This window comes from Sorex fumeus, unplaced genomic scaffold (assembly GCF_029834395.1).
Source record: "Sorex fumeus unplaced genomic scaffold, SorFum_2.1 ptg000024l, whole genome shotgun sequence".
NCBI lineage: Eukaryota > Metazoa > Chordata > Mammalia > Eulipotyphla > Soricidae > Sorex > Sorex fumeus.
In genome coordinates, this window is record NW_026606081.1 from 4,525,061 (window position 1) to 4,669,239 (window position 144,179).

The following is a 144,179-nucleotide window of genomic DNA, read 5'->3' on the forward strand; positions in this document are numbered from 1 at the left end:
ACTTTTCTAGGCCTATATACAGAAGGAAGAAAATCAGTGAAAAGAGAAGTTTCTGACTTAAGTAGGTGATGCAGATAGAAATAGATTGAGGCATTTTTTAAGTCTGCCCATTACCTTACACTTTGTATACTATTGCTTTGGGGTTCTTGTTTCTCTAACTAGATGTGTCATTACAACACAGATTTTCTAAAAGTGATTTTAGAATATTTTTCCTAGAATTCCTTTGGCATTAAGAAAATTTATCTCTATCACGTAACCAGTCATTTCTCATGTAGTTAGGATGAGGACCCCAGTAATGCAATCTTCCAAAACATCCCTACCACATATTCCCAGACTCATTCTCCCATCATTTTAATGATAGTAACTTGGTCTCTATTCTATGTCAGTGACATTTAAAAACATATTCTAATAAGATCATTTTAAACAGGATTATTTCTTCACTGTTCCCAAGTCAGTCACAGATAGAGAAAACAAAGAGGATGAAATATGTATTCTTCAATTAGAATCAAAAGAGGGGCTGGAGCGACAGCACAGTGGGTGGAGCATTTGCCTTGAACACGGCCAACCCAGGTTTCCCAGCATCCCGCATGGTCCCCTGAGCACTGCCAGGAGTAATTCCTGAGTGGAGAGCCAGGAGTAACCCCTCAGGTATGATACAAAAAGCAAAAATGGAACAAAACAAAAACATCAAAAGAAGAGGTTTGAAAAGTGGTACTGACTTGGTACTCAGCAGCTCTACCCACTTGACTATCCCAAACAGTCATGGTGTATACATACTAGTCCCCAAGAAGATCATAAAAAGTCAAGGAGATACCTAATGCCGTTGAAAAAGACTCCCATCCTATGCTTAGCCTTGTCTCTAGAAATTGGACATACGTAGAGGCTGGAGAGAGACTTGAACAGACTGACACATGCTCAGCATGTGGGAGATCCTGGTGTGATCATGACACTGCACTGATCCCCTGAGCAACTATCCAGGAGCACCACAGGTGGGTCCCACTCCAATAAAAACAACAAGAAGAAACAAAACTCTGAAAGTAGTTTTATGTAAAAAATATCCTTCCCAGATGATTCAATATTTAAAGTTTATTCAAGGAAATCACGATTATTTTTCAATTTTATGTACTTCTATTTAACCCTTGTTTTAAAAATAAAAACTAGTGACTCTGATTTAGATGTACAGTTTTGTCCTGAGATCTTAATTTTTCCCCAAAATAATTTGTTATTCATATTCTAATAAATATTTATTTTAGTGATCAGTGTTGGATTTGGGATATTTTGTCATATTCTATAGTATTGAATATGTATACTGATTATTTTAAATGAAAGGATGATTGAATATCTGTGTCCATATTTTCTGTCTTCTTCCTGTTTGAAAGGGACATCTTGAGAGAAAAGTTTAATTATTTTTTAAGTCGGAGTGAGGTTTAACTCCAATATATAGGTAGTTCTATACCCATTTGCCAGCAGGAAGTAGTTATAGAAGATTTATGGTGACCCCAAAAGATGTAAGGGGATAAAAACTCTAAGGGATTTATGTTACAGGCAAATAGACAGGGTGGAACTCCTGTTTTGGACGAAGTACCAAGATGGGATCCAAAAACATTGTCAAGTAACCAGCTCTGAAGTAGTATGAAGGCTTCAAGGTACCACCCATGTGCAAAAAACTGAGACAACACCTAGAGAAGCATTCCTTCAGAAAAGCAGTCCCAAAGATTTAAAAGGGCATATTAAGATTAGCGAAAAGACTAACTGGAGTACAAGACTCATCTTTGGCCTCACACTAAAAGAAAAGTCCTAGGTGGAAGGATTTGGGAAAAGCCCATGGAATCACCTTTGTATATTAAATCTTCCTTGCATCCCTGGGATTAAATCCTTGGTCATGATGTATGCTCCTTTTGGATTTGGGTTGCTGATATTTTGTTGAGGATATTTGTGTTTATGTTCGTCAGGGATACAGGTCTAGGGTTTTCTTTCCTGGTGATGTTTCTGTCCAATTTTGGTGTCAGGGTTATGTTTGCCACAGAGAAACTGGGAGGGTTCCTGTTTCTTCAACTTTCTGGAAGAGTCTAAGAAGGATTGGAAGCAGGTCTCCTTTATATGGAAATTTCTCAAAAATACTAAGAACTGAACTTCCATAAACCAGTAATTCCAATTCTCAGCATCTACCCAATGCCACCCCCCCCAAAAAAAAACCATTTGCACCCCAATGAGCGATAGCACAGTGGTAGGGAGTTTGCCTTGCACGCGGCTGGTTGACCCCAGTTCAATTCCTCTGCCCCTCTCGGAGAGCCCGACAAGCTACCAAGAGTATCTCGCCCACACGGCAAAGTCTGGCAAGCTACCCGTGGCGTATTCGATATGCCAAACACAGTAACAAGTCTCACAATGGAGAAGTTACTGGGCTGCTTGAGTAAATCGATGAACAATGGGAGGACAGTGCTACAGTGCTACCCCTAAGTTCATTTCAGGGCTATCACAATAGTTTGATCTGCAAACAACCTCTGTTCAAGAATAGAAACTCCTTCCCTCTGTCTGTCTCTCTGTCTGTCTGTCTGTCTGTCTGTCTGTCTCTCTCTCTCTTTCTCTCTCTCTCTCTCTTTCACACACACATACTATAGTGCTTCGGTATAAAGAAAAAATGAAATAATGCAATATGCCACCACATGGATGGAACTGTAAGTTATCAGGCTGAATGAAATCAACCAGAAGGAGACAGAAAGATGCAGAATGATGTCTCTTAATGTAGAATACATAGAAAAATATTATGGAAATAATAATGGTCAAAGACAGTAGAACGTAAGAACAGGTTTACAGAACTGATTACCAAGAACTAGCTAGGGGAGGAGAGGGGTGGAAGTTGGGAGTGGTTCCTGAGACTGTGGTGGAGGGAAGAGGACACTGGTGGAGGATGTGGTGTAACCTTGTATGCATGAAATCCTATCATGGAAAGTACTGTGAATAAGTGTTTCAAATAAAATACTTTAAAAACCCACCATTACAAAAACAAGTAATTGTGTTCTCTGCTGCCTGCGTCACAACTGCAATGTGTATTTTCTCCCGCTCTGACTCTTCTTACATTTTTCTGCATCACCTTTGGGGGAAGGGAATACTCAGAGGTGTTCAGGGCTTATCACTACACTCAGAGATCATCCCCTGAGAGGCTCAGGGGAACCATCTGAGGGGACAGCGATTGAACCCAGATCAGTCACATGCAAGGCAAGCACCCTATGTGCTGTACTATTGCCCAGACTCTTCTCCTTACATTTTACCCAATAAAACTATCTTCCTTCAAAATTTAAGTAAAATCGAACTATAGAGGAACCTGGAAGATGGTTTCATGGCTTAAAGTGCTTGCTGGCTAAGCATGACCCTTTGAATTCAAACCCCAGTGCTGCCCACATGCACCCAGCATCCCACTGTGGGATGTAGGATATCCCACAATCTGGAATTTTCAGCAAGGGGAAAACATATACAATAAAAATAATACATGGAAACTTATGCATAGGTTATGCAGCCCTGATGATATGAACCAGTAAATAGATCATGTTGACAAAACAAAAGTTAAAAACAATTGACAGAGAGTCACAGTGAATACTGGAGCCAAGGAAAGGCTACCAGCAGTGTGGCATTAGGAAAGCATGCAGAAGGCCCATTTTCACTGGCATCTGAGACCCTTCATCTTCACTTATGGAAGCAGCTGTGCTCTTATTAAGAAAATCTCTTATTCTGACTGCTTCCAGTTAGATTTCTTAAGTTAATCACATTTTCACTTTACAGAAAAACTGTTACCTTCTATTCTAATTTCCTATGCAGCTAGAGAGAAAAAAAATGATGTTTCATATGTAGAAATATGAGAATTTTAAGTGCATGATTTTTAAATACAAAGAGACTATTGATTAATTAAAAAACTAAAAATGGAGCTGAAGGGGGCTGCTGAAGCAATGATACAGCAGGCATAGTGTTTGTCTTGCATGCGGCCAACCTGGTTTTGACCCTTGGCATCTCATGTGGTCCCTTGAATATCACCAAGTGTAATTCCTTAGTGCAGACCTAGGAGTATAACACCTGAGTATTGCTGGGTATGGGCCCCAAACAAAAACAAAAACAACCAAAAATGGGTTGATTTGACTAAAAGTTAAAATTAAAATGGGTTTAAATATGTGTACGTGTACACTTGTGTATGTGTGTGTGTGCTGTGTGTGTGTGTGTGTGCGTGCGTATATGGCGGGGCAGAACATTCTGGGCCACTGCATACATTTCCATTGATTAAAGTATTTTTATTTCCTCACAAAAGAGAGATAGCAGAAGTGTTTAATTCCTTCTTACCAAGTCTCTTTCCATAATTACTAACCAGATAGGTAGCAAATGAACATAGCAGGAAATGCAAGGCAGGAAGGAGAGCAACATCTGGTTTTCAAAGAGCAGGATAGAAAACATATCCAGTGAGCAAGACCCACTGGATTTACCTCATGCTGGTGATGTAGACCTTTTTATGAATTTTCTCTAATTATGTGTCATCACTGTGCAAAAAAGTTGACAGTGATTCCCATGCTTTACAGGGTCCAGAAGACAAGACAACCTGCTCAAAGTACATGGCCTGTCAGTGGTAGAGAAAGATGCTAAATCGTGCACATTACTGTGGGATGTGCAGAAGGAACAATATTTTATTCAGTGCATTACCTTGAGATGTGAGGTTCTGCTTCAATAAAAAAAATCAGCATATGATAATATATATTTCAGAATTTTAAAGTAGATCTATTTGATGATATTTCTAGTTGAGTGCCTATTTTATGCTGTGTGTTTATCTAAAATGTTATTGAGACACACGGACATTATGAATATTGACGGTTTTAAGACATATAAACAGGTTTGTACAGTTTGTTAGATAAACTTTCAACTCTATTCTCAATCAAGTATACTGTTTCTTAACACGGTTATTCATGGAATTTCTTGGTTATATTTAAGATGCATGAGCAGAAGAGAAAAATATTCATATAATTATATCACTTTTTCTCTTGGTAAAGGTAAAGGTAAAGGCCCTCCCGTTGATCGTCGATTTGCTCGAGCGGGCCCAGTAACGTCTCCATTGGAGACTTTGTTGTTACTGTGTCTGGCATATCGAATACGCTCAGTAGCTTGCCGGGCTCTCCGAGAGGGGCGGAGGAATCGAACTCGGGTCGGCCATGTTGGCCGCTTGTAAGGCGAAGCCCTACCCTCTGTGCTATCGCGATGTATATTTAAAGGTCAAGAGGCTCCTGTTAATTGACAGTAATTAACTTCTCAATTCTTTTTGTTGTAAAGTACTGCAGGCTCATAATAATAAAAATTCTTAAAAATCTATTTGGTATAAAAAAACAAAATGTTAAAAATCAGGGACTACTTTCATTGGAAGCTAAAGTAAACTCTAAATGAATGATAAAGCATGTGTTCTTATTAGTAATATTGGAAGCTGCCTTTCCCCCTAAATCACTATAGTATCTACAATTAATAGGAAAAAAAAGTATTTGTGTGGAAAAAAATTATGTTTTGTTTTGGGATCACACCCAATAGTGCTCATGGCTTAGTCCTTACTCTGTTCTCAGGAATAACTGTCATTGCTCAGTGATCAATGACACATGTGATGTTGGGGCTCCAATCTGTCTGCAAAGTAAGTACCCTACTGCTGTACTATGATTCTGACCCTGGAAAATATAAATTTTATAGAAGATACAAAGTTTTGCACTTAAGCATTAGGAAGTTATTTTTGCTTAAGAGAGAAGTTAATGTTTAAGAGGTTCATTGAAAGCATATTTTAATGATTAACACCAGTCAGGGAAAGTTAAAGATATTTCTACTTTAGTTTTTCATCAATTTTGATACTTTAAGACTCTTCAAATTAAGCTAAATACAAAATGCAACAGCAACTAGGGATCTGGTTTTTATGTATTTTAGCCATTATTTATACATTTAGTGATTCAGACATTTTCATCTTTTTTGTATTAATATGGAATTGTTCACATTTTGTTGAAGAGTTCTTTGGTTTTTTGGAAGCACACTGTTGCCTGGTCAAAGGACACTGTCACAGTACTGTCGTGCCCTTGTTCATTGATTTGCTCGAGCAGGCACCAGTAATGTCTCCATTCTGAAACTTGTTACTATTTTTGGGATATCTAACACAATACTGGGACCTTGCCAGGCTGTGCCATGCGGTCGGGAGACTCTCGGTAGCTTGCTGGGCTCTCCGAGAGGGACAGAGGAATTGAACCTGGGTCAGCCATGTGTAAGGCAAACGCCCTACCCACTGTGCTATCAAATTAGTAGATCAAAGGACAAATGAAACTTAAATGTGGTCCATGTATCAGTAGCCAAGTCTTAGGTTCTGAAAGAAACTGTTCATACAGAATTTGCACCTGGGCAATTTAAAAAAAATTTTTTTTTATTAGTGAAACACCATGAGGTACATTTATAGACTTACAAATTTTTGTGTTTGGGTTTCAGTTATACAATGATCAAGTACCCATCCCTCCACCAGTGCCCATCCTCCATCACCACGGGTCCCAGCATCTCTCCCACCTCCCGTCCCCCTCATCCCACCCTGCCTCTGTGGCAGGGCATTCCCCCCTATCACTCTGGATGAATCATAAAAGTTGTCTGTAGGTGTTAATTTACATAGTAATGTAGAGTGATTAGATAAAAATGAGACCTTGAATTCTCTGCGCTTAAATGATGAAAATTTCTTCTGGGAAAATGGCTACAGCTTGGTTCAGAAAGTCTTCTAGATTTTACACAGGGGTTGTTTATAAGATAAAAGGGAAAAGTTTAGTGAGAGTTTGAAACTTCAAGGAATAAAATTCTAGTCTAGCCACTGGAAAAATAAAGTATATTATTACTTAAATTCACAGTAGTCAGAACTGTGTGGTACTGGGATAAAGACAGACTCTCCAAACAATGGAATAGAACTCAGAGTGCAGAGGTAAAGACTCATATGCATGGATAGTTAACTTTATGACAAAGTGGCTAGGTGCATTAAGTGGAGGAAGAAGTCTTTTCCCATGCAAAAATAAATGAAATCAGATCCTACCTCGTAAGATACCCTAAGATTAATTCCAAATGGATGAAAGACCTCAATATGAGACCTATATACATAACATTTATGAAAAAACAAAGGGCAGAACTGTCTATGATACTGACCTCAAGTGATGGATGCTCTGCTGAGAAATAAAACAAAAAAAAGTAATAAACAAATGCAACTATACCAAACTGAAAATTTTCTGCACTGTGAAACAAATTAGAATCAAAATACACCTAATTTAATGAAAAACATTGGCATATAATATATCAAAGGATTAATGTACAAGCTATATCAAGCACTTAGAAAGCTCGACAAAAACAAAAAGAAATAGCTTCATAAAAAAATGGAAAAGGAGATGAAAAACACTTTCTCCGAAAAATCAGATAGAGGCATGTGAAAAAATATTCATCATTACTGATTACCAGGAAAATGCAAATCAAGCTGATGAAATATCACCTCACACTAGTAAGAAATGTCTTTATTAGAAGTTCAGAAACAGTACTAGTGAGGATGTGGTAATAAGGGAACTTTTATTCACTCTTTGTAGGACTTTTTTCCTTTTCTGCCTTCATGGGAACTTCTCAAAATATTAAAAATAGAACTTCATTTAAACTGGTGACTCCACTCCTCAGCATGTATTCCATGAACATATAAACATTAATTTTTAAGGACTGATGTACACTTATGTTTACTATAGCACTATTGGCATTCGCCAGGATCAGGAAATAATTCAAGTACTCAACAGAAGATGAGTATATAAAAAAATTGTGAGGGGTATATGTGTGTGAATGCACACTGTATATATACAGTATCTGCCACGGTCACGGTCCTCCCATTGTTCATCGATTTGCTTGAGCGGGCCCAGTAACGTCTCCATTGTGACACTTGTTATTGTGTTTGGCATATTGAATACGTCACGGGTAGCTTGCCAGGCTTTGCCATGCGGGTGAGATACTCTCGGTAGCTTGCCGGGCTCTCTGAGAGGAGCGGAGGGATCGAACTCGGGTCGGCCATGTTGGCTGCGTGCAAGGCAAACGCCCTACCACTGTGCTATTGCTCCAGCCCATATACAGTATATATAATACATATGTATCACATATAGCATATGTGGGCTGGAGCGATAGCACAGTGGGTAGGGCGTCTGCCTTGCACACAGCCAACACGGCCGACCCAAGTTCGATTCCTCTGCTCCTGTCAGAGTGCACCACAAGGTACCAAGAGTATCTTTCCCGCACAGCAAAGACTGGCAAGCTACCTGTGATATATTTGATATGCCAAACACAGTAACAAGTCTCACAATGTTACTGGGCCCACTCCAGCAAATTGATGAACAATGGAAGGGCAGTGACAGTGACAGTGATAGCATATATACATATATCAGATATATATATATATATACACACACAATGGAATTTGACAATTATTTCACTTCAATGTTCATGGAACTGAAGGTTACTAAGTGAAGTGGACCAAAACAAGACACTCTTATGTGGAGTACAGAGAAATAAAGTTCTTTTTTCCCTGACATGTAATGAAAAAAAAATCTAGTTATCATCAAAAGAAATTAGTACTGAAGCTGCCAGAAGGGGTAAGAAGATAAAAAACCTTGGAATAAAGGTTCAGGGCAACATATCACCTTAATACCAAAAGCAAACAGAGACATCACAAAAAAAGATTTCAGGCTGATATCTCTGATGAACACGGATGCAAATAGCCTCAATAAAATATTAGCAAATAGAATCCAACAACTCATCATACAACACGACCAAGTGGGATTCATCTTGGGAATGCAAGGATGGTTTAATATTCAGAAATCAATCAACATAATCCATCATATCAACAAAAGAAAAGAGAAAAACCATATGATCAGATCAATAGATGCAGAGAAAGCATTTGACAATATCCAGCACCTATTTATGATGAAAACTCTCACCAAAATGGGTATAGAAGGGACCTTCCTTAATATAGTCAAGGCCATCTAACACAAGCCTACGGCAAGCATTATTCTCAATGGGAAAAAACTAACAGCCTTCTCTCTAAGATCAGGGACAAGACAAAGATGCACACTATCACCACTTCGGGTCAATATGTTACTGGAAGTACTTGCAATAGCGGTTAGGCAAGAAAAGATATTAAGGGCATCTAGAAGGAAAGGAAGAAATCAAACTCAAGCTTTCACTCTTTGCAGCTGATATGATACTATACTTAGAGAATCCCAAAGCCTCTACCAAGAAACTCCTAGAAACAATAGACCAGTATAGTAAAGTTGCAGGCTATAAAATCAAAGTCCATGGCTTTTCTGTATGCAAATAATTAGAGAGAAGAAAGTGACATGAAAAAAAGCCATCCCATTCACAATCATGCCTCAGAAAATCAAGTATCTCAGAATCAGCTTAACTAAGGAGGTAAAGGATCTGTACAAAGAAAACTACAAAACATTACTTCATGAAATAAAAGAGGACATGAGGAAATGGAATCGTGGATTGGGAGAACTAACATTTTCAAAATGGCAATACTCCCCCAGCAAAGTACAGCAAAGTACAGATTCAATGCAATCCCTATAAGGATACCCATGAAATTCTTCACAGAAGTGGATCAAATACTCCTGAAATTCATATGGGACAATAAGCACCCACGAGTAGCTAAAACAATTCTGGGGAAAGAGAATATGGGAGGAATCACCTTCCCCAACTGAAAACTGTACTACAAAGTGGTAATCATTAAAATAACATGGTACTGGAACAAAGACAGAGCAGTAGACCAATGGAACAGGGTTGAATATACTCACAAACATCCTCAAATATACAATCATCTAATATTTGATAAGGGAGCAAGAAAGGTGAAATGGTACAAGGAAAGCCTATTTAACAAACAGTGCTGGCAAAACTGGACAGCTACATGCAAAAAAGTGGGCTCAGATCTCTGCCTAACACCATGTACAAAAGTCAGATCAAAATGGATTAAAGACCTCAACATCAGACTGGAATCCATAAGGTACATTGAAGACAAGGTCAACAACATTGAAGCTAAAGATATCTTCAAAGATGACTCGCTACTGACCAGTCAAGTGGAAACAAAGATAAACGAATGGAACTATCTTAAATTAAGAAGCTTTTCTGTACCTTAAAAGAAACAGTGACCAGAATACAGAATCTACAGAAATAAAGACAATCTACAGAATGGGAAAGGATATTCACATAATACCCATCAGATAAAGGATTGATATCAAGGATATACAAGACATTGGTTGAATTCCACAAGAAGAAAACATCAAACCTCATAAGGAAATGGAGTATCGAAATGAAGAGAAGCTTTCTCAAAGAAGAAATCCGAATGGCTGAAAGTAACATGAGAAAATGCTCTACATCACTAATCATCAGGGAAATGCAGATCAAAACAACAATGAGATATCATCTCACACCACAGAGAATGGCACACATCCGAAAGAACAAAAGCAATTGGTGCTGGCATGGATGTGGGGAGAAAGGGACTCCTTCACTGCTGGTCGAATGTTGACTGGTTCAGCCCTTTTGGAAAACAGTATGTACGTTTCTCAAAAAATTAGAAATTGAGCTCCCATTTGACCCAGCAATACCAATTCTGGGAATATATCCCAGAGATGCACAAAACAGTAGAAATGACATCTGTACTTGTATGTTTATCACCTTTTTATATCACCACTTTATTGTTATTACTGAAACACCAAGAAGTGGTGATTTGGCACTAATCTCTCTAGGCTTACAGTTGTAGACTTACAAACTTTCGTGCTTGGGTTTCAGTTATAAAATGATCGAGTACCCACCCCTCTACCAGTGCCCATTCTCTACCACCAATAATCCTAGTAGCCCTCCCACCCCACACCCCATTCCCCCACCCCACCCCGCCTCTGTGGCAGGGGATTCCCTTTTGCTAACTCTTTCCTTCAGGGACTTGTAGTTTGCAATAGAGGTATTGAGTGGCCATTGTGTTCCGTCTATAGTCAACTTTCAGCACGCATCTTGCATCCTGAGCGAGTCCTCCAAACATCCTTTATTTGGTGTTCCCTTCTCTATCTGAGCTGCCTTTTCCCCCAGCATGTGCTGCCAGCTCCAAGCCCTGAAGCAGACCTCCTGGTACTTATCTCAAATATTCTTGGGTGTTCAAATCCCATTCTGTTACTTTATATTCCCCAGATGAGTGCAGTCTTTCTGTCTGTCCCTCTCTTTCTGGCTCATTTTACTTAGCATGATACTTTCCACGTAGAACCACTTCTATGATCATCACACAGCAGCGAAGAAAACTGGCTGGCAGGCTCCAAAACTCTGAGAGAATTCTCCGGGTCCCATACTGAGTTGATATCACTGGAAGGTCCCAGATGGGGTAGGTGCCATCTCCCCACCTTCTCCAGATGGAATCCCGGCAACCATGAGCTTCTACAAGCATGGCTCAGGTATGTGGGCACCAGGACGATTCTTCCAAACCATGTGGCCACTTATGCGGCAGCACAACCTTTCCTGATATGCAAAGTGAGCAATGGAAAGAAATGATCTAGCGTCTGTCCCTGTCCCTTGAATGGTGGTGGGAAAATCTGAGCAAAATATAATGGCCAACAAAAATGCTTCTGGACTGTGAATTTAAGTACGGTGCTATGCTGCCTGGGAGGAAAGGGTGTTTGTCCCTCCACCTGCACCCTCTTGCGGCAGGGGCATGGTTGCCTCCATCTTTTGGAGCCTAATGAACAGCCAGGTATGAGACTGCATGACGAGGCATGGAGGGCTTCGTGGGATGGGGGGGTGGAATCGGTCCTGCCCCCTGCCTTGACAAGGTCCTGGGTTGCCACCCATAAACGCCTCTTCAGGCTCCTGAACGACCATGATTCCAGAGGCACACAAACCAATCTCAAAACCCAGAGGCTTTTGGCACTAATCCCTCTAGGCTTATCACTAAAGCATCACTTGATCACACTTGATCACTTGACTTCCCGTTAATCGTCAATTTGCTCAAGCGGGCGCCAGTAACGCCTCCATTTGTCCCTTTCCCGTGCTAGTGTAGCCCAATGGCGTCTGTTCGCTCTAGGAACACGAAGAGCCTCAAACCAATCGTTCATGATTTTGTTGAAGAAGTCTGACCATCTGGTAGGTGGGCGGCCACGCAGTCTTTTGACATCCCGTGGAATCCAGTCGGTAACAGCTCTAGTCCAGCGGTCGTCTTTAAATCTCATTATGTGACCAGCCCATCTGATTTTTGACACCTAAAAATCTAAAAGTTTTTGACACTAAAGCATCAGAAATCCAAAATCGCATGGCCACTATTGCGGCCACACGACATCATATGCTCTTCATAATCAACAATAGAAGACAAATTATCTAATGATGTCTTTTTGGCAGTTCTGAATGTTGGAGAAAATTCCAAATAATAATGTTGGGTCTTTTGTCATAATATTGAATGTGATCTATGCAGAAAGAGAGTAAAGTGGAAATCTCCCACAAAGGCAAGGGGGGCAATGGTTGGGTGGGGGTTATACTGGGGTTCTTGGTGGTGGAAAATGTGCACTGGTGAAGGGACAGGTATTTGGTCATTGTATGACCGACAGAGACTAAACTGAAAGGCTTTGTGACTGTCTCCTGGTAATTCAATAAATAAAACTTAAAAAAAGAGCCACTTGTATGTAAATTTCATAACTTCATCTTTTTTAACACCTGCATAGTATTCCATTGTGTAGATGTACCAAAGTTTCCTTAACCAGTCATCTGTTCTTGGGCACTCGAATTTTTTCCAGATTTTGGTGCTGCAATGAACATAGAGTGCAGATGTCATTTTGATGGTACTTTTTTGCCTCTCTGGTATATATTCCCAGGAGTGGTATTGCTGGGTCAAATGGGAGCTCAATTTCTAATTTTTTGAGGAACGTCCATACTGTTTTCCAAAAGGGCTAAACCAGTCCGCATTCCCACCAGCAGTGAAGGAGGGTCCCTTTCGCACCACATCCACACCAATACCGGTTGCTTTTGTTCATTTGGATGTGGGCCAGTCTCTGTGGTGTGAAATGGTATTTCATTGTTTTGATCTGCATTTCCCTGATAATTAGTGATGTAGAGCATTTTCTTATGTGCCTTTTTCCATTCGGATTTCTTCTTTGAGAAAGTTTTTGTTCATTTCATCACCACAATTTTTGATGGGGTTGGGTGTTTTCTTCTTGTGGACTTCAACCAGTGATTTGTGTGTATTCTTGATATCAGCCCCTTGCTGGATGGTTTTGGGCACAGCGGTAGGGCATTCGCCTTACAAGCGGCCAACATGGCCGACCCGAGTTTGATTCCTCCGCCCCTCTCGGAGAGCCCGGCAAGCTACCGAGAGTATTCGATATGCCAAACACAGTAACAACAAAGTCTCCAATGGAGACGTTACTGGGCCCGCTCGAGCAAATCGACGATCAACGGGAGGGCCTTTACCTTACCTTTACCTTTACCTTATCCTTTCCCATTCTGTAGACTGTCTTTGTATTTTGGTCATTGTTTCTTTTGAGGTGCAGAAGCTTCTTAGTTTAAGATAGTCCCATTTGTCTATCTCTGTTTTCACTTGCTTGACCACTGGCATGTCATCTTTGAAGATACCGTTAGCTTCAATGTCGTGGAGTGTTTTGCCAACCTTGTCTTCAATGTACCTTATGCATTCCGGTCTGATGTTGAGGTCTTTATCCATTTTGACATTACTTTTGTACGTGGTGTTACGTAGAGATCTGAGCCCATTTTTTTTGCATGTAGCTTTGCCAGTGCGATTTGTTAAAGAGAACGTCCTTGCTCCACTTCATATTTGTGGCTCCCTTATCAAAGATTAGATGATCAAATATGGGGCGAGATGTCAGTATATTCATCAGTGTTCCATTGGTCTGTGGCTATGCCTTTGTTCCAATACCATGCTGTTTTAATTATTACTGCTTTGTAGTATAGTTTGAAGTTAGGGAGGTTGATTCTTCCCATTTTCTTTTTCCCAAGAATTGCTTTAGCTATTCGTGGGGGCTTAATGTTCCATGTGAATTTCAGGAGGGTTTACTGCATTTCCTTGAAGAATGTCATGGGTATTGTTATAGGGATTACATTGAATTTGTACAATGCTTTGGGGAGTATTGCCATTTTGACAATGTTAATTCTCCCAATCCATGAGCAAGGGATATCTTTCCATTTCCTCGTGTCCTCTTTTATTTCCTGAAGTAGCGTTTTGTAGTTTTTTTTGTACAGGTCCTTTACTTCCTTAGTTAAGTTGATTCCTAGGTACTTGATTTTTTGGGGCACAATTGTGAATGGGATTTTTTTTATGTCACTTTCTTCTCTCTCATTATTTACATATAGGAAAGCCATGGACTTTTGGGTACTGATTTTATAGCCTGCAATTTTACTATACAGTATATTGTTTTCAGGAATTTCTTGGTAGAGGTTTTAGGGTTCTCTACGTATAGTACCGTACCATGTCATCTGCGAATAGTGAGAATTTGATTTATTCCTTTCATACCTGAATGCCCTTAAAATCTTTTTCTTGCCTAACCGCTATTGCAAGTACTTCCAGTACTATATTGAACAGCAGCAGAAAGAGTGGGCATCCTTGTCTCATCCCTGACCTTAGAGGGAAGGCTCTTAGTTTTTCCCCATTGAGGATGTTGCTTGCTATAGGTTTGTGGTAGATGGCTTTAACTATATTGAGGAAAGTTCCTTATCTCCCCATTTTGGCAAGGGTTTTCATCATAAACAGGTGCTGGATCTTGTCAAATGTTTTCTCTGCATCTATTGATATGATCATATGTGTGTCACTGTGTCACTATCCTCCCGTTGTTCATCGATTTGCTCAAGCGGGCCCAGGAACATCTCCATTTTGAGACTTCTTGTTACTGTATTTGGCATATTGAATACTCTTGGTAGCTTGCCAGGCTCTCCTAGAGGGGCAGAGGAATTGAAACTGGCTCAGCCATGCTGGCTGCTCGCAAGGCAAACACCCCACCGCTGTGCTATGGTTTTCAATTTTCTTTTGTTGATATGATGGATTATGATGATTGATTTCTAATGTTAAACCATTTTTGCATCCCCGGGATGAATCCCACTTGGTCATGGTGTATGAGCTTTTTGATGAGTTGGTGAATTCTATTCGCTCTTCTTGTTCTATCTAGGGATGATAAGGCAGTGTTGAAGTCTCCAACTACTATTGCTTTGCTTGTAATGTCCTTCTTAAGGTGTGTTAGTAGTTGTTGTAGGTATTTGGCTGTTCCCTCATTGGCTGTGTATACATTTAGGAATGTGATTTCTTCCTGCTGTACTCATCCCTTGATTAAAAACATATCACCTTCATTGTCCCTTCTAGTCTTTTTCGACCTGAAATCTATGTTGTCAGATGCTGTAAGGCCACCCCATATTTTTTGAGGGGGTTGTTTGCTTGCAGGGTTGTTTTTTATCCTTTACTTTGAGTCTGTGTTTGTTCTGATTGTTCAGATGTGTTTCTTATAGGCAGCAAAATTGGGTTCTGTCTCTGAATCCATTTTGCCACTCTGTGTCTCTTAATTGGTGAATTTAGACCATTGATGTTGAGAGAGATTATTGTTATGGGGTTTTGTGTCATCTTTCTGTAAGGGTTTATTGTGCTTGTAGGGGTTTATCTTGTCTTACATCAGCCCATTAAGCCCTTCTTTTATGTTTGGTTTTGAGTCTATGAAGTTCCTGAGCTTTTGTTTATCCAGAAAATAGTGTACCGTTTCTTTGAGTTTGAGTGAGAATTTAGCTGGATAAAGTATTCTTGGTGAAGTGTTCATTGAATTTTTTTCACTATATCCCACCATTGCCATTGGGCTTGGAGTGTTTCCTCTGATAGGTCTGCTGTGAATCTAAGGGATGCTCCTTTGTATGTGATTTCCTTCTTTGACCTTGCTGCTTGCGGTATTGTGTCTCTTCATGGCATTCATCATTCTAACTATGATATGTCTTGGAATGTTTTTGTCAGGATCTCTTTTAGCTGGCAGCCTTCAGGCTCCTTGAATCTGGATTCCTGCGTTGTCCAGCTCTGGGAACTTTTCAGCAAAGATTTGTTTAACCATGGCTTTTTCGTTAGGATTGTTTCCCTGACCTTCTGGTACTCCAATGATTCTAATAGTGTTCCTCTTGGAATTATCCCTTATTACTCTGATTCATTCTAGAGCTATTTTGAGGTCCTTTGCCACTGTTTGGTGTTGCCTGTAGTCTTTCTGCAGCTGATCTTCCAGCTCACTGATTCTGTCTTCAGCTGTAGCCATTCTACTGTTGATGGCACACACTGAGTTTCTTATTTCATCTACTGAATCTTTTATTTGTGACATTTCTGTGCATAGCTTTCCAATTTCTGCTCTCAATTTCTTCTCAATTTCTGCCAAGACTCAGAGACTATAAAAACCAGCTCCCGGAGGGAGAACAGTGCAGTCTCCTGCCCCCGCGCCTGGCTATTCCTCGCCAGGACCCCTTGGAAGGGAGCAGGTTGAGCTTTCCTATGACATCTCATTCCTACTTTGACAAACTGGCAGGCTACCGAATGTAGCCTGCCCACACGGCAGAGTCTGGCAAACTCCCCGTGACGTACCCAATATGCCAAATACCAGTAACAATGATGGGTCTCATTCTCCTAAAGAGCCTTGAATATAATCTCAGGGCTAGGATGAAGGAGTCGTTACTGGGGCCTGCTCAAGGAAATCGACGAATAACAGGATGATCTGTGATCTGTGATCTGTTTCTTTCATGTCCTCCATTAATTTACTGGATATCTGTCTCACTGTTTCTTTGAGTTCATCGAACACCTTTCATTACTTCATATCTAAATTCTTTCTCAGATAACTCCCTTAAGTGAGTAACACCTAATGAGGCTTCTGGACTCTTTTCTTCATCCTCTCCTCATGATGGGGTTGTGCATTGTTTCTTCATGTTGGTGTGGTGGTGTGGAGACTGAGATGTCACACGAGGTTCCGGGCATGAGTAATTTATCTGTGGCCGCTTGAGCGTCCACCAGCCCAAAATTAGGCCACGCCCACTTCTGTGGAGGCCATGCCCCCTACGAGTACCTGGTGTGCGTGGGGGGTACAACCTGGGAGGAGAAGAAAATCAGCAAAGGTGTTGGGAGAAACAGGAAGAGACTCAGGGATGGTGGGCAGCCCAGGGTCCTAAAGGACTCCTGGGGCATGTACTAGGGGAAAGTGAAGTCCCAGGTTCAAATAATGGCTGACCTGGGAGGAGAAGAAAACTGGGCACTCTTTGGGATGAACAGAAAGAGGCTCTTTATATCACCTCTTTATTATTGTTGCTTCTAATTGTGATTTTGTCACTTTTTCTCTCATACTTTCTTGTGCATTGGTGACTAACTGTGCCATTGTTTCTTTGAGCCCATTAAATATCCTCTACACACCATGAGACAAAGTCATTCTCTGAGAGTTAATAGAGAAAGTTGATACTGGTAGAGCCTTCCTTGCTATTATTTTGACTTGCTGAATTTAGTAGGCTTTTATATGTCTTACTGTGTTTGCAGTTGCTCGTGTTAACCCTGAGGGCGAATCTTTGCAGTTTCCTCGAACCACAACCACTCTCCACTCTACCCCCTCCCCCTGTGTCTCTGTGGAAATTGCTCTCTTCGTTTCCTACCTGTTTTCGCCCAGTGATAGGAAGCATATATGTAAACAATGTAAGGTATTCTGAGTAGAGTTCAGAAGATGTGGAGGTGGGCATGATGAAATGGCAGAGGACAATTTTGGAGGCTGCCAGGAGCAAACTGGAAGGGAAGAGAACCATTTTCTGTTTTCAGAAAAGCCCTGGAGTTGTCAGTCAGAGAGGTTAACCTCACCTGGGAGGTTGGATAAGCAAGCAGCGGGTCTGAGATACCTAAAAATAAAACGTTTAATAAAAGAAAATACAATCAATTAAATCAGATAAATCAAATTTAAGAAAATAAATCAAATTACTGGAAGGTATCATGTTAAGCAAAGTAAGTCAGAGAGAGAGCAACAAATCCTGGATGATCTTGGGGCTGAGTGACAGTCAGTGTGATTGCTGCCTTGATAAATTGATCTATATATATCTGGAGATATTATAGCTTCATGTATGGTCAGAATTTACTTTTATAATCTAAATTAAATATTTTTCAAACTGAAAATTATTCTGTACTTGATCTTAACCAAAAGGCCAAGAAGCAATGCAAAACATTCTAAATGTCATAAAATTTAATGAGATCATAGTGTCAACATTAAAACCTTTTGAAGTTTATATTATATTTCAGGCCATTAACTTTCAAAAATTTAACTTTTCTCAAACAGGGGAGAATACAAAACCAAGACTGTCATGTAGTAAGTGATAAGTTCTTTAATACTGTCACTATCACTTTCACTGTCCTCCCGTGGTTAATCAATTTGCTCAAGCGGGCCCAATAACGTCTCCATTGTGACACTTGTTACTGTGTTTGGCATATCGAATGTCACGGGTAGCTTGCCAGGCTTTTCCGTGTAGGCGAGATACTCTTGGTAGCTTGCCGGGCTCTCTGAGAAGAGCGGAGGGATCAAACCTGGATTGATCAGGTTGGCTGTGTGCAAGGTGAACACCCTACCTGCTGTGCTATTGCTCCAGAATTATTAGGTGAAAAAGTAGGGAGACACCTTCCTACCCAGTTTGATGTTTTCCATGAAGCTGAAAATCAGTGTGCCTATAATGTCTTTATCAAAGACAGATTATTTTATGTTGACATTGCAGCATTTGCTAGATAGAATTGTATTACATATCACCATGCAGACTATCATAAGATGTAAACTTTGTACTTGTGGCTGGAAGAGAAGAATGTCGCTATGAATTTTTTTCATATGTGCTTATCTTGAATGGTTTAGTTTGAAACCTCAGTAGTACAAGTCTGTATAAGAGTGTCTTATCTGGTAAAAAAAAAACTGGAGAAGATCATTGAAGGGCTTTTATTCGATGATCTTTTTTCCACAATGATAGTGTCCCACAAACTTCCTTCAAGAAAAAGACGCAACTTTTTAAGTTGGAAGGCAAGGTCTATTTATACTTGCTTCATGCTACTCCTCAACATTAACTTGCTCTGTCACGAAGAGCTAACAGACAGGGGCTACTCGCCGCCTTCTGAGCTCGTCATATCCTTGCCTGCCTTGGAGAGTGCAGTAGCTCTTAAGTACAACTGCCTGGTACATGACCTTCCTTTTCCCAACTCTCCAACACAACCTGTACAGTGTTCTTGTTGTTGTTGTTGTTAGTCCATAGAGATTAACGGTGAGTTGGATATAGATATAAAGGTAAAGGTAAAGGCCCTCCCGTTGATCGTCGATTTGCTCGAGCGGGCCCAGTAACGTCTCCATTGGAGACTTTGTTGTTACTGTGTCTGGCATATCGAATACTCTCGGTAGCTTGCCGGGCTCTCCGAGAGGGGCGGAGGAATCGAACTCGGGTCGGCCATGTTGGCCGCTTGTAAGGCGAATGCCCTACCCGCTGTGCTATACAGTGGTTTTCTAGCTGTCATTGACCTTAGAGTTGTGAAATTAAACGCACACACGTTTGGTAGCAATAAAGCAAGCACGTTTATTAAAGCAAAGAGCACTGATAAAAACTATAAAAAGTGAGAGTGAGTTGACTATGCCAGTTGTACCGGACCCTGCAATCTCTAACACTCCTTTTTTTTATATTTATTTAATTTTTAATAGTGAGGCACCATGAAGTACAGTTGTAGACTTACACATTTTTGTGCTTGGGTTTCGATTATACAATGATCAAACACCCATCCCTCCACCAGTGCGCATTTCCCACCACCTCGGATCCCAGCATCCCCTCCCCCCACCCAGCCCCTATCCCACCCTGCCTCTGTGGCAGGGCATTTCCCTCTTTCTCCTTTTGAGTGCCGTGGTCAGCAAAAGAGGCATTGAGTGGCAATCATGCTTGGTCGTCAGTCTACCCTCAGCATGCTCTCCCATCGTGGGAGGATCCTCCCAACACCCTTTATTTGGTGTTCCCTTCTCTTTCTGAGCTCCCCCTTCCCCTAACATGTGTGGTTGTCCTCCGGGTCATTGAGTAAAATTCCTGGTACTAATCTCTGTCATACTTGGGTGTCTAAATTCTAAATTCTTTTTAAATTCTAGAACTTTAGGACGGATCAGGTGATTGCATCACACTGGAGCAGGGTTTTTAGGTGGGACTTGGGTGTATGATTGACAGATGCAGGTTATGTAACAAATGGCACATGCGCATGGAATTACCCACCCTCCACACCAAAAAACCTAAAGGCTATTCATTTCATAATGAGCTGTTATGGGCGGGTGGGGGAGTTGAGCTGAGGACAGGAGTTTGCTCTTTGAGCAAACCTGAGAGACTGTGGATCTTTGCCATCCATTCTTATGGTTTCTCAGACTCGACCCCTTTCCTGTAGGGCCCCGCCTGGATGCCCCAGCTGCTTTCCCACCTCACTGGTACTGGAATGAACACCTAAGTGCGCTAAGTAAAAGGATTCCGCAGATGACTGCCAGGAGTGATCCCTGATCCCTGAACCAGGAGGAAGCCCCAACCACATCTCCGCATTGCCCACTCCCCACCGTCAAAACCAAAAGCCAAATAAACCACCTTCAGCTGGAGAAAGTCCCGGGTTTTCTCGACATCAGAAACGGGCCTGCGGGTGGCTGAGGGCTACGTGGACACAACTACTGAACCACTCCAGCGGAGCAAGGAATTTCTGGGTACTGCATCTTTGGGGGAGCAGGCTTCATAGAACTCAGAGCCGGTTTCCACCTAGCCCAGCCCCTTTGTAGGAAGTACGGAGTGCTGAGGGGCATCAGGCAGGGTTGCAGCGCCTCTGTCTGGAGCACATAGAGAAGCTGAGAGTGATGAGTCTGGGCCTGGGTGCCGAAGGTGGGCATTTTTTCCTGGGGGGCTGCAAGGCTTTGTGCATACCCCTTTGAGTTCGCCCCACCCCCCCCACACACCCCCAACATCTTTTACCCACGCTTCTTTCATCATGAGCGTCTTCTGGCTTTTCTTGGTTGAGGCTATTTTGGAGGAAAAATACGCATGCTTGAATAACTCGGCTCTCTGGACGAATTCCCGGGGAAAGCAGCCCAGAAAAGCTCCGAGAGCGCAGAACCCAGCAGCTCCGACGGCCCCGGACACAGAGCCAGGGCGCAGCTTCCCTGCAAGTAAGTCCAAGAACTTGGCAGGTCGTTCCAAAGAAAGAAAAAATAATAATAAAAGCCACCAAAGACCCCATCTTCAACCAGATGCTGTTTTATTATTTTTTTTATTATTTCTCCGATCAGGGATTCTCCCCGGCGCTCTGGAGCTGGGTCCTCTGACTCCCTCCCTCTCCCCCTCTCCCTCTCCCACCCCCAGCCCCAAGTTCAGCTCACAGAACCCCGGGATGGATGGGGGTGGGGGTGGGGGTGGGGGGGTGGGGGGCGTCTGCCTCTCCACGCTGCCTTCAATTTCCCCGGCTCTCGCCTGCCCGGGTGCACGTTGGTGCCTCGACTTACCGCACCCGCCCGCGGACTCGGAGTGCGTGCGTCCCCCGGGGCTTTCGTTTCCTTCTGGAAGCAAACAAAGAGGCCCGAGTGCATTACGTAGGGTTCGGCCTTGCATTGCAACAAGCCTCGCGGTGGTTTGTCGAGCAGCGTCCCCACCCCCACCCCCCACCGAGGCACCGCTTGGTCCCCAGGGGCAGAGCAGCCCCCGCACCTCTGAGAACCTCAGCCTCCAGGCCCCGCCGCTCCCGGGCGGCCGGGGCGGTGTCCAGGGCTCGGATCCGGGGCCTCCTGGAAATCTACCGAGGGCCTTGCAGCAATCCCTGGCTCCTCCCAGGACCCGAGCGCTGGAACTTGGCGGCCCGGACCCCGCCCCGCCGCCGCCTCCGGTCTTAACCCCCCGGGAGCGGCGGGCGCGGCAGCGATGCGCGCGCTCTGGCTGGTGCGTCTCGGGCAGATGCTGCTGCTCTGGGGCTCGCTGAGCGCCGCGTGCCTGGCGGCCGCCTCCCTCCTGCAAACCCTCCTGAGGATGCTGGCGGGCTACGTGCGCCAGTGGCTGCGGCTGCGGCCCGTGCCGACCATCGACGGTGCTTGGCCCTTGGTGGGACACGCGCTGATGCTGAAACCCGACGCGAGGGGTAAGGGCCCGCCGCCGGGCGCTGCTGGGGTCCCTGGCAGCGAGCCACCCCGCAGGATCCTCCACCCTGTGCCCGGGTTCCCCCCCCCCCCCCCACCTCCGGGTGGTCAGAGGTGATTGGCAGCTCTGCCTGATACAGATCTATCACCCTCCACGGAGGGAGCAGATTCCCAGAGCTCTCTCCAGTGTCCCTGCTGACACCTCATCGAATCGCTAATGTCCTCAGATCCCTTTGAAATATGCGTCCTACACACACGGTCCCTGATCACTAGTCTACGGGGATCGCAGAGGGGACATGTATGTAAGCATGTATATTCTATGCAAGTAAACATATGCATCCCCAGGATAAAGCGATCAGGACAAACATCCACATGTAGGTATCTTTTTTTGGGGGGGTCACACCCTGAGATGCACAGGGGTTACTCCTGGCTCTGCCCTTAGGAATCACCACTAGCGGTGCTCGGGGGACCATATGGGGTTCTGGGACTCCAACCTGGGTCAGCCTCCTGCAAGGCAAATTCCCTACCCGCTGTACTGACACTCTAGCCCCCCATATGTTTATATCTTTCATGGAGGTATTGTGGATTTTCAGTGGTATTAATGTTTCAAGCACACACTTTTATGTGAACATTTTTTTCCTGTCTAGCATGGAGGGCAATCGATCTAAAGTCCAGTTCTGCTGTTTCTCTTGCCCACTTTATTTGCTTTTTAATCTCAAAACTGTCTGTCATTCTGTCTGCAATAGCCGCCAAAGACTACAGGGCTGAAAGGACCGCAGTATGGGGCAATGATTGGTTCTCAAAGCTAATGGGTATCCCATCCGTTCATTTATTTGTGGCTCTGTGCTCAGGGCTCACTTCCAGTGGGTTCAAGAGTTCATACCAGTATGTTACCAGCTGTACTATTGCTCCTGTCCCCTGCCATCTCCAGACTGAGCCCACCAGACAGTGACACAGAACAACTTGTCACTCTCAAGTTTCCCACACAACCCTGCAATAAACTGAGGGCAGGGTCTTCTGGGAAACTTAAAGAGATGCCTTGCTGAATAAGAGCAAATTGTGTGTTTTTTTTATTGATTTCGAAGAGATAGATCTATGTAATATTTTGCTGGTGGATAAAACTCATTTTAACTTCCGATGCACTAAAAAAAAACTGGTATTTACAATTCTGTATAGAACTCTCAACTTCATTTCCATGACTGTTTATTTTGAGATACCCAGAGTGGAAAAGATTTACCACCAAATGATTTATATATTTAAAACACCCCATGTCTAAACCACTTCCTCCTCAGACTATTAATAGTTTTTTAATATAATTTATTTGTTGAATCACCATGAGAGCAGTTACAAAGCTTTCGAGTTTAAGTCTCAGTCATATAATGATGAAACACCCGTTTCTTCACCAGTGCCCATTTTCCACCACCAAAACCCCTAGTGCACCCCCTATCCCACACCCCCCCCACCTGTATGGCACATGATTTTCACATTACTCTCTCTCTCTCTACTTTGATTACATTCAATATTTTGACATCAAACCTACCATTATTATTTGGGATTTTACCCCAACACTCACATCCGCCGAAAAGGCAACATTAGACAATTTGTTTTTTATTGCTGATTTTGAATAGCATATCATGTTGCCGGTAGTGGCCACTCGATTTTGGAATTCTGATATCTTAATAATTAAATCTGGAGGGATTTCTGCCAAAAGCCGCTGGGTTCCAAGATTTATTTCCTAGTCTCTGGGGTCATGGTTTGTTGAGTAGTTTGTGACCTGCGACTCAGGATCTCGAGATTATTAATATTTTACAGACTGAATATTAACTCCAAAAGTAGAATTTCTTTTCAAATTTTGTCCACCTAAAGAAATATGAATACAAATAACAAAATAGGAAATTAATACTCAAGAATAGCTGAGATCAGTACCAGGAGGATTACTCCATGGCTTAGAGGCCAGCCGGACATTCTAGGGGAAAGGGAAGCTCAGATAGAGAAGGAAGCGCCAAATAAAGGGTGTTTGAAGGATCCTCCCAGGAGGGGAGATGCATGTTGAAAGTAGACTGTGAACTGAACATGATTGCCACTCAATGCCTCTTTTGCAGACCACAAAACCCAAAAGGGGAGAGAGAACAAGGGGGAATGCCCTGCCACAGAGGCAGAGTGGGATGGGGGCAGTGGGTGTGGGAGGGGTACTGGGATCCATGGTGGTGGAAAATGGGCACTGGTGGAGGGATGGGTATTTGATCATTGTATAATTGAAACCCAAGCACAAAAATTTGTAAATCAACAACTGTACCTCATGGTGTTTCACTAATAAAAATTTTTTAAAAAGTAAAAGATTTCAAGTAAAAAAAGGAAATATGAATGCAACATATCATATTCAGAAATATGACAAGGCCTTTCAGATGTCTGTGGCTAAAATACTAAAAACTCTTACTTGTAACAAGTGATCAGAACTATTTCAAACAATCTCAAAAGCTGTAATAGTAAATTCCCAGTGGTGCTGGATTTAGTCTTACTATTGTTAACTGGGCTTTCTCTTTGCCTAGGAGAAGTTCTAAGGATCCAGTGTTGGCTACTAGTCAGTCAGCCCTGGAGGCACACTTCTCTTCTTAGCTCTTCCTAACAGTCGAATGCGATCTCATTTCCTAGGATCAGTCAGCAACTAATTCAATCTTCCCTCACCTTGTTGGACATAAAACCCCATACCCTGTGTAGCCTTTGTTTGATTGGTTTTCAAAGCCCTAGACTCTGTATCCTCATCCTTTAATCCCAGGCTATCTTTGCCCATGTGTTCCCAGGGGGAAACCTGGGGGTGCACTCACCCACATGGTAGTCCCTGATTGAGATATTTGCCATGGCTTCGTTTTGCCTGTGGTCCCGCTGCCATCTCCACTGTCTGGTGAATCCAACAGACAGTGAGACAGAACAACTTGTCACTCTCAAGTTTCCCACACAATCCTCATGCTGTAGTTGGGATTTTCCCATTCCAATATCACGGTCACAGCCCTCATCCTGGCTACTTGGATTCTCAACATTTTTTCAAGAAGTAGAAGCTTCCTGTGGTCCAGTCTTACCCAAGAGCTCTCAGACTTCATATACATGAGTGTTGGGGCTAAAGTACAAGTCCTACTCTGCTAGCCCTCACAGAAATTTCCAGCTGTTCCTAAAGCTCATAAGAGAAAAAAATCGCACATCTGTATCCCTTCAAACTTGTCTCATCTCCCAATGTTATCATCCCTGGTCCTATGTCTGTGCTGAACCCCTGGGGGATTTTCAGGCCCTGTGTGTCTGCTAGGATGGTCCCACTGCTGCTTGGTTGACATTCTCTCTCCCAGCCCCATTTCACCTTTCCACCTCAGAAAAGTCCAACTCATCAGTGCTTCCATGCCATTACATCCCTGTATTTCCCAGTTGTCTCCATCAGTCAGACTTAAACTTCTGTTTTAGCACCACTTCCCCTCTTAGGAACTGTGATTTATTCCAGAAGTGACCACCTCCCAAGATGCTTAGTTCTTGAGAGTAGCGGTTGGGTCCATTGGAGGTGTCCATTTAGTGCCTGTATATCCAGGGAGATGAAGGTAACACCATCATATTCACTCCCATTTTTTTTTTTTAATCTTTCTTGGCGGTTTCTTTTTTTTTTTTTATCATTTTTTTTATTAGTGAAACACCATGAAGTACACTTATAGACTTATAAATTTTTGTGCTTGGGTTTCAGTTATACAATGATCAAGTACCCATCCCTCCACCAGTGCCCATCCTCCCCCACCACGGGTCCTAGCATCCCTCCCATCCCCATCCTCCCCCCCACCCCCCCGTCCCACCCTGCCGCTGTGGCAGGGCATTCCTCCCTGTTCTCTCTCTTTTTTTGGGTACTGTGTTTTGCCAGAGAGGCATTGTTCACTCCCATTTTTGAACATGTGCTAGGAAACCGATTCTCAAAACCAACTACAATTTTTTTCTGATCTAATCCTTATATTTTCTCCACTTCTCAGTAAAATGCGTTAGTTTAGTTTAGTGATTCTTATATATGGGCTTGAGCGATAGCACAGTGGGTAGGGCGTTTGCCTTGCACGTGGCAGACCTGGCCGAGCCAGGTTCGATTCCTCCGCCCCTCCCAGAGAGCCCTGTAAACTACTGAGAGTATTGTGCCCGCAAGGCAAAGCCTGGCAAGCTACCCTTGATGGATTCAAAATGCCAAATATACCAAACACAGTAACAAGTCTCACAATAGAGATGTTACTGGGCCTCGCTTGAGCAAATAGATGAACAACGGGAGGACAGTGCTACAGTGCTATCATGGATTCTTATATTTATAATAATTATTAGTCCATATTATTTGATTTCATCTACTAATCCAATTCTACCACTGAGACTCATACAAACTTTTTCTACATTAAAGGAAATACAAACATAAACTCTCTATGTATTTTATATATTGTCTTATTTCCACCAACAAAATAAATTTTAAATCTTTCTTCAGCATCGAAACCTCTTATTCTGACTCTCTTCAGAAATTCCTTCAAGATTTCTTACTCTCCAGCTTAAAAAATAAAACCTCCTCTAATTTTAAAAATTTTGTTTATTGAGCTGGAAGGATAGTCCAGCAAGTAAGGTGCTTGCCTTACACATGATCAACCCAGATTCAGTTCCCAGCACCCCATATTGCCCCTGAACCCCTCCAGGAGTAAACCCTGAGCACTGCTAGGTATGGTCCAGAATAAAAAACAAATAGTAAAGACCCTCCTGTTGATCATCGATTTGCTCGAGCGGGCCCAGTAATGTCTCCATTGGAGACTTTGTTGTTACTGTGTCTGGCATATTGAATACGTCACGGGGAGCTTGCCAGGCTCTGTCGTGCGGGCGAGACACTCTCAGTAGCTTGCCGGGCTCTCCGAGAGGGGCGGAGGAATCGAACTCGAGTCGGCCATGTTGGCTGCGTGCAAGGCAAACGCCCTACCGCTGTGCTATCGCTCCAGCCAAAAAAACAAATATATATATGTATATATGTATATATATAATTATTTTAGACCTACAGGACAGCAGCAAAATAGTTCAGAGTATTCACACATACGCTGTATTCCGCTTCTTCTAATGATAAGTAACACAGATCCTACATAGTTATCTGTGGCACTGTATCACTGTCTTGACCTTGTTCATCGATTTGCTCAAAAGGGCACCAGTAATGTCTGCATTGTGAGACTAGTTACTGTTTCTGTCATATTGAATGCTCTACGGGGAGCTTGCTAGGCTCTGCCGTGCAGGAGGGATACTCTTGTTAGCTTGCTGAGCTCTCAGAGAGGGACAGAGAAATCAAACCCGGTCGGCCGTGGCTGCGTGCAAGGCGAATGCATTACCCAGTGTGCTATCACTCCAGCCCATATAGTTATCTAAACTACATAATTAACATTTGCATAAGATCATTAACAAAACTACGGCCTTGATTTGGGTTTCACAGATTTTCCTAGATTCAATCCAAGATCCCACATGGTATTATGATTGCATTTTCTAAATCTTTTTAAATCTGTGATAATTTTTCAGTGTTTCTTTGTCTGTCATGGCTTTGACATTTCTCATGAGTACAGGTCATGTAGTTGTAAAATGTCTCTCAGTTTTGATCTGTCTATTGCTTTCACATGATTGGATTCATGGATTTTTGACAAGAAGATCATAAAAATGATATTGGAAGTATTTTCTGTAACATCTGCATCATGACAGAGATTCCCAGTCTTGGCACTTTTATTCATAGAAGATTAGAATTTCTGACTCAGAATATAAAGACGATATAGGAAATAAAAGGCACCCTAGTTCAAAAGAGGTAAAATTGTCATTATTTGCCAGTGACACAGTCACTGCCCTCCTGTTGTTCATCAATTTGCTCAAGCGGGACCAGTAACGTCTCCATTGTGAGACCTCTTGTTACTGTGTTTGGCATATTGAATACTCTTGGTAGCTTGTCAGGCTCTCCAAGAGGGGCAGAGGAATTGAACCTGGTTCGGCCGGGCTGGCTGTGCGCAAGGCAAACACCCTACCGCTGTGCTATCACTCCAGCCCGTGACACAGTATTATATATATATACATATATTATATATACACACACATATATAAACCCTAAAGACTTCACAAAAATAAAGTTACAATAAATGAATTCAATAAATCTAAGATCAATACACAATCTCTGATTGCTTTGCTTGACACTAAGAATGAACAGTGAGAAAGTGAGCTTCAAAAAAACAATTATTTATACTTGCATAAAATACCTAGGAATAAGTTAACAAGTATATGAAAGACACGTAAAATTATAAACAATAAGATATATATGAAAGAAATTAAAGAATATCCAAAAAATGTAAAGATGTTGCATGCTCATGGTTGAGAAGCATTAATATTCATACATGCAGCCAACATGGCCAACCCGAGTTCGATTCCTCCACCCCTCTCGGAGAGCGCAGCAAGCTACCGAGAGTATCTCGTCTGCACGGCAGAGCCTGGCAAGCTCTCATGACGTATTCAATACGCCAAACACAGTAACAACAAGCCTCACGAAGGAGACGTTACTGGGCCCGCTCGAGCAAATCGATGAACAACCGGAGGACCGTGACTGTGACAGTGACTGTCCCAAACATACTTAGACACAATATAATCACTATGACATTTTAAATGACATTTTCACATAAATTGAGAAAATTTATGAAAATCATCACGGATGATGCCAAACAGAAAGAATAATAGTGAGAAGAAAGGAAAGAGTTGGTGGATCATACTTCCCAATTCTTTTTTATTTTTCCTTTTATTTAAAAAATTTCATTAGTGAAACACCATGAGGTAAAGTTGTAGACTTACAAGCTTTTGTACTTGGGTTTCAGTTATACAATGATAGAGTACCCATCCCTCCACCAATACCCATTCTCTACCACCAGTGATCCCAGTATCCCACCCACCCCCCAACCCCCCCATCCCATCCCGCCTCTGTGACAGGGCATTCCCTTTTGTTCTCTCTCTGCTTTTGGGTGCTGAGGTTTGCAAAAGAGGCATTGAGTGGCAATCATGTTTGGTCTATAGTCTACTTTCAGCATGCATCTCCCATCCTGGGAGGATCCTCCCTTTACTTGGTGTTCCCTTCTCTATCTTTTCCCATAGCACGTTTGGCTGGCCTTCAAACCATGGACCTCCTGGTACTTATCTCAACTATTCTTGGAAGCTAGTCTTCTATTTTGTTACTTTATATTCCCCAGATGAATGCAATCTTCATATGTCTGTTCCTCTCACTCTGACTCATTTCACTTAGCGTGATACTTTCCATGCAGTATTATATATATGTCAATTTCATGACTTAATCTTTTCTAATAGCTGTGTAGTATTGCATTGTGTAGATGTGCCAAAGCAACTTTACTATACAAGTCTATTGTTTCTAGGAGTTTTTTCATAGAGATTTCAGGGTTCTCTAAGTTTAGTATCATGTCATCTGCGAATAGTGAGAGCTTGATTTCTTCGTTTCTTACCTGAATGCTCTTAATATCTTTTTCTTGCCGGACCGCTATTGCAAGTACTTCCTGTACTATATTGAACAGCAGTGGAGAGAGTGGGCATCCTTGCTTCATCCCTCAACTTAGAGGGAAGGCTCTTAGTTTTTCCCCATTGAGGATGTTGCTTGCCATAGGCTTGTGGTAGATGGCTTTAACTATATTGAGGAAAGTCACTTCTATCCCCGTTTTGGCGAGAGTTTTCATTATAAACAGGTGCTAGATCTTGTCAAATGCTTTCTCTGCATCTATTGATATGATCATATGGCTTTTATCTTTTCTTTTGTTAATATGATGGATTATGGTGATAGATTTCCAAATGTTAAACCATCCTTGAATACCCGGGATGAATCCCACTTGGTCATGCTGTATGAACGTTTTCATGAGTTGTTGAATTCTATTTGCTAGTATTTTTTTGAGAATCTTCGCATCCATGTTCATTAGGGATATCAGCCTGTAGTTTTCATTTCTTATGGTGTCTTTGTTTCCTTTTGATATTAGAGAGATAAAGGCTTAATACAAACTGTTTGTGAGAGTTTCTGTTTCTTCAGTTTCCTGGAAAAGCTTGAGAAGAACTGGCGATAGGTCCTCTTTAAGTGTTTGATAGAACTCACTAGTGGAATTCGCTAGTTGTCCGTCTGGACCTGGGCTTTTGTTTTGGGGAAGACTTTTCATTACAGTTTTAATTTCCTTTATTTTAATAGGACTGTTCAAGTATTCTAGATCTTCTTGATTCAGCCTTTGGAGATTATAACAATCCAGGAATTTATCCATTTCTTCTAGGTTCTCTTGTTTCGTGGCATATAGACTTTCAAAGTAGTCTCGATGATCTTTTGAATTTCTTTGGTTTCTGTTGTGATATCCCCCTTCTCATTTCTGATTCTGTTTATTGGGGTTCTCTCTCTCTATTTCTTTGTGAATATTGCTAGTGGTTTATCTCTCTTGTTTATTTTCTCAAAGAACCAGCTCTTGGTTTCATTGATCTTTCACATTATTTTTTGAGTTTCCATATCATTGATTTCTGCTCTAAGTTTTATGATATCTTTCCTTCTGCCTGGTTCACACTTCCCAATTCTAAGAATACTACAAAAGCACAGTAATCAAACAGCATAGTATTGGCATAGAAACAGACACTTGAGCAAAGTAAACAAAAGATAGATCTCAGAAATAATGCTATGTAAATATGGTCAACTCCCTATGTCAAGTGTTAAGGATACGCAATGTGGTAAGGATAGACTTTTCAAAAAGTGGTGTTGGAATACCTGGATACTCCCATGCAAAAGAATGAAACAGAAGTACTCTCTCAAAATATATTAAAGGTTTGAAAGCACATCCTAAAAATAAAACTCAGAGAAGAAGCACAGGCAAATATTTTTCTTCTTTTTCAGATGTTAATAGTTCCTTAGAGAAATTCTCAAAAGGCCTTGAGATCTTTGAGAAGCTGAAGGAATAGCAGGTCTGGAGCGTTTATGGGGGTTGGAAGAGCAGCGACTTCCAGGGCTGAAAAGAGAGGACAGGCTTTCCTTCCTAGGAAAGGAAGCATAAGACATGGTAGATGGAAGCATTCAGGATTCTTGGGAATACACATGAAAAGGTTTACTGTCAGCACCCAATTAGTGTGGTATTTCTCATTTAGTGAGGTTGCTTCCAATGTGTCAAGTCATTTACGTTACATTTATTCCTTCCTTCCTTCCCTTCTTCCCATCATGATTTACAACACTGTTCATAATAGAGTTTCAGGTATACATTGTTGCCACATCAATCCCACGACCTGTCAACTTCCTTTGATGTATGTCACATGTTCCCTCCCTACCCCAAATCTGACTTCTTGACAATCAAAATTTTTTTAACACATTTTAGCCACCACGGTGGTTTACAAATCTGCTAATAATAACGTTTCGTGCATAAAACCTTCTAGCAGCACACATCCCTGGAGGGTCTGTTTCCCTCCCCCCTTTTAATTTCATTTGATTTAATTGAGGCTGTTTGTTTTTAAGAAATGAGAAAACTGTGATATTTAACTGAATTGCCCAAAGTAAGTTAATTAAAACCACCAAATGGCATAATCAGTAACTTGTTACAAAATTTTTTTTGTTCTTGAAATTAAACTGAAGTGCTTTTTCTCAGAATTTTTTCAGCAGCTTATTTTTTACACTGAAGAGTATCGACAAACGCCACTACTGAAACTCTGGCTTGGGCCAGTGCCTGTGTTAGCACTTTATAATGCAGAAAATGTGGAGGTGAGTATATATATCAGTATAAATATTATGCACATTTGACAGCATAAGAATCTTAGCATAATAAATGGGTCAATATAATACATCAGTATAAATCTAATACACATTTGATGTATAATAATAAATGCAGCAATGTATCCTTAAGGTTCACTGAATTCTGTATCTCAAACACTGAATTGAACATTTTTGGTGACATAAAAACATTTAATGCTTTCCACATGTGCTTTGAATCCTTAGTTTGTAGATGTCTAAGCACATTTGTTACCAAGTCTCAAAATGTTTGTTTCCCCATTTTCAGAAGGATATAGTTTTCTTTAACTCTGTAAAAGTTTTATACAACTATGTATATAGTTATATATATATCTACATATGTATGTATACATATGTGCACATATGTATACATGCATACATATATATAGTACTATGGAATCGATTATTCTGTAGGTGAGCACAAGTTTTGTACCTTGTACTGTCTTATGATTCTGAACCCCCCAAAAACAGGAATTTTCCCTCTTAAAAAATGCATCTCAATCTCATATCTCTATATATTATAATTGTATTCTTCCAAATTCATTTTCATAGCATGCCAAATTAATTTTCTTAACGTTCCTGATAGTAAGAAGGCAGGTATTGTTAAATCCATATAACTCAAATCACTCCTCACAAACACTGTAGGTCTGGGAGTTGGGGAGATGCCCAAGGGGCTGGAGTGCTTACCTGGCACAGGTCCCCGGGGCCCCCAAACTGCATGGCCTCCACAGCACTGCCCTGAAAATACAAGAGACAAACAGAAAATAGTGTCAGCCCAGGGATACGTTTTAAATGGTAGTGCACATGTCAGCATACTGGGTTGAGTTCCCAGCTGTTCATATCCCCTTCAACAGCAATGCCACAGGACTGCCAATGTAGGGCAAGGTTGCAGAACAAAATATAGTGAGTATCTTTTACATATTACTGTGATGCTAGAGGAACTGTTGTGTTGTCGGAATTTCTTTGATGAGAAAGTGTCAAGGAGTAAAAGTGAGCAGAGCAGAGCTTCTATTCTGGAACTAGGTTACAGAACAGAATTCCCTATGGAATAGTGCTGGGATATGCCAGTTTTATAATGAGGTTCAAATGTTGGCGTTTCTCTCGTACCACCAGCTAGAATCCTGGTTCAGAGTAGGCAGTGAAGGCCCAGACAGAAAAGTTCAACTGCTGCTGGCTCACGTATTTTGGTGTATGTGGGGAGAAATCTCTCCAGAGCAAGAACTTTTTGGGTCACACCCGGCGATGCTTCTGGGGTTACTCCTAGTTCTGCATTCAGGAATTACTCCTGGTAGAGCTCGGGGGACCATATGGGATGCCAGGGATTGAATCCTGGTTGGTCACATGCAAGACAAACACTCTACCTGCTATACCATCACTCCAGCCCCTGAGATGTGTTTCTGAGTTCATCCTGAACTCCAGTTCGCTATTAGATCATTCCTGAGCTGCCCCCTTGCTTAAGAAATGACTCACTTGGTTTGTAATTCATGGCAGGAGCCCTGGAATCTCCTTGGATATTTTCCTTTTATTCTACAACATTCAGTGCCCAAGTCTAAATGACCGTTGTATGTTCAAATCTCTACTTGGATTTCTTTGAAACATAGGAATAAAACTGAATTACAAGTAAATAAATGCCATAAAATAAAATGTTGCTTTAAAAAGTTGCTGTGTTCTGGCCAAGCATTATTATCATTGAGATTGTACTGATGCCTCTGATATCTATCTCAAATACTTTTCTTTCTCTTCCTAAGACAATTTTAACTAGTTCAAAGCAAATTGACAAGTCATTTATGTACAAGTTCCTAGAACCATGGCTTGGCCTAGGACTTCTTACAAGGTGAGTTTCCATGTGTAAATTGTCTTATAGAAACGATGCATCTCGGGGTAACTTATTACATCAGGAACTGATGGGAGAAAGTTTTCCTGAAGCAAGAATATGCTGTTGGAAAATAAGGGGGGAAAACTGGAAAATATGATTTCACTAGCAATTAACCTTTGACAAGCACGAGTCCAGGACTTAGAGAATTTTCAGCCACTATTGCAATAGTGATGAGCCCTTATTCCAGAGGAAATGCAGAGTTAGGAGGCCTTGATGTGTAAATGGGTGAAGATGAACAGCCTTTGGAGAAGAGACATAACTTTAAAGAAAAAGGCAATCAGTTACACACATACTATGAAAAAAACCCCAGTTCACCATCTGGCATTCAGAATGAAGACTCCACCTTCTGGAGGCCTATCAAGACAAGCATGGGATCCATGAGATACTCTGAAGAACTCAAGATAGATCACTGTAGCATGGAGCATAAAGAAGGCTCTATTAGAAAGACTAATGGAGGAGTGGAAAGAGTCTAACTTTGAGAAACTTAAAATTTAAAAACTTAAACACAAACTTTAGATTTTTAATAAGTTTTCTTTAAAAAGAAGTAATATTGTTTGATACTTCATGTACACCTCCTGTATCTATGTAAGGATCTTTGTTTCTTTGAGCAATGCATTTGTGATTATGTAGATTAAGCCACCTTAGGAGATTTTTGTTGCTACTCCTTATATTTATACTTTGTTCCAAGTGTCACTTCTCTTCTGTCTATCATCATGTTGTGTGTTTCGTTCTAGTACGGGAAAAAAATGGCGCTCCAGGAGGAAAATGTTAACTCCCACTTTCCACTTTACAATTCTGGAGGACTTCTTAGATATCATGAATGAACAAGCCAATATACTGGTTAATAAGCTTGAAAAGCATGTTAACCAGCGGGCATTTAACTGCTTTTTCTACATCACTCTTTGTGCCTTAGATATCATCTGTGGTGAGTCTCAGTGATTTCTCTCTACCGCTGTGCTGTAAAGAAGAAATGGCCCCAGAGAAATATAACAAGACTTGACAGTAGAGGATCGGAAAAGACATTAGGGCTTGTCAGAGCTCCTACTTCTAAACGTGCTGAGAAGTATCGACAGCTCTTAGAACTTGGGACAGAGCAGTCAGAAAGACAACCTGCCAGGCCTTTCCAGAACAGATCAGGAGCTGGGAGGTGGAGAAATAAAAAACCAGTAGAGGGGCAGAGGAAGGAACACATTTCAAGTCCACTAGAACAGAACAGTTTGCACATCTCTTTTCAAGAGTGGGCCCTGGAGGACCGATGCCAGAAACATGCAGGAGTTGAAAGGCGATTTCTCAACATGTTTTACAGAAACAGCGATGGGCAAGAATATTGGTGCTCAGAGGAATGATGATTCCGAGTATGTTCGTGCAGTTTACAGGTAAATGGAGTCCTTTAGATTGTTTTAAATTATAGTTACTATTCGGCCAGCACGCTGGTTCAAAGGGGCTGGAGCGTTATGGCTGTATGCAGAGACATTGAGTTGGGTCCCCAACATTTCATGGTCTTCTGAGACCACAAGCACTTCTTGGGAACTCTCTCAAGTTTGCTGGCATTATTAGTAACAAATAATTGATATTAATTTATTTTATATATTTTTATTGTATCGAAGGAAACAGTAAGAAAAATCAACCTAATCATAACCAAGTGTGTTTTCTATATGTGTTTTAATAGTAGAAGAATGTTTGTATAAATTTTGGTACACTCAGAATATACAGCATCTTTCAAATGATTGGTCTTGTTTTGATATTTTGTTATTCTGGAGAAAAGTGAGTTGGACCACACCTGATGATGCTCAAGGCTTACTCTGTGCTCTGTGTTACACTTCTGGCAGTGCGTGGAGGACCGTATTGGTACTGGGGACAAACTGGGGTTGGCTGCATACAAAACAAGAGCCTGAATCTCAGGACGATTTCTTTAGCCCCAAATGATAGTTTTAAAATGTAATGGAATAATATATTGTGACTCGGTGACAAAAAAGATGAAAACATTTTAGTACTGAAGCCACCAGTACAAGAAAACTATAATAAGAAAAACTAAAGGATACTATACCAAAATGTTAACTATGACTATTATGTTATGTTTATATGCTTTTCTACCTTATTGTGCTTCAGTTTCTTTGTTATAGATTCACAATTTTATGGGCTGGAGCGATAGCACAGCGGTAGGGCGTTTGCCTTGCACGCAGACAATATGGCCGGCCCGAGTTCGATTCCTCCGCTCCTCTCAGAGAGCCCGGCAAGCTACCGAGAGTATCTCGCCCGCACGGCAGAGCCTGGCAAGCTCCCCGTGACGTATTCGATATGCCAAACACAGTAACAACAAAGTCTCCAATGGAGACGTTACTGGGCCCGCTCGAGCAAATCGATGATCAACGGGAGGGCCTTTACTTTACTTTATACAATTTTATGAATGTGAATTAATAACATTTTATTTTTCTCATATTTTCTGCAATGAATGTGTATTATTTTAACTAAAACAATTGGTTTCACTTACAATTATTCAGCTATTAAATGGTAAAACTAGGAGTTGATTGGACATTTCCTATATTAAGGAAAGAATTATTTCACTTTCTTAAATATTTACTAGCTTTAATCTGTCATTCACTGCAGAATGTTCTGCTCAGTTTTATTATGTAACTAACAATACAATGGGAGATGGGCATTGAAACAAAGAATCTTACAAATAATAGTAAATACTTAGAACAGATAAATTTGGCATTAGAGAAGAAAAAAGTGAAATAACATACAGATTGAGTGGCTAGGAAATGTACCATAAATAACTGACATCTAATCAGGTCGTGAAGATGATGTACAAAGGAACCTTTCTGCCCTGTCACTGGAAATGGTGAGTAATAATAGGCAACATCTGTTGAATGGGGCAGTCTCTTTTTCTTGTTAGTCCAGAGGAGTGATGAAGCAATGATTTGTCATTGAGAAGGGACAGATCTCAACCTAACTGGTGATACAAGTGTCACAGATTGCCTTGAGAAGCCAGGACGCTCCCAGTGGAAACAAGCAGACATATGCTGGTTAGCTAGAAGGGAAGTTTAATAAGATCCTGTGCTTTCCTCTATAGAAATAATCAACATTAAATTTTTTGATCAAATGTGTTATAGTAACTCTGGACTGGGTCACTTTGAATGAATTGTGGCGCCCGTAGTAGTCTTTATAAAGGTAAAGGCCCTCCCGTTGTTCATCGATTTGCTCGAGTGGGCCCAGTAACGTCTCCATTGGAGACTTTGTTGTTACTGTGTCTGGCATATTGAATACATCACGGGTGGCTTGCCAGGCTCTGCCGTGCGGGCGAGATACTCTCGGTAGCTTGCCGGGCTCTCCGAGAGGGGCGGAGGAATTGAACTCGGGTCGGCCACGTTGGCTGCGTGCAAGGCAGACGCCCTACCGCTGTGCTATGATTTGTCATTTTCCCCTTATTAACACCATAGGGGCCAGTCACTGAGTAGGTGCTCAGGAAATATATGTTAGATGTATCAGCTGATGTATCCTTACTGTTTTCATAGGATGAGTGATATGATACATCGAAGAATGAAGATGCCTTGGCTCTGGCCTGACCTCTGGTTCCTTATGGTTAAAGATGGGTGGGAACACAAACGGAGCTTAAAAATTCTCCATAATTTTACCAACAAGGTAAGTTTTTTATTTCTTTTGATTGCAGCAAAATATACACAAATTTTTACATATTTATCATTCTAAATGTATGATTCCAAAGTATCAAATGCACTGGCATTATTGTCTATCTATCAGCTTTATTGTTTCCAGAAATTTTAGAAGTCCGTGATTTATATATTGTGTCCCAATACCTAGTCTGGAGCGATAGCATAGCAGTAGGACGTTTGCCTTGCATGCAGCCAGCCCGGCTGAGCCGGGTTCAATTCCTCTGCCCCTCTCCGAGAGCCCGGCAAGCAACCTAAAGTAGCTCACCTGCACGTCAAAGCCTGGAAAAACCTGACAAGCTACCCGTGACATCTTCAATATGCCAAACACAGCAACAAAAGTCTCAAAATGAAGACGTTAGTGGACCCTCTCGAGCAAATTGATGAACAATGGGAGGACAGTGTTTGTTTGTTTGTTTTGTCCCTATACCCAGTGTTGTATCATGGAGCCTGCTTCTCACCAGAGGAACACTGAATAATGATGAAAAATAAGACAGTATGATTAATTCTAAGTTACGTATTCACCTACTACTAAGATCTTGCTAGATGCGAAATGCTACCAATTGTATATAATATTCGTATGTGTGCTCCCTATCCGAAAGGAGTTTCTCTAGCAGAAGAGGTTGTATGTGAGCAGATAATTTCGGAAAGTGACATGAGGGGATGGAGAGATGGTACACGTACAGGAAATATGGTTCTTGCCTGGCACATAGCTGACCGAGGTTTGATCCTGGTACCCTATAAGGTTCCAAACCCTGCCAGAAAAGATCCCTGAACACAGAGCCAGGAGTAAGCCCTATTACTGTCTAAATATTAAAAATAGAATACTGAATGCTAGACTTAAGGGCTTTACCAGGATAGAGAAAATAAAATATATGATATCTTCTCTCAAAGAATTTGGAATCTATTTCGTCAAACCCCACAGTATCAGGCTTGGCCAAATATCTTATAGAAGAAAAATTTTATTATATAGACAGTTATGTAATGAACTATAGTTCTCTCATTTATTTTTTAAAAGGTATCTAAGGAGCATTTTTAAAGTGCCCAGCTATGTTCTGAAAGTTTGAAATATATCCACCAACCAAGACAAAGTAGATGGGCATCGAAGTTGGAGGTGAAAGACACTGAATAGCAAATACAATATAATGTCTGTGCAAATTGGACGAGAAAACAATAAAACAGTGGCAGGAGATAATGAGTTCTATAGACTAATACTGTAACTCAGTTCCTTCCTAAAGAAGTAGGGAGCCAGGCCCTTCTTAAGGAACTGTCTGAGGAAAGAGCATTCCAGGTAGAAGGTCCAGCAGCACACAGGTGAAGGGACTAATTGACTTACTGTTTCTTTTCTCAGCACATGTAATTAGAGTGACCTATAATTAGTCTATTCTAGAATGGCTGCATTCTCTCCACCACCTGAGCTTTTTCTCATTAGATCCTTCAAATCTCTTGGGTCACAGCTTGGTTCCCTGGCTGGAAAGGCTGCAGAAATTACATTCGAAAACTATGAATTACTCTCACATCAAAAGTTGTTGTGCTGGGAAAGGTACACTGGTGGAGGGGTGAGTGTTGGAATACTGTGTGCCTGAAATCTAATCGTGAGTAACTCTATAAGGGTCTATCTCACAGTGATTCAATAAAAAAAAATTAAAAGTTGTTGCTAAACTCCTCCCAGATAATGTCTTAATATATAAAGAGGAAGTTTTGCTACATGTCCATAGGATCCTAGGATGCTGAGAGAGGAAAAACAGGGCAGGGTTTGGAAATGAGTTAAAGAATCAAGGAACTTTTCATGGGTAAATATTATATGGCATGTGAAATCCCAAATAAAAGAATGTAATGTTTTAAATCATTCAGGTCATTGTCGAAAGGGCCAATGCAATGAAGAGAGAGGAAGAATATAGAACTGAGAATGGGGACCCTAACCCCCCAAAAAGCAAACGAAGGGTTTTCCTTGACTTGCTTTTAAATGTAACTGATGATGAAGGAAACAAGCTAAGTCATGAAGATATTCGAGAAGAAGTGGACACCTTCATGTTTGAGGTACTAATTCTGATTTATTTTACTATTTATGATTGCCCTGTCATTTGCAGGTTACTGTTAAACAAATTCAAGTTATTTTTTAAGAGCTTTGGGATTGTTTTGAAATTGTAAAAGCATTTTATGTAACAATACACTTCATAAAAAGTCATCTTCTTATGACAAGAAATTTCAAAAGTTAAGAACTTAACTCGACCCAGAAAATATTTTAAGTAGTGATTGTTACCTCTACTTAAATTATCTTTAAGTAAGGACTTTTTTTCTTTTTCTTTTCTTTTTTTTTTTTATGTAGGAGTACTGCTATTTATTCAGCCACTGATTAGCTGACTGATTTGGGCATGAACTCCACCTTACCTTTTTTTTTCATAGTTTTATTTATTTATTTTTCTTTTTATATTTATTTATTGAATCTCAGTGGGAAAAGTTACTAAGCTTTCAGGTTTAAGTCTCAGTCATACAATGATCAAACACCTCTCCCTTCACCAGTACTCATTTTTCACCACCAAGAACCCCAATATACCCCCCTCCCACCCCTCCCAATGCCTGTGAGGCAGATGATTTCCACTTAACTCTTCTCTACATTGATTACATTCATTATTTAGACAAAAGATGCACCATTATTGTTAGAATTCCGCCCCCCCCATCAACAATCAGAATTGCTGAAAATGAAAAGGCATCGTGAAATACTTTGTTTTCTATAGCTGGTTATGAGAATCATATAATGTTGCACGGCCACTACGAGATTGGTTTCTGTACGTTTGGTGTTATGGCTTGCTGGAGAGCTGCTCATGGGGGGAAACTCGTGACCTTGGTAGAGTGTGAAGGATGAGCCGGTACTGCCTCTCTTCCCATGAGACTGCAGTTGCCCTGTCACTGCCAGCTCATAACCTGGTTTTCCAATAAGCTCTGAGGCGATGGCCATTTTGCTGCTGGGGGGTGGGGGTGGGAGGGAGGAGGATGGGGAGAAAGGCGGAAAGGAGCAACACCCTTTTCTTCCTGGGGAGGCCTGGTGCCATAGTTTAACGGATGGTCCATTCACTTTTCTGACGCAAGCTGCCGGGCTCTGGATTAAGTCCTTTTGCCTTTGGAGCCATGGCTGTGCCAGGTTGCTGCTTGTGGGGGGCAACTTGTGATCTCGGTAGGGCATGAAGGACGAGCCGTTACCACCCCCCTTCCCATGAGACTGCAGTTGCCCCATCACTGCTGGCTCATACCTGGCTTTCCAATAAGCTCTGAGGCGGTGGCCACCTTGTATGTGATCCAGATGCATTTCTGCCAAAAGCCTCTGTGTTTCGAGATTTGTTTCTGAGTTTCTGGAATCATGGCTGTTAATCAGCTTGATCAGGAGCCACAGAGGTCGTTTGTAGGTGGTGACTCGGGGTCTCGCTAGGATGGGGTGGAAAGGGCCGGATCCACCTCCATCTGGTGAGGCCCCACATGTCTCATCACTGCAGGCCCAAACCTGACTGTCCAGTGGCCACTGGAGGATGGCGGTCACCGGTCCACCAAGGGAAACAAGCTAAGGCATGAAACCTATTCCCACCAGGAGTGGTCCAGCCCCAGTAACCTACTGCAGGAACAGGACGCGTTTCTGCCAAAAGCCTTTAGGTTCTGAGATTCATTTCTGAGTCTCTGGGATCATGGCCATTAAGCAGTTTGATTAGGAACCAGAGAGTCCATGCCTCCAATTATATAGCTGAGCTGGAGGTGGTTTGTGGGTGTGTCTCCCACATACCTAACTTTTGGCTGTTTACTTTCTTGGTAAACTTTGCCCCAAGTTTTTCAAGTCTGGCCAAAGGCACAGCAGCAATTTGGGGGTATCTGGAAGTCTGACGGTGCCATCAGGCTGCTGATGCACTCGCCTCACAGGTACAGATTGACCTGCTGGCGGCACCATACCTCCAGGACATTTTTCTTATGTTATAGTCACTCAGACTTTTTGTTTTGTTTTGTTTGGGGGGCCACACCCAAATGTCCCCAAGACTTACTCCTGGTTCTGAACTCAGGGATCACTCTTCTGTTTTTTTTTCCTTTTTGAGTCACACCTGGCAATGCACAGGGCTTGCTCTTGGCTTTGCACTCAGGAATTACCGCTGGTGGTGCTCAGAGGACCAAATGGGATGCTGGGAATCGAATCCGGGTTGGCTGTGTGCAAGGCAAACTCCCTACCCACAGTGCTATTGCTCCAGACCCCCACTCAGATTTTTCAGGAAAAAGAGAAGTCCCAAATTGTTCTCCATATTATTTTATATTTCCTGTTAATTTCCCAAACCTACATGTCTATTTCTGCATCATTTCCTTCTTGATATTCTACAATAACGTTGAGCACCCCCAGCCTGACTTCCTGTTCTTGGTGGCCAACGCCATAATATTCTGGCAGTGAGGGAACAAGAAGGGCATTAGAGCTTATGCTGATTTTGCTCCATCTGAATATTGTGTTAGCAGCTGCCTCTAGCCACTGCACACCACAAACACTGCTCCGGCATTGGCCAGGTTGCTCAGGTGCCCCGCCAGGTGTGTTCGGGATCTGCAAACCTGAGCTCAAGTTCTGATTCTGTGTTCACTAACCCCATGAAATGGCTTCAATCATTTCAGATTTCTGCTAGCTCCCCTGTCTGTGAAACAGAGACGTGGATGAGATCAGTGGGCCATCGTTCTTTGTGAAGTGGAGTGTACTTTATCAAAAAATAAATTTTTATGGAGAAACTAGACTTTAGGAAGTTGCTATAAGAAGTAGAAGTATGATAGGAGGGTGAGCTCTACACAAAATCTCAATTCTGACCCGCACGTAAGATCTGAGTGTATACCTTGGTTACCTAATCTGATCTGTGTGAGCCTCAGTGTGCTTGTTATTGCATGGTCTGACAGAACCATTATAAGGAACAGATGGATTATTATTTTTAAATACAATTGTCACGTATGATGGCTGGCACACAGTTAGTGACTATTATTGATGTTAAAATAAAGAGAACTTACTGCGTTTCTACACTGTAACACATACAAGCACAGGCAACATGGACACACCCACTCCTACACATACATACACTCTCCTAGACACACTGACGTACACAGGTTTATGTATGCACCTCCATCCAGATCTCTCCAGGAACATTATACTTTCATTAAAGCTGATGAAGTAACCTGTCTCCCAGACTTATCATTCTTTGGAATTCTAATATATTTCTTCCAGACATGAATAGGAATGTATCACGATGTCTAAAAGACTGGGGTCTCCTCCAGTAGCCAGATGCAGGCTGTTTCTGCCACGCATGCCTTTCATGCCCAGATATACACAGCTCAGCAGATATACCCTGCCCGTCCCATGAGCAAGCTTCCGTAACTCTGGACTTTCTGTTCTGCTTCATCCTCCTTTTGGGGGGGCGGCAGACAGAAAGAAATAGAAGTTTCTCAGAGTTCTCATATATCTGAGTCACTCTTCCCCTTATAAATTCAGTAAAAGCTGCTAAAACTATTAGAGAACTTCCTTCTCTTCCCTTTCAAGGGCTCTTCTTTCTGAGGTTTTAGCAAACAATTGGTTGCCAGGAGTCAGATCTTGACTGGAGATCAGAATAAGTGTGAAAAAAGTGCAGTGACACGAACCTCAGGCCTTTGTAAAACACGGATTTAAAAATATAGAATATATCACAAGCAATTGATTTGTTTTATGAAGCAAATGTGCCAATGATGTAAATGGAATGAAATATAGCAGTGACCAATATGGCAGATTCCACAAGAATGGAATCTTGTCGTCACAGAAAAAAAAAAGATTGACATGTTTCTGTTTTTTTTTTATAAAAGTCTTACTTATAGTTAACATTTATTACTGATATTTCAATTTTCCCCCATGTAAAACCACTGATTTTCCATGGGGAAATATCATGGTGAGGTAAGGGCAGGGACTAAGGGCTCAAGTCTGAAAGATGGAACAGGCAGAGACAAAAGGTATGGAGGGGTCCTCAGTCCATCACTGCACCCTCATAGAGAGGAGAAGGGAGGGTACCGCTCTTTATCCAACTCAGGACTCTGTTATAACTCTTGTGGCACAGGGGATCCTGACAACACAGAATAGCCTGTGGTGATGTGGGATGCCACCAGGATTTGAGCTCAGGGTCTCATGCTTGAATGAGAGGAGCCCCACTGCTGAGGGTCTTATATTTTTACCTCTGTCTTTTGCTAAGCTGTGTGGATCCAGGCAAGTTATTTATCTTAAAAGAAACTATTGAAGTAATGCTGATATGTCCTGTGATAGAAGTTCAGTTTGGGCTCAGAGCAATATAAATATCTGATATATTTACACTTGCCACGAAAAGGAAGAAAGTGGTTCCCATGCCTCACGATACAATGGACTCCTTTGTTCCCATTCTAGTCACCCATTCCTATCGGACAGCTACTATTTTGTTCTTGTTTGTTTACTTTGCTTCATTTGCCTTTCCATTCCTGTGTAATATAGGAAAAAATGAGTTAAACAAAACAAAAGTAAACCATTATACTCTAAAACCAATTAGTGGTTCCCAGAAGGCAAGGGAGGAAAGGGGGTTGTTGGTAGTCAGGTAAAAGGTAACAGTTGCCTGCTGAAATTGGACTTTATAGTGGTGCACTGTCATCCACTGTTGCTCAATGTTATGAAAGAATAAAAGGCAGTCTGTCTAGTGCTTCAAGCTCCCTTGGAATTCCACCTTGTCAGCATAGCAGAGCCACTTCTCATAAACTGTGTCACACTGCATAGCGCTAAAAACTTTCCTAAACACAGAAATCCTCTTGCCGGGATTGTTTTGTTTGTTTCTTGCAGGAGAGGATCCAGTGTACAGAATTCACAGGTTGGCTTCTATAGTCACATTACTCCTGTCAAAGCGAGAGACATTTTAAAAAAACTATTAATATCAGCATAGCAATGCTTTTATTTATTTATTTTTTAATGTAGGAGTGCTGCTATTTATTCGGGCATTGATTTAGGTGATTGAATTGGGCGTGAACTCCACATTACTTTTTTTTCTTTAGTCAGAATGTTAATTTTATTTTACAATTTTTTTACTGTTTCTTTTTTATCACTGTGAGATATAGTTACAAAGCTTTCCTGTTTGACTTTCAGTCATACAATGATCGATACATACAATGACCCAACCCTCTACCCGTGCACATCTTCCACCACCAATATGCCCAGTATCCCCCCTACATCTCGCCCCTCCCCGTGACTCTATGGCAGACATTCTCCCCCATACTCTCTTTTGTATTCATAGCGGTGCTTTTATGCTATTTTTCTTTCCATTTGTAGGGTCATGACACCACCGCAGCTGCAATAAACTGGTCCTTATACCTATTGGGTTCTTATCCAGAAGTCCAGAAAAGAGTGGACAAGGAACTGGAGGAAGTGTTTGGTATGTTTGGGCTCTTCACTGTGGGAGCCGTATTCCCTGAAACTGGTGTTGTTTCTGCTCCGTAGGAAGCTTACCGGAATCTGGGGAATCCCTTCTAGTACCTTCCTCTGCCAAGCCTCCTCTGCTCAATTCCAGGCACGTGCTCATGACCTCTCTTATTAATTCAGAGGCATGGGTACCGAAGACCCTTTACACATTCACTTTGTTTTCTGTTATCTCTATCTCAATCCAAAACATTTTTGCACCCCCAAAAGGAAATGATGTACTATAAATCAGCCATTTCCCATCATTTCTTCTTCCCCTAGCTCCGGGCAGCATCAACTTACTTTCAGTCTCTATAGCCTTGCCTAGTCTAAGCACTTCCTATAAATGGAATAATTCAATATGTTATCTTTAGTGTCAGGTTTCTTCTACTCAGCATGTTTTCTCATTCTATGGTGATTGTGTCTAATATTCAAAATATCATTTGATTTGTATGTATTTGATATTCAGTATTTCGATTGATATATTCTCCTTTGATGCTTCATCTTTCAACTCAAATAGTTCATTGGCTATCACAATACGTATTTACTTTAATCAGGGAAATCGGATCGTCCCGCTACCTTAGATGACCTGAAGAAACTTAAGTATATGGAATGTGTTATGAAGGAGAGTCTTCGCCTTTTCCCTTCTGTGCCTTTATTTGCTCGTCATCTCAATGAAGACTGTGAAGTTGGTAAGTATTCTGTCACTGGAATAGGTGAGATGGGAAGCTTTTTTTTTTTTTTTTAAGCTTGCCACTACATTTTTAATAGGTTTTTAAATTTTTTTTTCCATTTTTTTTTATTTATTTTTTTACAGTTGTAGATTTACAATTTTTTTTGTGCTTGGGTTTCAATTATACAATGATCAGATACCCATCCCTCCACCAGTGCCCGTTTTTCACCACCATGGATAATATCCCTCCCACCCCCATCCCCCCATCCCCCCCTGCCTCTGTGGCAGGACAATCCCCTGTGTTCTCTCTCTCTCCGTTTGGGTGTTGTGGTCTGCAAAAGAGGCATTGAGTGGCAAACATGTTCAGTCCATAGTCTACTTTCGACATGCATCTCCCCTCCTGGGAGGATCCTCCAAACATCCTTTATTTGGTGCTCCCTTCTCTATCTGAACTGCCCTTTCCTCTAGGATACCCGGCTGGCCTCTAAGCTATGGAGTAATTCTCCTGGTGCTGATCTCAGCTATTCTTGGGTATTAATCTCATACTTTGTTACTTTATATCCCCCAGATGAATGCAATCTTTCTATGTCTATCCCTCTCTTTCTGACTCATTTCGCTTAGCATGATACTTTCCATATTGTACCACTTGTATGTAAATTTCATGACTTCATCTTTTCTAACAGCTACATAGTACTCCATTGTGTAGATGGAGATGGGAAGCTTTTATTGTCTATTCTGCTCTGTTCTCCTGACGTGACTTATTGTTTACTTCTGGATAGCGGGTTACAAAATCGTGAAAGGGTCTCAAGCAATCATCATCACCTATGCACTGCACAGAGATCCAAGATATTTCCCAGATCCTGAGGAATTCAAACCAGAAAGGTTCTTTCCTGAGAATTCCCAAGGACGCCACCCATATGCCTACGTGCCCTTCTCTGCTGGACTCCGAAATTGTATAGGTTTGTATCCATCAAATTGGCATTGACCTACTGCTCTTCATATACACACTTATGCTATGTAGTGTCCTATTTAAGACAGCTTTTCAAAATTTGTTTCACTTTTCCTCCATTTTACATTATTGCCTTGAACTTATTGTCATATACTTTGTTATTTTCTAAGATTTCCTAAGATTGTCATAACCAAAAACTATAGGTGTGGTAGCTTTAACTTTGGAAATGAATTAATTTTTTCAAAGTCCTGGGGACTAGAAGTCTGATATCAACATGTTTATAAGGTTGTTTTCTTTGAGGATGCTTTATTTGATTCTCTTCTTCCTGTATCTCTACTGGTTCTTCCTCTGTATGTTTATGTGTTCTAGTCTTCTTTTCTTAAAAAGCACAATCACATTTTATAAGGACATGAGTCAGATTGTATTGGGGTTCACAACTGTGAGCTCATTTAATTTCATTTTCCCATTATAGGCCTTGTGTACCAGATACCACATTCTGAGATGCTTGAGGTTAACAATATGAATTTAGGGGTCATAAGATTCAGTCCATAATAACATAATGCATAGTCAGTTATCTGTAAAGTTTTAAACTGTTACAGACTTTTGCTTAAAGAAGACTACATTACATATTTTAGAAAATTATTTTAAGTGTGTGTTAAATCCAACATAATTTCTATATTTGTTTCTTTGAATTGCATTTTGCAACACAAAAGAAAGAACACCATCATATGGTCAGGTGGAGTATTCAAACAAAATAAAACACACATCACCATGCATTATAAATACTTCCAGCTTCAGTATCTTTCATATTTTGTCATTTACAAAAATGTAAGTATCATCAAAATGAGGTGAGATCTAGTGGATGAATATTGTTTGGTGATTCTATAGTAGACTAAAGACTCGATACGAAAGCACCCTAGAGCTGGGGAGAGAAAGTCCACTGGGTAGGGTACTAGCCTTGCCCATGGCTGATCCTCAGTGCCACATATGGTCCCCAAAGCACAACCAGGAATGATCCTTGAGCACAGAGTCAGGAGTACATTCTGAACCCCACTGAATGAGCCTAACTGAAGAAAAAATAAGAAAGCAATCCAAAGTAGTGATTTTCCTACATCAATGCCCAGGATTGATCTGGGGTGCTACTAATATACAGATTCCCAGGCCCACACCAACTACTAAGATACACCAGATGGGAGCAGTAAATGATAATCAAGAATCTTTTTTTTAATGACAATTATCCCACTTGACTACGATGTTCTAACTACCACTGTGAATATAAAATGTAACTCACTTCTTCCAATAATCTTGTTAGTTCTCACATTTCAGTTATAATTTTAACTAAAGTGAGGATATTTACATTAATTTGAAGGTCAAAAATTTGCCATAATGGAAGAAAAGATCATCCTTTCCTGTATCCTGAGACGATTCTGGGTAGAAACTACACAAAAGAGAGAAGAACTTGGTCTGGCAGGAGAGCTTATACTTCGTCCAACTAATGGAATCTGGATCACGCTGAAGAGGAAAAACACAGATGAATCCTAGCTCTGTGATGGGGCTGTGCCCTTGTCACAAAAACAAAAACAAAAAGGTCTTTCCTTGAAAAAACACTGAATTTATAATGTGTAGATCATGAATTCAATAATTCTGATCCCTAGGCCTTATCTTATCCTCACTTATCTTGAGGTCAAATCTACCAAAGAGTGACTTTTTATACTTTCATCATCACCACATATTACATTAATGTTGTAATTAATTAATGTCCATACCAATATAGACATATAAAGGTTCCCCAATAGAAGCATCCACAGGGAATTACTATTTCAGCTGATGAACTCAAAAGAACTGGAACTGTAGTTCCAGATTTTTAAAAAATATTCTTGTTGGCTTGAGAATGCATATATGTGACGTGTGTGTGTGTGTGTGTGTGTGTGTGTGTGTGTGGTGTACATATTTAATTTGAAAGTTTCAATTAAGTAATTTTATTGAAGGAGTTTAATTTTTTAAATTAGATCAGTTTCAGGGGCCAGAGCAATAGTACAGTGGGTAGGGTATTGGCTTTGCATATACGGCAGACCCAGGCTCAATCCCCAACATCTGATATGGTCTCTAACCAATGCCAGGAGTAATTCCTGAGGGAAGAATCAGGAATAACCTCTGAGCATCATCAAGCGTGACCAAAAAAGCAAATAAAAATTAACAAAATTAGATCAATTTCATCAATAATGAGAATGATTATAACACTTTAGATTTTATAATATAGAGTACATATATTATTTGTAAGTTTCTTCCAATACCTTGATATTAGAGGCACGATTGGAAATAAAAGAGATCTAGCCTCTCAGCCTCATTTCCAACTTGACTACACTTTATACTGCAATATGCCACTATCATATGGGTTTCATGTTCAGATGTGTCTGTATGGATCATCTGTCTCTGAACTCTGGAATATTATTTCTAGAATTCTTGGATCTATAAAAGAAAATAGAAGCTATTTTCCTATATTGATAAATTCTGTGATATCTCAGTTACCTTAGACTTCTGGTAAATTCTTTTTTTTTTTAATTTTTTTTTTATTAGTGAAACACCATGAGGTACAGTTGTAGATTTACAATTTTGACTTCTGGTAAATTCTATCTTCTCTAACATACTTAGCAAACTCACAATATATATACATTCCCTACATTGGAATTCCAGGGGCATCCCTACTAATTTTATCTAGATATGTTTTTGACAAAATTATTTCTTCAGTTTCCTCAAGAAAATATAATATAGAAACAACAAAACTAAGAGTATGAATGTATATTCTTCAATAAAAATCAAAGAAGAGGCTAGAAGACTAGGGACATTTGTCAAGCACCATAGTCAGAAGGGATGTGGCAGGGGAAGGGAGGTGGAGAGAGGATGGTGGGAGGCATGAACAACTTTGCCACTGTATATTTCATGGTGATTCAGTTAAAAAATAAAATAATAAAGTATATATTCCCCACACACACACTCACACACACACACACACACACGAATGCTCAGGGCCAGCCTTTTCATCCACTTTATTATGCTAAATATTCTCAGTGTAGATGCCAATTATCTTAGAATCTCTAAGGTAATGAAACAAGTCAATAAGACACATGTAGGATGATCTTATTATATGTCACATGTAGAAAATCTCCCTCTCAAATGACTTTGGAAAAGTAAAGTTTTATTTATAGAAATCAGTATTATTTTTCAATGTTAAACATATTTACCCTTGCTTTTAATTTTATTAATTCTATGCTTGATGTGAAAATTAAATTAAAACACGTTAAATGCTTTACTAAGGCATGAACTCTTCATTTTTCCCAGAAAAATTTATTTAAATTGGAAATTCACTTGACTGCATCAATGTTGAAATTGAGAAATTGTGTTATGTTCCACAGTATGGCCCTGTGGATGCTCATTTGATATAAATAAGCCGATGATCAAATATTTGCTTATATCCATACAGCCTGTCCTCCTTCTCCTTGAATGAGTTAGCTCAAAAAAAATTACATTTTAAACACAGATGCTATGTTTTATTTAAAGAATCTGTCAAGTTGATGCAAAGCTAATATATAAAAAGCTAAAATAGTGAGCATAAAGATTATTCACAATGAAATGGACAGAAATGGCACTCAAGTTGATATTATCAGGGTGACTCAGACATTCTAACAAAATGCTCCGTGTGTCACTATTATAGATAGACTCATTTTCAGATATCCCCGACTCTGAAATACTACAACATTCAGCTCAAAACAAAGTAAAATCTCTTTGACCTGCCTGGGAATCAGCTGAAATCATAGGCATCTATATCTTCTTACAAATGCGACTTTAGCCTTCTATTAATTCTGACCTCCCTGAATGTTTGCCTCGTTACCAGCACAGTGGCAGCTGTTCTCCTAAAATAGGAGAAATGGACATGGTGGTGAGGAGGTGGTGAGGAGGGTTATCTGGGGCAGGGCAGGGAAGCAGGGTCAAGGGAATTTGCGTACTTGGGTAGCATAACAGTGGTTGGTATAGCTAAAAAAAGCTAACCAGAGTCAATAACACTAAAAGCATGAAATCCAAACTTTTTTCTTTTTTGCATTTTGGGTCACACCCAGCGATGTACAGGAGATATTCCTGGCTCTGCTCTCAAGAATCACTCCTGGCAATTTTGCTCCATGGCTTGGAGGCCAGCCACACATGCTAGTGGAAAAGGGAGCTCAGATAGAGAAAGGAGCACCAAATAAAGGGTGTTGGGAGGATCCTCCGAGGATGGGAGATGCATGCTGAAAGTAGACAATAGACCAAATATGATTGCCACTCAATGCCTCTTTTGCAAACCACAGTGCCCCAAAGGAGAGAACAAAAGGCAATGCCCTGCCACAGAGACAGGGTGGGATGGAGGGGATGGGGGGTGGGAGGGATACTGGGACCCATGGTGGTAGAAAATGGGCACTGGTGGAGGGATAGGTGCTTGATCATTGTATAACTGAAACCAAGCACAAAAATTTGTAAGTATACAACTGTACTTCATGGTGTTTCACTAATAAAAATTAAAAAATAAAAAAAAATTACTCCTGGCAGTGCTCGAGGGACCATATGAGATGCTGGGAATTGAACCCTGGTCGGCCACCTGCAAATCAGGTGCTCTACCCAGTGTGCAATCGCTACAGCCCCAGTATCCAAACCTTAACAAGCAAACTTAATAATGTGCCTGTCAAGGTGGCAGACTGTGGGGAGCAGATGGGGGGCTGGGAGGGAACCTGGAAACACTGGTGGAGGGAAGTTGATCTGGTGGTGGGAAGGATGATGGAAGATTGTATATTTAATACTCAACCATGAGCAGTTTTGTAAATCACAGTGCTTTAGTAACATTAAAAATGTGTACTTCTATTCTGCTAACAGATTTTTATTTTAGTAGTGTGTGTATATGTATATACAATTATAATTGTGTTTGTGATATATGTTATAAAATATAGCAACTCTCACAAAAGGCAGAGAAGAGTCCAATGAGTGCTTATTCTTAGGGACGTTAAATGCTCAAAAGGCACAAACAGCAGAAATCCTTTTTTGAGCAAGAGCTGGCGACCACAGATTTGAGAGACTGAGCAGGCATTGTAGGTTCATCTTTCATCCCTGATGAGCACATTTGGCTTTATCACTACTTTATCAGAGAAACAGAGCACTCCCTCCCCTCCTCTTCTATTTAGGAGACCACAAAAATCCTAAATTCTCCAGGCAGTCAGATCCTCCTCCTTATCTCCTCCCTCACAAATTTCCCAGAATCCCCTAAAGATTCTCCTTCATTCGCTCACCCCAGATATACCCAGTGGCAACACTCTTGTCCCAAGGCACTGTCACTTCAGATAAATGTCATTATCTACTGTGAGAGTTGTTTTATTGTGCAACAAATTAACTACAGTCTTGGAAGTTTTAAATGACATTAATTTATTTCTTCACAGTTCCCTTACTCAGTAAGGTTCTGTGTTTTCTCTCTCAGAAGGCCAAAACCGAGGTGTGGAGGTTCTGGGGAAGACTCCTCCCCAAGCATATTCAGTTTGTAGGAAATTATCAAATCAATTCCTTGAGGCTGGAGGCCTGAACACTCAGCTTCCTTTCAGGCTCAGAATCAGGCTCAGAGACAGTCTCCACACTAGCAGCGGCTCCTGGCTCATTGTCCCTTGGTTCCTCTCTCTCAGAGTCAGCGATGGGGAGTTTTCATTTTCCAAACCCTCTCACTCTTTTTATGTCTTTGACTTCTCAAGTCAATAACTAAAGAAAGCTCTCCTCTTAGATTAGCTCAAGAGATGACACTAGGCCCAACATGATAGTCTCCATTTTTAGTAGCCAAAATCAGCAGTTTAGTTACATCTTTCAAATCTTTATCATATGCAGTCACCAGGATTAGAGTGGGACATTTCTTTTTAATTATTTTTTAATTTATGGCCCGGCTGGAGCAATAGCACAGCGGTAGGGCGTTTGCCTTGCACACAGCCAACATAGCCGACCCAAGTTCGATTCCTCCGCCCCTCTCGGAGAGCCCGGCAAGCTACCGAGAGTATCTCGCCCACACGGCAAAGTCTGGCAAGCTCCCCGTGACGTATTCGATATGCCAGACACAGTAACAAGAAGTCTCACGATGGAGACGTTACTGGGCCCGCTCGAACAAATCGATGAACCGCAGGAGGACTGTGATCGTGACCGTGAATTTATGGCCACACCTGGAGATGCTCAGAGTTTTATTCCTGGCTCTGGCACTGGAATATCACTCTTGGTGGGGCCTGGGGGACCATCTGGGGTGGTAGAAATCAAACCCAGATCAGCTGCTGCAAGACAAGTACCCTGCCTGCTGTACTATCTCTCCAGGCCCCCAAACATGCATATTTCAATTAAGCTATTCAATAACAGTAAATATTTTTGGCAACACTAGTCTACATTTTTAATAAGTAAAATTCTTTATTGTAATGACATAAAAACATTTAAAAATCAGCTCCCTAAAATAACTGTTTTTTTTGGGGGGGGTGGAGTCATACCCGGCGATGAACAGTGTATGACTCCTGGCTTTGCACTCAGGAATTACTCCTGGCGGTGTTCAGGGGACCATATGGGATGCTGGGAATCGAACCCGGGTTGGCTGTGTGCAAAGCCCTACCCGCTGTACGATCACTTCAGCGCCTCCCTAAAATATCTGATTTACTAGTCTGAAACTATGCCATAATCCTAAGAAAACCAATTGGAAAACAAAGATTTAGTGGACAAGTAATGATATCTTTAAATATTTTAAAAAGTACAAAAAGAAAAATTAATTTTTATGGATTCTAGCAGGAAGATCTAAGAACGAAGGATGGAAGTTGACAAAAGGCATATTTCAGTACACATGAGAACTTCTTAAAGCTAATAGAATTCCTTAAGCAGGAACAGGCTCCAACTACTACAATATCTCAGTTCCAGCACTGAGTGTAAGGAGGATCTCACAGACCAATTTCCTTCCATACTTCCAATTTCAGTACTAAGTAATTCTTTGACTAGGCTAAGGAAGGCTTCTCCACAATTTGCAGAGAAATCCTCCCAGTTTGAGCTATCCATGTCACTTTGACTGGGCTATATATTCAGGTCATTAAAAGAGAGGGAAGTGCCATTAGATTAGATTTATGTCACTGTTGGAAATGCCAGTAGTGGAAACATTGCCAATATTTTAGAAGATAAAAATCTTGTACATAAATTGTGTGGCCACAAAATGAAAGAGTTAATATATTCAGCGGTTCAAAACAGAATGAGACCTTCTTAGATTATGTTGACAGGACAAAAGATCAAAACAGTTGGCAGAAAACCAAAGTCAATATTGGAGCCAAGCAAATACTGCCTGCTGAGCACTGCATTAGGAAAGCCCGAAGATCATCCATTTTTAAGTGGCGAGAGACACTCACCTCCAGAACCACAGTAACGGGGTGCTTGCAGGTAGAAAAACTTTATTCTGATTGCTTCCAAATTTTAGTTTTATTAAACACAGTTTATACTTTGTGAAGAAACTTTAGTTTACACTCTTCGCTTTGTATTTTTTTCCTGTTATACTCTTTTGTTCTCTGTTATACTGTATGGAATGAGAAGGAAACGTTGTTCTTACATATGGAGATATGGAAATGTTTAAGCAATATGGCATTTTAAAAGCAAATAGATACAGACTGGTCTAAAAATAAAAAACTTGGAGTGGGATATTTCTTAGGATGTCAAGACTTGTAATATTGCCATTTTTACAGGAATTTTCCTTCTGCTAAAATCAAGTGATTTCATACATGTTTAATTTCCTTTATCAATTCTTTTTATAGTTATTATATAAGTGAACAATAACGCAACACTAGCCTAGAGTGTTCAATTTGCATGTTGTGCCACGTGACTATGCAAAATGTACAGAAAATACTTGCCTTCTGTGCTGATAATTGTGTGTTGGTTTGCGACCTGAACATTTACATGGAAAATTTCTGTCATCTAAACTTAAGTTTCATGTTAACTACGATCTGCAACCAGGAGAGTCATACACTTCTTTCTTTCTTTTTTTAGGATGATTTCTTTCAGGCAAGCAGCCTATTTTACTTGCTTCTTTGCTACGGTATCCTGTGGTAAGTGGAGTGTCCAGACATAGAGCTAGGAGTGTGTGAGAGAGTGGTCAGCAAGAAAAGGGCTGAGAGCAAGAGGCAGGCCTTGACAAATAAGGTTACACATCCTTTCAATCTCATATGTATGCTTGAAATACTACAGAATTTAGGCCCCTGAGCTTAAAAATGAGACTAGTTTGGAGCATGTGTTAGTAGGAAGCCATTCCTTGCTTTATTTCTTTTGGTTTTTTTAAAAAATAAGTTTTATTGGATCACTGTGAGATAGTTACAAACGTGCATGATTATATTTCAGTCATACAATGTTGGAGCACCCATCTCTCCACCAGTGGTCTATTTCCCACCATCATTGTTCCCAGTGTCCTACCTGCTACCCCCACCCCATCCCACTCCTTGCCTCTGTGGCAGGCACATTCCTTCTTACTCTCGCTCTAATTTCGGGCATTATGGTTTGCAAGACAGATACTAAGAGGCCATCATATTTGGTCTTTGGTCTATTTTCAGTACATATCTCCCACCCTGGGAGATTCCTTCATTATCATTTAGTTGGTGGTTCCTTCTCTAACCCAACTGCCTTTTCCCCCAGCACATGGGGCCGCAGGAAGGCATTTCTGGTTGCAAATAATTCTCTACAAAGTGCAGCATATCATAAAGTAATTATTTCTGATAATTCAAGAGGGCTAGGCATCTCAGACTATCTGGGTCTAACCCAAGTGTCAGAGTTGGCATCATGGAGATGTCTTTCAGAGCATTAGGGAAACATTTCAGAGAGGAAAACACCTAGTTTGAACTGAATTTAGTAAATTGCTCATTTGAATGATTCTAATTTCAACATCATATTTTGATCATCCCACTTCCTTAAATCAACAAGGATGATTCTACACACTTTAATCATGTGCAGCAGAGTTTTCCTTGTTCCACCATTTTGGTTGGATTTTGAGTCTGTGTTGGCTTAGATTACCCACACCACCGTGATTGCATGATTAAAATAAACACCTCTTGGTGAAAGAGTTAAAAATTTGCAAAGAGATACAATTTATGCAAGAAGAACCTCCCCACCACCACCACCACCATATTTTTGGTTCTTTCTAAAGCACCATTCCTTTTCATCGCTCACTTCTAATTGTTCTTTCGAACCATAGTCATTTTCATACACAAATGCACTAAATGCCAAGGAGTAGAAGCCAGATGTGTTGCATTCACATTCTTTTCAAATTCAATATTTTGGCAAAAAAAAGAAAAAACCACAATGATGTTAAAAAAGCAGAGGTGCTGGAGCCAGAGAGGCAGTACAGAGGGGAAGGCGGAAGACATTAGCCTTCCAAGAGTTTGACTTTGGTTCGATCCCTGGCACTACATATGGTCCCCTGAGTACCTCGGGGCTGCTCTGTAAGCCAGAGGAAGACCTAAGCACTGCTGTATCAGGGCCACCTCCACTTAAAAAAAGAAATCAGGGGTGAAAATTGGGAGAAATGAGAAACAACATATTGTGTGTTATACTATAATGCAAAATGAGCCACTGTTAAAAAGTTTTTCAAATATTTTTCTACAAACATCTATTTTCAAATTCAAGAGGTATTACTAATGACAACTATTCTTTTATAATTTACAATGCCTATCTGCAGTAATCTTTTGTGAAAATAAATATATATCACATTTTGGGGACCTTAATATTTTTCCCATTCTAGTATATTTATATGCTCTTTTGTTTTGTTTGGGGACCGTAATCAGCAGTGCTGAGGACTTACTCCTGACTCCGTGCTCATGGATCACTCCTGGTGGGATTTGAGGGATCATAAGGGTAGAGAAGAACAAATTTGGGTCAGCCACAAGCAAGGAAAGAGCCCTGCTCACTGTACTCTCTCTTCAGCCTTCATATATGCATATTCTTATGTGAATATTAAATTACTTTTGTAGAATAAAATTTTGGAAATAAAATCTTAGACAAAAAGATGTATTATTGTGGACAATTTGTCACAATTATGAAAAAATTATTTCCAGGGATGTTATCCCCCAAAATGACTCTTCTAACAGAAGATGGGAGTGATCATTTCCCCCACTGAAACCAAGTTTTATTGGTATCTAATGTTTTGTGGTCTAGTGCTTATGCACATTTTTGGAAAAGGAATTCCAGGAATCGCTGCCTTTTAGTCTGGATCCATGGGGAAGTGCTCCAAGCAGACCTGAGCCAGAAAAAGAACACCTGCTGCCGGGAAAAAGCTGATCAGGGCCAGGCTTTGCAACCAGATTTATGTGTAAACTTATGTTTTAGCCAACTGGACTTGAACTATGACAGAATGCAGATGCATGAATTTCAGGCACACTCCTCAATATGTGTAGCTTGAGGGTAAAGTTAAAATCATGGAACGAAACGAATATAAGAAAGATTGAGTCTCAATGAGAGCAGCTGAGCCCTATGTCCGGTTATTCCTAAAACAAGATCCATTATGAGTTCTTGGGTTTTAACCAACATATTTATTTGCAGTAAAGCTATTCTGAACAAGTTTTTTACTTAATCATCTGCAACACCATAATCAATACATAGCACTGTAGCACTGTCCTCCCGTTGTTCATCAATTTGCTGGGTGGGCATCAGTAATGTCTCCATTGTGAGACTTCTTATAGTTTTTGGCATATTGACTATACCATGGGGAGCTTTCCAGGCTCTGCCGTGGGGGCGGGATACTCTCGTAGCTTTCCAGGCTCTCTGAGAGGGACGGAGGAATCGAACCTGGGTCAGCCACATGCAAGGCAAACGCCCTACCCGCTGTGTGATCAAAACATAATTAATCAAAAATTTTTGAATGTTGGTAATGAGGTAAGTAAATTGTCTGGCTTTAACTAGCCTAAATTTGCTATTGTTCTTACCAATCTGCATGTAGTTTTCAGTTTTGAATAATTTTATAAAGAATCTTTTATATCTTGTGACCAAGTTTTAAAAATCAGACTGTTTTTCTTCTCTTTATAATGCTGTGTTCCAACAAGACCCAATAATGTGCCGAATGTCATAGATAAGTAAGGTAAAGGTAAAAGGTAAAGGCCCTCCCGCTGTTCGTCGATTTGCTCGAGCGGGCCCAGTAACGTCTCCATTGGAGACTTTGTTGTTACTGTGTCTGGCATATCGAATATCTCAGTAGCTTGCCAGGCTCTCCGAGAGGGGCGGAGGAATCGAACTCGGGTCGGCCATGTTGGCTGCGTGCAAGGCAAACGCCTTGCCGCTGTGCTATCGCTCCAGCCCAGATAAGTAAATAAATAAAATTAATGTAATACTTTGTATGGAATAGCTTAGTAACAGTGCTTTATATATACTCTAAAATGCAATACAAACAAGTCTATTATTCTGATTCTCATTGCCACCGGTTTCACTATCATCATTACTAGTTAAGACGATAAGCAGAAATAACTACTAGACCTTTCTTTCCTGTTTACTATAAAGTTAGTTATTTCCAGTGGACCCCTTACATAAGGTGAGTCACAGGGTAGTTCACAAAGTCTCCAACTATTGGATTATAGGTTAAACATTTTAGGCTTAACATTGGTTCCTACTTTCTCCTCGCTCCTGCAACAAGAAGTTTAAGTTTATTGGGTTACACCCATCACAGTGCTCTCGAGGCACTCCCATTCCTTTATGTTTATCTTTAGCTTCTCCTCTGTGCTCTGTTTCCCCTATCTGTTCATCATCTATATCCTAAAATCAGACCATGTGACTTATAAGGTCAGATCCTTCTAAGGACTCTAAAGTTTTGTATTTGTAAGTGAAATATTGCTTTTATCTTTCCCTTATGCCCTTTGCATAGTTTACTTTAGAGCAATGTCTTTTGTGTGTAGACCCAGAAAGACAGTTAAATTTGGGAGTTAGTTGACTCTGAATACCATTTACTCCTGGGCATCTGTCATATTTATTCGACTTAAGCCTCAGTTGCCCTTAGTATCTAGCACCCCAAAAGCAAAGTAGCGATGAAGGGACTGAATGGACCCAGGTCAAGCTGTAAGAGCCTGGCAAAGAAATGGGACAGGCCAAGTGCCATAAAACTTAGGATAAGTTAGAAGAACAGGGTCATGGACAAATTCTTTCATGACTCAAAAAGAAGTGACTGGACAATGACCCTGCTAGAGTTAGGAAGGACAAATCTGGCCTGAGAGCTGTAGCCTGGGATCTATAGTGAGATGTCCCTAGGAGAACCTCATTTTAAGATTAATATATCTCTCACTGTGTCCACACAAAATGACTAATGTTATTAAGAAGTAAATTTAAGATGACCCATTAAATGTATGGGGACTAAGGAAAGGAGAAGTATGCCCTTAAGCAGATCTCCTAGCAGGATGACATCTTCTTAGAAGAGCTTCCCCAGAAGGAAGGGCTTTACATATATTGATTGTGCTCTCTGACCTATGTGTCGTTGCTACCCCAACATGGGTGATTGGGCTCTTGACTAAGGCAGCGATACTGGCTGCGGGGAGACTAGCATGGGAAAAGTAGGAGATGGGAATGAGAGGCAATATGATACTGGAATGGGGCACTTAGTTAGATTGGAATATGCACATAGTGGGGAATGGAATAAATGACGACTGATCACCTACTAGTTTGGTGGCTCTGCTCCCTCCTTCATGCAACTGTTGAGGCTGCAGGCTGGAGTGGGGAAGTAGCTAGCTCATGGCCACTACACATGACAGAGCACCCACAGAAACTTTTTGAACACACACCATTACAGAAGGGAAAATCCTTTGTCTTAACCAGTCGTTGTTCATGCACTGAGTGAGAGAGAATATGTGCTTGATCTTCAAGAATCTGTCAAGAAACACCAACTGTCTAAAAAAAAATGCTACTACAGAGCTGGAGTGAAAGTACAGCGGGTAGAGCATTTGTCTTGCATGTGGCCAACCCGGGTTCGATTCCTAGCATCCCATATGGTCCCATGAGCACCGCCAGGAGTAATTCCTGAGTGCAGAACCAGTAGTAATCCCTGTGCATTGCTGGGTGTGACCCAAAAAGAAAAAGAAAGAAAGATAGGGAGGAAGGAAGGAAGGAAGGAAGGAAGGAAGGAAGGAAGGAAGGAAAGAAGGAAGGAAGGAAGTGCCCTGTGATTCCATTACTTAGTGCCCTGTGATTCCATTACTTAGTGCCCTGTGATTCCATTACTTCTTTACGGAAGGAAGGAAGGAAGGAAGGAAGGAAGGAAGGAAGGAAGGAAGGAAGGAAGGAAGGAAGGAAAAAGAAAGAAAAAGGCTACTTTGTGGCGAGTATTTTCACTGGACCAGATACTCAGTGTTTGTGGATTTATGAAATCTAGTCCTATATGCTTGGCAAAGTGTATATTCTCAGAAGCTTCCACCTGAAGAGATCTCTACTCTTTCTAAATATAAATCTTATTCAATGGTTAATCATCTTAGTCATACCTCTGAGAAGAACAGGAGCAAACTTGGTGGTGCTTGGGGGACCATATAGGATGCTTGGAACTGAACGTGGGTCGGCCGTGTGCAAGACAAATGCCCTACCTGCTGTCCTATCAATCCATCCCTCTCATGTCATATTTTTAAGGCATGATACATATAGAGATTATTAGGTAGAAAGCAAGCTAGGATTATATTTTCCTAGGAATAAGATTTGGGCAAAGTATTGTATAATTTAATTTTTTAATTATTATTTTATCCAGCATTACCCATATGAGTTCAAATCACATCAGATATAGTTCACGTGGTCGCCTTCATATGCCCATTCTGTCTCTATAATCAAATCCATGACATAAAGATTACTGACTGGATTAAAGTGAATTACATTTCAGAGCACAGTTGTATTTCCATGAGTCATTACTTTCATTTGTTCTAAACTCATACGCCTTGTTTTTCAGAATGCCTGATTCGATTCTATAAAAATGCTTTCTTCAGAGGTGGGGACGTAGCTGCCATCTATGCCCCGAATGCACAGCACTGTCAGATGATGTGCACTTTCCATCCGACGTGTTTGCTATTCAGTTTTCTTCCTGCAGATTCAACAAATAACACAGACAAAAGGTAAAAGCTGTTATTTGATTGCTGAAGAAGATAGTCATTTTCAAAACGGGGTCAGTTGTGAGCAAAATTGAATATTACATTGTAGGATTACATTTCTCAAATGTGGTTCAAGGACCAGTGACATCATTATCTCCTGCAAGTTCTTTGTAGTTTCAGCAAATTCTTTGATCGGACTACTGAAGAGGTAGGGTTCGTTGGGCTTGCTTGGGAATATTTATTTCAAACAATTGCTGCCTTCAAAACATGTCATTTTGTGCCCAAGGTCTCCAGAAAAATGTTAGTCTATCAATGGCCTAAGAAACTATCTCAATAAAGTATCTAATCAGGGGTGAATATTTCAACTAACTAGGAAGCAAACATGTAATTTAATCTAGGATAACATCGTGGGAAAAAACAGTCCTCAGGAAATACAGTAAAAGACAGCATTTTGTTGAAATATAATTAAACATCATTTGGAAATGGCAATTTGGAAAAGCAAGCACATTGAGAAAAGGGATAATAATTGGGAATTTTATTAGGTCATAAGTTGGTTGAATTATAGCCAGAGTTTCACGATGATTCTAATTTTGATTAACAAGCAGAATGAGCATTTTTTTTTAGAATGAGCATTTTTAAATTAAATTAAACACATTAAATGAAAACATCATTCACCAAAAGTTTGTGAATGTAGGAAAAATAATCTTTTTAAAATAGCACTGTCCTCCTGTTGTTCATCAATTTGCTCGAGCGGGCACCAGTAACGTCTCCATTGTGAGACTTGTTGTTACTATTTTTAGCATATCGAATATGCCACAGGGAGCTTGCCAGGCTCTGCCATGCGGGCGGGATACTCTCAGTAGCTTGCCGGGCTCTCCAAGAGGGACGGAGGAATTGAACCCAGGTCAGCTGCGTGCAAGGCCAATGCCCTGCCCGCTGTGCTATGGCTATGAAATTATTTCTTTTATATATGACAGGAATATTTTCCCCCTACATTAAGTCTATTATCATGGGCATCTTCATTGGACCCTGCCCAAGCCTATCCATGTTTCCTCATAGATCAGTGAAGCAAATTCATATAGCATCAAACTTTTTTAAACATGACTCAAATGCCAGAGAGATATTAAAGGGGTTAAGGATTTAAGTTGTAGAAGGTTGACTTCAGATCAATTCTGGTCACTACATAAGATTTTCCAAGCACCATCAGGAGAGACCCCTGAGCAACACAGAGCCAGGAATGAGTCCTGAGAACTGCTGAGAGTGACCCCCCAAACAAATAAAAACCTAACCCAAGAGCAAAAATAAAATAAAATGCAAGGCTCGATAAAATATATTAGCTAGAAGGCTGGAAGAATTGATAAAAATAACACCACAGGAAATGGTTCATTCAAGAAATAAATGAAAGACCCAACGGTATATTAGGGGCAACACTGGGACAATATTCTGCCTTCAAAAAGAAGAAAATACTTTGATGATACATCTCTTAGGTTCTCTCCATTTATAATCCAAGAAGGTCTAATACTGTTTGTTGATTGCGGGCTGGAGCGATAGCACAGTGGTAAGGCATTTGCCTTGCACGTAGCCAACATGGCCGACCTGAGTTCGATTCCTCTGCCCCTCTCCGAGAGCCTGTCAAGCTGCCAAGAGTATCTCGCCCACTCGGCAAAGCCTGGCAAGCTACCCATGATGTATTCAATATGCCAAACACAGTAACAAGTCTCACAATGTTATTGGGCCCGCTCAAGCAAATCGATGAACAATGGGAGGACAGTGACAGTGACAGTGACTGTTGATTGTACTCGAATTTCATTTACTCTAATACAAACGTTTGGATTGGAAAGAGGTAAATGAATGCAAGGTTCAATGAACATCTTGTAAATTCTCTAACTTTCCAGATCTGAATCCTGGGTCCCTGTGATGTCTCCATTTACCCAGCATGCACGGAGCACTGTAGTACTGTCCTCCCATTGTTCATCAATTTGTTCAAGCGGGCACCAGTAACGTCTCCATTGTGACACTTTTTGTTACTATTTTTGGCATATCAAATACACCATAGGGAGCTTGCCAGGCTCTGCCGTGTGGGCGGGATATTCTCAGTAGCTTGCCAGACTCTCCAAGAGGGACAGAGGAATTGAACCTGGGTTGGTTGCGTGCAAGGCAAACGCCCTACCTTTTGTGCTATTGCTCCATCCCTATCCAGCATGGGTTTGTAGTAATTCCTTGGATGTCACCTTTTCACAATCAATAGGGAAAGCCCCTGGGAAAAAGAATAAGTTTTTGTTAACAACTGATAATTACAACCCTCAATGTGGCTTTTAATAATTTCTAACCAAAGTGATTCAGATTCTACTGTAATTGATTCTCTGTTAATGGTGGAGAAAAACTCATCCTGCTTTGGAGAATAATACTTCAGGAGGTCCACCATTTTGAAGACTGTTGAGTTCTACTTTGCTGTTTCCTTAAAAAAGAAGGGAAACAACTTTTCAAAGACCACAGAGACTCAGTAAGACCAGTGGGCATTTCATGCACTTTGGAGTCAACTGGTGTTCAAATTAACTCAATATGACTGATTTCCTGTACTTAAACATGAGAATATAAGGGAAAACAATGCTGACATTAGGAACTGTCACTGTCACTGTCACTGTCCTTCCGTTGTTTATGGATTTGCTCGAGCAGGCCTAGTAACATCTCCATTGTGAGACTTGTTACTGTTTTTGGCGTATCGAATATGTCACTGGTAGCTTGCCAGGCTTTGCCGTGAGGGCAAGATAATTAGGAACAATGTCAGTTAATCATGGAATTGTCAGCAAATGTCAGGGAGGATGTGCTACTTGAATTAATCCTAGACCCATTTACTACTGTATAAAAATGCCAGACATCAATGTATTTATGATTCCATTTCCTAAGTGATGTTACTTTTATTTATTTATTTATTGATGCTACTTTTAAAAACAGGTTTGGTTGCTTCTTGAAAGACAGTGTTACAGGAACTCTGCCCAGAGTGTCACTGAAAAATGCAATTTCTGGACATTCTTTAAAGCAATGTGGCCATCAAATAAGTGGTAAGGTGTGGATTTTGGATGAACTGGAATGAATAGTGGGTTAGATTAGCTCGGATTTAAAGTCTTTGCTATGGGCTTCTGTTTTGGTATCTATGGTGGGAATGACTGGGCCACATCCATGGGTGCACAGGGGCTACTCTGGGCTCTATTCTCAGGGTTTACTCCTGGGGGTACTTGGGGGACCTTATAAGGTTCTGGAAGTGGAACTGGGGTATGAAACATTCAAGATGTTTCTTAAGCCTGTACGACTCTCCGCCCCCTATACTATGGACTTTTGGAAGGATGCACACAGAAAGATAAGCAAAATGGGGCTATATTCTAAGCATACCCTCTTCACTTTTTTTAAAAAAAATTGAATCACCACGAGCTTCACTTACAAAGCTTTCATGTTTGAATTTCAGTCATAGAATGATCGAACACCCATTCCTTCATTAGTGTACATTTTCCACCACCAATGTCCCCGCTATCCCCCGCTCCGTCCCACCCTCTCTCGTCCTACTCCTCCCCCTGCCTCTATGGCAGAAAGTTTCCCTCTTACTCTCTCTCTTCTTATGGTCATTCTGATTTTCAATACAGATACTGAAAGACCATCACGTTTGGTCCTCTACCTACTTTCAGCACACATCTCCCACCTCAAGTGACCCTTGCAATCATCACTGACTTAGTGATCCCTCTCTGTCCCAGCTAACTTCTCCCCCAGCACATAAGGCAGGCTTCCAACCATGGAGGACCCTCTTGATTTTTAACGTAACACACACTTAGGGCTAGGAAAATAGCTCAGTGGTAGAGCACGGACCTAGCATGTGCTGGGCCCCGGTTTGATGCCTGCCAAACAAAACAAAGTCACACTAACTACAAGCTCCACCCTCCCCCACAGCCTCTAGTAACAACAGCAAAACATTCAACCCGCCCTTAATCAGCCTCTATTAGTTATGAGCTTAGCATCACAGTGTGACTATTTGCAGAAAGTGAATACAGATGTAAACAATAGTCGTGGAGATTCCATGTAAGAACCAGGAAGAACAGAAAGTGTCTCCCTTCTTTTCCCTTAAAGGTAATTTTCAGATCAGTGGTTTTTAGTCATTCACAATCACAGGCGGTTTTGTCTTTCCTCCAGGAAATGTTTGGCAAGACCTAGAGACATTTTATTGTTTTCACAACCTAAGGGAAACCCCTGTAACAAAGATTTTCTAGTCCCAAATGACAATGAATATAGATTAAGACATCTTGTTTCATACTATTAAGTCCAAATTGCAGAGCTGGGCTTGTACACGTTGCTAAGAAGCAGAAGACAAAATCATGAAACATTTCTGCTTATATTTTGGGGAATTGTTACCAAACTGTATGTCATAATAATTTTTTAAACGAATATTGTACTTTTTCCTATATTCCTTAGTTACTGTTATATTTTCTCAGTCAGTCAGTCTTAGCTTGGTTTAATGTTCCCTTCTAACTTTGCCAAAGTATTTTAAAGTGAAAAACTATTCCCAGCCACGTAAAGTCTCAAAACTCAGGACAAATTTTAGTTTCGAGTATTTAAATGTATCCTCCTAACTTTCTACAAACCATAGAGGAGAGTTGAAATTCACAGGTGTTTCATCTTAGCTCAATCTATATCTTTTCACATGTGCGGTAGTGTTGCAAAGACTCCATTTTACAATCTGAATCTCTGTGCAAGTGAACCACTTCCCTGTCCACCTCGATAAGCTGTTTTGTCGCAAGTTTATTTATTCCGTCTCTCTCATTAAATCTATTTTTATGAATTCCTCAACAGTATCTTTCAGGAGTAGAAAAAGACATAAAATAGGTCCTAGTTTATACTGTTTCCTTTAATCAAGATTCTTACTAACAAGAGCTAAAAGGATATTACAGGGGTTAAGGTGGTTCCTTTGAATGCAGCTTATCCAGGTTTGATGCCTAGCATTGCGTGTAGTTCCCCTTTGGACTATCCTGGAGACCCATATGTGAAAAATCATGTAATTGGTAAGGGGGGAACCACACGAGACTAGGAGATCAACCAGTCTGATGGAGGCCACAGGAAGGAAACAGGGCCAGAAAGGGTGAAGAGTCAGAAAAACACTTCTTTAAAACATACTGGCATGTGTCTATTCAAGCAGGGTTTGAAAATGTAGTGGCATAATTTTTGCTCGAGTGGGCCCAGTAACGTCTCCATTGGAGACTTTGTTGTTACTGTGTCTGGCATATCGAATACTCTCGGAAGCTTGTCGGGCTCTCCGAGAGGGGCGGAGGAATCGAACTCGGGTTGGCCATGTTGGCTGCATGCAAGGCAGACGCCCTACCTGCTGTGGGATGGCCGAGTGGTCTAAGGCGCCAGACTCAAGTGGCATAATAAAAAATTATAAAAGTTATAATTAATGGAGAAGTTGCCCCAAATCATACTTCAAAAATACCCTGCCCAAATTTTTACCTGAAGATCTACTTCTAGAAGGAAACTGAATAAATTTGCTTTATCTACACAGCTTGTCACCGTGACATTTATCAAGGAATCGATATGCGAGGAATCAATTTTAATGTATCTAAAGTTGAAAGTGTTGAAGAATGTCAGAAAAGGTGCACCAATAACATTCTCTGCCAATTTTATACATACGCCACACGAGACTTTTACAATGAAAATTACCGGTGAGTTTCAGTGGTTCTTCTGATGCAATTTTTTAAGTTTCTACCTTTTTCCCAATTAAAACTAAATAAGGAATTTTAGCCTTCACAGCTCCATTTACTTACTCTAGTTTGGTGTCGATTTCCATTTGATCCATTTGATCCATTTGATCCACACACAAAGTAAAGTGCTTGAGGAGTGAGGATTTAGCTCTGTAGAACAGTCTTCCTACACATTTTCAATCTTACTTTCCCTCTGGTAGCACAGCGGGTAGGTGTTTGCCTTGCACGTGGTCGCCCGGGGTTTGAATCCTCTGTCCCTCTCGGAGAGACTGTCAAGCTACGGAGAGTATTCCGCCCCCATGGCAGAGCCTGGAAAACTCCGCGTGGCGTATTAGCTATGCCAAAAACAGTAACAACAAGTCTCACAATGGATATGGTGCTCGCTCAAGCAAATCGATGAATGGGAGGACAGTGCTACTTTCCCTCTAGAGGTAAAAGCTGTCTACTTAATATGATACTCTCCATGTAGCAATTTGTAAGTCTACAACTGTACTTCATGGTGTCTCACTAATTTGCTCGAGCGGGCCCAGTAACATCTCCATTGGAGACTTTGTTGTTACTGTGTCTGGCATATCGAATACGTCATGGGGAGCTTGCCAGGCTCTGCCGTGCGGGCGAGATACTCTCGGTAGCTTGCCGGGCTCTCCGAGAGGGGCGGAGGAATCGAACTCGGGTTGGCTGTGTTGGCTGCATGCAAGGCAAACGCCCTACCGCTGTGCTATTGCTCCAGCCAGTCTCACTAATAAAAATTAAAAAAAAAGAGAAACCAAAAAAATTATATATATGATAATCTATGAAAAAAAGCTGTCTACTACTTAAATAATAATAGAAAACTAACCCACCTGTTATCCAGGTAGTTTTTCTCAGTACTCTATTTTCTACTGGCCATGGAATGATTCAACCCTAAATGGAACACTGTATGTTCCATAATTTTTAGGAAGCAAAGTAACTTTCCTCCCCCCCCCTTCATTCAGGAACAAGTGCCTACTGAAATACAGCCCAGGAGGAACACCATCTAGTATAAAGAAGATAGACAATTTGGTATCTGGATTCTCACTGAAGTCCTGTGCACTCTCAGAAATTGGTAATTGGACGGCTGTTTCACAATGTGACTGTGAAGACTTGGTATTAATGAATAGCAATCCTGCTATTACTTTAATTTTTATATTGGGAGGTTGTGGAACCACAGTCAGCTGTGCTCTGGGTTTGTTCCTGGTTCTGGGTTCAGAGAATCATGCCTGGCAGCACTTGAGGAACCAAATGTGGTGCCAGGGATGCAACCTGGGTCTTCCCATGTGTAAGCCAAGTGCTGTACTGTACTGTATTTGCTGTACTGTCTCTCTGGACCATTCATTTTTCTTTTAAATATTGAGCAGAACTGAGTGGTAACGGGATTTTTCTTTGTAAAAAGTTTTATTAGTTCACTCTACTTTTAAATTGTTTGAATTCTTCACAACAGTGTGAAATACTATGTTGTACTTGCATTGTTGCTACACCATGTCCATTACCAGAATGTCAAAACCCTCACCATTCCTCCATTATTCCAAAATCTCTTCTCTCCCTCATTCACATCTTTCACGGTTCTATTGATCACATCTCAGGATTTGGTTCAATGGCGATTATCTAGTCCCTTGCTTTATTTCTTTATAGTCCAAATATATGAGAAATCATCTGGTGTTTGTCTTTTCATTTTAATTGATTTCAATCAGTACAACTTCCTCCAAGTCCATTCAAATGGCATCAAAATGCAAGGTTCTATCTTTTCTCATAGCTGGGTAATATACTATAGAGTATATGTAACACAATTCCTTTATCCACTCCTCTGTTGTTGTGTATCTTAGTGTTTCCAGATCTTTACTGTTATAAATATAGCTTCAATGAATATAGGTGTGTGCATCCCTTATAATTAAGGTTATTGTGTTCTTGGGGTAGTTGTTCAGGAACACAATCAGAGGCTCATATGGAAGCTCTATTACAAAAATTTTTTAAGTCTTCAAGCTGATTTCTAATGAACCATTCAACAGTAGCCCCATCAGCGGCAAGAGTTCCATTTTACCAGATCCCTGTTAACATTTAAATGTTTCTTAACCTTTTGGTATAGGTCATTCTTACCGGTGTGGAATGGTATCTCATTGCTCTGATTTGAGTTTTTCTGATAATCTGTGGTAATGGACATTTTTGCATATGACTCTTAGCCGTCTTTATAGAAGTGCTTATTAATCTCCTCTTCACATTTTTGATGGATTTTTTTGGTTGTTGTTGAACTTTAAGAGTGTTATTAAGAACTCTTAATATCTTGAATATTATTTCTTTGTCTGATAATGAAGTACTTATTTTTTAAAAAATTTAATCATCATTTCTTTCACAGTGCAAAAGATTTTTTGCTAAATATAGTCTCGTTTGTTTATTTCTGCTTTTTTCTTCTTTACCACTGTCTTCTTTATTAAGAGGTAATGCTATTTAAGACTCCTCTTAGGCTGAGATCTTGGAGTGTCCTGCCTATGGTTTTTCTTGAATTTTGTGGAAACAGGTTTGATATAAAATATTTAATCAACCTTTGTGTATGTTGTAAGATAGAAATCTAATTCAAAAAGAAAAATAAACAGGTCCATCTTTGATACTTCTTATTAATCTACTCTTTCCATTGCTATTCTAGTCATTTCTAGTAGTTCTGTCTCTAAGAATTTGTCCCTTTTTTTCAAGGTTATCTGATCTATGTGTGTACAATTATTCATAGTATTCCCTGAAATCCCTCTTATTTCCATAACATTTCTAATATCCCCATCAGTTTTGAAAGATAGTTTTGGCGGATTTAGAAATCTTGGTTGACAGCCTTTTCATTTGAACATTTTTTTCCTCTCATCTAGATACTTTATTTATTTTTTATTATTTTTTAAATTTTTATTAGTGAAACACCATGAGGTATAGTTATTTTTTGAATATATCATAGAACTGCTTCTGGCCTTGGAGGTATGAGAAATTAGTTGTTATTTTTATCTAGAGTGTGTTGTGTATAGCATGTCATTTTTCTCTTAAGATTCTCTTTTATTGTTCGTTCCATTTCAATTATATGTTCAGCTCTAAATCACTTTAAATATGTTTACCTGGAGTATCTCTCTCCTTTTGCAACTTCTTATTGTGTGCACATTGATAAGTGTTGAGGATTCTTACAGGTTTCTCAAACTCTGCTCATGTTTCTTTTGCATTAGTCTTTAAAAAAATATTTTCTAATTTGAATAATATAAATTTACCTCTCTTCAATTTTGGTAACATTTTCACCAACTCATACCTTCTATCGAATGAGTTCCTATATTTACTTTAAAACTAGTTTTTGCTCTTTTAAAACCCAGCCATTTTATGTCTTTTTAAAACACATTTTTTATTGATATTCTATCTTTGAAGACACATGATATGATGCATTTTCTTCAGTTCTCTGGATGTGATTTTCTTTGCTCCGTTGAGTATATTTAAAATAAAGTAGTCTTTGTGTAATATAGTAAATTCAAAATTTATTATACTCTATTTACTTTGTATAATAAATCTAAAATTAGTATTAGCTCAGCAATAACTTTATTGAATGCTTTTCTGTATATGGGCCATACCTTTTCTGTCATGACATATATTTATTGGCGTCAAAATAAGTGTACTTTTAAAAGAATCATGTTTTAAGGGCCAGAATGATTGTAGCATGGGTAGGGCACTTGCTTTGCACAGGATTAACCTGGGTTCTGTCCCTGGCACCCCACATGGTCCCCCAAGTACCACCAGGAGGGAGCTCTTAAAACAGAGCATAGCTGGTTGTGACCCCAAAACACACACGCTCACACACACACAGACACATACATACATATACTGTACATACATACATACATACATACATACATTGAGACTATGCAGGTTGGCATGGGATGGCACATTACTTCTCTCCAGCTCCCAGAGTTTGTAGTTTTTAGGAGGCATTTAATTGATTGAGGTCGAATTTCCTAGCCTACCCATATAAAAATATTGTCTTAGAGAATGTTCCTGCTTGAACCAAGTAACTGAATTAGGATTCTTTTCTCCTTTATTATTATAATTTTTCAAGCGTCCACAATTTTAATATAATGTATTATTAAAGTAAATAATATGACCACAAATAAAAATAAAAGTACAAATCAAGATCATTGAAAGATAATGGAAGCATACTTTTGTCCTGTTCTAATTTCAGTGAACACACAGAAATTTTGTGAGCTACATAATGTTTTTCTTAATATTCATTTATTAAAATCCTTTTATATGTTTAGAAAATACAATATAAAACCTCTCGTTCCCAAGGTTTGAATTCAATGTTAGGGAATAAGAGGAAAACATGAACACATGTTGAGTAACCAAAAAATTTTACACTAATAGGGGATGGATCTGGAAACATAGTTGAATAGGTTTATTTCTCTGATATTTATAAATCTGTCTTTTATAATGGTGACATAATTTTTCTCTCTTCTAAAACGCAAACATGTTTGGGAATATTTTCACAGACTTTGTTTAGTGCTTTATGTAACAATCAGCCATCATTTCCTTAGTTACAATGATTGTTGACTTAAAATGTATAATTCCACTATATGGAGGAAACGAAGAACTTTATTCTTCATAGTTAAAGGTAAGGACTATCCAGTAGTAGAAGCAAAACAGAGAGTTCTGTTTAATTGCTCTCCTATCCACACCAGCAAAACAGGCTCAGACTTACAGGCAGTTGCAAGGGTCACGTGGTTCTCAATAGAGTAAACAAAAAAATACATTTATCATTTAAAGTAAAGAAGCGCTTGTTTTAAGTGACAGATAGACACTTTCCCAGTACAACAGGAAACACAGTTTGAATGGGGGTATTCAACAGTACTGCAGTTTAGAAGTAAGGAAATCCAAACTAAGAGATAAAAAACCCATCATAAATTTTAAACCTTATTTATTTACTTTTGTTTTGAAACCACACTGTCTGTACTCAGGGATCATTCCTGACGGTGCTCAGAGGACGATCAAGTGCCGGGGATTGAACCCAAGTTGTCTGCAGGCCTGACCTGCTGTACCATTTTTCCAGTGCCCATCATAAGTTTTTTTTTAAGTGGACATAGAGCTCTTACCTATACAGGCTATCAAAGCATGAAAATCAAAACATAAATGGGCAAGAAATTGCAGGAACTTAATAGTTGACAATAGCTGTTTCATTTACTTTCTTTTGAATCAGCAAAATGAATACTATGTCATCTGCTCAAAGATATCTTCCTTCGGGGAATTTGCAGGTTGCCGAATGGATATCTTCCAACATCAAGCATTTTCAGATGTGGAAGTGGCGAGAGTTAGCACACCAGATGCTTTTGTGTGTCGGACAATTTGCACCTACCATACCAACTGCCTCTTTTTTACATTCTACACAAATAAATGGAGCACAGAGTCTCAGCGGTGAGTTTGGAGGTAGAGATTTAAAAGGTTTCTATTCTGTCATTTCTTCACTGTTTGAGTTTCTTTAAGTTTTGCTCACTTTTCTCAGAGGCTTGAAGCCTGAGTACTTTTTATGCCAGGTGCAGATTAGTTAAGAGATTAGCAGGGTTTTTTTTCTCTACCCGTCTCCTCAGATGTGCTTAAATGTGCCATTGAATCAAGAAAACAACAACCATGAAAACAAAGAACCTGACACCTTTTATACTAATCTTAGTTCTGAATTGGCTCCAAGTACAAACCACTTAATGACATCATATTCTTTAGCTCAGTGTTTCTTACTCCTGTTTCAGAAACAAGAGGCCTGTTTATCCTGATCAGGATTTCAGTTCAACCCTCAGATAATCCACCCCATTTTGTATATACAGATAGATCTATGAAAAGGGTATATATTATACAATAGCATCACTAGCGTAAATCCCAGGAAATTTTTCTTTTCTTCCCCTCCCCACCTTTTTTTGTTTGTTTGTTTAATTAGAAGGTAGAACCTTACCATTCTTCTCTTTTCAACTTTTATTCCCAGGGAGATGTGGCTTGATTTACATGTAATTGCTGTAATCTATTAGAGTCATGTAGTCTACTTTGAAGCTACTTTGTCTCAGCAAAATAAAATTTTCAGAAGAGCTTTTTTTTTCTATCTGAGATTCTCTTGTTTTCTATTAATGTAGTTTTCTTTCTTCTCTTCCTTCATTTTTAAATAGAAATGTTTGTTCCCTTAAGACGTCCAGAAGTGGGACCCCAAGCACTCCTACTTCTCAGGAAAACACCATATCTGGATATAGCCTTTTAACCTGCAAAAAAACTTTGCCTGGTAATGTTATTCGGTAAAAATATTACCCAAAAATGCGAAAAAATTTGACTTCATAGATAATGGTAATGAAACAAAATCACTGTTGCACAAACTTGTAAGAATATGATTTAATTATATGTGTATGTGTGTGTGTGTGTATAATTGCTACAGAACCCTGCCATTCCAAAATTTACTCAGGACTTCATTTTGAAGGGGAAGAATTGAATGTGACCTTTGTAAAAGGAACAGATGTTTGCCAAGAGACTTGTACAAAGACGATTCGCTGTCAGTTTTTTACTTACTCCTTACTCCCAGAGGACTGTAGAGGAGAGAAGTTAGTGAAAATTTATTTATTTTAAAGACAGTTGGCAAAAAATTTTCACAAATGTGCGCCCATCAGTGAAGGTTCAACCTTTATACTTATTTTATTCAGGTGTAAGTGTTCCCTACGATTATCTCCCAATGGTTCACCGACAAGAATTACGTCTGGGAGCCAAATACGCTCTGGATATTCTTTGAGGTTATGCAAAAGTGGAGACTCCTCTAGTAAGTAAACTTCAATTATTCATTTTACTTTAAAGGCATGCCTGTTGTTTTACTAGATTGTTTAGTCTTCTATGGAATTGCATGTGTTGTTTTCCTTTTCTGAAGAGAGGGCTGGAGCAATAGCACAGCGGGTAGGGCGTTTGCCTTGCAAGTGGCCGACCTGGGTTTGATTCCTCCATTCCTCTCGGAGGGCCCGGAAAGCTATAGAGAGTATCCCACCCACACAGCAGAGCCTGGCAAGCTCCCTGTGGCGTATTAGATATGCCAAAAACAGTAACAACAAGTTTCACAATGGAAACGTTACTGGTGCCCGCTTGAGCAAATCGATGAATGAGTGCTTACTGAAGAGGACTGAGTCATCTCCAATCCCAACCATTCACTTGATCTCTCTCTTTCATAGTCTGCACTACAAAGACAAGTGCACGCATTGTTGGAGGAACTGACTCTTCTTGGGGAGAGTGGCCATGGCAGGTTAGTCTGCAAGTGAAGCTATCAGGACGCAGTCATGTGTGCGGCGGATCCATCATTGCAAGACAGTGGATCCTGACAGCTGCCCACTGCTTTGATGAGTAAGTATCAGGAGCAGCTTGCCTTGCCTTTTGTCTTGAATCATAGTATTTCTCAGTCATCCAGGCCAGAAAGATAGTCCAGCGGAGGGGGCAGTCACTTTTCATATCTGACTCAGGTTCAAATCCCAGCACTACATATAGTCCTCTGAAATTCCTCAAGAGCACAGAGCCAGAAATAAGCCCTGAACACTTCCAAGTATGGCCCCCAAACCAAACAACAACAGCAAAATCCTCAGCCCTCCTTGCCAGTCTCTTAATAGTAATTCTTGTCATCAAAGGCATTTTAAAACATGACAAAACCTAACAGGTCTCAAATAATCAGCAGGGCTGCACGCTGATCAGCCTGACCCTTTGGAAAGAGTGGTATGTTTTCAGGGTCCAGTGATCCCCAGGAGATGTCATTTCTGCTTTTAGAAACTTTAAGCTGGGGGCCAGAGAGATAGCACAGTGGGTAAGGCACTTACCTGTTTTGCATGCAGCCAACCCAGATTAGATCATCAGCACCCTGTATGGTCCCCCAATCCCTCCAGGGGTGATCCCTGAGTGCAGAACCATGAGTAAGCCCTGAGCTCCACCACGTGAAGCCCTCCCAGTTTTGTTTTTAAATAGAAAACTTTAAAATGTCCCTCTACCATGCTGCTAACATCTCCACACACCACTCACCAAATGTATCATTCTTCAAAAGCTTATTTTTCAGGAGGAACATGAAATTACCCTTTCATCTCTGACCCACAAACATACAGAAGAGTCAAAAAAAAAAGAGATGATTTACTTCTTACCATGAACCAGTCCTCCTGGACCTTGTTTGCATATTATTCACATACTGAGTTTGTGTTTTTTTTTTAATATTCCACAAATGAGTGCAATTATTCTATGTTTATTCCTCTCCCTCTGATTTCACTCAACATGATACTCTCCATGTCCATCCATCCAAGGGGGAGGAGGAGTGCAGGTAGGAGAGAGAATGGACCACCATGACAATGGTAGTTGGAAATGATCACTCTGGACACAGAGTGTTGAAAAGAGGAAAGTGATATGCATGATACCCTTTCAATAACAGTATTGCAGACCACTGTGACTAAAAGGAAGATAAGAGGGGGGAGGGTAGAGGGAGGGAGGGAGGAAGGAAGGAGAGGAATGTGTCTGCCGTAGAGGCAGGCTATGGGGATAGCGTTGGGGAGGAGGCAGGCAGGAGGGAGACTGGGGACATTGGCAGTGGGAAATGTGCACTGGTGAAGGGATGGGTGTTGGAACACTGTATGACTGAGACTCCATCATGGACAACTTTGTAACTATATCTCATGGTGATTTAATTAGAAAAGAGACGAAATTGAGATCATTTACACCTATATCTATTTCAATGAAATAATATGAAAAGAATATTTATAATATTATTATATAAATATAATAACATTTATAAATATAATAACATTTATAATAATAATAATACGAAAGGAATAAATCTTTTCTTTTTTTGTGTGTATTCTTTTTGGGGGGGATATAAAGTTCTGTATAGATCTATTAGCCCTCTCTCTTCTATGTCTTCCTTCAGAGCCATTGTTTCCTTGCTGAGTTTTTTTTTTTCCTCTTTTTATTAGTGAAACACCATGAGGTACAGTTATAGGCTTACAAATTTTGTGCTTGGGTTTCAGTTATACAATGATCAAGTGCCCATCCCTCCACCAGTGCCCGTCATCCATCACCACGGGTCCCAGCATCCCCCCACCCCCCAACCCCCCCCCGTCCCATCCTGCCTCTGTGGCAGGGTATTCCCCCTTGTTCTCTCTCTCTTCTTTTGGGTACTGTGTTTTGCAAGAGAGGCATTGAGTGGCAATCATGTTTGGTCTATAGACTACTTTTAGCATGCTTCTCCCACCCTGGGAGGGTCCTCACAACACCCTTCATTTGGTGCTCTCTTCTCTATCTGAGCTTGAAAGGAATAAATCTTTTCTAAATAAAGATTTCATATAGTAGCATTTGCTCTATAGACTTTGTGGACAGAATGGGCCATAAGTCATACCTCTGTCACTTATTAAAGATGCCAATGACTGTGGTTGGTTTCTACATTTTTCTCTGCTTACTTTTATATTTATAACATTTTATGATTTATATGCCATTAGAAGAATAATGTAAAATATTTAAATTCATACCTAGAATATTTTCAAAGGTATTTTTGAATAAAAAGGTAAAGGCCCTCCCGTTGATCGTCGATTTGCTCGAGCGGGCCCAGTAACGTCTCCATTGGAGACTTTGTTGTTACTGTGTCTGGCATATCGAATACTCTCAGTAGCTTGCCGGGCTCTCCGAGAGGGGCGGAGGAATCGAACTCGGGTCGGCCATGTTGGCCGCTTGGAAGGCGAACGCCCTACCCGCAGTGCTATAGAAATAGTAGAGTGGTTAAAATACTTTCCTAGGGGCTGAAGAGGGGGGTAAGGGACTGGCCTTGAATGCTATTAATCCCAGTTCAATCTCTAGCATCTCATTTGGTCCCAAATGTTGATTTATTATGATTTATTCCTGGACACAAAGTCAGGAGTAAGTCCTGAGCACACCTGTGTAGGCCCCAAACCCCCTTGATATGAAAAGTATATTAATATTCCCTAAATTTAAAAAAATCACTCACAAAATATATCCTTGTGATCTCTACCTATAAGAACTAGGTCCACATAGCTTTGTACCAGTTTCAGACAGGATCAAAGCTACTCTGCTATTCTGTCACAGGGCTACATCTGGGCAGAACAAGGCCCACAGTTGTCACCGCTTAGCCCTCTGCTGCACATGGCATTGCTAAGGGGAGCCTTTCCTTATGATAGGGAATAACATGTCATTTTCCCTAAATGCACCCCAATTGGGGACTAACAATTTTCGTTCTTTCCTTTTTCACCTTCATTGAACTATACTTGACATGTAGCGTAGTATAAGGTTGGTAGAGAATCTGATGTAATGATTTGACATGTTTTATATTGTACAAAGTGATTTCTACAGTAATATTAATTAACAAATTCATCACCTTTCATAGTTGCAAAAGTGTGTGTGTGGCTGGAACTTTCAAGATAATACTTAGCAGTTTTTATATATACCCAGAAGTCATAGAGTATGACCTGAGTCATAGAGTAGTTTCATTTTTAATTATTTGAAAAATATCCAGACTATTTTTCATAGAGACCATATCAATTTAAGAATTTTTATTCCTGAAAACTGTGTGAATTTATAAGAAACAAGAAGAATGAAAACACTGTGACTTAATTGAAAGTCACTCTGAAATAATGAAGAAAATAGTTTGCTATGAGCACATCTATCCTACATCATTAACTAAAAGGTAAAATTTTAAAAATCTTTACAAAAGCAATATTTTAGAACATAGTTTATCTGTATTTTGTATATATTCACATTTTAATAGGTTGATTTAAATTTTGATAACTCTGAAATATGTATTTCATACTCTAAAAATACATGTGTGAATATATACATATATTGTTTTTAACGCTTTTAGAGGAGTTCATATAAGATCAATTTCACGTATTGCTAGTTTGAATTTCAAGGATACAATTGCCTTCAGATTTGGTGAACTGAACATGACGGATAAACTGCTACACTCACTCCTCATCAGTTCCTGTAGAATAAGAAGGTGATTTTTTTCCTTTGATTTACTTACAATGAATGTGAAACAATGACATAAATGTACACTTATTCTTTTATACTTTAGTATTTAAGTCCTCAGAGATATAGCACTGCTGCTCTTGGTGAGGATGAATTCACAGGTGAGAAAATAAGGTAAGAAAAAAATATTTCATATGTAGTACTTTCTTCCCAGTTCTTTTTGAGCAGGAATGCATGAGAGGAAAAGAGAACTAATTAAGGCCTATTTTTATGGTTTCAAAAAAGGCATTTATTTTTCCCTCCTAGGCTTCCCTTATCGGATATTTGGCAAATTTATAGTGGTATTTTAAATCTGTCAGCGATAACAAATGAAACACATTTCTCACACATAAAGAAGATTATTATTCACCAAAATTATAAAGTATCAGAAAGTGGTCATGATATTGCTTTAATGAAACTTGAGACCCCTTTGAATTTTACTGGTACGTGGCATATTTAAGGAGAAGTTATACGGTTGATCTGCATTGGTTTAAAATATCATAAAAATTTGAATTAGAGGTCAGAATCTGGAAATATTGGCTTAATTTTCTTGTTGGTGGATTTGGGGGAAAGGGTATGGACTGCCAGGGAAATTAAGACCTGTCACTTGTCAAAAAAGTCTGCTTAAGCGTTAAGAGCGTTGATTAGTTCCTGTAGGTAGGGATACAACTCCATCTATATTACTGGAAAAAAATACGCATAGGAAATGTCTTTTTTTGCCAGATGGGAAGCACTGCTTCCTTTAATAAGAGTAGCATAAATTTCATTGGCTTGGGCTTAGGCATATTAGGATATCTGAGGACAATGGAACTGTTAATTTTCAGGTGTAATTTAATTTCAAGATAATTTAATATAATCATCTATAGTGTAATCTCAAGACAAGCTGATAGAGAAGGAAACTGAAAATGTAGTTAGAAGCTCAGCTAGGGTTGTTAGCTTTGAAGATATAATGGTCCACAATGGCTGAATGCCCCATTAGTGGTTGTTACCTTGGTAACCTTCTCTAACTTTTTTGCACTTCTCATTTTTTCACTTGTTAAACAGGTGTGATAATTACCTCAATAGTTTTTCGTAACAACTCACTTGAACAACAGAACAACATAAACAGAGACCATGGCACTTACCATATTACACACAGAATAAGTCCTATGAGTATTTAAGTGCTCTTGACAGTAAACTTTGGTTTTCAATTTTAATTGGGAAAATGTACTGCCAAAAGTTACAAGGTAAAAATGATTCTGATGTGAGAAATTTTCTTTAGTTACTGACTTTAGAAGCTAAACAGAAAACGAAGCAGTTGTTCTAGGTGCTACTTTATAGGAAGAGAATATGGGGGAAAGAAAACATGGAATTTTTAAGTCAATATCTGTAACTTTTTCTAACCAAACTCTAATCTTAAAATTATCTTTTAGAGTATCAGAAACCAATATGCCTACCTTCCAAAGAAGATGTAAATACAATTTATACCAACTGCTGGGTGACTGGATGGGGTTACACAAAGGAGAGAGGTATGAAATAGCCTTTTCAATGTTGCTCTTAAGAGAAGATGTATGTTAAAGATATGGGTTGAACCAGTTTCATCTAATTTTGTCTAAAACTACTTCTCAATTATTTTTTAGTTTATTATTTTCCAATTACTTATCATGTGATTCTTAAGAGAATGCATTTTTGCAAGGCTTTAGAAGAAAATTGAAAGATAAACTCTTAAGCAGCTTACTTCAAAATGAAAAAAAAAATCACTGATTAACTTGGATTGGTTCTATATATAAAGCGAACAAGTCCATCACTCAGGTCCACTCTGTCCTCATATTAATAATGTTCACGTATACTATTACCACTGTTTTCCCTGGACAAAAATGACCAGTGTCTGGCAGGCCATTTCTCTTATCAACTTCCTTCTCTTTCCCCATCATGAGCCCTTACTGTAATCCTAGGACATCTATGAACCACATCTCTAGTGATAGTTTTGTTGTTGTTTTCTTGGGGGGGGGGGGGTATAAAAGGGATCGGGTGGGCACACGCAGCAGTGCTCGGGGATTGCTCCTGGATTTGCATTCAGATACCACTCCTGGCTCAGGAATGCTCAAGGGAACATATCTTATGCCTGGTGTTGAACCCAAGTCAGCAGTGTGCAAGGCAAATGCCCGCCCTGCCTGCTGTACTATCACTCCAGACCCTTTAAGGTGTTTTAAATACTTCAGCAAAATACATGGGAATATAGCAGAAGCCAATAAAATTGCAGTGCAGTATCAAAATGCTTTTTTAAGGACATGGCATAACAATGCATGCGCTTATTTATTAGTACATTAAATAGCAAGTTGTTTTAATAGCTAATCGTTTTTACAATTTTAAAATTATGGTGAGCAAAAGTGGAATTTTTAGTTATGTGTCATGCTATAATAAAGGTAAAGGTAAAGGTAAAGGCCCTCCCGTTGATCGTCGATTTGCTCGAGCGGGCCCAGTAACGTCTCCATTGGAGACTTTTGTTGTTACTGTGTCTGGCATATCGAATACTCTCGGTAGCTTGCCAGGCTCTCTGAGAGGGGCGGAGGAATCGAACTCGGGTCGGCCATGTTGGCCGCTTATAAGGCAAACGCCCTACCCGCTGTGCTATCGCTCCAGCCATGCTATAATGTGATATGAAAATATTTGTGGTTTCTAAAGATGTCAACATCATAGACTCTGCTAATACTCTTGTTTATTACTTGTATCCATAATTAAAAGTATTATATTTAGGCTAAAGATTTGTGGGAAAACAACTTTTTCTTATCAAAGTTGATAGATCAAAGGAATTATTTCTATGGGCCAGGTTAAAAATTTCTGATTATGGATACATGGGTATTTTAATTGCTCTTAAATATTTTAAGAAACACACTATTCTTCCAAAATTCTATTCCTGATTAAAATAAGTAATACTTGTATTATTCTTTGCATAAATTTTCCTGATGTAATCATTTATTCAATCAATGAAGTTTTTAAAAACTTTGACTAGTACTTTGAGACAGGCAGAAATTAAGAGAAGCTTAACTAAACAAGAAATCTAGTAAATATTTAAGGGGCATCTGAACACCAGTGAAAATTAAATTATTTGTAAATAAAACTATTTGCAAGGAAAATGCTAGCCTGCCTTTACTCAAAGAACAAAATGCTCTGTTGCCAGGAGTTTTTAAGTCATAAATTTTGAAATTGTCCCTCTGGATTTATAAAATAAAAACTGAAGGTAAGAACTTCAAGGTTTTTCTCTTGAAGGAAATAAAAGGAAATTCCTGAGAGAGTTCTACTGAGATGAGACAGTGCTGAAAAATACAGAAATAAAGTCTCTGGTCAGCCTTGGGTGCTGGATTGTCTGCAATTGTATTAAAGGCCAATAGAGGATGATAGATAAATAAAAGACATATTAGGCATATAAATGAGAGACATATAGCAAACTTGATCTATATAGATATAGATGATAGGCACATAGATAATAAATCTAAACAGACAAGACAGATAAGACGATAATGCATTTGTGCATCACTCAACATTATTGACTATATTTTATCTAAATGATCTAAATAAAAAGCCCATCTTTCCCCCTTAGTTTGACTTTAGCCTTATTTCCATATTTATATTTTCTCCTCTGAACTTCTATATTTGTCACTTTGTAGGTGAAATTCAAAGTATCCTACAAAAGACAACAATTCCTTTGGTAGCAAATGAAGAATGCCAGAAAAGATACAGAGACTACAAAATAACCAAACAGATGATTTGCGCTGGCTATAAAGAAGGGGGGAAAGATGCTTGCAAGGTAATGTATTCATTTATGAGAAAATATATAACAGACAGAATATTAAGAAAATTCACTTCAGAAAGAATTTTCCAATAGTGTAGCATTATGGTTTAAATATTCAGAGCCAAATGTTTGGTAAATTTCATAAACACTCTTTAAGTTGATACGCACACACACATAGAAAGAGTTTACATAGAAATTATATAATTCACAATCTGTGCAAGATCCTGCTATATTTAAGAAATAACAATTGTGTAGACCATAATTATTCTAAAGCAGAAGAACATTCAACTTATTTGGCATTAGGATGTCACTGTCACTGTCACTGTCTTCCCGTTGTTGAGCGGGCCCAGTAACATCTCCATTGGAGACTTTGTTGTTACTGTGTCTGGCATATCGAATACGTCACGGGGAGCTTGCCAGGCCCTGCCTGCGGGCAAGATACTCTCCGTAGCTTGCCGGGCTCTCCGAGAGGGGTGGAGGTATCAAACTCGGGTCGGCTGTGTTGGCTGCGTGCAAGGCAAATACCCTACCACTGTGCTATCGCTCCAGCCCATTAGGATGAAGATGTTAAAATTTCTACACTGGAATAACATACTAAATTAAAACGATTTCCTTAGAACCAACAGTTTATGAGGCACATGTACCCATAGTTGAGAACTCCAAGATACTGGGTTTGACATTACAATGTGACTACAGAATTTTAAAGTCAGATCTGTCTTAACCTTCTATGATCTTATTTTTCTACCCTCTGTGACACAGGGAGATTCGGGAGGCCCCTTAGTTTGTAAACACAATGGAATATGGCAACTGGTGGGTATCACCAGTTGGGGGGAAGGCTGTGCCCGCAAGAACCAGCCGGGTGTCTACACCAAAGTTGCTGAGTACTTGGATTGGATTTTGGAGAAAATACAGGACAACGATGGACAGTCATTCACAAACTTGCAAGCTTGAAGAAACACTCTGAGAATGGGAAGAGCCCAGTTTGTGGAATAACAGTCATGGTTTGGGCTCAATTCACAAGAGCCTTGGACTTCTCATCTGCAGTAACTCAGAAACTGCCTTCTACGTTTGCATATTTGTTGCAAGGATAACAAAGGAAACCCTAGCAAGAAGCTGCTGGGAGCCGGGTTCCGTGAAGCGGTCAGCACTCAGTGGCAATGCTCACAGGGCAAGTCACAAAACCGAGGTGAAATAAAGCAGTCACAGAGTATGACTACAAAGTTTCTCCTTCTGATTTTGTAAAACCAGAACTGAAGAGAGTTTTGATTCTAGCAGTGGGTCTGGAATCAGAGCGCGCCACACTCTGGGCCTCCTCTGGGGCTGTCTCAGAGATGAATGTGCTTTCTCTCTGTTTCACGCTCACGGGAGCGGGGTTAAGGTATCCCCTGCCAACTACATCTAGAGGGCAGAGTCAGTAAGCCTTGGCTTTATCTGACCATGTAGAAGGCAGAGACCTGTGCAACATTCACTTTTCCACAGAACACACCAGTAATCTGAATAGGGAAGAGGAGAAATACACCCTCTCCACTGTGTGTACTGAACTAAGCACAGTCTACTCCGTGATGACTGTGATGAGCCTTTTGCAGGGGTTGCCATGGGACATCTGTGGTCCTATTGGCCTCCCCTTTATGACTACCTGGACCTATGGCAATGCTGGGATCACCAACATGAAAAGGGACACTGCTGAGGATGGCATGTAGCTTAGGGGTAGAGCAGCCAAAGGATGCCCGGAACATGCAGCCTGTAGTACAAGGCAGTTTCCTGAAAGGACTGTACTTAGATCCACTGCTCTAGAACAGCTACTGAAAAGCAATCCTTGAATGATAGTTTCACTTTTTGCTTCTTTAAAAAAAATTTTTTATAAGGTGGGTCACAATATTTGATCACAGTTACTATTCAAACACCAATCCCACCGCCATTACACCTTCCTACGACCAAATTTGGGATGTTTCCAGCCCCAGTCCCAATCCCTGTACCAAAGCACAACCAAAATAATGTATTTTGTATTTTCTGTTATGGAAAACAGTTGAAATTGCTACAAAAAATATCCATAGAGGAGACAGTGTGAAGATTGTTCTATTTTGGCAGAGGCCATTAAGACATTCTTTAGAATATCACTCACATGTTGTTAAAGGTTGAATGAGTGATGTGAGCTTTCCTATTCATATATATATATATATATGAAACTATATATATCTGAAAAAAATATGTATATATATTCCCTCTATCATTTGTTGCCTACTATTTGAACCCCATCAAATGTGGTATGTATTCTTGGAGAATGGGTAGGGACTGTCTTATGATGTGTCCAGGAATACGTTCATTCCTACGTGAGGCTTGGCCGGAGCGTGTGGGGAACGGCCTTGAGCCTGGTGGCGGCTGGCCCTGCAGGTTTTCAGCTGCTGGGGCTGAGGCCCTTGGGGCTGGGTGAGCTGTCACCTGCCCCCTCTAGGGCGCCACAAGTAAAACAGCCTGGCGCAGAGTCCGATGACATGGCCATGTCCGGCGTCATGTTGCTCCCTTCTAAGAGAAAAACCCATGTGATCTGGATGGTGGCTGATGAGGAGATTGTCTGGCACCAATAGGAGGTGGCTGATTGGCATGACCCCTGACTGGCCGGAGGAGCACTTTTGCTTCTCATCATAAAAACAAAAATTCTCTTTGGATTTCTTTCAGTTAATGAAAAAATCTAATACTTGGTAAAAGTGAAAAGTGACTTCATAACTTCTCAGTAGCGGGGATACCTGTAATTCCAGAGTTGGTAAACCCTGAGCTAAAGCCAACATTAAAAACCTCTATAATAACGACATGGCAGTGCTGAGACATCAAGAAGTGGATATAGGATGGCAAGTTTCCTTTTTTCCCTGCAATCTTGATGACATAAAGAAGCCCTGAGAGAAAGCTGACTGTGACTGTAAGTGGGAAGGGCTCTCCATGTGTGTGCCCATGTCTCTGTGACAACAGAGTTTAGTTTCTAGTAAGCCTAACCTCTGACTTACACATAGGTCTCTGTCGACTAAATTTCTTGTGGAATTTCATCTAGCAATTTCCAGTTTGCATTAGAATTTGAAAACACAGTACTTTCTGACTCATTTCACTTAGCACGATACTCTCCATCCTCTGTATTGCAAACCATAATGCCCAAAAGTTGAGAGAGATTATGGGGAATCATGTCTGCCATGGAGGCAGGGGGAGGGTGGGAAAGGGGGTTATACTAGGGATATTGGTGGTGAGGAATGTGCACTGGTGGAGGGATGGGAGTTTGATCATTGTGTGATTGTAACCCAAACATGAAAGCTTGTAACTATCTCACAGTGATTCAATAAAATTTTTTTTAAAAAACTTAAAAAAAAACACACAGTACTTTATTAACAATGTTTTTCAAGTAGTTGCCATCCTCATTCTAACCTGCAATAGCATTAGTTGAAAAACAGTTTAAGAATACATTAAACATTAATTAAACATTAATACATTAATTAAAACAACTTAAGAATACATTAATACACTTATTTGCAAAGAAGCTCTATTCAGAGACTCTCTTTTCTATGTAGTGAAGACTAGTTATACACTTTTACTTAAATTGATAAAAAATATACTGGAACCCTTATGCTATTTGAAAAAGATTTAAAGTTTTCACCAATGAGCTAGTAAGCCCTGAGTACCGCCAGGTGTGGTCCCAAAACAAAACAAAACAAAACAAAAGGAAGGAAAGAAATTTTTCTTAGCATAAATTCATTATTTTATTTAAGCTTCATAAAAAGCAGTACATCAATAATATATGCTTCTCTCTCTGCGGTGTGTGTGTGCGTTGTGTGTGTGTGTGTGTGTGTGCGTGCGTGTGTGTATGTATGTATGCTCAGGAGTTATTTCTGGCTCTGCATTCAGGAATTACTTCTGTTAGTGACTGGGGACCATATGGGATGCTGAGAATCAAACCTGGCTCAGACCTGTGCAAGTTAAGTGCCCTACTCACTGTACTCTCTCTCCAGCCCCACTCTTTCCTTTCTTTGGGGCTTCTGTCCATTGCTAATCTTGGGTCATGTAGGCATTTGGCCACTGGTGATGGGATATTACATATCTTCAAAAACGATTTAGATAACAGAGATATTTTGATATTAACTCCTGAGCATACATACATACACACACGCACACACACACAACACACACACACACCGCAGAGAGAGAAGCATATATTATTGATGTACTGCTTTTTATGAAGCTTAAATAAAATAATGAATTTATGCTAAGAAAAATTTCTTTCCTTCCTTTTGTTTTGTTTGGGACCACACATAAATTAAGATGGTCTCTGCCTCCAAACACTGAAATGCTCGTCAACTGACAACATTTTCTAGGTTGAAAGATCACACTCCTATTAGCTCACAACCCCTGACAAATTGCAACACTCTTTCCTCTGGCTTCTGTAACACTGCAAGATCTCAAACAAGGACAAAGGTACCATTTACTTCTCCCCTGATCTTCCCAATAATTTTAAGTTGTAACTTTCTATCTGTCTGTCTGTCTGTCTATCTATCTATCTATCTATCTATCTATCTATCTATCTAAAACTATGTGACTTCCTCTCTCCCTCCTTTTGGGTTTCGGTCTGAGATCTAAAGAAATTTATGAAACTGGCATTTTTCCTCTAAAGATTTAAAAAAAATAAGAAAAAGACTTGGTTCGTTTGAACTAATGGAATCTTCATAGGGTTTTGAGGAAGTAACACTGTATAAAGGGAATTTATGAACATTAGAAAGAAGAGTAATTATTAACTGCCCACGTATTTCACCCAGATGAACTTTTGTTCATTAACTAAACAGAGCATCAATAAGACCATGATTCTTTTGTTTTCTTTTAAACTAGCAAGACTCAATCTAGGCTGGAATTGATGGTCAGCAGTTGATATTTGAAAGTGTGGTTAAGCACTTCTTTGGATAATGGCATATTGTGAGTTTGCTCAACAACTTAGGAACACTTTTTTAATTCTTTGCCTGACTCCTGGTATGTCTGTCACTTGTTTGAATGTGCAACAACCAAGAAAACATGTTTATTGCACTAAAAATAAGCAACAGCCTACGTGCATTCTTCATATGCAGGGATTTTAAGGACTTTCATACACACGTTGTACAAAGAGAAGTTACATAACATTGGAAACAGTAAAAGCAAATATTAAGTGAACATTTCCTACACAAGATCATTAAGCAGAGGATAAAGACCATTTTGGAAGAAGAAAGACACTAAATAAGAACAGCAGTCACTCAAGCAAACAAGGTGTTTTTCAGGTATGAGTTAAAAAATTATTATTTATAGTTTTTTTTGAAGCAATTAGTCATTGAAATGCCTTGTTTAGATCACCTTTATAATAGAGAAAGAAAGATTTTCCCTTACAATTTATCTGATTGAACATTTTAGAGGTTTTTAGTTAATATCCATGACCAATTTGACAAGAAATGCAGAATATTAAAAAGCAAAATTATAGCATAATAACAAGAATTTGACAATGTAACAAGGTATTTAAAAAGAATATAAAAATTAACCAGAGATTTATTTTTCTCCCTGATGAATTTGCAAATTTATCTCCTTGATGAATTTTCATGAAGCAGTCAGCTCAATGCTTCATGGGGATATATACAGTTTTAAGTAACGAAGACAATCTAAAAATAATTTGCAGTGAGAGTTTAAAAAATAGTGGAAAAGTCCACAAATAGAAGATATTTTGTTCTTTGATAGATATAAAGATAGATATTTCAAATGGAAAGAAAATACATACACTGGGAGAGAAAACTAACAGGGAAAAATGGGGTGGAGAGAGAGAGAAGTTTCTGATTAATAGTGGACTTAAAGACAGGTGGGAGGGAGGAAAGGGAGAGAATTCTTTCCCTGTCAGCTCCAGGTTCTTAATAACTACAAATAAATTGATCCGCATGATGATGTCTTCACCAATGCTACAGAGCCATGCCTAGAAATGTTCCTTCCAGAATTTTGGAAAGATGAAATTCAAAATTATGATGAGAACTCCATGAATACTACTCCCCTACTTGAACACCTACATGACATTACTCCTCTTCCTCCCTATTTCTCATAAACACTCGTCACTAAAGTGATAAACGGCATGTTATATTCTAAAAGCATGAATGTTTTTCTTTTTGTAGGATGATTTTATTATACAAAATGGTACATTTCCTTTTATGTGCATCAGTTTCTGGTGGTAAGTAGAACTTTACCTTAAATAAAGCCTGGAAATAGCTCGATTTTCTGAATGAGAGGGGAAACATAAATCCAGAGAGAAAAATCATAACACAATCCCAACCCTATGTGACCTATTTCAGAGAAAGAAAGAAAATATTTATTTTCTGTTCAAGCAACAGAAGTTTTCAAATCAGAGGAAATTGAGGTGAAGGTCATAGGAACCTATGTCTGTATCTATAACCTATTTATGACTAAAGTTACCTCAAACACTTAAATTATACGTCAGTAATATTAAAAAGCAGATTGAGGGGGGCATGCCCACCAGTGGTCAGGATTGTCTTCCAGGTCCAAAGCCTATTTTAACAAAATTCAAAAGATTAAAATTACACAAAACATGTCACCCAGTTACAATAAAATTGAATTGAAAAAAAAAATAATAGTAAGAAGGCAGCTGAAAAAGACCCAAATGTTTGAAAGTTGAATAAAATTATTTTAAACAAATATAGACCACAGAGCTAAAAAATGAAAGTTTAAAAATATACAGAGCTGAGTGATAAAAATTACCTTATTCATCCCAGCATTATCTTAAAATTTAAAAACTTAATCATATTTTAGTAAAGTTTTTTCCAGAAACAAAAAGTTAGTAATCAAAAGTCAAATAGATATACTATTTCTGGGTATGACATCTAAATAAATGAAGCCTATATATAAGTAAAGTAAGTAAAGTAAAGGCCCTCCCGTTGATCATCGATTTGCTCGAGCGGGCCCAGTAACGTCTCCACTGGAGACTTTGTTGTTACTGTGTCTGGCATATCGAATACTCTCGGTAGCTTGCCGGGCTCTCCGAGAGGGGCGGAGGAATCGAACTCGGGTCGGCCATGTTGGCCGCTTGTAAGGCGAACGCCCTAACGCTGTGCTATCGCTCCAGCCCTATATATATGTATGTATTTACATATATACATACATATATATGTATGTATATATATTTATAGAAATATTATTCACAATAACCAAAAGGTTGATTCAATATAGTCAAGCAATGAGTAAACACAAAATTTGTTAATAAATTATAACATAAATAAATCATTCTAACTATAAGCACGAAATTTATAAAATTTACCAAGGCATTGGGCTGGAGCAATAGCACAGTGGGTATGGCATTTGCCTTGCATGTGGCTGACCTGGGTTCGATTCCTCTGCCCCTCTCAGAGAGCCTGGCAAGCTATCGAGAGTATCTCACCCACACGGCAAAGCCTGGCAAGCTACGCGTGACATATTTGGTATGCCAAAAGCAGTAATAACAAGTCTCACAATTTGTTGTGAGACATTACTGGTGTCCCGCTCAAGCAAATCAATGAACAACAGAAGGACCGTGCTACCAAGTCATTAGTAAAATTCTTGAGAGTAATGTTTTAATGTAGCATATTTGTTTTTCACCAAAAGGTGGATTTCCGTGGTCAATAAATGGGATTATTTTGAGGTCGCAATAGATCCTTCATTAACAGAAAGCTTACTGAAAGGCCAACTGAAAGCAATATAGAAGGACTAGAGTAACAGTACAGGAGTTCAGGCACTTTCTTGCATGCAACTGACCTAGGTTCAATCCGCAGTATTCCAAACGGTCTTCTGAACACTGCCAGGAGTGGTCCCTGAGCATCAAGTCTGGAAATAGCAGGCAGGTTTCTATTAATCCCTGGTTCTGTCAATGGGTAGTGGCCAATTTTGGAGAAAGTCATGATGCATATATATATATTTATATATGACATATATACACATATACATGTACACACATGTGTGTGTATATATATATCAAGGCAGATATGTAATAAGGTATATATAGTGAATTTTTGTGGAGAAAAGCTATGGCAAGAGTCTTTGACTTTTTACTCCCATGAGTCTCTGTTAATTAGTGAACACTTTGGTTGCCAGAATAATTTGATAAAATGAAAATAATTGAATATCCAGGAAATCAACCATATTGACGTGCAGTTCACTAAAACATAGAAAAATAGGTGTGCTTCATATCAACACATATGTAATGAGATTTAACGGTTATCTAAAACTTCTTAATACTACATAGTTGATAGTGAGAAATCATGTGATTTTGAGATATCCACAGCGATAATGTGTTTTTCTCCCATGTCCTTGAGCTATGCTAACTGGAGTTCAATTTAGCTGTGTTCTCACACACATGTGATTGCAGTGGGCTGACTAGAGATCACATGCATTACTTTTGTGGCACAGTGATTGTTGATCACGCTTCCGGATGTGCTGAAGGGATTGCACTAATTTGTGGGGTGGTACTGTGGTATACTGTGGATGAAATCTGACGCTTTGGGCATGCAAGACACATGACCAAGGTGATCAGATGATCAGATGACTGCAAAAAAGTACAACCTAGAATATTAAAACTTCTAAAATCAGAAAGACAGTTCAGCTTTATGAAATTTAGACTTGCTTTAAAAATCTTATTAATGGGGGCTGGAGCGATAGCACAGTGGGTAGGGCGTTTGCCCTGCATGCAGCCAACCCAGGTTTGATCCTCGTCATCCCATATGGTCCCCTGAGCACCACCAGGAGTAATTCCTGAGTGCATCAGTCAGGAGTAACCCCTGTGCATCACCGGGTGTGACCCAAAAAAGAAAAAATATCTTATTTATGGATTTTACTGAAAAGAGCTCAATAATTTTTCTGATGGTCTAAATTTTCTGTGACTAAGTGGGCATATTTAAAATATGGTGATGCAGCATATTATCATTGAATGTTACCAGAAAATGATTACTCTGGCACCTCCATTTCATATAGGAGTTTGAGCAAAGAAGCAGTGGAGAGAGTGAAAAATAGGCCAGTTCTAAACCTGGATGGATTCCCAAAGACAATTTTTTTTTTCCAGCAAAGACCCAAGAATTGTTTCCATTACCCATAATGCCCTCCAGGTCTCAAAGACAATCAGTTGAAAGCGCAATTCCACTGAGACATATTTTGGAGAGGTTGTTCATTCAATACCCTTACATAAAAATATCGAGAGATTTGATTCATAAGTTTAAGCATATGTTCTGTTAACAACACCTACTTTGCTTGCCCTTGTGAGATTAATCTCTAATTAGATATGTGTTCACTAAAATGTGAATAATATGCCATATATTACATCACAGAATGTGTGACTAAGCTGTTTAAAGGTATCTACTATCAAGGAGGAGACATTACAACTGTTTTTACACCCAATGCCAAGCACTGCCAACTTGTCTGTACCCTTCATCCGAGGTGTCTTCTCTTCTCTTTTATGACTTCATCATCATCTGATGATCCTACCAAATGGTAAATGTTTTCTTTTCTACATAGAAGATATAGATTTTATATGAATTAACTGCCAATAATTTTTTTTCTGCCACGTTATAAAATTTAAAATTAACTATTGCAGTATGGTCGATTCTTTTTTACTTCTGTTAACTTACTTTTTTTTTTAAATGTAGGAGTATTGCTATTTATTCAGCCATTAATTAGGGTGATTGAATTGGCCATAAACTCCACCTTACTTTTTTTTTCTTTTTTATAAATTTATTTATTGAATCACCGTGAGAATAGTTACAAAGATTTCGGGTTTAAGTCTCAGTCATACAATGATGAAACACCTGTCCCTTCACCAGTGCCCAATTTCCACCAAAAACCCCAGTATATGCCCCATCCCACACCCTCCCCCTATCTGTATGGCAGATGATTTCCACATTACTTTCTCTCTACTTTGATTTCATTCATTATTTCTACCCCAGACCCACCATTATTATTTAGGATTTTACCCCAATACTCAGATCTGCCGAAAAGGCAAAGTAGACAATTTGTTTTCTTCTGCTGATCATGAATAAAAATATGATGTTGCGTGACTGCAGTACTTGCCACGTGATTTTGGAATTCTGAAATTTTAACAAATCTGGAGCGATTTCTCAAAAAAAAACTGCTGGGTTTCCAGGTTTGTTCCTGATCCCAGTCTTTGGGATTATGGCCGTTAAGCAGCTTGATCAGGAGCCAGAGAGGCTCTTTGTGGGCAGTGACTCAGGGTCTTGTTTGGGGAGGGGAAGGAAGCACCACCCCCATCTCATGAGACCCTGCATGTCTCGTCACTGGGGCCCAAACCTGGCTGTCCAAAGGCCTCTGGAGGATGGCGGCCACTGAGCCACCAGGGGAAACAGGCCAAGGCACAAAATCTATTACCACCTGGGGTGGTTCGGCGCCGGTAACCTACTGCCAAAAGCCGTTGGATTCTGAGATTTGTTTCTGAGTCTCTGGGATCATGGCTGTTAAGCAGTTTGATTAGGAAGAGGAGGCCTTGTCTCCAATTACATAGCTGAGCCATAGATGGTTTGTGGGTGTGTCTCCCCCATACCTAACTTTTGACCATTTACTTTCTGGGTTAACTTGGCCCCAAGTTGTTGGGGTCTGGCCAAAGACACTGCAGAAATTTTGGGGTATCTAGAAGTCTGAAGGCACCATCAGGTTGCTGATGCACTTGCCTCACAGGTACAGATTGACCTGCTGGCAGCACCATACCCCTGTGTTAACTGACTTTTAAGAGAAATTATTTTAAAGCACTCAACTAATAATGTTACTGTTTTTGCTATTGTTGCTGTTTATTTGTTTGTTGTTTATTTTTCACACCAACAATTCTCGGGGCTCACTCCTGGGTCTGCTTGTGTGTATTACTCCTGGAGGTGCTAAGAGAATCATGTGGGTTGCTTGGGATTGAACCCAGACTGGCTGCATGCAAGGGCAAGCATCCTGCATGTTATACTGTCTCTCTGATCTCAAGTAATTTTATTTATTTACTTTTACAAAACAGGTTTACTTGCATCCTGAAAGACAGTGTTACAGAAACATTGCCAAGGGTTAATATGACAGGAGCAATTTCTGGATATTCTTTCAAGCAATGCCCACACCAATTAAGTGGTAAGATCATACTAGAATAAATAAATATTAGCTACTGGGATGCATTACATTGTTATATCAGGTGTAGCTTATGACTATTAAAATATCTTACTATATAGAAATTAGTCTTCTCATGAAAACCTTTGCACAGAGTTAAAGCTAGTATAAATGCACCACTCTTCCTCAATAATTCTTCATCTCATAGGATATACCTTACTCTCTCAGTTCCACTCATTAATTTCCTCTCTCTTTCAGAGCTTAAAGTTTCATATGAAAGTTCTTATGAAGCTTTCATATAAAAGTACTTATTAATTTAAGTCAAAAGGAGCGAATTAAAGGTTGAGATGACACTTCTTAATAGCAACAGAGATTCTTGTAAAACTTATTAAGCAAGTTAGTGGGATTAAGGGGACAAGCCAGGTCAGTTTAGATCACTGAACAAAAAAATTGCAAGTCTCATACTAAAGAACACTGACAATCTTTTACTGTTTATGAGTGAGAATTGAAATTAAGCAGGTTAAATTTTTTTTAAATTAACTTCTGAGGAAGAATAGATAAAAGATTTGAAAGAATAAATCAAGAGAATCCACTTTAATGCTTAAATATGGGCACTGTACCTGGAATCTAGAAGATAACTTTGTTTCCCATTTTTAATTTCAGCTTGCAACAAACATATTTATGTGGGCCTAGATATGAAGGGCATGAACTATAATGGTTCTGTTACCAAGAACGTTCAGGAATGTCAAGAGAAATGCACCAATGATAACCACTGCCACTTTTTCACTTATGCAACAAGGCAGTTTCCAAGTGTAGAGCATCGGTGAGTAAGCTGTGAAAAACAGAGACTAGGGACACCAATATCCAAAATAACAAATAGGCATTCATTAAAATTGTTTTATCAACTTGGCGACAAAATTAACTTAAACTTATAAAAGATACTTCTGTAATAAGTGTTTAATTTACTGAGCAGAAAGCTCAAGGGATGGGGAGAGGCAGAGTAATGGGGGAGCACATATTGTGCACCCCAGGTTTCAAATCTGCCACTACATGCCTCCCCTCAGCACGGCAGACTGGAGCAGCAGTAGCTGAGCTGCTATCGAGGAGACTCCTACAAAAATGGAAAAATTGGGGCTGGAGCGATATCACAGTGGGTAGAGTGTTTGCCTTGCACGCGGCCGACCTGGGTTCTATTCCCAGCATCCCATATGGTCCCCTCAGCACCGCCAGGAGTAATTCCTGAGTGCATGAGACAGGAGTAACTCCAGTGCATCACCGGGTGTGACCCAAAAAGAAAAAAAAGAAAAATTAATTAAGTGCACCTAAAAGTAAAATTTGGGGCTCCAGGAAGATAGTAAGATGAGTGCAGTGCTTGCCTCATATGCAGCCAACCTGTGTTCAATCCCTGGAATCCCGTATGGTCCCCAGAGCATGGTCAGGGGTCAGTCCTGAATGCAGAGTCAAGAGTAACCCCTGAGCATTGCCAGGTAGAGCACAAAAACAACCCCCCCAAAAGTAAAACTTGATGAATTTTGTTTATGGAGTATTTTACTGACATTGTCGTATACAATATGTGTATTCATACGTGTATATGTATGTACATGTATATCTAAAACTCACCTTTAGCTGATTTTTATTATAGTTTACGTAACATGGCAACAGTGGTGTTAACTTTCATGGTTTTGATGTACAAAGTTACTGTGCTTTCACCACCAATACAATGTTGGTTTTTAAAAGGTTATTACTGTCTAAAATGGGCAGTTTTAAAGCAATGGTAATTGGTCAAACTATACCATCCCTAGGTAAAAGGATACCATAGTCTCACCCTAAAGAATTAAGAATTCTATTTATCTCTGCAAATAATAGTTCTTTCCCTAATACAAACAACTGAAGTCCACATGAAATGTTTTAAAGAACTAAAAATGCCTCATATGGGGTGGAGCAATAGGACAGCGGGGAGGTCATTTGCCTTGCACGTGGCCAACCCAGGGTCGATTCCCAGCATCCCAGATGGTCTCCCAGCACCACCAAGAGTAATTCCTGAGTGCAGAGCCAGGAGTAACCCCTGTGCATCGCCAGGTGTGATCCAAAAAGCAAAGAAAGAAAAAGTCTCATACCAGATTTTCAAATACTCCAGGAATAAATCTTTTTAGAAAGAATATAAAAAGAATCTCATCTCTAATGATCAATCTGTCAATCTGTTAATTTTTAAGATATGTGGAAAAATTATTAACTCTTATATTTAGAACTAATTATAAATGTCCTAGTTTGCATTAGCATTTTTGTTAGGAACCTAATGAAAAAGAATAAAGTTCAAATGAATAGTATTTTTATTTAAAAATTCTATGTTCATACAAAAGGAGACGAGTGGAATAGTAAAAAAGAATTAAGTTTGTTTCAAAAACAAAAATAATACAACCCCCCTAAAGGAATAATTTTAAAAGTTTTCTTGGCTTATCTTTACTTGAGTGACATCTTTTTACTTTTTTTTTTTCATCTAAGGCTTAATAGAATGTGAACAGCAATCTAGGCCACTGGAATAATTTTAAAAAGTTAAAAATGCTAAAACTGATGACTTGAGAAGTCATTAATTCCTACATTCCAGCCCTCTGTGTCACCACCATTCTTAAGTTTTCCCTGTACCCATGGAAACACAAAGGTGACGGACTCATAGGATCACCAGCTCCTAACAGTCACCACTCAAGTCATGCCCAGATCAATACTTTTCAGACTGCGTTAGCAGAGAGGCCCACAACAGTCTTTAAATAGAAATTCCCATTTTCTATATTTTTCTATTTGCATTTGGAAGAATAAAACATTTTCATTTCTGTTTTTATTCAGTAACATGTGTTTATTGAAGTACACCCAAATGGGAACACCAACCAGAATAGCGATACTCAGTGAAGTCGTGTCCGGATTTTCACTGAAATCCTGCGCCCTTTCTAGCCTGGGTAACTATTATTTTTTAATAAGGACGCTTAACTATTAAATTATAGGTGCTAATAATATGTCTCATGGGTCTAACTTAATTTATGCTTAGTGGTAAAAAAAATGGATGGATCCAAAGATAGTTTTGCCATCTTTATGTGAATTTTTTCATTATCCCATATAATTATCTTTTATTTGAATTTAAAGTTTTAAAGAAGCACTTCAGTGTTTCCAAATTTAACAAAGTATCTTGGTATTAGAAGACTTTTTAAAAATTTTTCTTTATAGCAATTTTTGGTTTAAAGCAAAGCTGAGGGGAAGATGTAGAGTGTTATCAAACTAAACCTTGTCCAACACAAGTATTGCCTCTCTCTTTATCATTGTTTCTCACCAAAGTGATACATTCATTACAATGGATGAGGCTAAACTGACACACAACAATCACCCAAGTTTGAAGTATTCATTGTAATTCACTCTTCATGTCGTACATTCTATAAGTCAGGAAAAATGTTTAATGATCATATTTTCACTATGGCATCACACAGCATTTTTATTGTCCCAACATTTTCTGTACTTGGTCTGTTCATCACTCCCTAAAAAAATCTCTCATGTAGTATTTACAAATACACCCAAGGATTTCACTGATTCCATTGAAAGATTTAAAATGTGGTGTCTTTTGTTACACAGCTTGTATTAGGGATATTTTCCAGAATACGGTGCTGGCAGATACTAACATTGACAGTGTTATGGCTCCAGATACCTTTGTTTGTCAACGTATTTGTACTCATCACCCCAACTGTTTGTTTTTCACCTACTTCTCTGAAGAATGGCCAAAAGACGATGAAAGGTAGGAATAATCTTTAAAGTATTGTATTGTCTCTTAAAAGCAATTCGTCAAACCATTTTTCAAAAATGAGCATCTTCTGGGATAGATAAAAGTTGCAAAGAGGGATCACTAGCTTCCTTCCTTTCCCATTATATACCTACTAATCACAGTGCAAGGTTAGCAAAACTCATATTTTTGTAAGCTTTAGCTTATGGAGGCCCATTCTATTAGCAAAGGGGATGTTTTCTGGATCTGAGTGAAAACAAGAGAATAGGGATGGTCATTAAGATGAAACTTAGTCCAATTTTCGGTACAAGGAAATTGAACGTGGAACAGAAAAGAGCTGTAATCATCAGTAAAATGTAAATCTAAAATGATGAGAGGAATAAATGAAGGTGAATATTAATTAAGCAGGAGATGGTGATGGATGGAAATTGGTATAAAGATCCTGCTTCCATTCTAATTAGTAATCTAATGGGTACATTCTAATGGGTACAGAAAAGCATAATAAAACATGGGAAATGTCTGATTATCAAAGGAATCTTTTTAGGATTTCTACCTCTCAAATGTGATTCGCTAACTTAAAACAAAACTTAAAATTGTGTCTTTTTTTTTAAAAGAAATCTACGTTGTATATATTACCTGAGCTAAATTCTCTAAGCCCTTTGCAGTTTGCTTGACTGCGTTTGACTTGGTTGCTCCTTGTTGGGTACAGCATTCTCCAGAGCAATCCTGACAAGATAAGTGCTCAACTTCAGTAAGGCAAGTCTAAAACTTCAGAAGTGCATATAAATAAGCCACTGTGTTTGCTCAACAAATTTGGTATCTAATGAATGCCACACACGGCTATCAACACTTGGAGATGCCATAGTGAATTAAGGAGATTCTTGGACAAAAGTAGAAGGGGAGATTTAAGATTTTGGTATATTAACAATGTAGAACCAGTGAGATTTGCTGATGCAATGGATGCAGACTGTAAAATAACAACAACAATAAAAGAATCAGTAACAATTCCAAGACTTTTGAACCAAGGAATTAAAGAGAATAGAAATGCCTATCACTGAGATGAGGATGATTTTATGAGAAGTTTTCCAATGGGAAGTGTTAACTATTAAACATCCAGAGAGAAATATTGAAATAGCATCTGGAAAAGAACTCTGGAGAGATTGACACACTGGGTCTATGTTTGCGTGGAACTAAAACCATGAAGTTGACAAGATCATCAAAGATCCGTATTTACTCAGAGAAGAAAGAAAGTTCAAAGATGAAGCCTTGAGATATTATACATGTCAGAAATTAGATTTACTTGTATAATTATTTTGTGTCTATACAGTGGGTAGGGCATTTGCCTTGAAAGCGGCCAACACGGCTGACCCGAGTTCGATTCCTCCGCCCCTCTTGGAGAGCCCAGCAAGCTACCGAGAGCAAGCTGCCCGTGGCGTATTCGATATGCCAAACACAGTAACAGCAAGTCTCACAATGGAGACGTTACTGGACCCGCTCGAGCAAATCGATGAACAACGGGAAGACAGCAACAGTTTAAAATACCTAATCAATAGTCTATGGGGAGTAATAAATTTAATCCTCAGTGCAAAATGAGAAAGAAACATGAGTGCTGAAGAACAAGGGATGACTATTCAAATTAAAGTTAACAAAAATGAGGAAAACTAATCTTGCATTTCTTCATCTCCACTTGCCATATTTCAAGTGCTCAATAAACTACTTTGGCGAGTGGCTCCTTTATACTGGATAGCACATATTGGAATACTTCTTTCATTGCAAAAAGTTCTATTGGGCAACACTACTCAAAACTTTTATTTTGTGCTAGTAGTTAGAAAAAGTTGCTACTTTCAGAAAGAGTATTTTTTATAACAGTCTGCATATGAACATCACAAATTCCTAAGTCTATAGTAATTCTGAATACTGATAGATGTCTTGAAGATTCTTGAATTTTTGAGATAATCTGTAGTATCAGAAGAAAGAAAATAAAGAAGGTTCTAGGAACATTGCAATAGTCACCTCAGAACACTTTTATGAGAAAATTTTAAGAAAATCTGCCTAAAGTCAGAAAGTACAGTGAGTAAGACACCTGCCTTGCATGCAAGCAGACTGTATTCAATCCCTAGAACTGCATACAGTCCCTGGGGTACCACACAGGAGTGATCCCTGAACGAACATCCAGCAGTAAACCCTGAACACCACTGTGTCATCTACCCCGACTCAAAAAAAAAATAAAGTATGTCTACAAGTATGACTCAGAAGGATGAACAATCAACTAATGTTGATTTATGAACACTTTCCAAAATATGAAAATATTCCCAGTTAATAATGCCAATAAGAGCTGACTGAACTCTGCAGTATAACATTTTTTATTCCTTAATAGGTTTTATGTGACATATTTAGATTTTCATTTTTATTGCCAGACACCTTTGTCTCCTTAAAACATCTGTGAGTGGACTACCAAGCACACGCATTAAAAAGAACAAAGCTCTTTCTGGCTTCAGTCTACAAAACTGCAGGCACAGTGTCCCAGGTAACCAAGGGCATACTTTATTCTGATTGCAATCAATAAATCCAGGGAGAATGACAAATGCTATAGTTTTGTGTCTCATATTTCATGTGTGATTCTCTGTCTAGTGTTCTGTCATTCTTCGTTTTATCATGATACTGATTTCCTGGGAGAAGAACTGGACATCTTGGATGTGAAAGGGCATGAAGCCTGCCAGAAAATATGTACCAATACACTGCGCTGTCAGTTTTTCACCTATTCTCCAATGGAAAAACCTTGCAAGGAAGGGAAGTAAGAAATTCAAAGGGTTGCATAGATGTTTTTGCCATCTCCTTGAGAGGTACACACATGATGTTTGAACCATTTTCTTTCCAACCTGCAGGGGGAAATGTTACTTAAAACTTTCCTCAAATGGATCTCCAACTAAAATACTTCATGGGAGAGGAGGCATCTCTGGATATACATTGAGACTATGTAAAATGGATAATGGTGAGTACAATGTCACTTGAAAAAATACGTATTACAAAATAATCTATAGCAAATAGGCAAGGTTAATATTTCTTATATTCAAAGAAAGCAGTAAATAAGCGGTAGTGTGTTTGCTTTGCGCGCAGCCAGCCTGGCCAAGCCGGGTTCGATTCCTCCACCCCTTTCGGAGAGCCCGGCAACTCTACTGAGAGTATCTCGCCTGCACAGCAAAGCCTGGCAAACTACCCGTGAGGTATTCAATATGCCAAACACAGTAACAAGGAGTCTCACAATGGAGATGTTACTGGGCCTATTCGAGAAAATTGATGAACAATAGGAGGACAGTGTTTGTTTGTTGAACAGCTATAATTTCACATGATTTTTACTCCAATCACCCAGTCTGGTCATATTTTTTGTTTTGTTTTTTGGTCATTTTTTTTACAAATATAATAGTATTTTTTTATTTATTTATTGAATTACTGTGGGAAAAGTTACAAAGTTTTCAGGTTTAAGTCTCGGTTGTGCAAATATCAAACACATTTCCCTTTACCAATACTTATTTTTCACCATGAAGAACCCCAATAACCCCCCCTCCCAAACCCTCCCAATGCCTGTGAGGCAGATGAATTCTAGTTAACATTCTATCTACTTTGACTAGATTCATTGTTTCGACAAAAGATGCACCATTATTATTTAGACTTTACACCCCCAAATCTGACATGCTGAAAAGGCATTGTGAATTTGTTTTCTGCAGCTGGTCACAAGAATCAAACGATGTCGTGCAGCCGCTATCACGGCCGCGCGATTTTGGATTTCTGGTATTTTATTTAATGACCCTGGAAGTATTTCTGCTGAGAGTCAGATAATTATGAGATTGGTTTCTGTGCTCTGGAGCCATGGCCGTGCCGGAGAGCCGCTTGTGGGGGGCAACTCGTGTTTGGTCATGTTTTGAACATAGATATTTGACCAGGACTAAACTTTGCATTTCTTTTTTTTTTTTAATTTATTTATTGAATCACTGTGGGAAAGGTTACAAAGCTTTCAGGTTTATGTCTCAGTCATGCAAATATCAAACACATTTCCCTTTACCAATACTTATTTTTTACCATGAAGAACCCCAATAAAACCCCACCCCCCACCCCTCCCCGTCCCTGTGAGGCAGATGAATTCTAGTTAACACTCTATCTGCTTTGATTAGATTCATTGTTTCAATAAAAGATTCACCACTATTATTTAGAGTTTACCCCCCCCCCCAAATCAGACATGCTGAAAAAGCATTGTGAAGTGATTTGCTTTCTACAGCTGGGTTCAAGAATTAAATGTTGGTTTTGGATTTCTGCTATTTTACCTATTGACCCTGGAAGTATTTCTACTGAAAGTCAGATAGTTAAGAAATTGGTTTCTGTGTTCTGGAGTCGTGGCCGTGCTGGAGAGCCGCTCGCGGGGGGCAACCGGTGGCCTCGGTAGGGCGTGAAGGGCGGAGCGAAACGCCCCCCTTCCCATGAGGTTTTAGTCGCCCCCACACTCCCGGCTCATACCTGCTGTCCACAAGGCTCCCATGTGGCCGCCATCTTTCTTTCCAGAGAGGAGAGGGCGAATGGGGCAACACCCTTTCCCCTCCGGCAGACTTGATGGCCTGGATCAATGCATAGTCCGTTCACTTTTCTGCTCCAAGCTGCTGGGTTCTGCATTAAGTCCTTGTGCTTCTGGGGCTGTGGCTGTGCTGGAGAGCCGCTCGTGGGGGGCAACTGGTGACCTCGGTAGGGCGTGAAGGACGGACCGGAATGCCCCCCTTCCCATGAGGTTTTAGTCGCCCCCACACCCCCGGCTCATACCTGCTGTCCACAAGGCTCCCATGTGGCTGCCATCTTTCTTTCCAGAGGGAGGAGGGCGGAAGGGAGCAACACCCTTTCCCCTCCGGGCAGACATAATGGCCTGGATTAACGCATAGTCCTTTCACTTTTCTGCTCCAAGCTGCTGGGTTCTGCATTAAGTCCTTGTGCTTCTGGGGCTGTGGCCGTGCTGGAGAGCCGCTCGTGGGGGCAACTGGTGACCTCGGTAGGGTGTGAAGGACAGACCGGAATGCCCCCCTTCCCATGAGGTTTTAGTCGCCCCCACACTCCCGGCTCATACCTGCTGTCCACAAGGCTCCCATGTGGCCGCCATCTTTCTTTCCAGAGAGGAGAGGGCGAATGGGGCAACACCCTTTCCCCTCCGGCAGACTTGATGGCCTGGATCAATGCATAGTCCGTTCACTTTTCTGCTCCAAGCTGCTGGGTTCTGCATTAAGTCCTTGTGCTTCTGGGGCCATGGCCGTGCTGGGGAGCCGCTCGTGGGGGGTGACTGGTGACCTCGGTAGGGCGTGAAGGACGGACTGGAACGCCCCCCTTCCCATGAGGTTTTAGTTGCCCCCACACCCCCGGCTCATACCTGCTGTCCACAAGGCTCCCATGTGGCCGCCATCTTTCTTTCCAGAGGGAGGAGGGCGGAAGGGAGCAACACCCTTTCCCCTCTGGGCAGAAATGATTGCCTGGATTAACGCATAGTCCTTTCACTTTTCTGCTCCAAGCTGCTGGGTTCTGCATTAAGCCCTTGTGCTTCTGGGGCTGTGGCCATGCTGGAGAGCCGCTCGTGGGGGTCAACTGGTGACCTCGGTAGGGCGTGAAGGACGGACCGGAACGCCCCCCTTCCCATGAGGTTTTAGTCGCCCCCACACCCCCGGCTGATACCTGTTGTCCACAAGGCTCCCATGTGGCCGCCATCTTTCTTTCCAGAGAGGAGAGGGCGAATGGGGCAACACCCTTTCCCCTCCGGCAGACTTGATGGCCTGGATTAACGCATAGTCCTTTCACTTTTCTGCTCCAAGCTGCCGGGTTCTGCATTAAGTCCTTGTGCTTCTGGGACTGTGGCCGTGCTGGGGAGCCGCTCGTGGGGGGCAACTGTTGACCTCGGTAGGGCGTGAAGGACAGACCGGAACGCCCCCCTTCTCGTGAGGTTTTAGTCGCCCCCCACACCCCCGGCTCATACCTGCTGTCCACAAGGCTCCCATGCGGCCGCCAACCTTCTTTCCAGAGAAGAGAGGGCGAATGGGGCAACACCCTTTCCCCTCTGGGCAGAAATGATGGCCTGGGTTAACTCATCGTCCGTTCACTTTTCTGCTCTAAGCTGCTGGGTTCTGCATTAAGTCCTTGTGTTTCTGGGGCTGTGGCCGTGCTCCAAACTTAACTCTGATTTTCAGGGAGAAAGATTGGGTGGTTTACTTCTCATTGATCACTTTGTATATAGAGAGATGTCGCGCGGCCGTGTAAGTGGCCGCGCGGTTTTGAGAAAAAGTCCTCGTTCCCGCATACTCGAGCTGTGTTTGTAGAGGCTTCTGGTCACCGGGGTTCCATCTGGGGGAGGCGGGATGCGGCGCCTACTCCATCTGGAACTTGCCGGTGATCTCGGCTCTTTTTGGAACCTGTTTTTTCTTTTTTTTTTTCCTCTGGGATCCCGCACCCTCCATGTGTTCCTTCTCTTATCTAAACTTTGCATTTCTAATAATTATTTATGTGTGATTTAATTTTACACATTTATACACATGGTATTCACGATGACATTCAGGCTCAGCCAATTCTTTTATATCTGATTCTTATCATCAAGGGTAATAAAATATGTCTTAATATTCTTTGTAATTTAAATATATGTATATTTGTTAACGGATTATTTTCTTCTTAGCTTTTACTTGATCTATAATAGATAAAAAATCATCATATATACAAAAATGTTATACCTATTGAAGAAATAGTTGAGTAGCTCTTTTTCAAGGGCTTTCATCTTTTCAGAAATTTATAATTGGATTAGAAATTTTTCAGCTTGTACAAAATATATCATAGCATAAAATATAAAAAGACTAGTAGTTTATTCATTCCCATGGCAAATTTACACACACTGCCACAAAAGTTTGTAGGCAAAAAAAAAAATAGAATTCACAGTGGCAAAGAGTGTACCACACATACTCTTTTTAAATTACCAGAACAACTCATATGGCTTTAGTGTTCATTGAGTTATATAAACCACACATTTTTTAGACTTTTATTACTTCATGGCCTACATTGTAATGTACTATAAATTAAAAAGCAACTAAGATTTAATGAAAAAAATGTAAGCAATAATTACACTTTGTAAGAGCTTTCAAAGAGCAAATATCTTTCATGTTAGATTTATTCAACTGGGAAGGTGAATACATCCTTAACTTTGGATAACTTATTCTGTAGAAAGATATTATATTATGTCCAATACTGCTCTCCTGGAGTTTAAAGGGGCACTAGTGAGAATCTGAATATTTCAAGGGTCTTTTAAAAGCTTGTCAATTAAAGTTGCATTTCATACACTTAGTTTTCTTTACAATAATTTACCTAACACAGAATGGAGTATTAACAACTATTCTTTTAATTCTATTAAGATTTTAAAAGGACACAGTCAATTTTGATAGTGATATTAACATAGCTGTAGAAATGGAGCCAGATCTTAAATCTTCCTGCAGAATTCACTCTATACCACCTTCCTTCATTACCTTCTTACTCTGGGTTATAAAGGCTATACAGTGTATCAGGTATACATCCAGACTTGAAACAGAAAATACAAGGTAAAGGAAAATCAAATCTTTAGTATTTTTAGTTCATGTTCTGAATTAAGTGAAACTAGATAGTTGGGCTTTGGTGCACTATTACTGATGAAATAATGTCCTAGTAAGAGAGGCAATATTCATTCATCAATCTCAGTAATATCACAAATCTATACTATAGTTTAACTACTCTCAAGATACAGAGCAACTGCCATAAAAACAGACAAATCCTAACATGCAAAAGTGATGATAAACATAGATATTTTCAGCATTTATTTTGTTGGGTTGGGGTAGTACTGGAGGGGGGTGTCATATCCTTAAGGGATCATTACTGCTAGTGCTCGGGGACCAGGTTATATCAGGAAAGAACCTGGGCCTTTGACCTATTTCTCTAGCCCTCTGCACTTATTCTGAACCGAGAAAAGAAATTATCTCAACATTAAAACCTAATGGGAGCTATACTTTTTATAATGTGTTTGATTAAGATTTACTTGAATCATTAATAGTCCTAAGCTTTGCTTTTCATGTTACTTTCCAATTTTAAAATTGTGAGAGCTGTCTAGTAGTTGAGAATAAAGTAAACTTCTTCTAAACATCCCTCTAAAATGACTTACCATCCAACTTACAGTCAAATGAGAACTCTCTTCCTAAGCCTACCAGCTGTTAGGTTTTCACAAACTTATTACCCTTGTTTCAAAGTCTGCCTGCTATTAACTGATGCTTCCTTCAAATCTCCTTTTCATATTCTCTTCTTCTATTTGGTCTATCCCACTATTGTACATTGAGATGTAGTTGTGTTACAGCCATAGACCTAGTGAATAGGAACAGTTAATTCTTCGTCTTTGGCCTCTGTTCTGCTACTTTTATATTCATCCTTTAACTAAGGACATTTAGGCTTCCTCAGTCCACTGAGCTTTACTATTGTAAGTCTGGGAATAGCACTTTGAAATCATCCGGTAGTTTGCTTGAATTTCAGCTCCTATTATAGACAAAATTGGAATCTGCATTTAAAATTTTAATTAAAAAAATAAAAGATAACTATGTGATTTCAAGTTGAGAAGAGCTGCTGGAACATACTAGTCTATGATCAATTCACTTTCTTACTGTTCAGGCTACTGTGACAGAGTTAGCCAAGGCCAGAGGGTGTCTTCTTGGGTCCTTCAACAAAGGAAGTAGCTACAGGTTGGAGGACCCCGTGCAATTCAGCCATGACAGGGAAGAAAAAGAAGTCTGAGTCAAAGTCCTTGTAAAAAAAAAAATCCAACCTGTCATCAAAAGGCAAATGGGACAAGCAGTTCACAAACAGAAAAACAGTCTGGGGGTTGGGTATGACTGGGACCAAAGTTCAGGCAGAGGATGTAGACAGGGAAAAAACTGATTTTGGTTGTACAAAGGTTAAAATTGAAGTGAAATTGTTCAAGTTTTCTTTTTAGCAGTCATTGTCAAGTATTATGGATCCACTACCAGAGTTTCTTATCACTGGGTCTGAGGTAAAGCTCATTTATTCTTCTAACATATTCCCAAATGATGCTGCTGATCTCTGGGTCACCTTTGACAAATACTGTTTTTAAAAAATCACCCAAGATATCTTTAGAAAGAGAAGACTTCCTCACAGCAACCTACGAGTTATCCTTTGGGACTCATAATCAGTCACGTGTATTTTGGATTGCCAACTTGATTGTAATATTTTTCAAGTCAAGGTCATAAAAAATTACCCAATATAGGGAATGTTTTCTTCCCATTGTCCCTGAAGAAATATAATTATGAATGGAATAGGAAGACTTAGGACACGACTCATTGCAATTCTTATTTTAGAGTGTGCAACAAAAATCAAGCCCAGAATTGTTGGAGGAACAGCATCTGTCTCTGGTGAGTGGCCCTGGCAGATAACTTTGCACATCACATCGCCCACCCAGAGACACCTGTGTGGAGGCTCCATCATTGGAAACCAATGGATACTAACGGCCGCTCACTGTCTCAACGAGTCAGTACCACTGTTCTTTTTACCTGCCCAGTATTCTCATGATTTAAGTCTATTGTTAGTATTTTTAGCAAAGATTCTTAAGTTATAAGTAATATATTTACAAAATTAATCTCCAGTGAATAAAAGCCAAAAGAGAGACACTACAAGGTTGGGTTCAGAAATATGATAGATATTGTTGAACTGTTCTACTTTCCAGTTTAAGTGGGTACTCATCCCGTGGGGTGGACTTCTTGTTTCCTGTCTCTATGCACTGGGTCTAGAACCAAACTCAGGAAGAATTTCACTTCCTTGCTTTGTGTGTGGGAAGCCCAGATTCAATTACCAGCACCACAGAGTCCCTGAAGCATCACCAGGAGCAATCTCTGAACACAGAGCAAGAAGTAAACCCAGGCACTTCTGCTATGCCCCCCTCCACCCCTCCCACTCACTCCACTGCCTATCCCCCCCAAAACAAAGCAAAACCAAATTTTTCCTTCTCTGAATCCAATTTCCCTCTTTCTCAATCTCTGTCTCTGTCTACCTCTCTTTATTTCCACATACTGAAGGAAAATTTCATGATACACCTTCAAATTATAATCCCTATTTAATTAACTTTAGTTTGGGGCAAGTTTATTTATGCAGGGAATATATATTCTAGAGAATTTTAGTCAAATTTCCTCTTTGCACTTCATTATCCTCTCAATTGTTTCCAGACACAGTTTTTGTGTGTGATGAGTGTACAGCACACTCACATTGTAAGATGCATTTGAGATCACTCTATATTTTACCTTTAACATAGGGGAAATGGAATATCAGAACATTCTTGTTAATTGCTTGGGGTTACAGCTCATCAATGGAAAGGCTGAGACTAAAGTCAAGAACTCTTCATGAATGTTGTGTGTGCATGTGTGTTGGAGGATGGAAAGAGTGTTTGTTTTATGTGTTTGATGTAAGGCAAATGCTAGGCCAGGATCTTCTTTATAAAAGAAATATATGATTGAAAAATCTTAACGTTAATCCTACCCAAACTAAAAAACAACTTAGCTAAACTTTTATCTAAAAGAAGCAATTATCGAAAATATTAGATAATCAGGAATAGTTATAGCAAAATAGTTCCAACTTAGGCAATTATCTGCTAAGAGGAATTTTTTTTTCTCTTGTTTTCTCCTTAGGGTAGAGTCACCAAACATTTTGCGTGTCTATAGTGGTATTTTAAATCAGTCAGATATAAATGAAAACACACCTTTCTTTGGGGTTCAAGAAATAATAATCCATGACCAATATAAAATGGCAGAGAGTGGGTATGATATTGCCTTGTTGAAACTGGAAACCACAATAAATTACACAGGTATGCAGAATTTTAAATAGAAATTTATCTATAACAATGATCTAATAGTAATGTTAAATACTACCAGATTCATGGCCAGACCCTAGAAACCTCCTTGGGAGTTATTATCATGAAAGGGAAAGGGTTTTCAAAGTTCAATTTCAATCTTATGTGTTTAGCTCAGTTATTAAAACTGAAACTTCTTCCCAGTTATCCTGATTTCTAGTTATTTGAGGCTGTAGAAGAACACATAACATTTGCAGATGCAGTGGCAATATGATAGAATATTAAAGATGATTTAAATATAGGGATGAAAGGATTACAGATTAGAAGGAGTAAGAAACTACCTTTTTGATCACAAATCTGGTTTGAGTGATAGGGTTAGGGAAGATGTGACTCTCGCTCCCTCCCTCTGGGGTTTATAATTCTGAACATATGGGATGAACATTTATGACAATGAGCTAAAAAATAAATGTAATAAGTATTCAATGCACTCAAATATGTAAAGTGAAAGAAAGGACTCTTTCCAGGAAATATGTATTTTGCTTCTGATGTCAAAAATATAATTTCTAATTTAGACACTCAACGACCCATATGTCTACCCAGTAAAGGAGACAGAAATGTCATCTACACTGACTGCTGGGTGACTGGATGGGGATACAGGAAATTAAGAGGTAAAGCATTTTTACATGCCATTCTAAAGATAGAAAACACAAGTCAATTTTAAGTGAGAGTTAAAACACGAGCTACAACAATATAATCAAGTGTAATTGCAGAAAGCACATTAATGAAGATGAAAAGGTAAAATTACCCAAGTAGTGGTGATATTATGTCTGTTTTGAAACTTCAAATATGACAATTTCATTAAAGACTACTTTTAATGACATGTAGGGGTACCTTACCACCTTTTCAGTAAAAATCTTAACTTTTATCCAATTATTTCCTCTGAAAAATAATTTCAATTAGAGCCATAATTTTTTTAAATCACTGTTAACCAAAATGGTGACCACAGTTGTAGAAGTAAGATAATCCTTCAACTCGAAAATAGTATACAGTCTATGAATAAAATAAACCTAATTAATTTTATTCTAAATTTTTACATCAGTTGTAGATTTTAAATTTTAAATCCATATATATTATTCGTATGTATTAGTTATGTAATTGTTCCATTAACAATCCAATTTTTCTTCCAGACAGAATACAAAATACCCTCCAAAAAGCCCAAATACCCCTGGTAACAAATGAAGAATGCCAGAAAAGATACAAAGGGCATAAAATAACCAATAAAATGGTCTGTGCAGGCTACAAAGATGGAGGGAAGGATGCTTGTAAGGTACCAGAGTATTCTCAATTTATTAACTATATTCAAATTGCATCTTTGAATGCATTAGAAAGTCCTATTTCAGTGAACAGCAATACAGTGTATGCATTTTACTTACATTGAAATGTACAGTAAATAAATTGGATGAAAAAAATGAATCAGGTTCTTTAAAATTTATTAAAGGAGCAAGGCAGAATTTTAGGTGAAATTCTGACAAAAACTCTATGATGAGAGGCATATGAACCAATATTTTCTTTTCTTCCATTTCCTTGTCACAGGGAGATTCTGGGGGCCCCCTGTCCTGTAAACACAATGAGGTTTGGCATTTGGTGGGCATCACAAGTTGGGGCGAAGGCTGTGCTCAAAGGGAAAGGCCTGGTGTTTATACCAAAGTGGTGGAGTATATGGACTGGATCGTGGATAAAACGCAAACATAGTGAGAAGCTTTATCTGATCCCCTGAGGAGCAAACCAGATTAATCGCTGGAAGAAGTTTTTCATTTCACCTAGAAGATAAATGGTGCCATCACTTTCTTCCATGGATTACAAGACCTAACAGCAGTAAACTGAAGGGGCTTGGTAGTTGTCATAACATACCCCCTAAAAACGAAAAATAAAAAATGCAATTAGAATTTCTCAAATTTTCATCCTGTGAGAATTTCAGCCTGTTTTCAGCATCTGAGATCTTACTTTTTTTTTAAAATCAGCTTTCACAGAGCCAAAGTAAGTGATAGCACAGCGGTTAGGGTGTTTGCCTTGCACGCGGCCAACCCAGGTTCGATTCCTCCACCCCCTCTGAGAGCCTGGCAAGCTACCGAGAGTATCCTGCCCACACGGCAAAGCCTGGCAGGCTACCCCTGTCATATTCAATATGCCAAAACAGTAACAACAAGTTCACAATTTGTTGTAAGATGTTTCTGGTGACCTCTCGAGTAAATTGATGAACAACGGGAGGACAGTGCTACAGTGCTACTGTTACTTTATATTCAATAAGATTAAAGATTATTCCATTCTGTATGTGTCTCTCTCCAACTTCACTCAGCATGATATCTCCAGATCCATCCACATAGTCACAAATCCTATGCCATCTTTTCCTGTAGCTGAATAACATTCTATTTTGTGTATGTATCACAGTTTCTTTACGAATCACCTGTTGTTGAATATTTGGACTGTTTCCAAATTTTGGTTATTATGAATAGTGCTACAGTGAACATGATAGTGCAAATGTCTTTTCTGAATAGAGGTTTTGGGTTCTTTAGGAAAATGCAAAGAATTGGAATTGCTGAAACTTAATGGGAGACCAAGTTTTAGTCTTTCGAGAAATGTTCATATTGTTTTCCAAAAAGGCTGGACTCGTCGGCATTCTCACCATCAGTGGATGAAGGTTCCACACCCCCCATATCCTGGCCAACAGTGTTTGATTTTAATCTTTGTGAAATGTGCCATTCTCACTAATATGAGATGGTCTCTCATTGTTTTGATTTGCATTTCCCTTGTGATGAATGATGCCAAGCATTCCTTCATAGGCCTTTTGGCCATCTGTATCTCTTCTTTGAGGAAGTGTTTATCAACTGTGTGTATGTGTTTGTGTAGCACTATAGCACTGTAGCACTGTCTTCTCGTTCATCGATTTGCTCAAGCAGTCACCAGTAACGTCTCCATTGAGAGACTTGTTGTTACCGTATTTGGCATATCGAATACACCACGGGGGGGGGGGGGGGGTTGCCAGGTTCTGCCGTGTGGGCGGGATATTCTTGGTAGCTTGCTGGGCTCTCCGAGAGGGACAGAAGAATTGAATCCGGGTCGACAACGTACAAGGCAAATGCTCTACCCACTGTGCTAAAATACAAATACTTAAATACAGAAATAAGATTTTTTCTGTTACCTGAATTTCTTTCTTATTGAATCCTTCATCTGTATCTAACTGTTGTTCTTGTTCATTTTCATCACTATCATGTTTGTGTATATATATTTGTGTTTGTATATATATGTACATATATACATATATATACAGTTGCTAAATACTTCCAAATTTTCTCCAAGAGCAATTTTGCCTCCATTAAAAATATAAGAAAGAACCACATTTGTATAATATCAAGTTGGGAATTTATGACTGTCCAATAGGTAAAAAATTTTTTTTCTTATGTAGGTAAGGTAAAGGTAAAGGCCCTCCCGTTGATCGTCGATTTGCTCGAGCGGGCCCCGTAACGTCTCCATTGGAGACTTTGTTGTTACTGTGTCTGGCATATCGAATACTCTCGGTAGCTTGCGGGGCTCTCCGAGAGGGGCGGAGGAATCGAACTCGGGTCGGCCATGTTGGCTGCTTGTAAGGCGAACGCCCTACCCGCACTGCTATTTATTCAGCCACTGATTAGGCTGATTGAATTGGGCATGAACTCCACCTTATTTTTTTTTCATTTTTCATAATTTTATTTATTGAATCACCGTGAGAGCAGTTACTAAAGCTTTCGGGTTTAAGGCTTGCAATAGGTAAAAAATTCTAACTCAATGTAGTTTTATTTTTAATTTTTTTCATCCGAATTATATTAAACACTGAGTGTATACAATTAATAGGCTAATAACTGCTTGACTTTTAATTTAAATATAAATTTAGCATTGTGATATAGAACAAAATACCAGAGTAATGCAATTTGTAGCCTCATAAGCATAGTAAAAATTCATGGGGGGGGCGGGAAACACCTAAAAATACCCAGTTTTCAGAACTGCAATATCATCCATACCTGATAGTGGTTTAAAGTGGTAATATACTAACACACTGGTACCCTACTGTTCTCTCCATGTATAATAGACATAAGCTTGAGATAGAAGTGACCACACAACTCCACGCCCATGGTTGAATCCTGGACTGTGTATACCCAGGACTACAAACCCACCTTCCCTGATCCTGTTCAAGTCACATCCTGCTTGACTCTTGGTATATGCATAAGTATGAGATGGGGGGTGGGGGGGAGAGAGAGAAAGAGAGAAAGAGAGAGAGAGAGAGAGAAGAATATTGATGGATTGCCTTGACACTCCAGTAAGGGTGCTTGAATATTCTCACAGTCTCACAGCAGCTTTTCTATCAGTGCCCCAGTCCTGCAGACGCCTGTGAGGCTGCCTCCACTTGGGTTCCGGGTAAAGGGGATCTGTGGCTCTGCCTGACTCTGTGCCTTTCCCTGCAGCTGGCATTGTTCCTGAACAGGGCGGAGCATGTCTCTCTTTTTTGGGAGAAAACTTCTGCCCTTTGCAGGGCAACTCCATATGCTATACACTAAAAATAACTCCTTAGATAAATTCTTCAGTTAGAAATGTGTGTGGTGTGGGGGTGGGGAGGAGAGAAGAGAGAAGTGAAAGAAAGAGAGATAGAGAGAGAGACAGAGAGAGATGAAGTCAGGGGAGGGTAGAGGGAGAGCAGTGAACAGTGATTAGTTCTGAGAATTGCAAAGTGTATCACTGTATCACTTTACCTTTGCTGAATCTCTTTGTGCGGCTTCGGTGTGGTTCAGATGCTGCTTTCATTTCCGAGGACTTCTGTGATACATTACCCAAAAGAATGCTCATTTGTTTGGAGTCACACCTGATGATCTGCTTGGGAGATCGGCCCCAATGTTGCTTACAGACCATGCAGTATCAGTGTGCAGAGCTGAGCACTTGAAGCAGCGGAAATGTCTTCCCATCCTCAAGGGTGAAAGCCTGCAACCAAGGTGTCAGCGGGACCCTAGGCTACATAGTCTCTTACCACTTCAGATGGTCTCCGTGTGCCTGGGATGTACCTGTGTCACTCGGATCTCTAAATCCGTCTGCACAGGGTCACCTTCCCATGCCTTGCCACGCTTCTCATCAGAGTCGATTCTGAGCCACTTTGAAGAAACAGAAAAAAATCTATAAAATATATTTGTTGTATTTCTAGTAGTTTATATCGGTATATAGCACATAATATATTATATGAATATGTTATTTATGTACAATAAAATTACATAATCTATTTAATCCAGTACTGAACAAAGTATGTCATGTGTATTACATATCAGTCACTGTTATTATCTGCTTCCTTCAGAATTCCAGAGAAGAGACTATATTCAAATGTCTTGTGCAATAACAGGCATAACTGGGTATTAAAAAAATTAGGCCCTCCCTTGGGTGTTAGGGAATCTTATTACAAATGTAATATTATGTGATAAGATTATAATTGCTCTCTCTCTCTCTCTCTCTCTCTCTCTCTCTGTGTGTGTGTGTGTGTGTGTGTGTGTGTGTGTGTGGACTAGCTTCCCTACTGCAAAGGATATCCCTCAGAAACGTCTATAAGGGCAGAGATCTTCCAAGGACACTGTTCTGAAAGGCCGTATCCTGTGGGTGTCACTGCTCAAACACTGTCAAAAGGCCAGTTAAATGTGATTTTGGTTGGGATAAGTACTTTAACTGAACATGCAGTTCCAAAATCATCATTTCACAGCATCCACAAAGTCTGTTTTCTTTTTTTTTTCTCATAAATCTGCTGTTCTCAAGATAAGAACGCTACAGAAGTAAAAAGAAATCAAGGCAAAGATGTACCTTCCTGAGGTCAGAAAGATAAGCAGCAGCTAAGGTCTTTTTCATGGCATGTGCTTAACTTGGGTTCAAATCCTGGAACCGCATAAGGTCCCCTGAGCACTACCAGGAGTTAGCCCTGGGTACAGCTGGATGTGCCCCCGAGACAAACAAAAAAATCTTCATTTCCTCAGAAATACCTATACAATTGAAAAAAAAATCAATATTTGACATATAGAGCTGGATATCTTTTATCAAACCATTATGTCAGCTGAAAAATTAATAAGAAGACTTGAGAACTCCAAAGTCCATTTCTGCATCACACATATTTTAACATATTTGTAAAATGGCAGCAGGAAAGGTAAGTTTATTTTTTCAGGTTTGAAAGTGAACTTTTTTTTATTCGGTTTCTACTTTATAAATGAGAATTGGATGAAAAATCTGGGCTGTGATGTGTATCAGTATCTGCGGTGGAATTTGAGCAGAGTTTAGCTAAGTTAAGGACTCGGCTGTTCTCTGAACTTAGCCGAACCCCAAGCACTGGACATTCTGATCTCTGGTGCCAGTCTCTTCCCAACAGCTTCTCAAAATTTCTGTAAAGAGAGTTCTTCCTTCAAGACATGGAAGCTGCACTATCAGACAAAGTTTCTTTGGTCTAACCAATCTGTCAGTTTTTTTTTTTTTTCCTCATGACCAAAGTGCTATGCACTCTGATGAGACCAAAATAGTGATACTCGGCTCACAAATGACCAGCAGGGGGGCGTTTGGTCCTCTATCCACACAAAGAAAGAGGGGGGGGGCGTGTCTTTCCCAGCACACTCTGCTAATCAGGCAAGGCCGAGGCTGGAGAATTTCCGTCTGTCACCATGGATTCTCTGTGTGGACCTCAATGTGCAGGAAAGGTGGGTTGGTGATGGACAATGAAGCGTCTCCATGAGGGGACGGCAGCAACGTCTCTATGCATTATGTTAGGAAGTAGCACATTTCTAAGACCAGACGCCAACTTACTCCAACACTGAAGGTGTGTCTGGGTCTGGATGTTCTCCTCCCTCAATCCCGCTGAATTCCAGAAGTTTCTAATACAGTGGTGGGGGAGAGCATCTGTTAAAATAGATGAGGAGCTTCCTGAGCGAGCAGCCAGTCCACAGAGGATGCGGTATATCATTCTCATTGTTCCTAAAATGTTGGAGGTAATGATCTATTAATAGCAGTGATATTTTCCTGGTTACTAAGTATAAGAAAAATGTAACAACATTACAGGAATAAGTGCTTGGCAGAGCCTCCCCCTCCCCCCCCCCCTCCCCCGCCCCGTGCCTGGCTGTCCTCACTGGGGTCCCTTAGAGGGTTGAGTTTCCCTCCCCACCCCAAGCAGAACCCCAGCAGCCGAAGACCTCCAGAACCAGCCACAGCCACGCTGAGACCACTTTCCACACGTCCGAACAAGCTTCATGCATGAAGGAACTGGCAGAGGAACCCAGGCTGAGATCTCCAAGCCTGCTCGGATCAGGACTGGGCCTTCTCCACCCACATCCCCCATCTTCCAGTAGATAGGTGTTACACCCACCAGCTGCCGCTGATGCCAGGTGGTCCCATCAATGGCCAAGACCCAGAGAATATAAAACCCAGCTCCCGGAAGCGTGCAGTTGCATTTGCGGCCACGCGACATCTTATTATCCTGTTTTTACTTTGGAGAACCCAGCAGGCTACTGAAAGTATCCTGCCCGCACAGCAGAGTCTGGCAAACTTCCCGCATCATACCCAATATGCCAAATACCAGTAACAATAATAGATCTCATTCTCTTAGCCCTGAAAGAGAATTGAATATGGTTCTTTTAAAATCTCAGGGCTAAGAAGAAGGAGACGTTACTGGTGCCTGCTTGAGGCAATCAATGAAAAACAGGATGATTGTGATCGTGATCATGAAGTGATTCACACGTCATGATATCATTCCTATATTACCTCCGCCTGCCCACACTCCTACTTCTGCCTCACGAAGTGTTACCACATTGCCACCTCATGCCCCTTCACTCACTCACACATACCACTTGTTATTATTTCATACTTATTACCATTTTCCTCCTTACTACTGCCACATGTGCTTGTTCATATACTATACATATTACCCCCATACTCGTTTTTTTGGTTCTCACTTCACATTAACAATTCACAGTCATCACAGCAATCACATAAGATAAAGTATTATTTCTACCATTGATAATAACATTACTCTTTCATAGGAGGAAAGGAATCAACATATTATAAACAAAATAACACCAAAAATCTCATTCTTCTCTTTCCCACTAGATGGCACTTTTAGACCTCTTTTTATTAGCACTCAATCCAAATAACTTGGGCAGAATATGCTCGTCAAAATATAGTTAAATAAATTCTAAGTTTATGTAGTATTTAATTTTAATTTTTTATTATTGTTTTGTTGAGCCACCCCCAGAGTACTCAGCTTACTCCTGGCTCTGCACTCAAGGATCACTCCTGGTGGGGCTCGTTGGACAATATGGAGTGCTGGGGACCAAGTCTGAGTCTGCTGCATCCAAGTAACATGCTACCCTTTATACTATCACTCCAGTCCCTATGTATACACAGCATTTTAAAACATTGTATCAAATAAATTGAATCGATACAAATATGTTGACTTTTCAAATATAACTTAACAACCTGGTCCTCAGATGGTTGAATCTTCATTAAACTCTATGTCCCAGAGTGCCGCAGCTTTGGAAATGCCTCCTCCTAGTAATGACTACTGAATTCCCAATATTGGGGTACCACAGGAATTTCTCAGTTTTTAGGACTGCAAAGAAAGTGCACCTGTGTCCTACTAACTATAGCTGTCCTCACTTGCCACCTTACGAGTCACAGACTCAGAACCCCTTGCCATACTTTGGTGATTTTTATTTCAGCTCCTGTGACCTTCACCATCCTCCTACCTCTCTCTAACACTCGATTCACTCATGAGATCGCACATGACCCGCTGTGAAGGTCACTCAGAGTATTGCTAAGGTCACACTGCAACATTGAAAACAAGCAGAAATCTTTGAGACCAGGCCTGGTGATATCAGAAACACCAAAGTGAAGCACACACAGAGCTACATATACATGCATCTACACATACACATGTGTATGTGGGGCTACAGATACATGCATCTACACATACACATGTATAAGTGGTGCAAGTCATTCCAGGAAGGTTTCCTGGCTGTATACTTCAAGGTCCAGTTTAAGCACAGTCATCAGCAGCGGGACCCACAGGGGCAAAAGCAGCTTTGGAGGTGCTAAACCTATTTCTATTTCTTCACTCTGACACAGAAAGCCACTTCCATTAGCATGTGGTTTGCCCATGTCATGTGGATAGAGGGAAGGATTGAGGAAAGAATCTGCCCTTATTCATGAACAGTGTATACTAAGCTGGCTTCTTATGAGGGAATAGAGAAAAATTAAAATTTTAAATTGAAGGAAAGAAAGTCTGGGACAGAACAATGTAGGTTCAGCTGTAGAAAGGGCGCTGTGAAATTTTCATAGTTCCATGTCTGACCACCAGAGAGTGCAGTTGTACCGTGAACTGATTATGGACTCCAAAGTCTAGAGAAAATTAAGAAATTGCTTCAAAGTTTTAAAAACTTTATTCCCCCTAGTCCTGGACTCAGACACATCTGAGTCTGCAATCTTTCTCAGTCCCTCTCTACTGAAACACCCTTTAAAAACTGGCTGTGGGGGCATGGTGCCACCAGCAGGTCAATCTTTACCTGTGAGGCAAGTGCATCAGCAGCCTGATGGCACTATCAGACTTTCAGATACCCCCAAATTGCTGCTGTGTCTTTGGCCAGACCTGAAAAACTTGGGGCAAAGTTTACCAAGAAAGTAAACAGCCAAAAGTTAGGTATGTGGGAGACACACCCACAAACCACCTCCGGCTCAGCTATATAATTGGAGGCATGACCTCTCTGGTTCTTGATCGAACTGCTTAACGGCCATGATCCCAGAGACTCAGAAACAAATGTCGGAACCCAAAGGCTTTTGGCAGAAATGCATCCTGTTCCTGCAGTAGATTACTGGCGCTGGCCACTCCAGGTGGGAATAGGTTTCGTGCCTTGGCCTGTGCCTCCCAGCGGCCCGGTGACTGCCATCCTCCAGAGGTCACTGGCCACAGGTTTGGTCCTGCAGTGACAAGACACACAGGGCCTCACCAGATGGGGGTGGAACCGGCTCTTTCCTCCTCGTCCCAACAAGACCCTGAGTTGCCGCCTATGAATGGCCTCTCTGGCTCCTGATTAATGGCCACAATCCCAGAGACTCAGAAACAAATCTCGAAACCCAGCAGCTTTTGGCAGAAATGCATCTGGACCGTATACAAGGTGGCTGCCGCCTCAGAGCTTATAGGAAAGCCAGCTAGGAGCCAGCGGTGATGGGGTAACTGCAGTCTCATGGAAAGGGGAACAGTACCGGCTTATCCTTCACGCCCTACCAAGGTCACGAGTTGCCCCCCATGAGCGGCTCTGCGGCACGGCCATAACACCAGACGCACAGATACCAATCTCATAATTATATAGCTCTTTGCAGAAATCCAAAATCACAGCTGCATGACATTATATGATTCTCGTAACCAGCTATAGAAAACAAGTATGCCAAACACAGTAACAATTGTCACAATGGAGATGTTACTGGGCCCGCTTGAGCAAATCAATGAACAACAGGAGGACAGTGACAGTGATATTTCACAATGCCTTTTCAGCAATTCTGATTGTTGGGGGGGGAAATTCTAAACAATAATGGTGCATCTTTTGTCGAAAGAATGAATGTAATCAATGTAGAGAAGAGTTAAGTAGAAATCATCTGCCTCACAGGCATTAGGAGGGGTGCGAGGGGGGTATATTATGGTTATTGGTGGTGAAAAATGAGTACTGGTGAAGGGAAAGGTGTTTGATCATTGTATGATCGAGACAAACCTGAAAGCTTAGTAACTTTTCCCACAGTGATTCAATAAATAAATATAAGAAGAAAAATAAATAAATAAATAAATAAATAAAATTATGAAAAAAAAAGTAAGGTGGAGTTCATGCCCAATTCAATCAGCTAATCAGTGGCTGAATAAATAGCAGTACTCCTACATAAAAAAATAAAAACTGTTTGTACAGGGGCTGGAGCAATAGCACAGTGGGTAGGGTGTTTGCCTTGCACCTGGCTGACCCGGGTTTGGTTCCCAGCATTCCATAGGGTCCACCAAGCACCGCCAGGAGTAATTCTGAGTACATGAGCCAGGAGTAAACACTATGCAATGCTGGGTGTGACCCCTCCAAAAAAAAAACCAACAAAAAATCAAAAACCTGTTTGTACAATAATAATAAAAAAAGCACCAGTCTCAAATATCACTGTCACTGTCCTCCTATTGTTCATCGATTTGCTCAAGCGGGCCCAGTAACATCTCCATTGTGACAATTGTTACTGTGTTTGGCATATCGAATACGTCATGGGTAGCTTGCCAGGTTTTGCCATGCGGGCGAGATACTCTCAGTAGCCCGCCAGACTCACCGAGAGGGGCAGAGGAATCAAACTCGGGTTGGCTATGTTGGCCACTTGCAAGGTAAATGCCCTATCTGCTGTGCTATCGCTCCAGCTCAGTCTCAATATATATATATAGCAGGAGCGACAGCACAGTGGGTCAGGCGTTTGCCTTGCACAAGTCCAACATGGCTGACGCAGGTTCAATCCTCTGCACCTCTCGGAGAGCCTGGCAAGCTACCGAGAGTATCTAGACCACATGGCAAAGCCTGGCAAGCTCCCCGTGACGTATTCAATATGCCAAAAACAGTAACAAGTCTCACAGTTTGTTGTGAGATGTTACTGGTGCCTGCTCGAGCAAACTGATGAACAATGGGAGGACAGTGCTACAGTGCTACATATATATACATATACATACATATATATATATATATATATATATATATATATATATAATTTCCTTTTCAGTTTAAACATCAGCTGGCAGCTCTCACTCTTTAAGTTTCTCCAGTTCAGCCTCATCTTGAGCACGCTGAACAAAATCATAATTCAACACTACTGAACTGAGATATTTAGGTATTTTAAGATAGAGTTGTATGAGGCCCTTAAAGGTTGCAAATGTGTCTGATTTTATTTTTTCTTGGCTGCTTTTCATCTTTTACCACCTTTTAAAAAATTAAAGCACTATGATTTACACAGTTATTTATCGTTGAGTTTCAACATATACTATTCCGTCACCGATCCCATCAGCGTCAAACTTTCTCTACCAATGTTCCCAGATTCCCTTCCACATCCCACTTCACCTGCACCCCCAAAGCCTGCCCTTCTGACAGGCTCCTTTCTCACTTTGGTTGTTCAAATTTGGGTCTCTTGATTTCAGTGTTGTTGACTGTGATTTGGATATTTGGCTCTTTTTTTTTTCTTTTTCGTTCATATTCAGCAATGCTCAGGGGTTACTCCTGGCTCTGGAATTACTTCTGGCAATACTTGGGGGACCATAAGGAATGCCGAGGATTGAACCTGGGTCAGCCACGTGCAAGGCAAATGCCCTCCCCACGGTGCTATGGCTCTGGTCCCAAGGCTCTACCATTTCTTAACATCACCTTTGCACCTGAATTCCCCCTGCTTCTCATCTGGCTCATACCCCCTTCCCTCCACTCTTTTTTCTTCTCCTCCTTATACTCTAGGGGGGCACAAATACTGTTTATAACAGGTCCCCATGAAGCTCCTATAAAGACCTCTGCTTCCCACATATGCCTGGACAGTGTGGGAATATGGGGTTTGAAATGCCTTTTCCCCCTTTATACCATTAAACTTAAGACCATTTTTTCTGTTATTATGTATTTACAAATTGATGAACAATGGGAGGACAGTGACAGTGATGTATTTATTAAATCACCGTGAGAACAATTACAAAGCTTTAAGGTTTAAGTCTCGGTCATACAATAATCAAACACCCATCTCTTCACCAGTGCACATTTTCTACCACCAAGAACCCCAGTATACCCCCCATCCCACCCCTCCCCCTGCATGTAAAACAGATGATTTCCACTTAACTCTCTTTCTATTTTGATTACATTCATTATTTCAACAAAAGATGCACCACTATTATTTGGAATTTTCCCCCAACAATCAGATCTGCTGAAAAGGCATCATTAGATAATTTGTTTTCTATTGCAGATTATGAAAAGCATATAATGTCTCATTATAAGAGCATGATAGCAGCTGTGCAATTTTGGATTTCTGATATTTTACTAATTAAGGGATTTTTCGCCAAAAGCTGCTGGGCTCCCAGATTGGTTTGTGTGCCTCTGGGATCACGGTCATTCCAGAGCTAGAGAACCACTCATGGGAGGCCACTCGTGGGAGGCCACTTGTGGGAGGCCACTCGTGGTCTCAGAGGGGCGGGAAGGACGGGCCAGTTCCACGCCCATCCCATGAATCTGGCTTATACCTGGCTGTCCAATAGTCTCTGAGGCAGTGGACATTGTGCTGGGGGCGGGGGGGGGGAGGGGTGGGGTTGGCAGAAGGGACAAACACCCCTTCCCACCCAGGGGGGCACAGCACCATAGCTTAATGCATAGTCCAGACACATTTCTGCCCAAAGCCTCTGGGTTTCCAGATTGGTTTGTGTGCCTCTGGGATCATGGTCGTTCCAGAGCCCAAGAGTCACTTGGGCGGGGGGGGGGGCAACTTGCGGTGTCGGTGGGGTGAGAAGGATGGTTAAGACCATTTTTGATAGGAATAAAAAATATTTAAAAACATTTTTTAAAGAAGTTTTTTCTAAATAGTGATTCCAGATGACACTGCCCTAGTCAGTAGTGCTTGTTTGTCAAACTATTTGAGTGTTACACACTCTGGGGAGAAAAATTGGCTTTTATTCAAATATAAGCCACTGTTTAAGAAACAAAATGGACTTCACAAGAATAGAATTAATCTTTGATATGTGGATATATTTTTGTTTTTTCCTCTTGGACACACCAGGTAGTGCTTGAGGGTTAACTCTGGCTAGGCCTGGGGGGACATGTGATATTATGTTTGAACCTGGTTTGGCTGAGTGCAAAGCGAGAGCCTTACCTGCCATATCCTCTCTTCACAAACATACCATTGTAATAAATTTTAGTTCAAAGCTTTCCTTTTAAAGAAAGTTATAAGAAAATGTGCACATCCTAAACCTTAGAATTTGTGAATATGTCAATTTATATAACAAAGGGGACGCTGCTGAAGGGATTAAGTGAAACATTTTTATAGGGTCCTGCAGGGCTGTTGTCCAGTATTAACTGAGTGGCCCAATAAAATCCTTGAGGTACCCCAGGAAAGAGAAATGAGAATCAGAGGTGATAGGAGGTTGTGGCATGAAAGGTGTCAGAATAGCTAGGGAAGAAGCCACTGGTCAAAGAACTCCAGTGGCCTCCAGAATCCAAAATAAGCAAGGAAACAAAGGTTTCCTTCAGAGCTTCCAAAAGGATTTAGCCTTAGATCACCCTTAGCAAGACCCTGATGTTAGTTCAGTGACACAGAATTTTTTCAGAACTTCAGAACTGTAAACTGACAAAGTGTAATGCTCCCTTAGCCAATTACAGCTGTGGTAGCTTGCTAGAGCAACAAGAAACTAATTCAAATAAGCACCTCACCGACTGGAAATGATCTCTTTATTATATCAGACATTGGGGGGAAATGAATAGATTTTTTAAAAAATGTCTTACTGAGGCAAAGAAGAGGCTTGTGGCTACCCAAAGGCTTTCCTGAGTCAGAGGTGTCCCCAAACCAGCCACCTTGCCGTTGGTGTTTGAAGTTTCTTGGAAACAGGAAAGAAAATAAATGTCAAGGATACCTTTGCCACGTGGTCTGTGTTTTCAAAAGGCCAGCGGTGCTCTATCTCTTTTGCTGCCTGTGTTCAGTGGTCTTGGGGCAACATCCCCCACCCCGGGAGGCTGATGGTGATAAGAGGAAGAAAGGAACGAGGACCAGGCTGGTCGGTATCAATTGTAGTTTATTCCAATCTTCACTCCCCTTCTGCTTCTCTCTCTCAAGCTCGAGCCCCTCTCTCTTCTGACTCTGGTCCCTGGAGCCTGCGCCCTCTGAGTTTACAGCCTTAGTTTTTATAGCAATCACATAGGGTGGTGACACAAAGGTGGGTTGGACATTAACAAATCAACAAAGAGAGGTAAGACCACTCCTCCAGGAGATTAACTCAAGGATAGAATCTCATCCAAAGAGATTACTCCATATTACCAGATCTGCTGAAGGGTGGGATCCCAACCAGAGTGTGTTCTTCCTCAGCTAGGAATCCACTTAAATAGTTGTAGTAAATCCACTTCTAATATTTCTAGCAATGTCATTCTGTATGAGCACAGTAAGAGATATAAACTTAAGGTTTGGTTCTTCCTGAGGACATCTCACCACTATATATTCATACATATATATATAAATTCATATATATATGAATGAATTCATATATATATAAATTCATATATATATGAAAGGTGTCAGAATCGCTATGGAAGAAGCCACTGGTCAAAAAACTCCAGTGGCCTCCAGAATCCAAAATAAGCAAGGAAACAAAGGTTTCCTTCAGAGCTTCCAAAAGGATTTAGCCATTGGTGTTTGAAGTTTCTTGGAAACAGGAAAGAAACTAAATGTTTGGGTCTCAGTTATACAATGATCAAGTACTACACTGCAGTCCTCAGGCCAGGTTAGTCTTCCTAACCCCAGCAGGGTCCTAGTTTCGTCGTTACTTTTGGATCATGACAGCATTTGTCCATGATCATGCCCTCAACTTATAGTTAAGTATCGTAGCACTTTGGCGTGGCCCATTTCGATGCCAAGGTAACTCACAGCTTGTCCTGGCTCCATTCAGTCCCTCGTTGGGACCTTGCTTTTGGGGTGCTAGGAACTAAGGGCAACTGAGTCAAGAAAGCAGATGCTCAGAGGTAAATATTATTCGGAGTCAATCAACTCCCAAGTTACAAAGCATAATATTAACTGTCTTCCTGTGTCCATACAGAAAGGACATTGCTTTAAGGTAAACTATGCAAAAGACATAACTTACAATACAAGTTCAGTGTCCTTAGAAAGATCTGATATTACAAGTTAACAGAATCTAATTAGGGAAAAGGTGATTATCTGGCTGGGAAGGAGAGCACAAAGAAGAGTCTACAGATAAACAGAGGAATGGGAGTGACTCAGGAGCACTGTGATGGGTGTAATCCGATAAACTCAAACTCCCTATGGCAAGGGAGAAAAGACAAACCAATGTTATTCTACAACGTGGAACCACTGGTTTATTATTATTATTATTATATTATTGGGCTGGACTGATAGCACAGCAGGTAGGGCGTTTGCCTTACATGCAGTCAACCCAGATTCAATTCCTCCATCCCTCTCAGAGAACCCGGCAAGCTACCAAAAGTATCACACCCGCATGGCAGAGCCTGGTAAGATCCTCGTGGTGTATTAGATATGCCAAAAATAGTAACAATACCGAGGCCACCAGTTGCCCCCCACGAGCGGCTCTCCAGCACGGCCACAGCCCCAGAAGCACAAGGACTTAATGCAGAACCCAGCAGCTTGGAGCAGAAAAGTGAAAGGACTATGCGTTAATCCAGGCCATCATGTCGGCCCAGAGGGGAAAGGGTGTTGCTCCCTTCTGCCCTCCTCCCTCTGGAAAGAAAGATGGCGGCCACATGGGAGCCTTGTGGACAGCAGGTATGAGCCGGGGGTGTGGGGGCAACTAAAACCTCATGGGTCGGGGGGCGTTCTGGTCCGTCCTTCACGCCCTACCGAGGTCACCAGTTGCCCCCTGCGAGCGGCTCTCCAGCACGGCCACGGCCCCAGAAGCACAAGGACTTAATGCAGAACCCGGCAGCTTGGAGCAGAAAAGTGAAAGGACTATGTGTTAATCCAGGCCATCAAGTCTGCCGGAGGGGAAAGGGTGTTGCCCCACTCGCCCTCTCCTCTCTGGAAAGAAAGATGGCGGCCGCATGGGAGCCTTGTGGACAGCAGGTATGAGCCGGGGGTGTGGGGGCGACTAAAACCTCATGGGAAGGGGGGCGTTTCGGTCCGCCCTTCATGCCCTACCGAGGCCACCAGTTGCCCCCCACGAGCGGCTCTCCAGCACGGCCACGACTCCAGAACACAGAAACCAATTTCTTAACTATCTGACTTCCAGTAGAAATACTTCCAGGGTCGATAGGTAAAATAGCAGAAATCCAAAACCAACATTTAATTCTTGAACCCAGCTGTAGAAAGCAAATCACTTCACAATGCTTTTTCAGCATGTCTGATTTTGGGTGGGGGGGGTAAACTCTAAATAATAGTGGTGAATCTTTTATTGAAACAGTGAATCTAATCAAAGCAGATAGAGTGTTAACTAGAATTCATCTGCCTCACAGGGACTGGGAGGGGTGGGGGGTGGGGTTTTATTGGGGTTCTTCATGGTAAAAAATAAGTATTGGTAAAGGGAAATGTGCTTGATATTTGCATGACTGAGACCTAAACCTGAAAGCTTTGTAACCTTTCCCACAGTGATTCAATAAGTAAAAAAAAAAAATAGTAACAAGTCTCACAATGGAGATGTTACTGGTGCTTGCTCGAGCAAATTGATGAACAATGGAGGACAGTGCTATTATTTTTTTTTAATTTTTATTAATGAAACACCATGAGGTACCATTGTAGACTTACAAAATTTTGTGCTTGATTTCAATTATAAAATGAATGAGTACCCATCCCTCCACCAGTGCCCATTTTCCACCACCAATGACCCTGGTATCTCTCCCACTCCACATCCCCCCCTCCCACCGTGCCTCTTTGTTCTCTCTCTCGTTTTGGGTGCTGTGGTTTTCAAAAGAGGTATTGAGTGGCAATCATGTTAGGTCTATAGTCTACATTCAGCCTGCATCTCCCTTTCTGGGAGGATCCCCCTAACACCCTTTATTTGGTGCTTCCTTCTCTATCTGAGCTGCCTTTTCCCCTAGCATGTGCGGACAGTGCTATTATTATTATTATTATTATTATTATTATTATTATTGTTAAACAAGAGAATTACATCTAACCATGTCATTGCTGTATCCACATATATTTATTAGCATTTGAAGTTCCATATAGAGCTATGTTTAGCCACAGAAAAGTAGGATTTGGAACACAACATGGAGTCAGGGGGATTTGGCTTTAATCTCTTCCAATCTACCACATTCATATGTATATGAATTCTATATAGAGAGAATACAAGAAAACTTGACTCTAAACAGAACATCTGATTTTCCTTCATCTAAGAAAAACACAGAGGCAGTTAGTGAGACAAAATTAACTGCAGGTGTAACTTCTGAGAAGGTGAAAAATCTGAGCTAAGCTATGCTTCATCACCTACAGTCTGTAATGCCACTCCACTCCAATTCTTCAACTTATAAAAATTTGAAAGATAAAAATGTTGTACTTAATCTTAAAACTTAATTTTAGCACCCGAGTGGCCAAGATTAGTACCAGGAATTTTGCTCCATGTCTTGGAGGCCAGGGGAAAACACATGCTAGGGGAAAAGGGAGCTCAGACAGAGAAGGGAGCACCAAATAAAGGGTGTTGGGAGCATCCTCCCAGGATGGGAGAAGCATGCTGAAAGTAGACTATAGACCAAACATGATTGCCACTCAATGCCTCTTTTGCAAACCACAACACCCAAAAGGAGAGAGAGAACAAAAGGGAATGCCCTGCCACAGAGGCAGTGTGGGATGGGGGAAATGGGGTGTGGGAGGGATACTGGGACCCGTGGTGGTGGAAAATGGGCACTGGTGAAGGGATGGGTAATTGATCATTGTATAACTGAGACCCAAGCACAAAAATTTGTAAGTCTACAACTGTACCTCATGGTGTTTCACTAATAAATAAAAATAAATAAATAAATAAATAAACCTAAATTTTAGGGGCAGACCAATATTACAACAGGTAGGGCATTTGCCTTGCACACAGCTGACCAGGGTTTGAATCCCAGCATCCCAATGATTCCTCGAGCACCAGCAGAAGTAATTTTTGAATGTAGCACTGCAATGTCCTGTAGCACTGTTCTCCCGTTGTTCATCGATTTGTTCAAGCGGGCCCAGTAACATCTCCATTGTGAAACTTGTTACTGTGTTTGGAATATCGACTATGTCACGGGTAGCTTGCCAGGCTTTGCCGTGCGGGCGCGATACATTCGGTAGCTTGCCAGGCTCTTCGAGAGGGGCGGAGGAATCAAACTTGGGTCGGCCACGTGGGCCGTGTGCAAGGCAAACGCCCTACCCGTTGTGCTCTTGCTCCGGCCAGGAGTATCTCTTGAGCATCGCTGAGTGTGACCCAAAAAGAAAAAAAAACACCCTTAATTTTAAAAGGTGCATGTCAATTCCCTCCACTTGAGGACTCTAGAAACTATTTCCAAAAAAAATTCATCATTAAGGTCTTGCTTCCAACTTCAGTACATCTTAGCTGCTGTCAACCCATACCAAACCAGCACTCCTTTCCTGCCTGAACTAATGAGTTATTCATAATGACTTAGTCAGAGTCATCCTGATAGTGATTCTTGCCATTTCTCTGGTTCCTTACAATTGTTTTTTCTTCTAAGTAAGCAAAATTTCTCAAAGGAAAAAAAAAAGCTCATGTATTTCTTACTAAAATATTTCCAGGTCTTTGATTTTTGCCTAAATTCAGTTTCCTGTGCTGACTCATTTGTTTTATTTTATGATTGCACCTAGAAGTGCTCAGGGAGTCATTCACTGTAACACTTGGTGCTGGGAGTCAAACCGGGTATGCTGGATCACAGCATGCCTGCTCTAGCATTTCAGCTATCTCTCTGCTTCCATGCCAGGATTCACTGCTCATTCTGACCTCTGCATCTTACTGACCTCATCACTAACCACCTTCATCAGGGAACTTGCCTTAGATATGTGTAATATTTTATCTTTCATCTCTATTTTATGTCTGGATGATACCTTTATTTTTCACTTGAAAGCATCTTTCCTTCCTTCCTTCCTTCCTTCCTTCCTTCCTTCCTTCCTTTTCTTCTTTCTTTCTTTCTTTCTTTCTTCTTTCTTTCTTTCTTTCTTTCTTTCTTTCTTTCTTTCTTTCTTTCTTTCAAGTTGTTCTCATCTGCACTTAGTTAGATCCTGCCAATGCCAAACTTTTGTTATTGCCTCTTTCAATAATATATACCTTATGTAGATTGTATTTCTCGTCTATTTTCTATCATCCTATAAGAATAGATGTTTTGCTTGCTTCTAAGTCATGGCTGATTTTTCAATAACTATATGCTAAATAAATGAAAATTCAAATGGGTAAATTAGCACAAAACCCATCGCTTCCTGCTGGTTATGTATGAAAGCAGAACAACATACCTTTCTAATTTACATGTTCTTCCCATGTTTGTCACTGGAATTTCAAGCTTTGGAACAGTGTTCTGCATAGAAAATAATTGCCTTTGAAATATCTGTCCCCAGGAATGAATATCTGTCATAAATAAAAGCATAGCTGTTAAGTAGGCAAGGAAACAGTTTAATAGATTCTTCTGTGCTCCAAAAGAGACGATAAAGGATCAGCTAAATGTTGCGATTTAGCTCATTATTAATAAACTTGCTTTTTGTAGCTTGGAGTGGGCCTGATGTGTTCTTTGACACGGAGGTGAACAGAACAATGGCCTGTCTGCAGCTCAAGCGGTGCTTGTTGCCAAAGATGATCTCTGCATTTCTAGAAAGAAGTTTGTGTGCATTCTGAAGTCTACAGTGACAAGGCTGAGTTTCAATTGAGCCATTTCATGTTGAGTAGAACCGTAACAAAAACCTGAAACTCAGACTCTGTTTTGGTTCCAGGAGCAACCGGCCCTGATCCTTAAGGCTGTCCTAAAAGTCACCTCATTAACACAACAAAGCACCTTTCATATTCTCAACATTTAGGAAATTTTATGACTTCTAGCTGTGGGTCATGAACTGTGTATCAAGACCAAATATGATAAGAACTATATATTTTAGTAACCTAAATCAGTGGTTGTCAACCTTTTTTCTTACATGGTTTGGCATTTGGAAAACCAATGCTCTTAATGCTAATATGTGCACACACTTATTCATAGATTGCCTCGAGCAGGCCCCAGTAATGTCTCCTTCATCCTAGCCCTGAGATTATATTCAAGGCTCTTTAGGAGAATGAGACCCATCATTGTTACTGGTATTTGGCATATTTGGTACGCCACGGGGAGTTTGCCAGACTCTGCCCTGTGGGCAGGCTACATTCGATAGCCTGCAAGTTTGTCCAAAGTAGGAATGAGACAATAAGATGTCATAAAAAAAAGTTCTGATAAGATGTTGCGCAGCCGCGAATGCGGCCGCATGGTTCCAGGATCTGGATTTTATAGTCTCTGAGTCTTGGCCGCTGATGGGATTACACGGCGCCAGGGGGCCAGGTGGTGGGTGTGACTCCCGCCTACTGGAATTTGGAGGATCTGGGTGGAAGATGCTCGACTCCAATTCGAGTAGGCTTGGAGGTCTCGGCCCCGGAACCCGCGTGGCTTTGTCCCTCTGCCAGTACCTTCATGTGTGCGGAGAGTGGTCTCAGCATGGTGGTGGCTGGTCCTGGAGGTCTTCGGCTGCCGGAACCCTGGTCGGGGCAGGGAAGAAAGCTCAACCCGCTACCCTCCAAGGGGCCCCGGGAAGGAACACCCAGGCACGGGGGCAGAAGACTGCCACACACTTATGTTTTCTATAAATCACAATATTGAAGTATCAAAAAAATAATTTATAATCTCTTCATAAATCAAGTTCATTATTGCTATTGTGACATCTACTGTGAACCAGGCTGTTTGATTCCACCACCCAGGAAACCTGGTGGCTTACTTCTTTCTCTTTGTGTCCTGAAGATTCCTTCTCTTCAGTTAAATGGAAACTTCTAAAATCAGCTGTTTCCCATGTTCAGGTCAGTTTACTTGTTACTAAAAAGAGGGAACTTATTTCCAATAACATAAACCCTAACCTGAAAGTAGCCTCTATGACCAAAATTGAAACAAGTTAAGCAACAAATCCATAAGTACAAAACATTAATATGGCCAAGAGCAATAGGACAGTGGGTAGGACATTTGTCTTGCACTTGGTCAACCACAGTTCAATCCGTTGCATCCCATATGGTCCCCAGAATACTGCTAAGAGTGATTCCTAAGAACAGAGTCAGGAGTAACCCTGAAGCATTGCTGGATTTGGTCCTAAAACAAACAAAAAAATCAATGATTTCAGACTGATAAGTACTGAATGAATAAAATTTAAGGGAGAAGAGAAAAATCTCCCCTACCAAAGAATTCCAAATTCTTTACAAAGATATTTCTCTCATAGACGTCAAATTTAACTTTACAATAACATGCTCAGTGACTTGTAGAGGATGAAGGGGATGAAAAGAGAATTAAATGTACAGTGGCAAAGGCAATTAGGTTACAAATTTAAATATCATCAATAACAAAAGATTGAATTCATCTGGGGAACATAAAGCAACAAAATGGGAGACTAACACCCAGGAATGGCTGAGATTAGTACCAGGAATTTTGCTCCATGACTTGGAGGCCAGCCACACGTGCTAGGGGAAAAGGAAACTCAGATAGAGAAGAGAGCACCAAATAAAGGGTGTTGGGAGGATCCTCCCAGGGTGGGAGAAGCAGGCTGAAAGTAGACTATAGACCAAACATGATTGCCACTCAATGCCTCTCTTGCAAAACACAGGACCCAAACGAAGAGAGAGAGAGAACAAGGGAGAATGCCCTGCCACAGAGGCAGGGTGGGATGGGGGGCGATGCTGGGACCCGTGGTGGTGGAGGATGGGCACTGGTGGAGGGATGGGTACTTGATCATTGTATAACTGAAACCTAAGCACAAAAATTTGTAAGTCTATAACTGTATCTCATGGTGTTTCACTAATAAAAAAATTTTTAAAAAATAGTCTTTTTTAGTGGTATATGCACTCTTAAAAAAAAGATTGACATATAATTTACAAAACACATCCATTCCGAATTTTCAATTCAGTTATTTTGTGTAGATTTAGTGAGTAATGCAATCACTAGGCTACTTTGAGAGAGTTGTAATCTTTCCTCAAAGAAACCTCACACATATAAGCAGTCTTTTACCATTCCACACTATTTAGCAGTCATTTACCACGATTAACTATTATATTTCTGCCCCCATCTTGAATATCCCAACCTCAGGCAATTATTAATCTACTTTCAGTTATTATATATTTGTCTATTCTGACAATCTGCCTACATGGAACCTGATAAAATGTACCAAAGGTTGTTAGGTTGACAAAATTTCTCTCCACTTTTTATCAACATTTTTTTCCTTAGTCACCTACTAAATGTAAAGTGGTGTTCTATTGTAGCTTTGATTTGCATTTTCTTAATGACTAATGATAAAACTATCTTCACATCTTTGTTCACCATTTGTAGAACTTTTTAGAAAGGTCTATTCAAACTCTTTATCCATTTAAAATATTCTTTTTATTACTGAGTTATAAGAAGTCTGTGTTCTGAATATAACTCTCCTACCAGATATAATTTACAAATATTTGATATCATACCAGGTATGAGATTTCACTATCTTCGTAGTATTCTGTGAAGCACAATAGTTTTTAATTTTAGTAAAGTTCAATGTATCTATTTTTATTGTAATTAAAAATATCTGAAAAATAATTGCCAAATCCAAGGATACAAAAATTGACTGCCAAATCCAAGGATACAAATATACAAAGGAATCTAATGCCTTGCTCTAATTTTATAGATTTCATCTATATTTATGTCTGTGAGAAAACGTCATCATTTTTGCATATGTCTATTCTTATGTCTATTTTTTCGTGTCTATTCTTTTCCATGTGGATACTCAGTACTGACATCACTATTTGCTGAAAAAAATTGTTCTCCATTTTATGAATTTGGAACACATCAATAATAGGCAGGGCCAGAGTGATAGAGGGCAGGGGGCTTCCTTTGCATGAGGTCAACCAGGGTTTGATCCCCAGCAACTTGTATGGACCCCTGAGTGCTCACTGAGCACAGAGTCAGGAGCAATCCCTGAGACCTCCCAAAGCAGCAATAACAGCAGATATATATCTGCATCTATCTATCTATCTATCTATCTATCTATCTATATTTTCTATCTAAACATATATACATCTATTTATAGATATATATACCACATATAGATATCTATTTATATATACATATATAGATATCTATTTATTTAGATATATCAATCATAATCAATCACAACCATCCTGTTATTCTTTGATTGCCTCAAGCAGGCCCCAGTAACGTCTCTTCGTCCTAGCCCTGAGATTTTTTTTTTAAAGTGCCATATTCAAGGCTCTTTCAGAATTAGGAGAATGAGACCCTTCATTGTTACTGGTATTTGGCATATTGGGTACGCCACGGGGAGTTTGCCAGACTCTGCCATGTGGGCAGGTTACATATGGTAGCCTGCCAGTTTGTCTAATGTAGAAATGAGATGATAAGATGTCATGCAGCCGCAAATGCGGCCACGCGCTTCCGGGAGCTGGGTTTTATAGTCTCTGAATCTTGGCCGCTGATGGGATTACATGGCGCCAGGGGGCCAGTTGGTGGGTGTGACCCCTGCCTACTGGAATTTGGAGGATCTGGGTGGAGGATGCTCGGCCCCAATCCAAGTAGGCTTGGAGATCTCAGTCCCGGGACCCGCATGACTTTGTTCCTCTGCCAGTACCTTCATGCGTGTGGAGTGTGGTCTCAGCATGGGGGTGGCTGGTTCTGGAGGTCTTTGGCTGCCGGAGCCCTGGTCAGGGCGGGGAGGAAAACTCAACCTGTTCCCCTCCAAGGGGCCCCTCTACACTCAACAAGAGTGAAAAAGGCAAATAATGTCATTTAGATATATAATATTATAAAATTGGAGAATTAAGCCAGTCAAAGGCAATTTTGGCAATGAATGACTGTAGTTTTACAATCGCAAAGATATATCTATATATAAAATAGTCTTTGACTGCCTTAATTCTCCAATTTTATAATTGAGTAGTTTAAACAGATACCTTATAGCACATAAAACCTAAAATACTTCTTATCAGAAAAAGATTGCTGATCCCTGCATTTCATTACACTAACCATAATTCCTAATCATAGTTCATGCTTTGTGACTATAATGAAAAACAAATAATATAACTAATCAAAAGAACCTAGAGAATGTCTACCATTCACAAAGACACAAAACAAGTGTTACAAGTATTATTGTTATCCAGGTCTACACTATAAAATTAAGCTTCCTTTCTTAAAAGTCTATCAGTAATTAGTTGTAAACTAATTTACTTCTTTATTTTGATTTTAGAAATAAAATTGCACTCATTGGCCTAGTTTCTTTTCTTATTTCGGATCTCATTTGAACAACTTACTTCTTCCCCACTCTAATATAAGAAATATCTGTAGAATCAGTGAATGCTGATCATGGAAAAGAGAATATATTCCCCTGGCTGTAAAACATAATGTAATGATTCACACGGCAAACAGAAGAAAACAGAGACTGATTGCCAGAGAATGAGACTCTATTTTTTGGCAATGCAAGTGATATGATCAGAATGAGATTTCACTGTGAATTCTCATCCCAACAAAATAGGGGGGGGGAATCCAATTTAAAACTAGTTTTGACTAGGTTATGTTGCAAAATATAAGCCATTGAGCTAAATAATTCAAACTTTTATTCAGAACTGTTGGTAATGGATGTGACATTCACTCTCTGCTGGCAACAGCTTGGAAATAGATTTTAGCTCTTTGATACTGTTCAGTCTGATTTTGAGTCCTTACCAAACATAGTATTTGGCTTCACAAAAACACTTAGGGAAGAGGTTCTGAGTATTATAAACAGAGATGCACATATAATGTCTCAAGATTAGGTATCAGTTCAACAAAAATAATAATGGCTATGTTGCAGAATCCAGTGAGGGATATATAATAAATTTGCTTTAGATACTCTTATTTTTGCTTCTGTTGTTCCTCAGCTCAGGGAGTCGGAGGAGAGACAACATACTTTGAATTTCTATTTGCTCCACTTCTTTTATATATTAAGGTAGATAGATACACCTTTCAAGCTAAAATGAGAATATTCAATTAGAGACACCTCAACTTTAATGTCAGTAAGGCATGAGAGTTGCTGCCAGGGGTCCTTGGGGGACCATAAGGTACTTGACTGAGTTCAGTCTCCTGCATGCATGCTATGCTTTTAGCCTGTGAACTATTGCTCTAATTCTGTTTAGAATGAACTTAGCCACTCACTAAGACAGCAATTATCAACTTTACTTTTCATTTTAAAGTTATTCTTTCTCTACCGCTGACGGGGTTAATATCCAAAATATAAACAAAATATAAAATACAAACCCACAGAACGCAACAATAATAAAAAAATAAATATTGCCATCAAAAAATAATATTAGTCATTTTTCCCCTTGGAGGGGGTAGGTTGAGTCTCCCTCCCTGCCTCAAGCAGAACCCCAGCATCTGAAAACCTCCAGAACTCAGCCACAGCCATGCTCAAAGCCACTCGCCACATGCTTGGATGAGCCTGGTGCATGAAAGAGACGGCAGAGGAAGCCAGGTATTCGGGACTCGAGCCTGAGATCTCCAAGCTGCTCAGATCGGGACTGGGCCTCATCCACCCAGATCCCCCATTTTTCAGTAGCTTGGCTGTCACACCCACAAACTGCCTCCTCCCCCCACCACCCCACCCAACACTGTGTAATCCCATCAATGGCCAAAATCCAGAGACTATAAAACCAAGCTCCTGGAAGAGAGCGACACAGTTTTAAATTAGTTTTTTTCACATGGCAGAGCCCGTCAAGCTACCCGTGGTGTATTTGTTGTGTCCCAAACAGTAAGAATAACGAGCTTCATTCCCCTGACCCTGAAAGAGCCTCCAATATGGCAGAATTGGGAAGGACGAGTAAGGGGAGGCTGCTAAAATTCCAGTGCTGGGACGAATGGAGATGTTACTGGCACCTGCTCGAGCAAATTGTTGAACAATGTGAGAACAGTGACACAGTGATACAGTGATCAAAAAATGGGGAGAGGAAGTAAGCAGATCCTTTATCAAAGAAGGCACAAATATGGTCAACAAGGCCATGAAAAAAAATGCTAGTTACAAGTGTTTATCCGAGAAATTCACAACAACACAATGAGCCTCCCATCTATGAAAATGGCATATACCAAAAAGATCATAAACAATAAATGTTGGCAAGTGTGTGGAAAAGAAAGTAATCTATAGATAGCAGTATGGAGATTTCTCAAAGTAGAGTTATCTACCATATGACCCAGAGATTCCGCTCCTAGGTGACTATCAAAAAAACACTAACTCAAAAGCATGTATACACACTATGCTCATTGCAACAATCAAGATATAGGAATATCTGAGTTCCCAAAGACAAATGAGTGGATGAAAAAGACATGGTATAGATACATAATGGGATACCACTCAGCTGTAAGAAAACAGGAAACTTTCCCTTTGCGAAAATATGAGTGGAAATGGAGTCTATACTGCTAAGATAAATAAATTAGAAAGGATAATGAAAATATTGCATAATCTCACTCATGTGGGTCATAAAGAAACAAAGAACCTGCTTAGGGGTTCATTTATTTTCTACATTATCTGTTTTTAATTCTTTTTTTTTTCAGTTATCTTTTAATAGTCTATCTGATACTGCATATTTCAACTCATTTGGGTCTCCCAAAGAGGAATCAAAAGAGCTATGTTTGAAGTATCATAATTCACTCAAGTGAGAGAAGGAATCTGGAGTTCTGACCTTCATCGACAATTGAGAATCAGGGATGCTGTCTCGTTTGCCAAGACGTCAAAAATCAGATGGACTGGACACGTAATACTATTTGGAGGCGACCACTGGACTAGAGCCATTACTGACTGGATTCCATAGGACCTCAAGAGAACGCATGGGGCTGGAGCAATAGTACAGCGGGTAGGGTATTTGCCTTGCACGCAACCAACCTGGGTTCAATTCCCAGCATCCCATATGGTCCCCTGAGCACCGCCAGGAGTAGTAATTCCTGACTGCAAAGCCAGGAGTAACCCCTGTGCACCGCCGGGTGTGACCCAAAAAGAAAAAAAAAGAATGCATGTCTGCCCACCTACAAGATGGTCAGACTTCTTTTTCAAGACCCTGAACAAACGCTTTGAGGCTCTTCATGTTCTTGGAGCGAGCAGACACCATTGGCTATAGTAGCGTGCAACAGGGACAAATGGAGACATTACTTGCACGCACTCAAGCAAATTGATGAGTATCGGAATGTCAAGTGATCAAAAGATCAAGTGATTTAAATCTCAGCTCATTCCATATGGGATGCTGGCAATCGAACCCGGGTTGGCTGCGTGCAAGGCAAACGCCCTACCCACTGAGCTATCACTCCAGCCCCTGACTCACTCAAATTTAGAATTGATCCATTGACTAAGAAGATTTGATACATGTGTTCAGATTCCTATTCTAGCAATTTTCTACCAACTGTTGTTACTTGAGAACAAGGTATTATGTAAAAAATTTTAAATATTAAATTCTGTAATTGGGATAGAATTTATCATTATTCAATACCCTCTATCCCCTTGTTTTATTTTTCCATATACCAAAAAATAAGCAAGATCATCTGGTTTTTGTCCTTTTCTATCCTGATTATTTCATGCATGGGATGAGGAAATGGACTGGAAGTAGCATAGTCTTTGGAGAAGGGTCCTGGACACTTGTATGGTGAGGTGAGGTAACTGTGTGATCAATATCAAAAAAGTTAACACTAATGTAACTGTCACTATTCCTGTGTGGGTGGTCACCAGCATGCCCACAGTGACCTGAGCTTCCTCTTCGTGCATCTGGAGCCAAACACTCACACCCTAGTCCCCCCATGGATGAATGAAGGAGGGAACATGGGCCACCAGGCTGGCTGATAATCTGTGGTCCTTTTTTCAAGTCTCATAGCGTTAGTTATAGAGAGATAATGAAGAGCTAGTGGCAACAAGTACACATAGATGTGGTTGAACATTATCATAAACAATGAACAGATGTAAAGCCCTTCCTTCAGGGGAAGTTCTTCTAGGAGATTAACTCAAGGACAGGAGATCAGTCCAAGGGCAGAATTCCATCTAAGGGTGTATTGCTTTCTCCTTTCCTTAGCCAGTATCCACTGAAACAGTCATATACAATTTGCTTCTTAATATTTCTAGTGATGAACTTGGGTAGTATCATACTGAGTGAAATGAGTCAGAAGGACAGAAATAGAATGATTGCATTTATTTGTGGAATATTATAAAATTAATATCCTAGGCCAGGGAAAATGGGCCAAGAGGACTTGTCAATGTTTGGTTAGTGTGTGGGAGATGGAGGGTGCTAAGATAGAGGAGGGTCCATTATGACGATACTAGTTGGAGATTATCATTCTGGACAAGAAATGACTCTTGAAAGCAGGTAAAGGGATATACATGATAACCTTTCAGCATCTGTATAGCAAACCATAATGCCTATAACTTCACTTAATCACTTAATCCCCGTTATTCATCGATTTATTCGAGTGGGTGCCAGTAACGTCTCCATTCATCCCGGTTGCGTGCTAGCGTAGCCCAATGGTATCTGTTCGTTTTAGGAACATGTAGAGCCTCAAACCGATCATTTAGGGTCTTGACGAAGAAGTCTGACCATCTTATAGGTGGGCGTCCACGTGATCTTTTGATGTCTCGTGGAATCCAATCAGTAATGGCTCTAGTCCAGCGGTTGTCTGTAAACCTCATTACATGTCCAGCCCATCTGATTTTTGATGTCTTGGCAAATGAGACAGCGTCTCTGATTCTTGAGCGTTGACGAAGATCAGAACTCCGGATTCTATCTCTCATTTGAGTGAATCGTGATATTCCAAGCATAGTTCTTTCGATTCCTCTTTGAGAGACCCGAATAGTGTTCTCATCCTGTTTTCGTAGGGTCCAGGTCTCTGAGGCATATGTTAATGCAGGAAGAATAGTGGAATCAAAGAGATGTGCTCGTATAGTATGCCTATAACTATTGAGAGAAAAAGAGAAAGAGAGAAGAGAGATGGTCTCTTCTCTCTTTCTGGGGACAATGGTGCTGGGAAAATCACACTGCTGGGGGGATGGGTGTTGGAAGACATGACTGAAATGCAAACATGAACAATTTTGTAATGCCTGTCTCAGGGAAGGAAGGAAGGAAGGAAGGAAGGAAGGAAGGAAGGAAGGAAGGAAGGAAGGAAGGAAGGAAGGATTAGGTGCCTCTGAATCTGAAGGGTCATCATAGCTACTGAGCTGTTCCCATTTTCAATCCATATTAGCTATTGCTTGAATTTCAGGTTTAGTATAATTCCTACTAATAATTCTTCTAAGATAAAGCAGAAGCTGAAATTATGGACATACACAAAAATAATCCCGATGATTGGACTCATAAAAGAATCTAGCCTTTGTTTGGTTCGTTCAAAATTAATCTTTGGGTGTTCCCTAGTTTACATCTCATTACATCCCTTGAATTTTAGCATCACTGAACTTTGAGAAAGACATGTGTTTCTCTACCAGCCCATTGCCTTATGAAAATTTCATTGCATCCCAAGCATATTTTTCTGATCAGTGACAAAGAATTTAATAAGCCGATAGACCAAGCAGATGGTAAATTTCAGAAAAGTATTTCAGAGAATGCCCAAGGGACTAAGTCCTCCTGGCACTTCACACATCTGTGTCATTGTACTTGCTCTTTCCTCTCTATATATTATTCCCTACCTTTCCATTTATGTTTAGAAATGGAACCACATAACCATCATTCTAAACCCTAAACAAATCTTACCTCTTCAAATAAAACGTATTTTTGCAGGGAGGGGCACCTTTTGCATTTACTTCTCTGATTCCTATAGCATTTACACATGGCTTGTATGTATTAAGGTATCTTACACCAAATGCTCTTATGTGGAAGAAAATTTGCTCACATTTGGTACGGCCAGTAACAACTCAAAGACTTTTAAAATACTCAATCAATAAACATAGAACATATAGTTGGTTCTTCATATTTTCCCAGTGTTTGATCTAAAAATAGGTTGAAATGCAAAGAAGGTAATACAGAGTGCCCTGATTTACAAAAATTTGTGTTTGTACACACACATATATAAATAGGTTGAAATGCAAACAAGGTAATACAGAGTGACCTGATTTACAAAAATTTGTGTTTATACACACACAAATATATACATATATATATGTGTGTGTGTGTGTGTGTGTGTGTAGAGAGAGTGACAGACTGACAGACAGACAGGCAGACTGGGTATTGTCATTTTAGGCCTCTGTCCTCTAGAAGAGCATGAATTTGCTTTTGCAATGCGTCATACACTCCGTAGCACTGGCAAAATTATCTATTTTTTCTTCTCCTTAAAAAGAAACCAAAAAATCGACAATATTCAATGTCATTTGAATAGAACCTTTAAATCTAAGCATTCTGCAAAAATAAATGAAACAAACATGAAAATCCATATTCATTTCTTCTTATGCCAACATTTAACTTTTTATTATTATAGAATGAAATATTAGGTTGTGCATTTAATATATTGTAACCAATATTAATAAGTTTACGTCACTTTTTATAAATAGTTCTGGGAGCCACAGATATTCTCAGGTACCACCAGGGCCACAGCTCTCAGTTCCCAGGATCCTTCAGGTGCTGATGACTGAGCCTAGAGATCAAGCCTGGGGCCTCACACAAGCAAGGTGTGTTGTCCTATCATTTGAGCAACATCTGCAGCTCCATTTGACACTTTTAAGTTTCAAATGGCTTTTCATATTATTATACGTATCCAGTCAATAAGGAAAATACTATGAGAATTGTGGACACTCACACTACTTGCTATTCACAATTAATAATGCTATTTGTAATCTGAATTTCAAATACTATAAAACACTCATAATTGGCTATGCTTTATACATATGTCTTTGCTCTAAAGAAATTAGGTTAAATTGAATGATAATTACACCAAAAATTGTAACTTTACTAAATAGCCACTATAAAAACTTACTTAAATTCATCTTATTTTTGATTCACTGTGATACTAAACAATAGTGGTTTAATAATCTCTTGCATGCAGATCAAATCTGATTAGGACTTAGATGAATGACCCTTGACAGAATTTTTAGTTTCTCACAATAATAAATAGTGACTTTAAGTTTCAAATATGATTGACATTGTAGCTGACTTTGTTCCAAGGAGGTAAAGTTTATTAACCAGTCTGCAAAACCATGTTTTCTTTTTGAACATCAGAAACAAACTTGATCTTGAGTAGAAATCTTTTCAAACAAGAACTGCTAAGAAGAGTCTCTAACAGATTTCCAAGCACCCATTTCTTCTTTACAAATACTTTTTACCAAGATATCTCTGCATTATTTAGAGCATTTATTGTCAATAAAACAATATTGACAAATATTATAGAGAGGCTATGGATCCAGAGTGAACACTGATATTTTGAAGAGTTACATGATATGGAAGACAAGCTTAAAGCCTCCTAAGCTCAATGCAGCTTTGGGGCTAAAAAAAGTGTTTAATCTCCGGAGAACTTCTTAGAAACCAAAGCTCAACATGGGAGAAATCAAAACTCGGGGAGTTCAATTGATAGGCTTGGATACTCCTAGGTAGTAACGCATGCTATTACTTTTATTTTATGTAGGCTAAAAAATTACCAGTAATAATAATGGCTATGACATGTGTATTGTGTGTGACTGGCAATAAGGTCTTTGTGCTTGTTCAATTTAAGAATCACACAAATTCGATTCGAAATTGTCCTCAAACAAAAGTCTGATTCTAACTGCACATCCGACTTAACTGTGACATGAGACAAATATGCTCCAGCTATTGCTTGGACCCAGAAGTTCTGCAGCTGGTACTCTGTGCTGCTGTGTTACCTGATTCTCTTCTGATGTTATCAAGCATGAAAAAAGTTGTACTAGAACAAATACTTCACATTTACTAGCAAAGATATTTTCTCAGGCTGGAACTTTTCTGACAACAGTAATGATCTCATTAGCTATTTAAATAGCTTAAATAGTGCCTCAGAGAGTAAGAAGATCGGCCATTAAGGGAAGAACAGGCACAGCTGAGTTGTCTCATTAATGAATTGAGCCTGCTCGTTAGCTAATCTTTTCCAAAGTTTCTAATGACGTCTTGGCTAATGGCCACTAGAAATACAAATATATTTTAATAGAGGGCTCTCGATCTAAAACCCTTGCAGCTGCTTCATCAGTTGCTTTGTACAGAGCAATAATCATACAAATATGAGCAGTCAACTTTATGGAGGGCTTATTACATGGCAGGCCCTACTGGGGAATAGAGAACACCTGAAAAGACGAAACTGGATTCATCTGGCCAGCCACTGGCTGTCTAATTCAAGCCACACATAAATTTATTAAATTAGTCCATTGAAGTAGCTGTCCAACTGTTCCAAATTGTGCAGATGGTAGGAACAGGCAAATCCTGAAGGATTGTGATTTATGAGAATATATCATATCTTTCTCCTACTGAGAAAATTACGTTCTCCCAAGTAGCACAGGTCTCCCTGGGGAGAAGCAGAGAAGGATCTGTGGTGGGTTATTTTTATGTTTTTTTTTGTATCTTTAATGTTCATAGTTTAAGTTATAAAATCAATAACAAATGAACAATGAATACTCACTAAATTGAGTATGAGCAGTGAATACTCACTAACCACGTTAATTTAAGTCACTTAGCTCTTCAGTCACTTAGCTACTCACAAGTAAGACAGTATGACAGGAAGGCTGACCTCTACTGATATCTAGTGAAGATCCAGGGCACTGGAATGGAAAACCAGAAAGCCTTCACTCAAATTCCAGCAGTGCTTGTTACCAACTGAATGACTTCACTCGAATGATTAAATTGTCCAGTATTTCACTTTGCTCATTTCTACAAATATCATTAATAAGTCAACATTATTTTAGGAACAGTGCTAGATTTTTTATCTGTGATAAAAAGTGATTTTAAGCAGAAATCATAATCTTCCCTCCACAATGAATTCACCTTCAGACTCTTCATGCTTTTCAGTAGGTTCTATTTTGATCTTAGTTACAATTTAGGTGGCATTCAACTATCATTTTTTTTTCTTTTTGGTGATGCACATGGGTTACTCCTGGCTCTGCACTCAGGAATTACTCCTGGCGATGCTCAGGGGACCATATGGGATGGTGGGAATCGAACCTGGGTTGGCCACGTGCAAGGCAAATGCCCTATCTATCAGCTGCGCTATCGCTCTAGTCCCTCAACTATCATTTTAACAGAAGATTCATATCTACACAATAGTAAACTATAAATAGCACCATTTTCAAATTAGGAGATTGTGACTGCTCCTCTAAGCATGTCCTTAGTATACTCTTCCTTACAAAAAATGTATTTTAATAAAAAGTCTTTAATTTTTAAGGACAGTTTTAGATTCATAGCAAAATTGAAGGGAGGGTAAATTTCTCATATGTCTCTTAACCCACACATGGATCTTCTCCCTCATTACCAATATCCCTCACTAGAGTAGCATATTTGTTACAACCGCTAAATACAATAACTCAGAATCTTTACAATATTTAGAGTTGATAGGGGAAGAATAAAAGAATCCACTGTCAGAGACATTATTTTTCATAACTTGAAGAAATCACAGAAATAAGTATGACACAAGAGTGAATTGGACAATGCTTTATTGTGTAACTTCTACCAGACTCTAGTCTGGCTTCTTATGCTTCCCAAATGTCCTACATAAAACCATTAATAGCTACACAAAACCTCCATGAAGAATGAAATTTCCCCCACCTGAACAGGCATATTTTTGTCTAGTGACATATGTACAAACTTCCTAAGCAATTGCTAAAATGAAAATAACAAAAAGACTCTGTGTAGGTGAGAAAGAAAGAAAATTTAAATGATTTCACTAAGAGACTCAATGACCTCCCAGACATAGAATGCATATGCTATCAACTATTGGCATGTTTTGCATTTTGTAACAAAAACTTCTTTCTATAACCTGGGTAATTAGTCATGTACTCAGCTGGGGATTTAGCTTAGCTTCTGTCTCAGTAAACAGAATTGGAGAGATTATTCTGGTGCAGGATGCCTGCCAAGTGGTAATCCCTACTGAATGAAGGAAAATAAACCATAATTTAAAAGTTTTGTTCTAGTCTTAAACATTTCCCCATGATTTCACTGTACTACTAGCGCTATTCACATATAGCTTCTCAAGCTGTAGCACATCCTAGGGGGACACTATTCCACTAGGTGACCACGTCTTCCCTCCTACTTTAATACAAAGAAGTGTTTAGGTTAGTAAATGTATCCACTCACTCCAGTTGCATTGCTGTTTTTCTATATAGCAAACCTATTTAAGAATATCCTTGTCTAAGACCCTTTAGGTGCTTCTTGAGTCCATTAAAAAAAAAACAACTCGAATCCAGGGCTGGAATGATAGCACAGCGGGTAGGGCGTTTGCCTTGCATGCAGCCGACCCGGGTTTGATTCCCAGCATCCCATATGGCCCCCCGAACACCACCAGGAGTGATTCCTGAGTGCAAAGCCAGGAGTAACCCCTGAGAATCGCCAGATGTGACCCAAAAGGCAAAACAAATAAACAAACAAACACAAAAACTCGACTCCATCCTATAGCCTCTAGAGCCTAACATTATCTGGCTTTGCACTTGTCTCTTCAACCTCTTCTCAGACCAGTCTTTATACCACTTTGCTTCCCATTCTTCAGCATCCTCAGCCTCCTCGAGGTTACCTGAGCAAGTTTATGCCACAACACTTTACTGTCTCTTCAAGAAATCTGTTTTTCCTTCTATCTATAGCATAATTGTTACTTCTTTGAAAAAACTTTTTTTTAACTTCTCAGACTAGCTGAAAGTCCTTCAATATCATATTTTATACAATTCTACAAAATATATAAACAATATGTGACTATATATATGTATATGTACATAAAGAGAGAGAAAAAGTGCACGGGACTTGGAAATTACATTGGTGTTTGTTTTCCTAGATTTTTAAAAATGAAGAATACAAGGCAGTCTGGTGAGAATAGAGTTGTGGTGAGAGTTAACCTTTAATCTACAGAGATTTTTGTAACTCCTTGGAAACATTCTTAGAATCATTCTCCCACATAGTTGTCAGAAATTTAGAGTAGTTGAATCTTTAGGCCAAAATTCTAAAAGATAAAAACGTAATGTATTTGGGATAAATTAGTGTGTGTTGGGGAGGGGTGAATCCAACTGTGCTCAGGTGCTCGTGAATCTGTTGAAGGATCACTCTTGGAGTTTGAGGGACATATGTAGTACCAGGAATAGAACCTGGACTGTCACAAGGCAAGAGTTCTACTCCTCTTCTCCAGCCCTGAAAAGCAATTCTTAAAATTAGTATTAACTAACATTAAACAACAGGGCTGGAGCAATAGCACAGTGGTAGGGCGTTTGTATGCCTTGCACGCAGATGGCCCGGCCAAGCTGGGTTCGATTCCTCCACCCCTCTTGGATAGCCTGGCAAGCTACCGAGAGTATCTCACCCTCACGGCAAAGCCCATGATATATTCAATATGCCAAACACAATAACTAAAAGTCTTACGATGGAGACGTTACTGGGCTCGCTCTAGCAAACCGATGAACAATGGGAGGACCGTGACCGATTAAACAATACCAGATGTGACCCAATCCTGCTGCACAAAATAATTCTGATTAACTGAAACAGTTTTGTGAGTTTATTGTGTTGGTTTTTATAAACCTGGATTTTGAGCTAAATTTATCCCTAAATGTTTGATTCCTTTCAATCTTTTTACACATCTGTGGGCATATATTTTATTTCTTATAGTTTCATATGAAAGTCACAAACTGCATTCATTTTCAGGTGTTTTTCACGGAAAATCAGTCTTCTTATCCAGTAATTTTGTGTGTATGTGTCTGTCAATTACTATTAAGGCTATGTCTTCTTTTTTTGCAGAAAAGGAAATAAATTAAAAAGCAATAATCCTCTTCAAAAAATAAGTGAGGGAAGAATCACAAATAAATCTCAGAAGAGAGCCATAGAGCTGCAGAGATGCCTCCAGAATCTTTGCCAGGCTGGGGCTCATCTGGGGTGTCTTGGAGGCAGGCAGGTGAGCCCAGCACCTACCCCAACAGAGCCTCTACAGTTGAAAACCTCCAGAATCCAATCTCCACCATGCACATGGCAAATCTCCACACATTCAGAACAAGCCTCACACATGAGAATGAATCTGCTGAAAAACCCAGATATGTGGGATTTGTGAATGAAATCTCCAGGCTCTCATGGACTTAGGAATGGACGATCTTGCCCCATATCCCTGTTCTTCCAGAACCCTGGTAGTCATACCCACAAACTGCCTCTGGCGTC

At 40.1% G+C, this 144,179-nt stretch overlaps 3 protein-coding genes across 6 annotated transcripts; all 3 read left to right on the forward strand.

Annotated features, from left to right (window-relative positions):
- Positions 1 to 21,909: 21,909 nt before the first annotated feature.
- Positions 21,910 to 50,686, forward strand: LOC130023580 (cytochrome P450 4V2-like). 2 transcript variants are annotated; one of them, XM_056114140.1, is made up of 11 exons: positions 21,910 to 22,168; positions 31,853 to 31,932; positions 33,708 to 33,793; positions 34,570 to 34,760; positions 35,142 to 35,211; positions 37,351 to 37,477; positions 39,358 to 39,543; positions 44,813 to 44,915; positions 45,496 to 45,630; positions 46,391 to 46,570; positions 47,930 to 50,686. In XM_056114140.1, exons 1-11 carry the CDS (start codon positions 21,955 to 21,957, stop codon positions 48,100 to 48,102), a joined length of 1,545 nt encoding a protein of 514 aa, XP_055970115.1. In that variant the 5' UTR covers positions 21,910 to 21,954; the 3' UTR covers positions 48,103 to 50,686. The 2 variants fall into 2 exon arrangements, with proteins under 2 accessions (XP_055970115.1, XP_055970114.1); XM_056114139.1 differs by having other exon boundaries at positions 21,912 to 22,168; positions 31,820 to 31,932.
- A 3,260-nt stretch (positions 50,687 to 53,946) lies between these two features.
- On the forward strand, positions 53,947 to 82,396 carry KLKB1 (kallikrein B1). Of its 2 annotated transcripts, none has more exons than XM_056114189.1 (15): positions 53,947 to 54,015; positions 54,616 to 54,674; positions 60,518 to 60,680; positions 63,612 to 63,718; positions 66,199 to 66,358; positions 67,372 to 67,481; positions 71,671 to 71,830; positions 72,568 to 72,677; positions 72,828 to 72,990; positions 73,090 to 73,202; positions 73,603 to 73,771; positions 77,678 to 77,853; positions 78,823 to 78,918; positions 81,058 to 81,197; positions 81,942 to 82,396. In XM_056114189.1, the coding sequence occupies exons 2-15, from the start codon at positions 54,617 to 54,619 to the stop codon at positions 82,131 to 82,133; spliced, it is 1,917 nt and encodes a 638-aa protein (XP_055970164.1). In that variant the 5' UTR covers positions 53,947 to 54,015; position 54,616; the 3' UTR covers positions 82,134 to 82,396. The 2 variants fall into 2 exon arrangements, with proteins under 2 accessions (XP_055970164.1, XP_055970165.1); XM_056114190.1 differs by having other exon boundaries at positions 72,870 to 72,990.
- Positions 82,397 to 85,616: 3,220 nt separating this feature from the next.
- On the forward strand, positions 85,617 to 108,997 carry F11 (coagulation factor XI). 2 transcript variants are annotated; one of them, XM_056114183.1, is made up of 16 exons: positions 85,617 to 85,634; positions 86,276 to 86,461; positions 87,332 to 87,387; positions 90,524 to 90,686; positions 92,203 to 92,309; positions 92,949 to 93,108; positions 95,127 to 95,236; positions 95,901 to 96,060; positions 98,463 to 98,572; positions 98,677 to 98,839; positions 98,931 to 99,037; positions 105,438 to 105,606; positions 106,758 to 106,933; positions 107,491 to 107,586; positions 108,106 to 108,245; positions 108,512 to 108,995. In XM_056114183.1, the coding sequence occupies exons 3-16, from the start codon at positions 87,333 to 87,335 to the stop codon at positions 108,668 to 108,670; spliced, it is 1,875 nt and encodes a 624-aa protein (XP_055970158.1). In that variant the 5' UTR covers positions 85,617 to 85,634; positions 86,276 to 86,461; position 87,332; the 3' UTR covers positions 108,671 to 108,995. The 2 variants fall into 2 exon arrangements, with proteins under 2 accessions (XP_055970158.1, XP_055970159.1); XM_056114184.1 differs by lacking the exon at positions 90,524 to 90,686 and having other exon boundaries at positions 108,512 to 108,997.
- The last annotated feature ends 35,182 nt before the right edge of the window (positions 108,998 to 144,179 follow it).

Coding starts and splice junctions, on each gene's coding strand:
- LOC130023580 (XM_056114139.1), top strand. CDS start 21,955: ATGCGCGCGCTCTGGCTGGTGCGTCTCGGGCAGATGCTGCTGCTCTGG. Junction 37,478..39,357: donor TCCATAATTTTACCAACAAG/GTAAGTTTTTTA, acceptor TAAATCATTCAG/GTCATTGTCGAAAGGGCCAA. Junction 39,544..44,812: donor TGGACACCTTCATGTTTGAG/GTACTAATTCTG, acceptor TTCCATTTGTAG/GGTCATGACACCACCGCAGC.
- KLKB1 (XM_056114189.1), top strand. CDS start 54,617: ATGATTTCTTTCAGGCAAGCAGCCTATTTTACTTGCTTCTTTGCTACG. Junction 67,482..71,670: donor CTGTGCACTCTCAGAAATTG/GTAATTGGACGG, acceptor GGGAATTTGCAG/GTTGCCGAATGGATATCTTC. Junction 72,991..73,089: donor GAGGACTGTAGAGGAGAGAA/GTTAGTGAAAAT, acceptor TATTTTATTCAG/GTGTAAGTGTTCCCTACGAT.
- F11 (XM_056114183.1), top strand. CDS start 87,333: ATGATTTTATTATACAAAATGGTACATTTCCTTTTATGTGCATCAGTT. Junction 87,388..90,523: donor ATGTGCATCAGTTTCTGGTG/GTAAGTAGAACT, acceptor ATTACATCACAG/AATGTGTGACTAAGCTGTTT. Junction 90,687..92,202: donor TCTGATGATCCTACCAAATG/GTAAATGTTTTC, acceptor TTTACAAAACAG/GTTTACTTGCATCCTGAAAG.